This window comes from Manis javanica, chromosome 12, assembly GCF_040802235.1.
Source record: "Manis javanica isolate MJ-LG chromosome 12, MJ_LKY, whole genome shotgun sequence".
NCBI lineage: Eukaryota > Metazoa > Chordata > Mammalia > Pholidota > Manidae > Manis > Manis javanica.
In genome coordinates, this window is record NC_133167.1 from 76,187,248 (window position 1) to 76,328,605 (window position 141,358).

The 141,358-nt window shown below is 42.6% G+C and overlaps 3 protein-coding genes across 9 annotated transcripts; 2 read left to right on the forward strand and 1 right to left on the reverse strand.

Annotated features, from left to right (window-relative positions):
* Positions 1–2,423: 2,423 nt before the first annotated feature.
* Positions 2,424–78,540, reverse strand: LOC118967931 (uncharacterized). 7 transcript variants are annotated; one of them, XM_073218871.1, is made up of 6 exons: positions 78,139–78,540; positions 13,984–14,140; positions 8,175–8,968; positions 7,936–8,045; positions 6,181–6,996; positions 2,424–2,898 (listed from the first exon to the last, which is right to left on the reverse strand). In XM_073218871.1, the coding sequence occupies exons 1-3, from the start codon at positions 78,361–78,363 to the stop codon at positions 8,808–8,810; spliced, it is 543 nt and encodes a 180-aa protein (XP_073074972.1). In that variant the 5' UTR covers positions 78,364–78,540; the 3' UTR covers positions 2,424–2,898; positions 6,181–6,996; positions 7,936–8,045; positions 8,175–8,807. The 7 variants fall into 7 exon arrangements, with proteins under 7 accessions (XP_073074972.1, XP_073074977.1, XP_073074975.1 ...); XM_073218876.1 differs by lacking the exon at positions 8,175–8,968 and having other exon boundaries at positions 78,139–78,535; XM_073218874.1 differs by lacking the exons at positions 6,181–6,996; positions 7,936–8,045; positions 8,175–8,968 and having other exon boundaries at positions 2,424–2,483; positions 2,771–2,898; positions 13,975–14,140; positions 78,139–78,537.
* On the forward strand, positions 55,308–63,461 carry LOC140845121 (ral-GDS-related protein-like). The gene is made up of 10 exons (XM_073218870.1): positions 55,308–55,439; positions 56,180–56,370; positions 57,354–57,520; positions 57,785–58,008; positions 58,757–58,972; positions 59,310–59,413; positions 59,847–59,913; positions 62,069–62,190; positions 62,299–62,402; positions 62,767–63,461. Exons 1-9 carry the CDS (start codon positions 55,335–55,337, stop codon positions 62,381–62,383), a joined length of 1,281 nt encoding a protein of 426 aa, XP_073074971.1. The 5' UTR covers positions 55,308–55,334; the 3' UTR covers positions 62,384–62,402; positions 62,767–63,461.
* A 39,245-nt stretch (positions 78,541–117,785) lies between the features above and the next one.
* LOC140845293 (disintegrin and metalloproteinase domain-containing protein 2-like) lies at positions 117,786–129,664 on the forward strand. Its single transcript, XM_073219278.1, is given in 6 exon segments — positions 117,786–117,848; positions 118,265–118,431; positions 119,448–119,529; positions 126,550–126,619; positions 126,622–126,684; positions 129,432–129,664. Coding segments are annotated over 6 exon segments (678 nt in total).
* Positions 129,665–141,358: the final 11,694 nt, after the last annotated feature.

Below are 141,358 nucleotides of genomic sequence, written 5' to 3' on the forward strand. Positions count from 1 at the left end.
AGCATATGTTTTCTGATCTGGTGAAAAAGTGTAATTTTATCAATAGACTTTAAATTTTCATCACATTCAATACCACCTGCATTTCAAACGTTTTTGTACAACCGAAAGGACAAAATGTTGTACCAGAAAGTACAAACAAATTGGACATTGAAATGTAATTAACACTAAATCATCACTCATTACCTGTGATAATATGCCATGATATTTGCATCTGCTGTAATGAATCAAAAGGCCTTGGGGCTTGATTTTTATTAAATTTACATTGAGTTTGTTATATCCGTGTTAGGAAATGGTTGGTACTCAGCACCACATTTTCAGAGCCCTGCCAAGTTAGGTATGAGGGATCTTACTCCACACGAAAGCCACAAGAACTTCCTCCCATTAATTCTCTAAATGGTTGGAGGAAAAGGAGGTTAAAACTCCCAATTAAAGAGACCTCCTTCCTTGTATGTATTGTGCTGTAGCAGCAAAAGAAACACTTAGCCCCTTGGTGATTAGCAAGAGACTGGTACAAACACCTCAGCCATCTCCCCCAGCCAGCACTTTGGTCTTTTTATGGAGTTCTCAAATTTCTGAGTTTCTCCTGCTAAGACATTACTTATGCTTCAAGGGTATTTCACGCAGTCACATCATTATTGTAATATGGCCAATTGCCTTAGCCAAACTATAGTAAACATTCAGACACAGATAAATTAAATCCCTAACGGTGAGCAGGAACCTTTATGGTCATGGATATAATGAGGGCAAGATGCTGGGGGCATCCACGCTGTGTGTAAGAAATAAGGGGTACAGTGTATGCAGAGAATTGGAAAAAAGGCAACACAGAGTAGATCTGTTTGTTATTATGACCATGTACCAGTAATTCTAAACAATGTCAGTAATAAAACATTCCTCCATCACAAAAACCTTTGTTGGTCTAATTCTAACAAATGCTGATGTTGGTATTAATTTTAATAATGTATTTATAAGCTACAAATAGTACATTTTATTGCTTGTCACTTAATATATATTCTATTGAAGAGGGAAGTTAATACAGAGAACTCCATATACACCAGAATATGCAGCTCATATGTTTGTTTTAAAGAGTAAAAACTCAAGTCTGATTTTTCATTGTTACAATTTACTGTGCTATGATTGTTTAATCTACTGTTGAAATGGATGGATATATAGTACCACAGGGGCTGTGGACACAAATTGCTCCCAAAGAGAGCTCAAGTGCTTCTACACCCTTAGGAAGTCCATGAAGTTTTAGCTAAAAGAATAATAATTTATGATGAATTTTCCACTGAAAATATTTGGTTTTGTTTGTTTTTTATTGCAGGGACATTTGAAAGTAGCCAGATTAATACTGAAAAATATTCATGGGAAGTGTTGCAATTTCTATAATTTATTGTAAAATGGAATTTCTATGAATCTCTACCAAAATCATCATGTTTAAAATTTTTCCTAAAATTTATATACCTGGTGCATAAAGTGAAAAGTTATTTTAAATTTAAAATTAACAAACTGATTTAAACTTAATAATAATATCCTAATAAGAACACATTGACAAACCTGATTATACTCTCTTTGAACATGAACATGAGAGGAAAGTCAATTTTGATAAAATCATTCACAAATTGCAGAAGTGAAGACTAAGGAACAGAAATTAAAATGCTGTAACTGTTACTTGAACAAATCAATATGTAGGTAATGTTTCTCCCTCTGTAAAAAAATCAGTTAATGTAATTAAAAAGTATTTTATTATACTGTCTTTGTTTTCCTGTACTAACATTTTTTTATTGACATGATTACATATAAAAGTTCAATAATAGAACGTTTCACCACGTGTATTTCTATTATTTTTTCATTTAACTTGATGATTATTCCTTAGTATAACTTGCATAGATAGATAGGATATTAAAAATGATTCACGTCCTGGCATCAAATTCATTAGAGGCAACACTGTTCCGGTGAAGTTGGGGACAAACAATGGGGATTCTGACTGGGTAGTTACATGGCCCTGGTAGTGAGAAATAAGTCAGGAAATGACTTTCAAAGCAAATTCCATAAAGAAGTCGACCCAAAATATGAATTGAATGCATCACAGAATAGAATCCATGGGAACAGCAATGGAAAAGTTCTGTGATGTGGATGCTCAAAGTCACAGATAGAAAATACCGACGGCTCAGATAAAGGAGGCTGAATAAGTGTCTACAGGAATTTGGCAATACACTTGTTTGAAATCAGAATGGCTAACTACATACTGATGGGAAATAACAACACAGAAAGCATTAGCAGAGCCAGAAATTACCATTCTAATTCCACAGATTCCAGGGAGATTCATTTGCCAGCTCAAACAGGCATTAGTTGTTGATGGCAGAGAGAAGTTATATGCACTGTTGGCCAGTTACATAAAATTCATAAATGAGGGCACTTACAGCTTATTTCAAGTCGGATGAAGTCTTTAATGCCGAGGTTTTCTAGGAAAACTCCAGATAAAGCTGTGGTTTTAAAAAAGAAGGAAATATCAACACTCATTTCCGCATGGAAGGTAGGGAAGTGGAGGTAAGAGGCTTCTGTAGAAAATGATACTGCTTTCCAGAAGTGTCTTGCGAATGAAAACGTCATTCAGCACGGTTCACTGTGGCACAATGGGGCGCAGCAAGACACTGGGCATGCAGGTAGATTTCAAGACTAGAGGACTCTGCAGGGAAAAAGGGATGGGGTGATAAAAACCGCTTGTGCTTATGCAGTGCAGACAGAAAGCTTCTTTCACTTTAGTACTCACGGTCACCATAGCAACGCAAGGGACCGATTCTCCAAGCAGCTTCTGAGTTTGATCTGTTGGTACCCATGATAACTATCTGAGTGACGGGCAAGTGGTCTCTGAAGGAAAGCAAGCCAGTATCATTTGTCCTGCAAAACAAAGTTCAGAAAAAAGAGAACAGGTGAATAATGTAAGGATTCCTTACCAAGACTCATCTTTTCAAAAGCAATTGAGGTGTATTGCATCAGAGAGGCAGTGACAGAGGGCCTCTCATCTCAGGAGTGTGTGTGGAAGGCTGGGATGCCTATTAGAAGACCCACAGCCGGCTTCCAAAGTCACGGAGATTCTGCAGCATTCCCAAGTCTGTCCGAAGATGTGGACATTCAGAGCTTGGGCTTCCTGGGGAAGCTAGGAGCGACCCCCCACCCGGCCTGGGCAGGGCTGGCGGCCAGTATCCAACGCCTGCCTTTCCACAGAGACCAGCGATCTCTATAACTGCCTTGAAAGTGGCTTCATGAAATCCCACTCGAAATCCCTCCAAGGGCTTGTTTCGGGCCCCTGCCAACAGGCTTTCATCAGCCTAGGGTGTTTCTTATCACCTTTTAACTCTAGGAAAGAGCAAATCTTTAGAGTTAAGGGTTGGTAGTCTCTCCTTTTGTTCTGTTCTAGAGATCTTGGCAGTTAAGAACTCAAGCTCTGTTTGTGTTAGTCATGCAAATAAGGAACTGGTGAGTCATCCTTTGGCAAGAAAGTTAAAAATGAACAAGGTCAAGCTATTGCTCTTTCCCTCTAACTTGTGTTTTGGGGGTCATGGTACACTGTTTAATTGAGGAACAGAAGATAGGTAAGAAACTGGGGTTGAAGGAATAACTATTTTGAGACAGAAATACACTGACGATAAGTATATATTTTTTCCCACACAACACCCCTATGCAGTGGGTGCCTTTACTTCCATTCAAAAATGAGGAACCCAAGGCTCAGAGATTCCAGGTAACACCTAGTCACATACTCGGTATCTCTTCTATGCCTGAATTAACACGAGTTCCGGGAACACATGTTCATCTGAGCTTAGCTGAACTAGATGAGGTGGTCTGAGAACCACATGCATGTCCTCCAGCCCCCAGAGCCTCAGTGAGGCACAGGACAGGGTACCCTGACTGTACAGGGGACCTGGGAGACCACCTCCATGCCCCCTGCACAGGGCACAGTGCACGAGGTAATGATTTTATGACAAGAGCAAAAAAGAGCAGATTGTTATTGACTCTCTACAGTCACCAAGATGTCAATAAAATGCTCAAAAACACTCAAAATCGACACTATATTTCATTATCATTTACAGATTGTTTACAAACCTGCATTTAGAGGTAAGGAAAATACTATCCCAAATTATTAATGGCAAGAACCACGTAGTGTGATGAAGTGTTTTAAGGACAATTATAGAAGCACAGAAATTTTTCTGGATTGTTGGTCCCCAGCTCCTGGCTTGGGCAAATTACTTTATTTCTGAGATTCCCCAGTGTTCCCTGTTTGAGAGTGGGGATATTGTCTATAGGACAGAGTTAGAGAGAGGATTAAATTAGAGGACACAGCCACCTAGCCTGGCGTCTGAACTGCGGTAACTGTTTGGAGATGGTAGCGGGAACGTTCCTCTTAGTTCTCATCTGTGCCCCGGACCCACTGTGCAGGGTCAGGCAAGTTGTCCCATTTTTCCAGGTGCCCAGCTATGGCTCTGTATTACAGATCACATACTACAAGGAGCATGGTGGGAATTTAAATGTTAAGATTTGGCATCCAGCTCATGAGATTTGGGGAAAAAAACTTAGCAATCATCTTGGTTATAAATAGATCAAATATTCACCTGCACATATACCCCTATAGGTCTATTAACCAAAAATGTAAATAAATGTACTATCATCTATAATTTGAGTGCTTGAATTAAGAGGTCCTTTAAAGTATCTGAAATAAGACTTTTGTTTCTATTTTAAAGTACAACTATGAGTGTCACATAGACACAGAACAAAATTTGAGTCTTCACTTTCCAATATCTTCTCAGAGATTTCAAAGCAAATTCTGAGTTGCCAAAGTAGAATAAAGACCAAACCAATATTCTGTCTTCAAGAAATTCTGTATTGCTATAGGATTTTATTTCTCTCCATTTTTCACTTCCAAGGTGAAACTAGTGGATTCTGAGGTGTGTCCATCAGTGCTGAGTCCTGCTCCCCTTACACACTCTGGCATCTTGTCTATCAGTTTGATGCCCTTGTGTCAAAGTTGGAATATACAAACAGCACTCTAGGAACTAAAATCTTTTCCAAATAATGAGAAAAAAGCCTTCATATTTAGTTTGATAATGCAAGGGACATTGCCAAAAGTATTTTTTATCTGAAACAAAAAAAAAAAGAGAAAAAAATCTGCTCTTCAAAGTTATTTAATACAATAGAAACAGATACAGACTGAAATGCATACAGGAACCAGGCAACTAATAAAAATGAGAAAAGCCAGGTCTGTTAGGTGATAAATGGAACCTGACACACAGCCTTTAGTGCCGGGGGAAAGAGGGCGACTGAAAGAGGAGACAGGGGAGAGGGGTAGCGAGGAGGTATTCTGCCTGAAGGAGGAAGTGATACCCTTTAGCAATAGATAATTGTGCTGTTTATGAATGTGAGACCAGTAGGCCAGATGGAATATTAATGCAAAATTCTCCACTTTTAAATTTTGGCAATGGATTTGAATTTCTTTTAAAAAGTGCAATGGGAACAGCACCCCACAAGCCAGCATAATGCAGGTGAAGGCCGTGCAGCCCACACAGGTGGCCGAGGCATCAGGGGGACTTTGCATATGCATGTTCGTTCTTAAGGTCACATTAAGAATAAGACTGTATTTAACTCAGTCTGTGAGTGACAGGCACGACTCCGACTCTTCAGGGCACTGATGGCTCAGTCGTTTGGAGGCAGGGTGGTGGCAGTGGGGTTTAGCTATAAGAAAATGTGCCATGTAACAGAGGCACCTCCTGACAGGCTGGGAGTCTTCAGCTGTAGGTTTGACTCCCCACATGTTAACTTGTTCCACTTCCCTTTGTTTGAATGCGCCTCCTCGAGTGCAAACACTTCACAGACTTCGCACCTTGAGAACATGCCAGGGTCTTGCTGAAGGCAGAGGGCACAGGACTGGGCACCCACAAACTCTTCCCTTACACGTTTACCAACAGTCACTCAGTTTACTTCTATTGTGGGCAGGCCCACCCATTACATCTAGATTTTACTGGGAAGCTGTCAGAGGGGGGCCCCATTTGGGGGAGAGGTGCTGTCATGGTTCTTTTCTTATTTCATCTAGAGTTTGATGGCTGAATGATAGATTGCTCTGGTGTGCTAATTACCTTATTTATTTGGTTATATATACATATATGTACGTGTGTACTTTTCTTAAATTACCTTTTGTAAGGCGATGTTGCCTCTTGCAGTTTATTTAGGATGCTATAAAAATAGAGAAAATGATAATAAAAATGATGACTAGCAAATTCTGGGATCTAAATGCATGACACATCTGCGAGCTGCACAAGTTACTGCTAACTCAGCCCGTACTCCCCAGAGATGGATATCCTTTTTGTAGTAAAATAGAAACTTGAACCCAGAGAGGCTGAATGCTTCATAAGTGACAAGTCCAGGATTTGATCATCCCATTACATAACTAAATATTACTTGGGGGTAAACTGCATTTCACATCCAGAAAATGTGGGTGCTGCCTCAGAAGTAGCCAGAGTTGTGTTTGGTTACACATGCATACGCTATTTTCACTAAAATCCTACAAGATCTACTTGTCAGAGAGACAGAACCATTTCTTCTCCTCCTCTTCCTCCATCTCTTTTGTCTTAATGACCAAGTCTGTACACTTTGAAACACAGCACAGAGACACAGGGGCTTGTGTGTACACTTAGCCAGAGTGCTGACGGCCCTCGGGAGCATGAGGCGCGGTGGGAATGGCCGAGGAGGAGCACCATTCCCAGGGGCTTGTCGGCGCTGTCCTCATCGGGCCGAGGGCCCCGGCAAGTTCGGAGCAAAAGGAGAAGAGGCGTCACTGATGTGTCCCTGGTGGCCGAGTTCTGACTCTAGTGTGCCCTGCATGTCCTTTCAGCAAGGCCCCCCCTCAGGAGGGGACCGTTTCACACCACAGAGTCAGGAAAGCCAGTCCAGAACTGGTTCCGCTGGGAGCTATGTCATGTCCAAGTCCCTTCAGCAATGTGGCCCCTACTATCAAAACAGAAAGATGGATGATTTTACAGTTCTATACTAGGAAGGTATACAATATAAATAACAATTTTCAAAGTTGAATAAAATATAAAGCAAGACTCAAGTGTTCATTGCAATATTTTCTCTAATCGTGAAAATTCATCCACAAGTAGAATGCCATACAGGACTGGCAGAATAAGTTATAACCACACTAGGGAATGCTCTGCAGACACTACAGTGGGCAGGATGGACTCATTTTCATGCTTATTTGATGATGCCAAGTAAAAGCTCTCCAAAACACCATTTACGTGGAAAAGGCAAGTTGCAGAATAATATGTTTAATATGATCTTGCATTTGGTAAAAAGTGTAAAAGGCTCCATATCAGCAAATATGGAATATGCATAGGAAGATATTTGTATGTGGAAACAGCCTACATGCCAACTACTCTTTCTAGGTTAAGGTGTCACAAAGTAGTGGTGAAGGAGGAATTTCTACTTTTTTGTTTAAATACTTCTGAAATATTGGAAATTTTTATTTCCAATATTGGAAATTTATATTCCAATAAGAATATAATAGAATATACTAATTTTGTAATAAAAAAACCCTAAAATTAAAAAAAATCAGGAAAAGTATTACCCTTATACATCATTCAATATAGACACCAAAATTTAGTTGGCCAGGCTGAAAACTGTAAGCAAACTTCCAGAGTGGACAAAGAGGTCAGAGGTTCATCTACTTTGGATCTGAGCAAACATTACTGCTAGGTGAGTAATGCTGGGCACTTAGAGATAAATGGGGCAGATTAAAACAGAAGCCAAAGGCATGGCATTTTTAAGTGGAATTATATTATCTCAGGGTTCATTAAAAGTCCAAATCAAAACATTGTATAAAATATAGTATCTAAATGCAAACTCTTGATCTTGATATTGACTTTGAGTTGATCTATTTCTGATACTTACAGTTCTGCAAATACCCATGTGATGTGATTCCACAGACAATTTAGAGGTAGTGTATTTGTACAGCTTGACAGCTAACTGATGGGAGGCTCAGTCTAATCTTCAATTGTTTCCTATAAGCACAAGAGGAGTATTTCATAGTCATATTTTGTTTTCTGGAACAAACTGCTTATTGCAGGCATTGTCCCAATCTATGCTAGAATGGTGGCATCACAGAATAACAAACAAAAAACACTCCTTACTGGCACCCCTGGCAAACTGTCAGCTGTTTCACTGCATCTGAAATTCTGTATGATAAAGATGTGAGGTGGTGGACTTGAATTCTCAACCTCTGGCCACAAGTTCTTTTGCCCATTTTTGTATTGTTCCTTCTTTTCTTGAGCGGTGATGCTTTCTGTTCTCTCCAGCCAGATGTACCTCAAAACATTCTACCTGAAAACAATGTGGAACCCAGCTATGGGGTCGTTAGTGTACAAGTCAGGAGCAAGTTGCCCCAGGCTATACACTTTAAGTGAAGAGTCTGTGAAGAAAAGAGCAGACTACAGCTGGCAAGTGTTGGGCATATATGGCCATGGCCGGGCAGAGAGCATGGGCAGGCAGGAATGTCCCCTCTGCTTATGCTGCCATTCAGTCACTCAGCAGATAATGCCCGAGGACCCACCATGTGCCAAGCATCCTTCTCTCTGACACGAGGTGCTCATTCTGCTTGTACTGCTGGTGCCTGTGGGGATTCGGGGGCTGGAGGAGTCAAAGCCCAGTAAATCCTTCATAACTTCTGACTTGGAGCAAAGGCACTTCCAGAACTCAGTAAGCATGAAATAGCTCATCAACAGATTCATGAATAATAGAGTTAAACCAGTGCAGGCTGCTCTGTATTATTTGCGATAAGAGATAGAGCCCTGGTGCCCTGAAGTGGTCCTTGCCTTTCTCTTGGGATCCCAGACCCCAGCCCCATCCTGAGACACTACCAAGAAGAGGCATCCTCTCTGCACCACGTCTGGGAATCTCAGAAGGAGAGGCTTTGAGGGAAGGAGACCTGCAAGATCAAAGAACAGCCTATGTTTAGAAAGAGCAAAGCCCTAAACCCTTGGGTGTATCCACCATCCTCCTCCTAAAGGCAACTGCCTCAAATCTCACAGAAAGAGGTGGAGGGCCTTGTGTAGGCCAAGGGCCTGGAACTAGACATGTATTTACCAAAGAGAAAAGGTAACCCTTGGAGTGGAGTCAGCATTTCTCACTCCTCACAGATGGCTGGGAGCAATCAATCTACAACAGAAGTCCAGCTTAAATTTAGGGTAAACATTTTGTATGAGATCATAAAAGATGGGTAACAGCTAACAACCAAGTGCACACAGCTAATCCTAGAATGATCAAGACCTGACCCACCAAAAGATGGAGAGGTAAAAATATGTGCAACAGAAGTAGTTCGCCCATTGTTCATTCATGGATTCAGTGCTATTAAATAGTTTCTCTGTGGCACAGAAGTCCAATCAAGAGCTAAAGAGTGGTTTGAAGCTCCAGGATTCCATATAATAATAAAAAGAAATCCTCTAAAAATATACTACTCCTTAAGAAAAAGAATGATAGGTTTCCTTTTTGGTTGATCAAATGACCAGAATTGAAACCTATTCCAGTTTCTCATCCTATTTTGTGCCGTATCTCTTTACACAAGAGAGTCTTAATGGTGGGTGGCAAAGAACAGAGTTACTAAAAATCAAGTACAAATGTCTACATTCCTTATGAATAAATAAAAGTTCTACTGTTAAGTAAGAGAACTTTACTTTATTTTCTACCCAGTTACATGGATAAGAAAACTCCTTCAGATGGGTCACCACCAAGATGCACCTTTTGGACCACCCCCCTGCCTCCTCCAAACTGCCGCCTCCACCGTCCCTGCATCCCACTTGCATCCCTATGTCTGGATGGCTGGCACTGGCCACACAGCCCCGCACTGCCCTGTGCTGTCTCCAGGCTGGAGCTGCCACCAGCTTTCTATCTGACTCTCAGGAGTCTGTGGGTCTGGGGCAGGATGGTGGAAACAGCCAGCTGAGGGGCTCCCTTAGGTTGAATCATTCCTTCAAGACAAGTTCCTTTGCCAACAATCGCTAACTGCAGAACTGTTATTCATTACAAGTTTCTCATTTCTTTTTCTTTTTCTTCCTGTTTATTTCTTTGGCTGGGATGGAAACCCCAGGAGAAGTCAGTCTGCAGCACACCTGGGCCGCATGTCGGGCTGAGGCTTCCCTGCACCCTCGGAAGGGTCTTTGGTGCGCACAATCTACTTCTTTAATCCCTCCACCTACCTCCACCCGCTGAGCCGCGGGACTCTGACCACACCTGCGGCTCCTTTTCCTCAGTCTCTTGGTCTCTCTGATGTATGGTAGCAAAGCCCTCAGGTACAGGTTTGTCAGAACAGAATAAACTATAACCAGTGACCAGGAGGCTGGAAGCCGGCCGAGCCTCTCTAGCAGCCTGACGCGGCGACAGGAGGTGCGTGCGGCCGGGGTGTGAGTTGGGAGCCCCCGAGAGCAGGGATCTGGCCGCCTCCCAGGATGCCCTGATCGCATCCCCGCCCGAGCAGCCCCTCCGATGCCCCCAGCGAGAGCCACCTTGCCCTCTGCTAGGATCTGCATCTGCCACTGAAGTCGTGTGACTTCAAGCCACTTACTATCTAAGAGCCTCAGTTTCCTCTTCTTGGGAAAGGAAATAAGACCAACCTCGAGGGTTGTTGGTTTGAAGACATGAGATACAGTATAAGAAAGACTAAGAACACTTCAGTAAATGGCAGGGAATGTTTAAGTGACAATATGATCTAGGAGGTATAATATATATATAATATACATATATTATTAAATGTATTTAATTATATATTAAACTGCTGTCTGCTACATGCTATGCTGGCCCAAACCCGTTTTATGATTGACTTTACCAAGAGCAGAAACGAGGGAATTTTACAAGGTAAATGCATATTTGCAGTTTCTTAGGAGTCCAGAACACCAGTGTTAATTGCCTGAAACGCTGGGAATATGTGGGAAGCCAGCTTGACCGCACGTGAGCCGAGAACACGGGTGGAAGAATACTGAGAAGCGTCAGCAACTATATTCTACCTGCGGCAGCTTTTGAACTTCTCCCTTCAGCTGAAAATCACAGAGTTGAACAGATACACCGAATGCATTTCCACAAGGCTCTGCCAGTCTCACGTCTGAGACTATGTTCTGTGTCCCCAATACTCGCCACAGACAGAGCTGACCGGTCCTCTCATGTCCGAGGAGCATCGTCATCTGGATCTGACCGGGCCCTCGTCCCACCTCATCCCCGTAGGTTCCCCACACAAACACTGCAAGAACCACACCGACATACTTGTGTTTAGGGGAAGGAGTGGTTTCTGTGATATGCCACCTGTCCCCGTCCCAGCACGTGGTGGCCCCCTACCTGCACTGCTCAGCCGCTAGCTACATCTTCTGGTCCTTCCAAGTCGACCTACCACTTTCCGTGAAATCTAACTACACCAGCTCATATCCACCCCAGGTCTGGGCACATCTGTGCTTATTTCAATTGCCAGATTAATCATGCTGATAAGCTTCCTGTCCACTCTGTGTGTTCCTCAAGGGCAGGATTTGTGCCCTAGGCTCTGTGCAGCAGACACCCTGACTGGCACAGAGCGGGCCCTCACAGGCACAGGATCAATGAGTGAAGGCTGGAGGACTAGCACCTACAGTGGCCTCTGTGACACTTTTCCCAGAGTCATTCATGACCGTCTATGTCACATCCTGAGACAATGCTGAAATCCATAAGAATTAAACCAGAATCTCAGCCCCTGTTCCCTCATGAGCATGGCAGAAGGAACAGCCCGATCGCACCTGCATTTTGCCCTGGGTGAGGTCGGTATCCTTACAAAGGGAGGCTCAGATTGTTTATTTTGAACCTTGGTAGGTTGGTTGAACAAAACTTTGTATCTAAAACTAAAGGCAGGTGCCGCACAGGTGCCCTAACGGAGGCGGCCTGCCCAGGGAGCAGCAGCTCACGGACTTTTCCTGGCTCCAGAGGAACAGGGCTGTGAGGCGCGGAGTCCCTGTGCTGACGGAGGGGTGACGACACTGGCCGAGGGAAAGGGCAGTTTGGGGAGCTCCTGAGCGCAGCCCAGCTGATGAAGCCACGTCAGCATATGGGGGTTCAAAGGTCAGTGAGCCAGTGGGCATGTCAGAGGAAGGAGACGCCGGAATCGGAGAGGAGGAGAAGACGGGGTGGGGGGAGGTCCTGGAGGGGAGCGTGTAGAAGTTCGGACACGATGGTCTGATTCTCTACCTCTAACGGGTGCAGTGCCCCCCACCACACCCCCTCGTGTGCGGCTGAAGTCCCGGCCCTGGCCCCTTGTTCCCTGGGAAGGGGAGACACTGAGGCCGTGGTTAGTATGGGAGGGAGAATGAAAACAGTGAGCAAGCATCAATAATTCATTCAGTCAGAAAGGGAACGAGCATGGCAGGTAATCGGGAGAAACCTCCCCTGTCCACTCAGGCTGTATATTCTCCTTGCCACCTCAGTTCCTCTGCTCACACACAACTACATTAAGGTGTTTCTATACAAGCCTATAAATCCATGAAGGTTAATGCTATGGATAGTGAAGAGCAATTAAAGAATTTAAAATAAGGGAAAAGAGTGACTCTCAGCCACTGGTTACAGAGGATTCTGAATGTTTTCCAGGGCACAAAACCATTTACGTTGCACACACATCTCCCAGATTGTGAAGCTGCTGTGCATGATCACCCATTCTCCTCAAAGTTCTAAATTTATCCACTCAGCTAAGTAAGACTGAGTCCCTATTTTACAAGGAGTAGGTCTTGAGGGATACAGTGTTTTGAGGAAGATACAGGCTCCATCTGAAGCAGGTGTCCTGTGTCCAGGTGTCCGTGATGCTCAGACCGAGGTCCCTGCCAGCCTAAGGAGTGGGAAGGTCCCTCTGCCACCAGTCCCCTTTGCCCACTCTGATCACCGTGAGGTTTGGGGGTGAGGCATCCTGCTTCGTGGTAACTGGCCCTGTGCATTCTGATAGAACCTGATGGAGCCAGATGGTTCCCCGCTGACCTGAGCTTTTAACTCAACCTTAAATTTCATTTGGGAGAGGAGTATATGCTGTTATCAATCCGAACAGTGAAGGAAAATTACTTAAAATAAATTTCAACTGGATTGAGTGCAGTAGGAGATAGGAATTGTTAATCACAACGGAGCAGAATTTGATGACGCAGGAATGATTACAAAGCCAACCCAAGAATGCCTTCAGTTTAGTTAAAAGAGAAGTGGAGGCGGAGATGTTCTGTGCATATTTTCATAATCAATACAGTGAGATGGAAGTAAGTCAGCTGAGGACAAAGGAAAAGTAGATGTTAGGGGCACAGGACCTACAAACACAACTGTATCTTACACAAGTAATTTGGTGTGGTGGAGTAAGATGGACTCCGGTCCAGCTATACTGAAGCTCAAATGCTGGACTGGCTGCTTAATAGATGTGTGGCACCTTGGGAAAATTATTTAACATCTCTGTGATACACGTTCCTCAAACTTAAGATGCAAAAAATGAGAAAACTATAAGGAATTACCGCTTGTCATGAGGATTAAATGCATCCTTGGTAAATACAAATTCCCTTTTCTGTACTTTTGTTGGAAGTAACAGGGGAGGTGGTGACAAAACATTCCTGGGAAATGGGGAATGAAAACAGTCTGTGTAAATGCATGTTCCTACCTCCCCTCTCTCCTGAAACCTGTATCCCACACATTTCAGAAATACTCTCTAAATCACAAAGCTCCATATAATAATTCAGTCTTTTTTAACAGAATGCTGAGAATATAGGGACTTGATGATGTGGCATGTGTTGCCACAAACCTCAGTAATGGCCCTAAAGCCCTGACACTGGCAATTTTCAGTTACAAACAATCACAGTCATTAGGGAGCCCTAGTTCACGGTGAATTTCCCCCTGCCTTTTCCCTGGAGGGAAAAGTATGCACCCATTAATGTGTGTCCTGCATGCCTGCAGGAAGATCCTGACCCCCATTACCATCCATCCTTATCAGAGCCACAGCTGCACAAGTGTCCCACGTCCAGGCAACTCTGGTCCAGGCCGCATCCACACTGCTGAGCTCCAGCGGGGGCACCTGTCCAGGAAGGGTGCCTCTCACCAGACCACCCGACCCACCAGCTGAACGGCACTCCATCTGCAAGACAGGGTGTTGCACAGGTCAGAGTAGGGCACACTGGGAACAGCACACAGGGTGTGCACAAGCCAAGAAGCAAAGACTGTGAATAATGCTCAGATAGATATGGATATAGATTAGACATAGATGGATATAGATCATAGATGTGCATATACATATAGACATAGATAGATACGTAGATGTGCACATACATATAGCTATAGATATACATATGGATATAGATTAGCTTCAGATATACATGTAGATATAGATTATATAGACTACAGATGTGCATATACATAGATATACATATAGGTGTACATATAGATTAGCTATAGATATACATGTAGACATAGATTAAAGATAAAGATATATCCTGCCACCCTCCCTCCCTCCCTCCCTTCCCTATTTCCTTTCTTCTTGACTGTCCTTACTTTCTTTCTGTCTCTCTGTGCATATATATCTATATATGCAGGTATACATATTTGTATATGTACATATTTACATATCTAAACACATATATATGAGTGTATATATATATATATATATACACACATGAACATATAAACAACACTTGAATGAAAATTATTTATATAGTAGGATATTGATCAGTCACCATATTCAGAGGCAGGCTCACAGACTTCAATGCTTACCAAACTACACAAATACAGTTGGGTAAATTGGGACAGATTTTGGACCAAAACAAGTTAATATGTGCATACAAAAGTTAGTTTCCCTTTAAAACTACCAATGAAAATGCAACAGTATGAGGGCCAGCGTTAGCCCGACCATAGCCCCAGCTCCTGGTAGACTAGGAGGATGGCCGGACCCTAAGGCACGGGGAAGGACTTGGTTCAGAGAGGAGGGCAGCCTGACCTGCCTCCCATTTGTTTCTGCCATGACAAAGACTAGCCCCAGGGCTACCATATCTTCTGAATTGACTAATTAAGACACACATCTAAAATTCAAATATTTGGAGGCAAAATTAAGGGCCAAAGAAATCCTCTTGAACACAGTATCTGACCACACAGATCTGGTGTCCAGCCTCTGACTTCTGGTCACATAATCCCGACTCTTCAAGGCTTGGCCTTGTCAATTTCTTTCTCTGCAAAGTTTAGTCAATTTTGTTGTAGATTTCTTATATTGTTGGGAATATTTCAGTAGATGAAGATTATTAGTCAGGGGGTGATAATATCCCCAATACAACAGGAGTAGGCAGACATGGAGATGCTCTCTCTCATCAGGCTGAATGGACTTAGTCCCAGTTTCCCTTTGGAAATTGCTGTCCTGTCCTTGTTTAGCACACAACAGGCATTTAATATGTGTTTATTTGAAAAATGAAATAAGTATTTATTAGAGGCCATTTTTTATAAGGAGAATAAGAGCTGTCTCACTATGCCATCAGGTTGGAATTTTGCCTAGACAAGATTTAATTTTGCATGCAACTCCTGATTTACAAACATATCCTTTACAAATTATTCATGTGAACACAAATAGCAACAACTTCCTCTGAATTGCTCTCACTGCTGCTGTCCTTATCAGAGTCACTGAGGCAGGAAGGGTGAGAAATGACAGTACGGAGCTTTCAGGTCTGCAGGTCATGAGTAAAACATGGGGCAGATACTACAAAAAGCAAGAATCTTAGGGGAGCTGGGCCAGGGGCACACCCACCCCATCAAACTACTCTTCACTCTGCCAAACATGTTTCAAGCCTCTTTATTAGCTTCTAAGCTAGAATTCCAGTCAGATTTGTCTGATAACCAGTGTCTTCTTTTTTAAAGAATAATTCTATATGGTATAAATCCGTTTTCCCTAGTTTCTAACAGCTATGAGTCACTGCACACTCGTTCAAATGAATTGCTTTCTTTCTAAATCCTGGCCCAGAAAAGCTCCCCTCAAGGGGCCTTGAGGGTGGGTGGGTTTCTGCAGAGCAAGAGGCACTCTCGAGCCTGGGGTGGGCTTAGCTGAACTTTCCCAGGGTGTGTGTCCAGGCAACACAAGGGCAAAATAGTGTGGATTCTAATATGCTTGCTAATGTTGGTTTTGGGTCCAAAAAATGGAAAGAAATCTCTCCACCTCTCCCCATGCCCCCAGCACTGCCCAGCTCCCCCACCCAACCTAGAATCCAGACCGAATAGTAAAGCCAGAGGCCATCATGGATTCCTTCTGTGTACGAGCTGAACTGGGCTGTGATCTTACTAATAGTGTCGGTTTTAATGGTACGAGTTCTGAACGACCCATTTGTGTACACTTCTGGGCCAAACGCTGCCTTTAGGAGCACCACCAATTCTTACTCGCAGTCCTAAGCTCCTAGGAGTCCCGCCGGCAGCCCAAGCCTTTGCCTTGTTTTGGACCCAGCAGTGTCCGGAACCACTGAGCCTTGGGTCTGTCCCTGCATGTCAGCCAGTTAGCACAAAGGATGCAAGTGGTTTTAACGGTTTGAGTCTCAGTGAGCAAGGAGGAAGGGAGGAAGGAGCGAGGTCACAGACGCCCACGGGCAGAGGCGCAAGCAGGAGCATCGCTGCTGGGCGGGCCTCTCAGGGTCCTGCCTGTGCTTCCTCCCCTGGGGAGTCCTGGCTGAGAACTGAGGAAACCAAGGACCAAAACGGTGACGGGTTTGCCTGAATTCAGGATGGATGATGTCATCAGGAAGAGAATCCACCACCTGGCTGAGCACTCGGGCCTCTGGAGAAATGGGATTTATTGTCTCTGGAGAGAAAGTCTTTTTCAAAAGTGCCTGGTTTGTGTTAGGAACCTAATACACATTTCATGCATAAATTAGCAAATGACTAAATACCAAGGAAAAAAATCAGTACAGCATTCCCACAGATGACATTAAAAAAAAAAACTTCTTATAGAATACATACAATTATGAGGCCTTCAGTCTTTATATAGGCATATTCCTCTTTGGCATTTTATGCCATCACTGAAGATACCAAGTATGTTTTGTATTTTAGTGATGGGCCCAGAGATGACACGGCAAACCTCTGGATAAGTGTGCTTACCCTAAATGTGGCTTGGAACATGTAATGACACATGTAGGTGTCCACACACCAGTTCATTTCTTATATAATAAAATGACACAAAACATCTCTAGTGGACAAGATGCTTGTCTGGTTAGAATATAAAAATGCAAAACAAATATGAATGCTGCTGTTAGGAACTTTACAATGTAATAGAAGAGAAAAAAAAGTGAATCATTATCTTTAAAACAAGTTAGAATAACTGATGGCCTTTTTTAAGTATTCCCCCAACCTTCTTGAGGATATTCTAAACTGTAGCGTCTCTCCTACTATACTGGTATATGTATTGATTTTTCTAACCATCAGTCGGACAAACAAAATTGCCTTCAAAAATAAATGTTTTAGTATTTACCATTGTTTCTAAGACGGCTAATTTTTTTTATTATTATTATTATTTTTTTAGATAATTATTTTTTATTGAAGGGTAGTTGACACACAGTATTACATTAGTTTCAGGTGTACAACACAGTGATTCAACATTTATATACATAATAATTCTAGGTACCAGCTATCACCATACCAAGTTGTTACAATATTTTGACTATATTCCTTATGCTATACATTACATCCCAGTTACTTATTTATTTTACAATTGGAAGTGTGTACTTTTTTTTTTTTTGTGAGGGCATCTCTCCTATTTATTGATCAAATGGTTGTTAACAACAATAAAATTCTGTATAGGGGTCTCAATGCTCAATGTATAATCATTAATCCACCCCAAGCCTAATTTTCATCAGTCTCCAATCTTCTGGAGCATAATGAACAAGTTCTTACATGGAGAACAAATTCTTACATAGTGAATAAGTTACATGGTGAACAGTACAAGGGCAGTCATTGCAGAAACTTTCGGTTTTGATCATGCATTATGAACTATAAACAATCAGTTCAAATATGAATATTCGTTTGATTTTTATACTTGATATATATGTGGATCCCACATTTCTCTCTTTATTATTATTATTTTTAATAAAATGCTGAAGTGGTAGGTAGATGCAAGATAAAGGTAGAAAACATAGTTTAGTGTTGTAAGAGAGCAGATGTAGATCATCAGGTGTGTGCCTGTAGATTATGTGTTAATCCAAGCTAGACAAGGGCAATAAAACATCCACGGATGCAGCAGATTTCTCTCAGAACAGGGGGGGAGAGGTTCTAAGCCTCACCTCTGTTGATCCCCAATTTCTCACCTGATGGCCCCCCTGCGACTGTGCCTGTCTTAGGTTGTTCCTCCCTTGAGGAATCTTACCCATCTAAGACGGCTAATTTGCCTGAACTCTATAACTCTGCTCAGCAGCTACCTAAGGGAGGTCTAATCATATAACAAGAAACCAACTGCAATTCCCCTCTCGAGATCTTAGATCAGTATTTCTGGAAATGTCATTTCTGACACTAACAGGAATGATCTGGTGCGCTTGTAAGAACACGGGTTCACAGAGCCTATCCCCAGACAGGTAGTGGAGCTGAAGATTCTCACCTTACCATCCTTACCAAATGATGCTGGAATGTCACACACTAAAATTTTGGACTCATTGGTTAGAAGGTGTGAACCTTACTCAAAATGTTGAAACAACACCTTCTGTTTTTGAAGAATTCTGACTTAATGACACTACATATTGCTAAATACAAATGATCTATACAGTTTTAGTTTTAATCCCATTATCAAAACACATGCAATAGGTTATATCAGTTCCAGCTAAACAAAGATACAATGAAAGGAGGAGAAGAGTAAAATACCTAGGAAAAATTAAGTTTAAGTTGTAACTGAGGAAAAGGTCACTGAGTTTATACCAATTTCGTCCCTTCTGCCTGTTCCAATGTAAATCCAGCGGGCGTGCCTCTGAGGGTGCCGGCCTTCATGTGGTGCCCTAGAAGGCTCCCCAGACAGGTCTCCCGCACAGCTGTCCATCCTCATCCCACTGCCGTTCATTTCTCCAGTAAACTCTGCCACGCCTCGGAAAGATTAGGAAGGTCCAGCTCAAGTTCTCTGAACATTTTTCTACTCTGATTCAAAAAAAAGTCGCACTTCCCAGTTCCTGTGTCAAATGGCCCCCACGTCCCCTTTTCACTTGCTGATCAGAAGACAGTGAAGCTGCTCCTCCAATCCGTTCCAGTTCTCCACTTGTCTGCTCACTGCCCACCGCTCGCCCACCCCCTGAGCCCTCAGGGCCAGGACTGGTCCCACGCACAGCCCTTCAGGGGGCCTAGCACTTGTGTGTTTTCCATTGTCCTTCCTCGATGCTTTCTCATCTATACTTTTACATAAATGCCCAGAAAGTCAAGACTCCTCAGCTCAACATCCTTTGCTGAATTGCTTGGTGGGCATGCCTGATCCAGCAGTATTTCCCAATACTTCACAAAGCCTGAAGGAATTATTGTTATTCTATATGTATGTGTATACAAACATATATACACAAAGTATTCATACATGCATATTCCCCAGTAGCTGCTGAACATTTATTAAAAAGGCATTCAATCATTCAATAAATTGTGTGTTAAATAAAGTGAGAAAGGAGTAAATGTTGCATTGCTGATCAAAATGCCATTGTGATCAGTCGTGATAATAAATCCCCCCCCCCCAGTCATGGTTCCCATTTATCAGGACAACACCCTCACAAGGGTTTATTTACAGCACAAGTCTTTCAACCACATTGTAAATTCCCCCTGACGATCACATATTTTGTGGGAATCTTGGTGTTGAAAACATGTAACAGAAGGGGAGAATGTTTGCCTGAGGTGCTCAGTATTTCCTCATTCGACCAGCTAATGACAGATTACTGCAAACAGATAAGTGCAAACTGCAGAAGGTCAGAAATAAGAAGGCCCTTTGGTGCCTGAGTGTCCCGTCTTCTTGCCCTTCTCTCTGTTCTCTTTCTGTCCATCTCCCTCCCTCCCTCTTTCCCTCTCTCCCTTCCTTTCCCTAACGTCCATGCCTCTCTTCCCAACATTGTTTTTACTTCTCCTGTCCCTTCTTCTCTCCTCCACCCCTTTGTTTAGATCTGTCCCCAACACTAACTCTTAATTTCTTTTTTTTAAGAGTATAAACACAATTTCAGATACAAGAAGAAATGACCATAATTCTGTCAACCATGTTCACTGATGGTTAATAGACATTACCTGGTTACAGTTGGAAAAAAAGAAAAGAAAAGAAAGGAAAGGAAAAAAAGAGCCCATGAATCAAGTTTTCCTTCATATTTTTACAGGTGAGCGAATGCGGGAAAGAGCATGAAGCACGCAGAGTGAGTCTACTTTGCACAGTTCTAATGAAGAAACAGAACCCCTGTTCATCTATTTCTGCCCTTGGAACGTAACTTACGTCTGTAAGTCTCACATTCGTTAGAGGCCAAACCAGGCACAGGCAGAAAGGTGATGGAGCCCACAGATCACACCCGTTAGGAAGTGCTGGGACCATGCAAGGCAGCAGAAGACGAAATGGACACCGAGCAGCTCTTCTGATGAATAAAATATGAAGAACTTTGCAATTACGAAGACCAGAGACAAGTGGCCAGAGGATCATCAGCATAATGACAGCTATAAAAATAGGATTTCATGCCTGCATCTCCTATTTCACATCCTCAAATCTGAATAACATTTATTAACCACTCTCCTGTTTTTTGGTTATTTGCAGGTTATATAACAAAAAATAAAACAAGGCTATGAGTTTCCTGCCTTCAAGGATTTGCTGTTCCATGATAGCCCACAAAGGTCATTTAATTATTCTGAAAGATACTCTACAATCTGAAAAATATATGAAAGCGGTAATTTTGGTTTATGAGAGAAATATGGTATTTAAAAGAAGACTGTATATTTTTAAAAACTAGATAAAATGACCAGTTTGAAAACCTGATTAGCTATGTGTGTCAATCCAAGGTAATTTTCATAAATAATAAAACAAAAACATTGGCTAGTGTTTACTAGGGGCTCACGATGTACTGGTTGCTATGTTTCCACACCCTGAAAGGAGGAGAGCAAGAAACAGGTCACACGAGGTTGGCAGAAACATCCCTAAATTCAGGGGTGGTTACCCATCATTATGAGCCAAGCTTAGATCAGATTACTCAGTAAAGGATTATTTAAAGATATGCCACTTATTTAAATATAGGATTACCTGGTCATCCTTCAAGTAACAATTGAATATATGTATTTGTAGATGTATATGTCTGCGTACACACGGATGTCCGGTGCACATACTAGATATTCAATAACTCTTTAAATAAGAATTGAATAAATACATATATTTGTTTGTAAATATATATGTACATGCTCACACACTGTCTAGTGCACAACTCAGAGTACTATTCCACTTGTAAGGTATAGCAGTGCCCTTAATGATAATTCCAATACAATTCCTCAAAAGATAGAGTATTTTACCTAAGATCGGAGACAGGATCATTACCAGGAAATCTGTAGCTCTGTTGTTCACAGCCAGGTATGTTTTATCAGATAACGGGATGCAGCGCTCTGCCCTCTGAGAAGTCACTTTGTTGCTGTGACAAGGAAAAGCTGAGTGATTGGAAGATAACCTGATACCTCCCATCTAGGACTCAGCTTCAGGCTGGCCGACCTACTCGTCCTCTCCCACCAGGACACACCATGAACAGAGGCTGGCTTGTAGGGTCTCAGTCAACAGGAACAAGTCAATTAAAGGGTCTTTCAGATGATAGGGACAGCTAATGCATGGCTCACTGCTCTTAGAAGCCTAGAATCAAATTAGAGAAATGAGTACATAATCAAAGCAAAAAATAAAAATTAAAAACTTGTGAGAGTTCAAATACCTAGGGTGCCTAACTGGTTTCCTTGGTTTCACTGGAGATGGTAATTGTAGGTCTGGCTTTGGTTATGTAGCTGTATTCCTATTATGTTAATGTGTGTGGACAATTTAATTAGTAGTTTAAAACCTATACATGCTTATGTTACTCTACAAGAAGATATGTCAAAGAAATAATCAATCTTCCCATGTTTTCTTCCATCTGCTACTTCTATAGCTTTTCTTCTTCCTTCCTAATTACAACCCTTAAGTAGAATTCGTGTCTCATATCAAAATTACTGAGTATCATAATTCTTCCAAGTGGTAAAGATACTTTAAGACAAATTCTGGGCATAGAAGCCACAGAGCATAAATCTGCAAAGAAGTAAAAAGCTAACCTTTTCAAACAATATTGCTTCTCTGTCACTTACCAACTTTACATTTCCCTGTATGGCCCCGGAAGATGACTGGTTAGCCAGAGACGGGTAAGATTCCTCAAGGGAGGAACAACCTAAGACAGGCACAGTCACAGGGGGGCCATCAGGTGAGAAATTGGGGATCAACAGAGGTGAGGCTTAGAACCTCGCCCCCCACCCCCCTGTTTTGAGAGAAATCTTCTGCATCCATAGATGTTTTGTTGCCCTTGTCTAGCTTGGATTAACACTAAGTCTATTGGCACACACCTGATCATCTACATTTGCTCTCTTACAGCACTAAACTATGTTTTCTACCTTTATCTTGCATCTACCTACCACTTCAGCATTTTATTAAAAATAATAATAATAATAATAATAAGGGAGAAATGTGGGATTCACATATAAATCAAGTATAAAAATCAAACGAATATTCATATTTGATCTGATTGTTTATAGTTCATAATGCGTGATCAAAACCGAAAGTTTCTGTTATGACTGCCCTTGTACTGTTCACCATGTAAGAACTTATTCACTATGTAAGAACTTGTTCACCATGTAAGAACTTGTTCGTTATGCTTCAGAAGATTGGAGACTGTTGAGAATTAGTAGGCTTGGGGTTAATTAATGATTGTGCATTGAGTCCCCTATACAGAATTTTATTGTTGTTAACAACCATTTGATCAATAAATATGAGAGATGCCCTCTCAAAAAAAAAAACTTGTGAGAGTTAACTGGTTTCTAGGATACTGCAAGTCAAGCAAGATCTAAGATATAGGACTCATTTCTGTGATGTGGAAAATCTCTCAAAATAGAGGGTATTATTGCACCCTAAGGGTCTCTGGTTGTTCTGGATTTGTGAATAACGACTATTGTGTTTTCATCAAATGTTAGCTGCCATAGATCAGAAGATATGCCACTATTTTATGTACCACCAAGAAAGAAAACTGCCCTCAGCTCCACTAAAACACACCACTGATTGTAACACTCATTCCAATTTCAGAGATATTAAAAATGAAAAAAGAAAGTTGGTTCCAAGTATGTGTCACATCAAGCTGCCCGTGACTCATTCCATCTACATTAATGCTCATTTTCATCTCAGGATTTGTATTTTGAATGTTGCACAAGGATAAAGAGTAATGTCTATAATAGGTAACAATCAGAATTATAATAGTTTTCTTATGAACAATAACCACTGTTCAGTTTAAATTAGACATTTAACACAAGTATTTTATTAAAATATTTGAAGATCAGGGTTCTCAAATAAGAAATGGGGATACATGTGGTGACTTCAAAAGAGGGCCTGAAAATTCTCTGACACTCCACTTCTTTTAACTCGAGGTGGGCTTGTTCCTGCAGTAAGAGGACACCCGTCACTGGGTGACTCGCAGGCGATGTCTCGGCAGCGCTGTGCCCCCAGCCCCCGGAGTGGGCTCCCCCTGCTGACTACTACCTGGAGGGCTGCAGTGCTCCCCTGCCGTATGCCAACGACGTGAGGGGCCTGTCCCAGAGCCCAAGAACACCCTTCTATTTGGGATTTGACACAGGGTAACGGAAAACAGCTTATTTTACAAATTGGATTATAAATATCATTTAGCTTAGTTTAACATGCAAATCACAAAAAACATTCAACTCTTCTTGTCTAGCTTACCAGGGTTCCAGAAAAGACCAGTTTCCCAGAAGATTCAGAAGGACTTAGAATCATCTTAGAGTTTCTAGCCCAAGATATCCATGCCTCACATTTTGCTAGAACTCTGCTCCTTCCGTGGAGCTTCCTTTGATCAAGTCAGCATAGAGATCGGCCAGGTATATAGCACTTTAGTGGGAAAAAATGTGTATGTAATAAATTTCTGTATTCTAAACATACTTCAAGTTCCTGGAGAGAAAGAGAAAGGTTATTTGCATCTATTCATTTCTTTGATTTCAGATGGTTTTCAAAAAGAACATGGTCAAATATTCATGATAAAGTATAGATTAGGATTGTCCTAATAACAGAAAACAAAATTATGGAAATAATTACTTTTCAAATTAGATTTTGGCAGTAAAAGAGTAAAATAAAATGCCATAATTTTTATATTTTTTTCTCTCACAAGAAAGAAGGATTCTCAACAGTCCTCAAGGGAGATAAAAATGTTTTTGAACACTGAACCTGGAACGTGAGTTCTCTTATGAGATCCTCTGAAAGACACACAAGGAATCTACTGGAAAATGTCCTCAATAGCATCCCCACTGTACAGGAGAGACTTTGAACTCCACATGGAGGAATTTCTTGGAAGACTTTATATGGAGGTATTTCTGGGAGACCCTTTGGGAAAAGCTGAGGGGCTCATGTTGCTAAGACAATGGACCACAGAGGAGAAGTAGCCTTCACAGGTAGTTCTAGAGAATGACACCACAGGGCAGCTGGCTGCATGGCCTTCCCGTGAGCCCCCTCCCCCAGCACCACTTTGCTGAGCTGGGCTGTGAGTAAGGGCTTGGCGGGAGGACAGGGTGAGGATATGTCCTTTGACAAGGGCCTGTGATATGCAATGTGCCTGTGAATCAGGTCCCAAAGTTTAGAAAACAGAGGACACAACAGAGCCACAATCCACCTATGTGTTCCAGCTGGGCTGGCGTGGCGGGAGGGCTGGACTCTCCATTCAGTCACCACCCTTCACATCCCCACACATCACTGTCCAAATCACTGTCCAAATGAGGTGAGCAAGACAGGAACTCAGAAAACGTTTAACTGACTGACGATACGTGTAATTATTTCTGACTCTCTGTACGTGTTACGGGCTGCACTGAGTCCCCTTCCCCAAATTCATATGTTGAAGTGACAACTCTGAGCACCTCAGGGCATATTCATATACGGAGATAAGGTCTTTAAAGAAGCGATTAAGTTAAAATGAGGCTGTTTGGGGGTGCCTAGGCCAATGGGACTGGTGCCTTCATAAGGCTCCTCCCACTGAAGACACACCAGGGATGTGCATGCAGAGTGCAAAGGCCGCGTGAGGGCCCTGAGGGGCGCATCTTCAAGCCAAGAGGGGAGGCCTCTGTGGGAACCCCACCCTGCCCCCACCTTCATCTTGGCCTTGTGGTCTTGAGAACTGTGAGAGGGTAATTTCTGATTTTAGGCCACCCCATCTGTGATACTTTGCTGTAGCAGCCACAGAACACAAAATCAGGGCCATTGAGAAATCCCCCCAGGTTTTGAGTTTTTGGATTTTAAAGCCCCTAATACACTGAAGGAAAATACCAATGGCCCCTAATTACTAATGGAAACAGCAGTATCACGGACAGCAAAGGGGAGACGAATGTGGTCAGCCAGTTTGTTTTAAAGAGCTAGTAACTGTGATGTCCTCTGTGCTTTTGCTTTTGTTCGGTCTGCCTGTGTGCTCCCAGCACCCTTTGCTGGAATCTTACAGGCAAGCTAAGTGGAAATGCGCCTGGCAATCCTGAGTACTGAGGTGTGGACCCCAGTGGGGCAGGGAGCTGGTGGGGGCAGAGGCGGGTGTGGGGCGCATGCTCTTCCCTCTGCCTGACCGGATCTGGATGGGCCATCTGCACACCCTGGTCGGGAGGTTAGTGCCGGGAAAGGATGGGGACAGGAGCAGGCAAATGTCCCACAGGATGTGCCACGTCACTATTTAGGTTGGTAGTAAAGAAAACATTTTGCCAACTTAGAGTATATCAAAAAAGAAAAATACGTAAGGGTTCAGTAATTCCACTCTCAATATGATCTGGTAAAATGTAGATTACTCATTAGCCTTCAAAGAAATTAAGTATCTTATTTTCATAGCCAAAGGGGTGTAGGCACAAAAATTGATATAATTCATCGTTTTGGGGCGGGGGGGGAAATCCCCACAAATGTATCTTCTATAGCAAATTGACTTAAAGTTGACATTTTAATTTCTGAATTTTGTTGTATTCTGTATTTTTAAGGACGTAGCAAGCCTTGTCCAGGGGAAATGAAATTATTGGCTCTACCGATTCTCTCTCCATGTCCTATGATCTGGTATCTACTAAAAACAGCTCTAAGAGTAGTAGAGTTACCTGAAAATTTAAAATACATTTTAAATATTCATTTTGTGTGTCATTTGAAAATTGCTGATTGAAAAAGAATAGTTGTTTCCCGAAACACCACCGGCTGCTGAGTCATTTCTGATTCATCAGTTGCAGCCTTTAAATTCAGGATAGCTGAATGGGAACTGGGAGCAACAAGCAGATGTGACTCCAGCTTCTGCCGGGGAAACGGGGACACATGTTTTCAGGAAATATTCAAAGGAGGAAACCACTAGGTTTGTCAACAGCTTTAGGGACAGTATTTAGCAGCCAAAATGCTTCAGATACACACTCTGAAAACAATATATTAGTCAACATAAGACATCCAAGCAGCTCAAAGCCCTCCTCACAGCTGAAGGAGAGAAGCTCAGTCCTAAGGATGGCATGGCGCTAAGGGGCATCAACACAACCAGACGTCCTGGGATCATGGAAGGGCAGACACAACACAGTCCGCAGGTAATTCAGAACTGGCCTTCAGTCTTGAAAGCCTCCCTCCCACATCCTCCCCATGGCTGCTTTGGCAATCCCTGACAGTCTCCCTGGACTGAGGATCCACTCTGTCTTCTTTCCCCAGCACTTCCTCCCACCCCCCAAATCATCTGTTTCAGGCAAAGAAAATGACCAGCAGCCCTGCACCAGAATCCTCACCACTGGACCTTCGCTTTGAAGACCAACCCCTAAATCTTAGCCATGTATTCACCTAAATACTCGATAGAAATGCCAAATGAAACAAACTTCATTGGCAATAGTTTTAAAAGTCTTACAAATCTGCTTGTAAGGATCTTTTCAACAATTTCTTGATAGAAATATCCATCATGGTATTATTATTCAGACTAAAAAAATGAGATGTAATTGAAGTTCCTTCACTAGAGGGATGATTAAACGAACTGGTATAATCACATGATAAAACACTATGCAGACACAGAAAATCACTATATGCAAGAATTTCCCCAAATTTCTATTGTAAAATTGCAATTTGGAAAGAAAATTAAAAGGACATGCAATTTGAAAATCCCTTTTGATGAGTCAGGAAGCAGAACAAAGGTATCCCCTCCACTTCCAGGCCCACGCTAGGCTTACTGCCCAGTCAGGCCACTCTTTGGGTGTGTGTTACATTTCTTTATAGATGATATGCACTCAGAGACAGAAATTTTGATTAATTTATTTGTTCAACATTCCTTTCTGTTAAGCATAGTGTTAAAAATCTTTGCATCCCCTATGGTGTGTGCACATCACAGGGGACAACGAGGACTTAAACACCACTTAGACATATATCATTTGCTAGCAACTGTAGGAGGTGTTTTGATACATCATTCTTTTTAACCCTTTTCATGTCCTATAAAGGGTGTTTCATTACTTTATAGCTGGCGAGACTGAGGTTCAGGGAGGTTAAGCAATTGACCCAAACTAAGAAGAGAAGAATCTGGCCAGGCCAGCCAGAGTCTACCGGTCCTCGTACCCAGGACAGGCCCTCTGGTCTCTTGCTGAGAGACAGTCAGCACCCTGTGCTCCATGAAGCCACCGGCTTGACCTTTAGTAAGTCCCTGTCCTTCCTTTAAGCCACTGACCTCATGTCACTCCCTTAATGTCCCCAGGGCCTAGCAAATGTGTATGTTTGGTCCCAAAGGAAACAGTAGCATATTAAATGCAATAGTAGGTTTTTTGTTTGTTTTCCAATAAATGGACAGCTTGGGCTGTTTCCTTTTTTTCCCTTCCATGATTTATACACTGACACACGGTGACACAGCCGGCTGGAAAATGCCACAGAAAAATAAACAGGGAGAAAAGGGGTCAGGGAAACTCACTGACAGTAACTTCTACTGAAAAACGGGGAGTTTGCTGGATTGATTTTTATTCTTTTTTTCTAGGTGGAATGGTGAGCTTATGAAGTGAAAGTAGAAAAAGTCATCTTTCCCCAATACCAAACCCAGATAGGATAGTTTCCTTAGTCACAGAGGGGAAGCTTAATAAACAGTATTTTATCTCTGTATCTTTACATTTGTCTAATTTTTTTTTTAACTCTTAGTGTATTTTATTTTATCTTTTTTAAAATGTTGAACTACAGTTAACGTAATATTTTATTAGTTTCATATGTACAACTAATGATTTGACATTTAATACACATGCAGAATGCTTACCACGGTGAGTGTAGTGACCAGCTCACTCTATTTTTTTTTTTTTTTTTTTGAGAGGGAATCTCTCATATTTATTGATCAAATGGTTGTTAACAACAATAAAATTCAGTATAGGGGGGTCAATGCTCAATGTACAATCATTAATCCATCTCAAGCCTAATTCTCGTCAGTCTCCAATCTTCTGAAGCATAACGAACAAGTTCTTACATGGTGAACGAATTCTTACAGAGTGAATAAATTCTTACATGGTGAACAGTACAAGGGCATTCATCACAGAAACTTTCGGTTTTGATCATGCAATATGACCTATAAACCATCAGGTCAAATATGAATATTCATTTGATTTTTGTACTTGATTTATATGTTGATCCCACATTTCTCCTATTATTATTATTATTTTTATTTTTAATAAAATGCTGAAGTGGTAGGTAGATGTTGGTAGCCGTACCTGCCGCACCCAAAAAAAAATGGCGCCCAGCTTGAGAAAAAGTTGTAGGTAAAACAAAGACTACTTCTGGACAATCCCGCCACTTCCTGGCCGCATACCACATGCTAATTAGACCTTCCCCTGCTAACCAATTGGTGTATCATAGCAGCTATGCTAATAAAGCATCACAAGCAGCGTGCAATCAGCTTAGAGCATGAGAACTATATAGCTAGCCCAGTCTTTCCCTTTGGGTCCTTCCCTTGATGATTGTATCACAAAAGAGCTGAAGATTAAAGCTTTCTGCAGAAGAATCCTGCTGTTGTTGCGTGCTGTTCTTGCCGGCGAGGACGGGGCGCGCGACAGGTGGTGCCGAAACCCGGGACTCAGAACATCACCGGCACAGGGAGGACCCTTCAGACATCTGGAGAGGATTCAGAACTGCAGGACGGAAGAAAGCCTGGAGAGGTAAGTTCCGAGAGACGCGCTTTTAAGGGTGGCGGCTGATGGTTCTCTGTAGATAAAGAGACACCATGGGGAATGCACCATCATTAGTTTCAGCCTTACAGGCAGTTCTCAAGGAAAGGAATTTGAAAGTTTCCACCAAAGTTTTAGGCTCCTTTGTAAAAGAAGTGGACCGAGTTGCCCCTTGGTTTATCTGTTCAGGGTCCCTCTCCATCCCGAGCTGGGACAAGTTAGGGAAAGATCTCGATCGAGAAGAAGAAGAGGGACAATTGAGAGGAGGCACTAGACCGCTATGGAAACTGATTAGAGCTTGCCTACAAGATGAGAAATGTGAAAAGATGATAAAAGCAGGTCAGAGGGCTTTGTCCGACATCCAAGAAAGTATGTCAGAAATGGAACGGGAGACAGAGCTGGCTCGCGGCCGAAAGAGGACCGCTAAAACAAAAGTTAAAAATCCCCAGAGTGAGGGAGGGAGCCCGTCTAGGGCAAAAGCGAAAGAGCCCCGAGAAGCAGGTGACGACCGCCTCGGAGAAAATAGCAAATACCCCTGGAAAGAGTTGAGGGAACTCCGACTTTCCAATAGGGAATCAGAAGATGAATTAATGTCCCCGGAAGAGGAGGAAGAGACCAGAGTCTCTAGAACTGCTAAGTGCAAAAGTACAGATGTCAGCAAAACGGAGACGCAAACTAAAGGGAAAATGAAAGTGAGACGCTCCTCATCGCCCTTAGCCCCGCCGCCCTATGCGAACGGCGCACATTCCTTCTGTGCTCCAGAGGATTTAAGGGCAATTAGACGGATGTTCCCCGTAATCGAAGACAATGGAGCACGTGCCCATCAACCCCTTACCCATAAAGAGGTTAAAGACCTCGCAGAGGCTGTTCGGACCTATGGAGTCAGTGCTAATTACACCCTATCACAGATTGAAAGGCTGGCGGAATCAGCTATGACACCCTCAGACTGGCAATATGTAGCAAAAGCTTGTCTTTCTAGCATGGGACAGTATATAGAGTGGAAGGCACTGTGGCATGATATAAGCATGACCCAGGCGCGTGATAACGCTGCTGCGGGGGAACCCGCGTGTCATTGGTCCTATGATATGTTGACAGGCCAGGGACAGTGGGTAGCCAACCAGATCGCTTTTCCTGTACCATTGTACACACAGATAAATGCGTGTGCTACTAAGGCATGGAAGGCCCTCACTAATAAAGGACAAGTGTCAGGTAATTTAACAAAAATAATTCAGGGACCAAGCGAGCCATTTTCAGACTTCGTCGCTCGCATGATGGAAGCTGCAGGCCGAGTGTTTGGAGATCAAGAACAGGCCATGCCCCTTGTCCAACAACTAGTGTTTGAACAGTGCACCAGAGAATGCAGACAGGCAATTACCCCCTGGAAGCAGAAAGGATTGTCTGCTTGGTTGAAAGCTTGCAGGGAGGTAGGAGGGCCCCTCACCAATGCAGGCCTAGCTGCCGCTATATTACAGAGTCATAGACAAGCAAAAACCCTTAATAAGAATGTTAAGTGTTTTCAATGTGGACAACTAGGTCACATGAAGAGAGACTGTAGAGGCCCAAATTTCGAACAGACGGCCCAGAAAACCCCTGGAGTGTGCCCGAGATGTAAGAAAGGCAGACATTGGGCTAAGGAATGCCGATCTGTTAAAGACATAGAAGGGAAACCCTTAGAGTCGCCAAAAAACTCCCAGAGGGGCCCCCGCCGCCAGGGCCCGCAAATATATGGGGCAGCCAGCACACCAGTGTCCTTCAGGAGCAGCACAGCCCCCCAAGGAGAGCCACTCCAGGTTCCGCGGGATTGGACATCCGTGCCACCACCAGAATAGTGTTAACTCCACAGATGGGAGTTCAACCCATCCCCTCAGACTTTAAAGGCCCCTTACCACCAGATACAGTAGGGTTGCTCTTGGGGCGCTCTTCTGCTACCTTGAAAGGCCTTGTAGTCCACCCCGGGGTTATTGATCAAGACTATGAAGGACAGGTAAAAATCATGTGTTCAGCCCCCAGGGGAATCTACCCTATATCCCCAGGAGACCGCGTAGCCCAACTCTTAGTGTTGCCTAGTCTCCATGCCAATTATCCAGCTACCACCACGGAGAGAGGAGAAAAGGGCTTTGGTTCCTCTAATTATAACTCAGCCTTTATAGTATTAGATTTGGCAGACAGACCAAAATTGACCCTCAAAATAGAAGAAAAGAGCTTTGAAGGGATCCTAGACACTGGAGCAGATAAAAGTATTATCTCTGCAAACTGGTGGCCCTCCAAATGGCCTGTAACCCAGTCCTCACACTCTTTACAAGGTTTAGGATATGAGTCTAGTCCTACCATTAGTGCCAAACCATTGAGATGGCAGGCGCCTGAAGGGCAAAAAGGTACAGTTACCCCTTATGTGCTCCCACTACCAGTCAATTTGTGGGGGAGAGATGTCATGCAAGGCCTAGGCCTTAAACTTATTAATGAATACTCCACCCCTGCCCAAGGCATGATGATGGATATGGGATATATTCCTGGTAAAGGACTAGGGAAACACCAACAGGGACGCATAGAGCCTATCCTTCCCAAAGTAAAAAATGACCGTCATGGCCTGGGTTTTTCCTAGGGGCCATTGAAGACGCCATGCCCATACCTTGGCTTACAGAGGAGGCCGTATGGGTTCCTCAGTGGCCCCTATCCTCTGAGAAATTAGAAGCAGCTCACCATTTAGTACAAGAACAGCTCCAATTAGGACATTTGGAACCCTCTGTGTCGCCATGGAATACGCCCATATTTATAATCAGAAAAAGGTCAGGATCATGGAGATTGCTTCATGACTTGAGAGCAGTAAATGCTCAAATGAGGCTGTTTGGACCTGTCCAGCGAGGACTGCCACTTCTCTCTGCTCTACCCAAAGAATGGAAAGTAATCATAATAGACATCAAAGATTGTTTCTTTTCCATACGCCTAAACACCAAAGATAAAGAAAGGTTTGCATTCACCCTGCCAGCTATTAACCATGAGCAACCAGACGCCAGATTTCAGTGGAAAGTCCTCCCTCAAGGGATGGCAAATAGCCCCACCATATGTCAACTGTATGTTCAGCAAGCGCTAGCACCAATTCGCGAAAACTACCCCAAATTGAAAATTATTCACTATATGGATGACATCCTTCTCTGCTCCCCACAATCAGCAGAAGTAGAAGAGGCCTATGTGAAGCTCACTAAATCCCTAGAGACTTGGGGACTGAATATAGCCAGTGAGAAAGTTCAAAAATCTAGTGTTAGCAAATTCTTAGGAGCCACCATTTATACAGATGTAATTTGCCCCCAAAAGCTTAAGATAAGACATGATCAGCTGCGAACTTTGAATGATTTCCAGAAACTCCTAGGAGACATTAATTGGTTGCGGCCATTTTTAAGGGTACCTACCACTGACTTGAAACCACTGTTTAAAATCCTAGAAGGAGACTCACAACTAACATCTCCACGCTCCCTTACACCTGAGGCAGTGCAAGCTATCCATAAGGTAGAACAGGCCTTAATGACAGCACAATTGAATAGGATACAATTAAATGAACCCTTTGAATTATGCATCCTTCCTACTCCGGGACTGCCAACTGCAGTTTTGTGGCAACGAGGGCCACTGCTCTGGATCCATCCCCAAGCCTCTCAGGCTAGAACGATAGAATACTACCCAGCTGCCATAGCCAATCTCGCTCTAAGGGGAGTAAAAAACTCATTTACATATTTTGGGAAAGCTCCGGCAACAATCATAACCCCTTACAATATGGAGCAGATACAAATATTATGTGCTATGAATGATGATTGGGCCATACTTGCTTATAGCTTCTCAGGAACCTTTGATAATCATTTCCCAAAACATCTCCTCATCAATTTTGCTAGAAATCATCCCCTGGTGTTCCCTCGAGTCACTAGCTTAACCCCGCTACCACATGGAAAGACAGTCTACACAGATGGGTCCAAGACAGGTACAGGCGCCTATGTCCATGATGGCGAAGTTGTAACGAAAAATTATACACCCAATACTCCACAGATAGTAGAATGTCATATAGTTTTGGAAGTACTACAAACCTTTCATGAACCTTTAAATATTGTGTCAGACTCTAGTTATGTTGTTAATGCAGTTAATTCCCTAGAAGTAGCAGGACTGATCAAAGCATCTAGTTCAGTAGCTACCCTGTTCAAACAAATACAATCACAATTACTCCTTAGACGTTCTCCTTTATATATGACTCACATTAGAGCACATTCAGGCCTTCCCGGGCCTATGACCCAAGGCAATCACTTAGCAGACATTGCAACTAGAAGTATAGCTTTCCCTCTGCTAGATCCTGTCGCCACAGCTTCAAAATTCCACTCACAATTTCATGTCACTGCCGATACGCTGCGCAAGCGGTTTAGCATAACCAGAGCCGAAGCTAGGAACATTGTTCTTAGCTGCCAACACTGCTGCAGTTTTCTTCCCACACCTCATGTTGGGATCAATCCTAGAGGTATTAAGCCTTTACAGGTTTGGCAAATGGACGTAACACATATTTCTTCCTTTGGGAAGCTGAAATATGTACATGTATCTGTAGATACTTGTTCGGGAGTCATATTTGCCTCCCCATTGTCTGGAGAGAAAGCTTCCCATGTCATTCACCACTGTCTTGAGGCTTGGAGCGCATGGGGGTTACCCCAAATCCTCAAAACAGACAATGGTCCCGCCTATACTTCTGCCAAATTTGCTCAATTTTGTCATCACGTGGGAATTAAACATATCACCGGTCTTCCTTACAATCCACAAAGTCAAGGAATTGTGGAGCGCGCGAACCGCACTCTCAAATCCTATCTAATTAAACAAAAAGGGGGAGTTGAGGACATACCCCCCACACCCAAAACAGCTATAGCCCTAGCACTCTTCACTCTCAATTTTTTGAACCTGGATACTCAAGGCCGTACAGCGGCAGACCGCCATAATCAGTGGCCAAAAGACCCACAAGAACTGGTAAAATGGAAGGATGTATTATCTAACCAATGGAAAGGCCCGGATCCAATTATAATAAGATCCAGGGGAGCTGTGTGTGTTTTCCCCCAGGGTGAAGAAAACCCCTTCTGGATCCCGGAACGCCTGACCAGGAAAGTCCTGAACAAAGGAGATGGCGTCTCTGTGCCTGTGGATCCTGATCTTGTCGATGGGAATCCTGACTCAGGGAGTACTGAGATGGGGAATATTGTCAGTCTTCCCTAAGCCCATGCCTGTTCGCTATAATGCAGCAGTTTTTCCACGCTTTTTTACTACTAACTCTAGCATGAACCTGCCTTATTTGCCATTAGATTCCCTAGCAGCTTCTTTAGGAGAAAACCGAACCTTTGAAACCGATGGATCTTTGTGCTTCACCACTCGTAACCACGCAAATTGCCTGTCCCTTAAACAGCATATGTACGGGTGGTTTAGCCGCGATAGGAAATCGGGTGAATTTAGTCAGTCCTTTCGTGAGAATAAGACCTACACTAATGCAGTAGTAAGCCTAAAGGTCCTTTGGATTAATGGTACATTTATGAAACCTCCTATTAAGCAGATTAACTATAGCAACATATTCTTCCCTTACCGTCCCCGTCAACCCAAATATGCTCCCCATTGTGTGGGAGATTATGAGGGAGAACAATGGCCCTGGACTGATTGCCAGTCACATGCTACAACCTGGGCAGATAAGGGACACAAATTTTCCTTGTCCCCAGATATGGAGGAAATTTCCGGCAGTGTTTATAGAAGGGTGGCAGAAGGAGGAGAGTTCCAACAAGATGTAGGCAGGAACCCCTTCGATAAATGGCTGCTGTGTGGAGTTAATGGTTCATGTTCAGACCTTTCTCCCTTTATTGTCCTACAAGGGGGAGGGATCGGGATGTCTGATAGTTCCTGTACCTACGAAACTACAAGCCCAGCCTTAAATGGCAAGACTGTATACCAGGTGAATAAGACTACTTATAATATTTCATGTCAAAGAGTTGCACCAGCCCCTGGCCAATATCCACCTACTCCGGTATGCGTGTATCCCCCATTTCTATTTATCTTATCCAATAACAGTTTTGACTCTTGCTCCAATGACACTTGTTTCTTGTCTCAGTGCTGGAATATAACTGTCCATTCCAATGCTTTAGTGGCCCGCATTCCTCGCTGGGTCCCTGTCCCAGTAGATTCACCTGATTCCATGACCTTGTTTCGTGAGAAACGTGACTTTGGTGTCACTGCTGCCATAGTGGCTTTAATATCTCTGGCTGCAGTGGCTGCCACTGCAGCTGCCATAGCCTTAGACACCTCTGTTAAAGCAGCTGCAGAATTGAATAATCTTGCGGATTCAGTAGCCACTGCTCTGGACCGCCAATCCTCACTTGATGGAAAGATGAAAGGAGGAATTATGGTCCTCAATCAGCGAGTAGATCTAGTGGAAGAGCAACTAGATGTGCTCTGGCAGTTAGCCCAATTGGGATGTGAGCGAAAGTTTCGTGCTCTCTGCATTACTAGCATACAATATGAAAACTTTACGCGAGCAGCTAATCTGTCACGAAGCCTGTCCCAATATCTTTCAGGGAACTGGTCCCAAGACTTTGATGGAACGTTAGAAGAGCTACGGCAAGAAATAACCCATATCAACTCCACCCGGCTAGATATCTCCGTAGCAAAAGGACTCTCTTCCTGGTTCCACAGAGCTCTCTCCCACGTTAAAGAGTGGGCGGGCATGGCTGGGATGGGTGTATTCATGCTTGGAGGTCTCATGCTCCTACTCTGGTTGTTATGCAGGCTTCGTGCCCAACACAGGCAAGATAAAGTGATCCTTGCTCAAGCCTTGATGGCGGTAGATATTGGCGCCTCTCCCCAAGTATGGCTCAATATGCTCAACAAAGAAGCTCAGCTTTAGCTTGAGGTAGCCCTTGCACCCTGAGCCTTTGTGGCATTGCACCAGGCTAAGGTACCTGTTCGCTTACCCGAAGCTTCTCATACGAAACTCGGTACAAGAGGGTCACTGCACAGGCCCAAGCCCGTTGTACCGGGCGGTCCCACCGTCAGCTAGAGGGTGCGAGGCACTGCACTGCAAGAGGTCATGGGCCCCTCTGTGAGACATGCCTGATTGCATGGGGGTGGATGTCCACAAACCCCTCTCCGAAAATAGGACATCAAATGTTTCTGGAGATCAGGCCTCTATCTCCACCTCAGCTGACAAGTTCCGCCCCGAGTTTCAACAAAACAAAAAAGGGGGAGCTGTTGGTAGCCGTACCTGCCGCACCCAAAAAAAAATGGCGCCCAGCTTGAGAAAAAGTTGTAGGTAAAACAAAGACTACTTCTGGACAATCCCGCCACTTCCTGGCCGCATACCACATGCTAATTAGACCTTCCCCTGCTAACCAATTGGTGTATCATAGCAGCTATGCTAATAAAGCATCACAAGCAGCGTGCAATCAGCTTAGAGCATGAGAACTATATAGCTAGCCCAGTCTTTCCCTTTGGGTCCTTCCCTTGATGATTGTATCACAAAAGAGCTGAAGATTAAAGCTTTCTGCAGAAGAATCCTGCTGTTGTTGCGTGCTGTTCTTGCCGGCGAGGACGGGGCGCGCGACAGGTAGATGCAAGATAAAGGTAGAAAACATAGTTTAGTGCTGTAAGAAGGCAAATGTAGATGATCAGATGATCAGGTGTCTGCCTATGGACTAAGTATTAATCCAGGCTAGACAAGGGCAGCAAGACATCCACGGATGCAGAAGATTTCTCTCAAAGCAGGGGGGGTGAGGTTCTGAGCCTCACCTCTGTTGATCCCCAAATTCTCACCTGATGGCCCCCCTGCGACTGTGCCTGTCTTAGGTTGTTCCCCCCTTGAGGAATCTTACCCGTCTCTGGCTAACCAGTCATCTTCCGGGGCCATACAGGGAAATGTAAAGTTGGTAAGTGAGAGAGAAGCCATATTGTTTGCAAAGGTTAGCTTTTTACTTCTTTGCAGATTTATGCCCTGTGGCTTCTATGCCCAGCACTTGTCTCGAGGTATCTTTACCACCTGGAGGAATTATGATACTCGGTAAATTCGATATGAGGCACGAATTCTATTTAAGGTTTGTAATTAGGAAGGAAGAAGAAAAGCTATAGATGTAGCATATGAAGGAAACTTGGGAGGATTGATTATTTCTTTGACATATCTTCTTGTATAGTACCTTAAGTATGTATAGGTTTTAAACTACTAACTAATTTGCACACACATATTAACATAATAGGAATACGGTGACATAAACAAAGCAAATCTATAATTACCAGCCATCTCCAGTGAAGCCAAGAAAACCATTTAGGCACCCTAGGCATTTGTGAAAATTTATCTATGATATGATGGATATTTTCCAACTGTACTTGAACCATCAGACAAATTAAAGCAGCCCATTTCTGGGATCTGTTCACATCCCATATGTTCTTTTAACCATAGATAGTCTATAGTCATGAGATTTTGGGGTGCTACAACTTGCACCCCTCCCAACTCCTGGTTGAGTTCCAACAGTACAGATCCAGTCAAATTCGTTGTCTCACTGTATGCACATGCCAGCCTAGACATCTCCCTCCTCCTTCTTATGGCAAGTCCAGGAGACGGTGGGCTGGATGCAGCCACAACTGCAGCATCGTCCGGATCCCTGTGGAGGCTTTTTGATGATCATCCCCCGGCACGAGTCCTCCAGAGAGTGCTGATGCCGGAAGCTCCTCCTCATATCGTATCTTAGTTCATTTTCTGGGTATCCAAGCTAGGCCTTGATCTTCTGCGTAGAAACAAACAGACCCTTTGCCCACACTTTGACATGCCTTCTATACCACTGTGCAGAACTCATTGGAGGTCAGCACACAGTAACTGCTTTTTTTTTTTTTTAATTAAGAGAAAGGAATATTATCAGAAAAGAGTACCTCCATAGCTGATCATCTGACACCCTTTAAGTGATCAACATCATTTGTCTAATTTTTAAAGTTTTTATATTCCACATCTCATCTGGTCAGAATGAGGCAGAGTTGGAAGTGTGCACATTGAGGTGAAACTAAACAGCTGTCTGCTTTACATCTGCTCATCTTCTAACTTGTTTGGTACAAAATATGAAAAAACGGTGTGGAGAGACTGTAATAACACCACGTGATTAGTGGCATCATCACGCCATGTGGATAAGCTGAGACACAAACTTCAGCACTGTTTCCAGGACTCGGCAAGTGATTTGGGACCTCGGGCACCCATGCTACAGGGAGGAGCTAACTTCTACCACAGGACGATCCATCCTTATTTACCGTCAAACCTTGTGTTAACATGTTTGCATTTGTATCCATTGGCCAAGCAAACGTGAGTGTCAAGAGGAACAAGGTGGCCACCTGTGTTGAAGGTAAGGGTGACCTGTGGAAACCCTGTCCTCATTCTCCCTTAAGTTTCACAATCCACTTAAACCAGCACGGCCTACGTTGTCGTACCAGATTCCCCAATATTCTGCAGAGGTTGCGTCTACGTGCGAACTACAGCAACATTATGTATAGGTGTCGTCCAGTGATGTGAACTGCAGATTCCAGGGCCTTATGTCACAATGACTGAATCAGAATCTGGGATACAGCCTAGAAATCAGTATTTTAGCAAGCTCCCCAAATGATTCCACACCACAGTTTGTGGGACACTGTCAAGTAAATGCTTTTGTTCACAATCACCTCTGTTATTGTCTTTGGAGGCAATATTTCTGGAGACAACTGAGACGTGTCATTCTATGTCCAGTGAGTGCCTCCAGTCCCACTATGTACACACTAACATTGACATTCCACACTACTCAGATTCCCCTAAGTGTCTGAATGATTCAAATTCCATAATTCCTTTCGGAAATGAAACCCTCTCCTAGGGTAGAAATGATGCCAATCGGGCAGTGTGCAGCCTCTGAGCTCCACGACGGCAAGCTCGGTTCACAGCCTCCCCCCCACCCCCCTGCCCCTGTGAACCGCAGTCCTACAGCAAATCAAACTGGATTCCAACCATTTTAATTTTCCACCATACTCTGGAGATGGCATCGCTCGCTATCCTGGTTAATGGAGATGGTGCTCTTTGATTAAAATAATTATATAGCGGCAGCTTGGCCAAATGAAAATAAAGTGTGGGGGACGGTCGTCGAGAGATTTAGAACTGTAGAAGAGATGAACACCAGGGCATTTAGGCAGGGGTTGGTTATGAGTAACAGGGAGAGATTAGACAAAGGAGCGCCTACTGCATACCACAGAAGCTTTGCCAGAGTGGCTCTATTTTACAGGGGATGATTTCCCAGGAGAGGAACATTTATCCACATGTTGCTGGAAATTGCAGAGACCAACAGCCTAATTTCACTTCCTCTCATCCTAACTAGTTACCACCCCAGAAAAATCTATCAGCTCATCAGTACCTATTTACTCTTCATCTTGTAGTTGCTTATTCTAAAAAAATGTGTATATGTTTGTATTTTCTCTTCCCCTTGGCATCCCCGAGATCTAACGTGGGTCTTTACACAGCAGGTACTCAACTGCTGTTTAAGTATGGAAGGAATAGAGCGAATATGAGTTATCACTTCTCTTAAGTGGTTTATAGTCTAATGTAATTAAGAACTAACACACATTGATAAGAAAATAGCCTAGTTTTCAGGTATTCCATAAGTAAATTTCCCAAATGATAGAGGTAGATATTTTATCATGCAATTTCAAGAAATAATCATCATAGTAATATTTTTATAGCAACTTTTAAACTGTGTGAAGCTTTCTTAAGTAGAATGTGGCCCAAAAGATTCAGGGTCATTACTATGAGCAAGAAGTGTATGTACTGGGGTTTGTTTAAATATTTAGAGCTACTTTCATTTTCCACATTATTTTGATCATTTTCCTTGTGGTGGTCATGAAAGGGGCTCAGCAGTAATGGGAAGGTGATTTAAAAATGAAGAACTGCCCATTGGGAAGAGAAAAAAGAAGAGAATAAATGGAAGAGTACAGTTTTTTTTTCCCAGCGCAATCTTTAAAAAGCTAAGAAGTCACAGGAGTTAAATCAAAGCATACCTGAGCCTGAGACTGATCACAGGACTTTTGATCTCATAGGATTGGTTTTAGATGAGTCATAAACTTGTATTCCTGATAGGTTCTTATATATTTAAATGAGAGATCACCTTTGATAGAATTAAGCTCATAAAATCTGTATTTTGAGAAGAGGACTTGGAAGTCATTTTTTGAATCTGCTTATTTATGTGCATGTCCATCTTCCCCTATCAGACAAGGTGACAGAGACTGGCTAACTGTCCCCCCATATATATTCTTCCTTTCCAATAAAAATGGCATTTTTAGGAAAGAACAGTCACCCAGATATTGTCTGTCTAATGTTTCTTTACAGCTCTACAAAGCCCTGTGACTAAGCTCTAGCTGTCAGAATGTGCGTAGAAATGGGGTGCATCCTTTAAAGGGCGGGGCCACCCCTTGCTTCCTCCACCCTGAAGCCTCTGTGCAGACTCGGTGGTGAGGGACCCAGGTTCATGCAGAGAAGTTCAGCTTCTCGGGGACGGCACAGCAATGAGAAAGGAGTCTGAACTGAAACACCCCGGGATCACTGGAGAGACATAAATGCATCTCATGCTCAAGACGTTGCTGTTTTGACTTTTTATTTCAGCAGTCAAATGTGTTTTCCAAGAAGATCTAAATATTGAGGGCCATTTCTAATGTCTCCCTCGTGTCTCTGTGGCCCAGTGCCTGAAAGCACAGCAGGTACTCAAACTGAGGCCCAGGGCTCGGAGCTCAGACAGCTCCCTCCTCTGTGAAGTGTCCAATAAGCTCAGCTGTCCTGTGTATTTGGCCAAATATGGAACCCACCATGCATTTCTGGAGCAATAAGCTGAATATTTTTGCCTCTTATTAGTTTCCTACTACCTTGTTTTATTTTGCATCTAGGAGTCTTATCTTTCTTCATCGCTGCGAAATTGTATTTTATAATTTTTCTTCAAAGTTCACAAACAGAATGAGCTGGATTATGCCTACAAGGTCAATGGAACACTTTCTACAAATCAAGAACATGCCTTTGCAAATCGTCACAAATCAGAGGTTTCTCCAGATTGTTTCTAGATTCTGGATTAATAGTTGTATTTAAAGAATTAAAAACTATCTATATATGGTTCTAGTAAAATATATCTAAATATTTAACATTTGGGTGGCCCCATATAAATATAACCATGTATTAAATTATTATACAATACATAGTATACTGCATAAATATAATGCACAAATGGCACATATTATTATATATGTGTATTTCTTAAACTCACAAGCAGTAGTGTATTCAAAATTCCCTGAATGGATAACTTCTGGGCTTACTTTGGAGAAACAGAAGCTCTTTATAAATACCCAGTAATAGTCCTGAATACCGGCTTGAAGATATTATCCTTGTCTTGGAAATAACACCATGTCTGAAACTTGGCCTCACGTAGAGCTCACAACACTCAGAGATGAAGTTCTGGCTTTCTCTCTGGCAGTTTGAGCTTTCTTTAGACTGTATTTTCCTAAAGATTGCTGTGTTCCACTTGAAACCAATCCTTGTTGCCCATGGCGGGGTTAGCCTGAAATAAAGAGTTGAAGGAGATGCCCAGTGCCAAGGACGAACATGTCACGTGGCCCTCGCCCTCTGGCCCCAGAGGGGTCAACAACAGGCCCTGCGGTCACACCTAGGAATGCCGGCCCCACCCTGTGTTAGTGGTGACCACGAATGGCTCACACCCTGCTGCCCACCTGCTTTTTTCTCTGGCCCTGAGACAGAGTGAATCGCAGGACAGTGGGCGTGATTAGTAGTTGCTTTGTTTTGTAACTCCCATGTCTCGAGTGTCTACCCATGATCTGTGCCTGATTGAGGCTCATCCAATAAAATGGTGAATGCATCTGTCCAGTTCATCCCTTCTTCCACTTCACATGGAGTCCTGATATTTTACCAACTGTGCGCCACAGCTCATCGAAGCAATGGATGTGGATTATTACAGGATAAATTAAGCGATTGTATTTCGCTGCGATGGGGTTCTGTTTTTGAACAAATGGCTTACTCTACCATTCCCCAACTATATAAATACCTAATTCAAATTTCTGCCTTGTTTTATTAATTCTGAGTTCCTAGAGGGTAGCTCTGCATGTTTATTTCGTGGAAATGCATTAGATGTTTACTCCATACCAAGATGCTCTGTGGATACGAGATGAATAAGGCAGGGTGAATACCCTTCAGGAGCTCCACTGCCCTGGGAGAGATGGACGATTCAGGACACAATTGAACTACGTCATTACACATGGGAGGCTGTGGAAGCCACAGTGGGCTTGGCAAGTTCAGGCTGGACATGATGCAAGGGAAGAAAACCTGGAGGACCTGACATATTAATCTTGGAAAAATCCAAGGACTTCCCAGCCAACAAGAGGGAGAGAAATAATATATGCCAAATCGAGGGGAGGCGAGAGATCATGGTGTGGCCTGGAAACTGCAGTAACTCCTCAACATTTCAGCACAGACACAAGGAGGGGTGCTTTTCTGAACTAAGGCGGAGGGATGGGGAGTCAGACAGTGACTGTCCACGTGCCCTGACTTCTCCTAAGGCAATATGAGGTGTCGGAAGATCAGTTTACTGCAGAAGCAGCAGACCGGATCTGTGTTTTAGAAGGGGCCCTCTGGTAGCAGAACGGAAGCTGGTTTGAGAGGAGGCGAGACCAGGAACAAGACTGGAAACAGAGACATCATAGGATGCCCTTGAGGCTGACTGCAGAGTCCCTCCCACAGGCATTTCTCCTGTGCTCACAAAACCTGTTTCTCAGAGAATGTAAGTGGGTAAGGAGCAAGGCTCCGGATCAGGGAGCTTGGGTACAAACCCCGGTAGCTATGGAAACTTGCTCAAACCCTGCAGCTTGTTTTCACTTCTGAAGAATGATGATAACACCATCTATCAAATATGGTTGTGGTGAGGATTCAATGGGAAATAGAATCAGAAGCTCAGAACAGCCTCTGAGTGCCCCGCTTCAGCTGCCGTCATCCTTCCATGGCTGTTCTTTGGCTTGTGAACTGACCCTATGTGGCCTCAAATAAGGTGGGTCCCAGAAGGAAAGGAAATTGTAAGTGGCCTGAACTGATTAGTGCGACTCGATCTTTTTCAGTAATGGTTTGAACAGGGACATATACAATTCTGGCCACTAAGGGGCTGAAAATGATTTCTGAGGACGGTTGCCTTCTGCAAATGGAAGAGCTGTTGGGACATTTCCTGTTGAGGTGTTGGACCTTCCACACGTACCTGGGGACTGTGAGGGTGAGGCTTGTGCAAGACATCAGAAAACTGGAAGAAACTTGTCTGTGATGAGATGCTGAATTCAATCAATCCTAGAACTGCCCAAATGTAAAACTTTTTGTAAATGAGATAATACATCTCTTTATTGTATAAACCATTTTGCACTGAGTTTTCTGTTACTTGTGGCCACAGCATCTTGACTGCTACAATTAATACAAGGTAAGAAGAGCCTGAATAAAGCACATAAAATAGGAGAAAGGAGGTGGTTTTGAGAATACTATGGCTATAGACTAGAAGGGACGCCATTTGGATGTTTGGGGGCAAAGATAAAGGGAAGCAGGATCCATCGCCCCCTCGGTGATAAATCCGATGGAGAAATGGAAATTGCAATATGAAGGGATGACAAGTCCACAGGACTTGGGAAGGGACAGAAGGGTGACATCTAGGTGACAAGTGTGTGATAGCAGGAGGAAGAGAAGCAGCAGGGTGCATGCACTTTGCTGATACCAAAAGGAAGATTTTCAAGAAAATCAGAACAGGCTCTTGGCACAGAAAACTGAGGCTGGAGAAGGACTAAGGCGGGCCTGTGAGCTCACGATGCCACGGTCCCAGATCTCCCTGCACAGAAGAGTCTCAGGACAGCCATAAAGGGAGAAGCTGTTCTGCAGCGGATTGAGGAGGCAGTGGGGCTCGAAAGCTGGAGACGGGGACGTCTGTGCAGAGGTTCAAAGAGAGATGGGACCATACCATCTCCATATTCAGCAGGGCACTTGGCATTTCATCTACACACAGCAGACATCTGCTGCCGGGTGGATGGGTGGATGGATGGATGCTGGACCTTAAATTCTCTTGTTGAATTGAGCATACTTCAGCATTCCAGGCTGAAACACCCACATTCTTGTAGGGCAAATCCACAGATTTGGTACCCTGGGTCATGTACAGGCACCTAATAAACTCAAATTCCCCCCCAGAGCTTGTTCTATTGAACATAAGGAAGAGGTTGCACCATGGAGGCTACCTCAGCAGAGGTCCTACCATTGTTGACCCACACACTGTTTACCTTTCCAAATAAATTTGCCAACATTTGTAAAGAGGAGATTTAATATAACAAGTCAGGGTTGCTGGGCCTGCCTGGACAATCAGATGCTGGCAGACCGGGCCCCATGCCCACCCACCAGGCTGTCCACTGAGGGGGGTGCTGGGCTGCTGATTCTGCTTCCACCGCCTCCGGCACATGCGTCATCTTGCACACCAAGCATCAAGCAGCACCTACCACCCATTCACTCACTGTGGATGCAAAGAAAGGACCTGCATCCACTCGTCTTTTTTTTTTTTTTGTAATTTTATAGAAGAATTCAAAGGAAAGTAACTATATATTTTACTTTAACATCTAACAAATTTCAAAACCAAAGCAAACTAGGTTGGTTGTGTGGCATAAAAGACAATATATTCTTTTGTTAAGAAAACTTACTTGAAACTTGGAAATAAGAGAAAGGATGGCTGATAACCTTTCAAGGTCCCATTGAAACACTGAGTGACAGGCCTACCCAACACTTAGTTCTCTGAATGATTACTTAATTACCTAGGGGATTATTGATTTCTTTAAGGGATTTATCTTTGTTTGCCTTTCTCTCTAGTACTGATTAGTGCCACAATACATGTTAACTTGCATATTTTTGTGCAGTAGAGATAAAAATAATTTCCTACTCCAAAGGTTTGGTTTTACTGCCCTATGAGACATTAGCCAGTTTTGTCTCTAGCAAATTTATTGTCACATATTTTCCTGACTATGTAAATTTGTGTTCCTCAAGTGGTCTTTGAATTGACTTTATCACCCCACTGGTCTCTCACATTAACAATTTATATGAATCTTCAACATGTTCCCTTTCTATAAGTGTATGCAAGTCATGTTTTTAACTTTATAGAAATTGGAATTTGAGATCTTTGAAAAAGAACTTTTCCTAAATATTTATTGCTCAAACAAAATGAGTCATGTGCAATAGACATTATATCTTGTAGAAATAATGTTTCCAAGTGTGTTAGCTGTTTGGCCTCTGTAGACACTTTTATCTGTAATCACTGTTAAAATGAACACACACACACACACACACATACACCCTTGTGGAGTTGGAAGTCTTTCCTTAAACTGTTCTCTCTGTTTACATCTCAGTGTGAATGATTAAAGTATGGATTTCCCTGGAAAACTTGCTACTCTTCCTGGGTGGAAAAATATCAAATGAAAAGGATGCTAGATGCTGCCCCCACCCCCACCCCCACAGCGCTGCCAAGAAGACACCCTTCTCCACACTCGCTGAACCGGGCATAGGACACAGTGAGCAGGTCATTGCTGCACTTCAGTGTCAGGAGGATGCCCGGAGCTGGGCTCTGCCCAGGAGGCAGAACAGAAAGAACACATTTCCGAAGCTTCTCCACAGTCAGGTACGACCACGTTAAAGAGATGCTGCACAGGGGTGATTGCTGACTCACCCCACTTGTCAACTACCGGGCAGTCCTAGTTTAGAGAATCCAGCAATTAACTCCGATTGCTAAGGAACCCTAAGCGACGGTTTGGGGACGCGCTGCCCCCGGGAACAGAACAGGCCAGGAACCAGGAAACTGGCTGCCGCATCCTCCCGCCGGGGACCCCAGGAAGCTTTCTGCAGCCGCGGTTCCAGTAAAGACACGAAGAGCCTGGCAGGTCACGCCCCTCTCCCGGGGCCTGCGTTCTCTCCTCTGCTCTTCTTGGTGCCCCCATCGGCCAGGTCCCCATGTCTCCTGGCCGGGGATGGGCAGGCAGGAAGCTGAGAGGGAGGGAGCCCGGGATGTTTCTGTCTGGCGTCCTCCCTCCCTGCTCAGAGCCGAGCCCGGCTGGGCCCGGCAGCTCTGTGTCCTCCTCAGCTGCAGGGACAGGGAGGGCGGCCTGCCTCTGCCGGTGCCTGAGCGCCTTCACTTTGTACCCTGGGATCTCTTACCAGCTGTCGCCTCCATACACAGTTCCTTTAGGGACGACTGAGTGGAAGTCTAGATTATGCAGGAATAAATGGGAAAGAAAAAGTCCGCCTGGTTTTCCAGCTCAGTAACCATGAACTAAAAAAAAAACATTATAAGCGTAGCTGTAAATACTTGGATGATTTAAAAATAATAACAACTGAAATACCGTGACCCTGGACACCAGTGCCCACCCCTCCACGGCTTCCCCATCCCTGCAGCCGCCCACAGCTCCGGGCCGCTGTCTAAGTGTGAGTATTCTGTCTGCATCACCAGTCTCTGTAAACAGCGGGAGATCACAGTGCCGGGGTACATGGAGGGAGTTAGAGACATTGTCCTCACACTGCGTTGACATTCTCTGCACCTTGGACTTATTTAGGTGAGGTGATGTGATGTGTGACGCAGCTCAACAAAGAGCCATTCGTTCTCCGGGTACTTTTATCCCCACTCGATTGAGAAAATGCCATTCGTCCATATCAAAAATAAAACTTAGTTTCAAATTTTGATGGAGATTCTTGGGTGGTTCGAAGCCCTTCCCCCAGCCTCTGCCCTCAGCCCACCACCAGGTCACCTGTGGGCCAGCCCTGGGCAGATGCTGCTGTGCTCCCTCCTCAGGGTCACTGGACAGCTGTAGGTCCCTTCTTCCCTCCAGGATACTTTAAGAGCCAGAGAAGTCATGAAAAATAAGCAGTGGACTAACAAACTATGTTTTGGGAGAAAATACTTATCATATTTACATACCGGCGTGAATTCTCCTAAAATAAAACTATCCAGAAGTTAGTCATCAACCCTGGGCTTTAGCTGTGGCTGAGAGGAACTAAAGGGCCGAAACCACACAGTACTTTACACTCCACTTCTTCCTTCTATCTAACTAACAGGCATCTACTCAAATCACATGAAAACCCCAGTCACAAGATTTCTCTCATCTGGAAAGGGGGCAGCTCCCAGAGAAAATCTCACATGATGGGGCACAGAAGCCTAGAATCAGAGCCAGCACTTCATGATTCTCAAGTTTCCAGGCCAAACCTACAGGCTGTGTAGGGTCCCCTGGGCCCGGCACCTGTGCAGGCAGGAGAGAGCAGACCTGGGCAGGGTGAGGTCTTAGATTTTCCCCATGCCTGGGAAACCAGTGGCCTGGAGGGATGGCCATATGGAGAGTGCACAGCATTCCCAGGCTGAGAAGGATCCTGAGAGGGGACAGAGTAGCAAAGCATGTTTTACTCAGAGCTGTGTTACTAATTAGGAAGCCGAACATTGTGAAAGTTGGCCTTGATATTTACACTACCCATTTTACTACAGCCTCCAGCATTCTCCAAGAACTGTTATCCAGTTGTATTGCTCTATTCTTCTGACAAGTCACCCATAACGCCAGCACCAGGCACTCAGCAGTCCCTCACAGAAGGCCTCCCTCCCGCCTGCCCAAGGCTGCCCCAAGGGCCACACTAGATTCAAATGGAGCAAACATAACCTGCCCTAGTACGTTCCGGAAATGGGAATTGCCACACACAAATGTGCACACAACACTCTGTAGAGTACATGGTGTGTACGTGTGTGTAATGTATAACCACATGTATTACGTATTACGTATTACATAACATGACATTGTATACAATCAAGCAGGAAGCACTGAAGAAAAAGAAACAGAAGTTGAAAACACTAAATAGGACAGATTATGCAGAGAGGAAGCAGCACGTACTACTACATAGAAGGATCTCCCAGATGAAATGTGCTTCAGCCCGTGCAGGCCACCGCACGAAGCACCATGGCAGGGGGGGAGGCAGGGCTTAAACAACAAATATACCAGTCTTTCATTTGGTACCATTACTAGTCTCATAAACATCACCGCAAGTCTTCTGGAACTATTAGGCTACATTGCTTCTCCAAGTAATTCATGGTTTGGCAGAGAAAAGACTACATCCATTGGGGGGTTCATGTCACTGCAAGTAATAGAGTGTTCAGCTTAACATTGGCTTCACTGTAAAAAGTGTTCAGGACTTGGTTAGTACTTCTGCAATGTCATCAAGAGCCCAGGCACCTTCAAACACTCTCAGTATCTTTTTTATCCTGAGGCTTGTGCGCCACTCGTCCCAAGATGGCTGCAGTTCGTCAAAATATCACAGCCTTACACAGCATTTAAAAGCAGAAAGCAGCAAGGTAGGAAGTAGGCAGAAAAGGACTTTCCTTTTAACAGGAAGAGGAACATCTCCACAAAAGTACACCAGTAGTTTCATAAGCCAGGACTGAGACATGACCCCTTTTTTCCCTGGCCCCCTAAACATGAGCATTTCTTTTGATTTCTTCAGGCAAGCTTAAGAGGTCTTCTGTGCATCCACTGTGCCTCTTGCATACCTTGATTTCAGAACTTAATGCTTTCATACCTTTAAGTGCCTTTCTTCTTCAGTAAGCCCCACCTTTCATCTTTTTGCCCCCATTTATGAGTGAATGGAATGAAAGGAGGAAGGAAAACGCTCTATCCCAAGTCCTAGTCTTTCTCTTCTCATTTTCTTTTCTGCTGGCGATGTCAACTGATTCCAGAAGTTTCTGCCCGTCCTCCAGGCCAAAGCCTTGCATTTTCAGCCCCTGCTAGAACTGGGACTCTCAAATTCAACACATGTAAAAAAGAACTTATCATCTTCCATCAGAATTAAATCTTCTGAAATGGAGATCGTGTTTTTGGAAATATGCCCGTTGCTGTCTCTATTACAATCCCCTGTGTGTGGTTTCTGACCACTCATTTGCCCCTGGGAGGGTCAGGATTGCTGTAAGAGGAATGCAAAGAGGAGGAAGATAATATTCAGCTTTTGATATCCAGTGTAGGCTTTCAAAAACAATCGTGTATTATGGAAAATTCTGTACATAAGTGAAAGTAGACAGAAGAGTACGATTCTTCATGTACTCATCTCCCAGTTTCAACAGTTATCAACCTATGATCAATCGTTTTCATCTGTACCCCACCTACTACCACCCCCTAAAGTCATTAAATATCCAAACCAGTAGTCAGATTTTCCTGATTGTTTTTGACCATCTTACAGTTCTTTTGAATCATGATCCAGTTAAGAGCCATACACTGCAATTGGCTCTTAGATCTCTTTTAAAAAACCGCTGGGTTTTCGCTCATCAGCTTTATTCCCCTTGTGATTTATTTGTTTACAGAAACCTGAAGTTTCTGTTTTTGCTGATCATACCCCGAAGGGGTGATTTAACATGCTCCTCTGTTCTCTGTATTTCCTGTAAGTTGCTGGTTAAAATCTAATGCTTGTTGGACTTTTTGGCAAAGAGGCACACTTTTTTGGTGATGTTAGAAGCTGTTGGTGATCACTGCCTGGAGCCATTAATTAGGTGCTGCAAAATTATGACATCCTATCATTCTTCATTTATTAGCTCGACTACTTCTACAAAGAGAAATTTCCCCTCATTGACTATTTGCTTATGATGAGGTACAATTTGATTAGGAAAGGCCAGACAAATGAATTCTAGTTTCTTTTAGTAGGAACTGGTATTTAAATGCCACACTCTGGATGCCAGGAGTGCCCACTCTTACTGGGATGATCACTGTTGGTCTTTCCAGAGGATAAAATTGAGAAATAGATTTTAAAAAGATAAAATACATAATTCAGATGTATACATCCAAATTAAATTCAGAATGGCTAGTTTTTTACCTAGAATTGTTTTACAATCACATATCTGTATCTCCTTTTTCCCATGCTCAAGTCCAGTTTCTTAGGGACACCACTGTAATTACTGGTTTGCTTCACCTTACAATACATGCATAACTATCTCAAAATAATAATACCAACACTATCATCAACAATAGGATGACTGAAAACAGATTTTTTTTCTTCTTTTTGGAACTTCCCTTTGTCCTTAGGATCTATTACTATGGACACATGATCAAATTATTGTGAATTAAAGTCCCTTAAAGTAGCTCACTTCAGTGCATTGTACCACCAACTTAATATAAAATTAGACCCATTTGTCCATTGATTCAATTTTTACGGATTTCTTTCTTCCTTTTTAAATTTAATTTGTTTATAAGTATATAAACTATTTACCTGATTTCAAAATCAAATCTATCAAAGTAGTCAGGGAAGATTAGCTTCTATGTCTATTCTCTCAACCTCGTTCTTCTGTTCCCTATCAGTAACCTTTCCTTCCTTCCTATGGTTTGTCATTCCATTTAAAAACATATAAATTTATGTGTATTTATAGAAAAATATACATATACATAGAAAAATATATATGTATTAAAATTCAAGCTACACTAAGATTTGTACATTGTATGTCCCTCAATAAAATTATTAAAAATTAAGAGATGAAAAATGTGTGTGTATATATTCACATAAATCACCTTTATCACACAGATGGTATGTTAACATTTCTCCACTTGCATTTTCCACTTATCAGTATAATCCAGAAATAACTATGTAGTAGTAGTAGGATATAGAAATATTTCTTCTTCCTTTTAAAAAGTTGAATACCTCTCCATTTTGTAAATGTAATTAATTCAACCAGACCTATACTGATGGGCAGTTCAATCTTGTTAGGCTCTTAGTGCTGCAGTAATAGCATTGTGTGTATGTGCATCTTTTCCTATTTTTGCCATGTTATCTCTGGGTAGATACCTAAAAGTGGGAAATCTGAGTCAGTGAATAAATGCATATGCAATTTGCATGTGCCAGATCACCAAACTCCCTGCCACAGGAATTCTACCATTTTGCATTCCCACCAACAATGAATTTCCCCACAGAATATGTTGTTGAACGTTTTGGCATTTGTCAATGTGCTACGAGAGAAAGGCCACCTCAGTGAGTTGTAGTTTGCACTTTTCTTGCGAAAGACAAGGTTGGGGCTCTTCAAATGTTTCAAGGACCATTTGGGTTTCATTTTCTGTGCCTTGCCTGCTCATTTCTCTAGTCCATGTTTCTGTAGATTTGTGGCTTTTTCCTTCTTTGGTTAGGAAGCTATTTATGTATAGGGAGAATAACCCTTTGTCTATAATTTTTCCCCCAGTTTGTTATACTTTGCTTATGGTGTTTTTGCCATGCACACTTTTTAATGTAATCAGGTTTATTCATCTTTCCTCTCACTACTTCTGCATTTTAAGCCTTAGGAAAATTTCCTTGTTGCATAAGTTGCAGAGGAATTCACCCCTGTTTTCTAGGAATATTCTACTAGGCTCTCCATGGAGTGTTTCTTTCACTACCCCCGCCTTTATCAAATCAACTCATAATCTGGGTCCTCGAGACCTTCACAGGGCCCTGTAAACCTCTTCTTAACAGCTGCAGACCATATTACCTTCTGAGATCTTCTGATTTCAGCCTCCACCAGATCTGAGCAGCAGGAGTGACCTCACTTACAGGTTTTCCTACCTGGAGGAGCAAGAACAGTCACTAGGGACCCAGAGAAGGATGGAGCATCTGTAGGGAGCACCAGAGCCCTCATCCCCGTGGTGAACAACTCCTCACAGGGGCCCTGTCGGTCCACATAACAGCTGACACTTTCCATGCCCAGCTCCCCAGCACCTGCTGGAGTGCTGCATGTTTTCCAACTAGCAGGGAAATACAGCAACTCACCCTGATTAGGCCAAACTGCCCTTAGGGCTGCAGTCAGGCAATTCAAAAGTACATCATTCCCTGGTGCTCACGGGCATTTTATATCCTCTGCCAGAGAGATGGGTGAGTCGTCAGGGAAGCCACTTTACTCATTTCTGACCCAGACGGAACAATGCCCTCTACTCCTAAACCCCAAAGATGGAAAGGCCATGTACACAGAGGCTCCAGCTCGGCCTGGGTATAGGTGCGGAGCGTGGAGTGCTCGACAGTGGGGTGGGGTCTGCTCCACTCAGTGAGGAACCCCGGTTGTTGCATCTTTATTTGCCTAACAAAGTGGGCAGGCCTTCAATATGGGAGGGTTGGAGCCTCAGGCGGCAGCCTCAGCAACAACCCTGTCCTTGGTCCCACCCCGTCATTGTCCCCGGCTCCTCCTACCCTGCTGTCTCCTCTGCTGTCTCCAGGGCTGAAGGCACCACCCCTTCCTTCACCACCCCACGGGCTCTCTATCTCCTGTTTCTGTGCTGTCCCCTCCTGTGCCACCACTGTGTCTCTCAGCAGTGTGACCTGTTTTCTTTCCCTTCTCACACCACCCCACAACTCATCTTCCTGGACACTTGCCACTGGAGGGTATTTCTCTCATTAGTAACCCTTTCTAATGCTGCAAGAAACAACCACCCCACTTTTCCTGCCACCTCATGGCCACTCAGTTCCGAGTCCCTGATTTTACATGGGGCTGACTCCACTGCCTCCAGCACCCCCATTTTTCCCAGATTCTGCGGAGAGGCCCACTCCTCCAGGAGGCACTTTGCCACAGACACCATCCCCACTGTGGCATCTCCAGGTGAAGCCTCACCATCCACAGGGGAATCCCTGGGGAATCCCTGCCACCCCTAGAGGGGTCCCCAGAAGCATACCCACCACCTCTAGGGGACTAAGTATCTCCACACCATCTGTAGGAGCAGTCCACACCAACAGGGAACCATGAGGACCGATTTCAGGTTCACCAGATCCTGCCAACTATGACGGATATAGCATTGGAGGGAGAGATGTTCCCAGGCCAGGGCAAGTCACCCTATGAGAGTGCAAAACCGAAATCAGTCAAGGGGAAGGGCAGGTAGGAGAAAGACTTTTATCTCTTACAGTCGCTAGCCAGGCTCAGCACCATCAGACTCCTCCAGCCACGGCTGATGCTGTCCTTCCCCTACCCACCTCTTCTAGCAGGAACTTTGCCAGATGCCAGACCAGTTACACACCAGGAATGGAGGGGAGGAGAGAATGGCCATTTCCTCTCCACCCCTTGTCCTGGAGGTTGCAAGGCCCTGCATTGGTTACAACCATTGATCTGTAAATGGACTTAAAAGGACTGCTGGATTCCTTAAGGGAAGAGACAACCACACCGAGAAGCGGATATCCAACCAAGAGATTTATTTAGCGGCAGTGAGGTGGCTGCCCACGAGAGAGAGAGAGGGCAGCAGCGTGGGCTGGGGAGCTTTGGCTTATACCCTGTTAAGGCACTGGCACCAGCTAATTGGCTACAGAGTCATTAGGGTTAGCTGGTGGGACTTGATTGGTCTGCATCACAGGTGTTCTGTTGTCATGAGTGGGAAGCTGAACTTATTTATGGGAAACTGAAACTCAACGGTCGCCATTTTAAATCAGAGTGTGGGGATTGGGTACCAATTTTACTAACAGGACTAAGGCTAGGTGGGAGGTTCTGGAAATTCTGCATTGACCCCTTAGCTCTGTGCCCTCTGGAGTTTACACACAGGGTAGAGGAATGTAACAATAGATTTATACTAACTAGATGAAGCACTTGTGATGTGCCAGGCCTTCCAAGCCTTCTTCCCAGGGTAACTCCTTCAATGCTCTCTGTGACCTCATGTAAACAAGATCCTATGATGATGGCCAAGGGACGGGTGGAGAAACTGAGGTCCATGCTAACAAGGTCTGTGACTCACCCACAGTCAAATGCCTATTAAGTGGTTAAAGCTGGATGCTGAACATGAGCTAGTAGCTCCGTCCCTATTCTGCAATCTTAACCATAACATTTGTTCCCTAAATAAGCCAAACCATGAACAAAACGGATGAACGTATCCATTTTCTCAGTGTATCCAAACCTCACTCCCTTATGTCTGAAACAATACATGCGTAGAAGCCGTAACACATACGGGCTCCCAAGTTCACTGCCCTGGGCTGCATCAGGACCCTTTTGGATGGAGAGCATGAAAAGTGGGGAAGTGACTGACTGGTTGTCGTGAAATGTGGCTGAGACAGCACATCCCCTTGGCTGTGCTATTCATGCCACACAGTGGTCACAGGGTATGTGCTTTCTAGGAGGAGGGATTACTGGGTTCACCACACAGGCTGCCCACCACATATGCCAACAGGAGGCACTGGGGTATGGTCCTCAGATAACAGAGACCTCTGGAAGCTGGATGCCTTGGAAATAGATGAGAACACCTTCATCTCCTCTCATTGCCACCCCTTCAAGGTACACACCTGAAAACGGCCTAGAGGGGAGGTGACTTGCCCAAGTTCACATGGCCTGAATCGGGCCTGACTGGCGTGATGTTCCACACTCCATGCCAAGCTTGGTTGGCATTCGTCCATCTCTGAGTCTGTGCGTCAGACACGTGTGACACCAGCCCCCAGGAGTTGGAGGTGTCATCCGTATATCCCTGAGGATGTCCCTAGGGAAGAATGTCTGGCATGACCCTGCCTGTGCAGGTTGGGATGTTGGGCAGCTCCTGGGAGGCACTGTGGCTTCAGCAGGACAGGGAACTGGTGAGAAAAAGAGGTCTCAGCTAAGCTCGTCTCTCAGCTAAGCTCGTCTCCTAAGAGCTGGGACCCTGGGACCCAAAGAGCGAGGGGAGGGCTCTGGTGGAGATTTGTGTAGTCATGCATGGCAAGGGGGCCAGGTGGATGGGCAGTCAGCAGCCCAGAGGGGCATGTGGATGAGTCTGAATGCAGGGAGGGGCCCACAAAATGAAACCTTCAGGAAGTGATATCACTGATGACACGCCCAGTAGAACCTGAATTGTGACCTGGTGCCCAGTTCCTGGTCACAGACCCCAGTCCTGCTCACTTGACCAGAGACGCTCGACAGAGCAACATACGGTCTTGTTGTGCAGAGCCTTCTGAAGACATGGAAGTCAGGGAAGCAAAGAGGGACAGTCTTCCTGCTCGCTGTGGGCGTTGGCTCAGAGACCACCTCCAACGCCTCTGTCTGTGTTGTCCAAGGAACCCCGAGGTAACACAGGGCAGCCCAGAGTGGGCCACACCAGGTCCAGGCCCCAAGTGTGACCCATCCCGGGATGACCTTCCCCTCCGCCCCTTCTGTGTGTGTGTGGTGGGTGTGCGGTATCGGCAGGACTGAAGGCTGGGGAGGAGGGGGGCCATTCCTGGGTGCCAGCATGTTGTGAGGTGGTGGCCCCCTGGTGGGGCAGTCAGTGTCACACCTCTGCTCTCATCATTCAGGACATGGAGGTGAGTGTTGGGACCAGGTACTTCCACCCACATGTTAGTCCTGAGCCTAGGGGGTGTCCTCTCCTTCCCTTAGGGACGAGTCCTATGCAGATGGCCCTGTGTGCCTGATGTAAGGAGCAGGGTTTGAGGCCCACATTTCCCCGAGGGGAGGTCCAGGCAGCCCCAGGTGGCACCTCCCAAGCTACTAGGCACTAGCTTTTCGGAGATCCACCATGGGGAGCATGGAGCTGGTGGATGGATTCACCTACTCCATCTCCCTACACCTGGGGCAGGCTGTCTACACCAAGGACACCGTTCCAAATCTGGCGGCCTGCCAGGGCCCTCCCAGGGCTTCCCCACGAGAGTGGTTGACAGTCGGGACTGTCATCTCATTCCCTGGGGGCACCCCTTCCCTCTCCTTCATTGCACCCCAGAGGGCTGGGGACTCTTGGGTGAGTTGCAAACCTCCCTCGTCCTGGTGGTTCCTGGGTTTCCCGCTGACGATATGCCCCCTGCCCCCTTCAGCATGAAGAGGAGTCAACTCTCCGTGGGAATAAGGTCCACAGGCGGAGGGCTCCCTGGACAGGTGTGAGGAAGAAATGGAGAATGAGGACGGCACGAGTGGAGCCAGCCAGAAACATCAGCTGGCGCACTCCTGAGTCCTCACTCCCTCCTGAAGACACTGACCAGTCCAGCACAGGCCAGCAGGCCACCAGGTGATCCTCCATCCCCTTCTCGGCCAAGTCGGGCCTCTGCCCACAGCCCTCTGTGTGTCTTGAGTGTCCCCACATGTGTCTGAGCTGCAGCGTGCTCCTCTGACAGGCAGGGTGGCTGGTGATCAACCTGTTAGGGTACCCATGGGGAACACGGGAGGAGCCCTAAAGGGGCTCCCCTGGCGCCTGGCGGTATAGAAAGGACTACCTGCCAAGCAGGGCCACTTTGGGGCTATTACTTCTCTATACCCGATGAAAAGCCTTTGGCTTCACCCGTCAGGGGAATCAATTTGGAAAAGCACATGGAAAACAGCCTTTGGAATGGAGACTTGCAATTCCCTGTGGCTGGGACCAGTCCCTTTCCTCACCGTGGCCACATGAGGGACCTCTGAGGGCAGCAGAGGGGTACCTGGGAAGGTTCTGGTAGGACTTCCTTCAGCAACAATAGGTAGGAAGCACTCACTTTGTGCAGGCCCTTTGGGGACTATTAGCATAACTGAGTGAAGGAAGCAGACACAATACTGGGACCCTGTCCCGGGTGGAGTTGGACAGTCACTTCAGGCATCAACCACAGGTCACGGCCGGGGAGCATCACGGGAGATGCTCTCACGGCCTCCTCGTGCAACACAGGGGATGACAAGGGGCCAGATGAGGAACTGGAAATGTGAGCACTCACTGGGCCCAGAGGGGACACTGCCCATCTGCACAGAATGGGGGGCAGGAGTTAGGGGCTTGGGGCAGGGGGAGCACAGCAGAAACCAGCAGGTCACTGATCTTTGGATTCCCAAAGGCAGGCTGATGACTGGGGACTTCCTATTTGGGAGGATGGGAAAGGATGGGGTCCCAGGCTAGACACACAGGGTCAGGAAGGGGGAGGGGCAGATGCCTGGACAGGCAGGGAACTACACAGCGGCCAGGCCCACACAAGGGTGGGCCAGGAGGGCAGTGTGGCTGGGAAGACCAGGCTTCTCACTCTTCCACCCCAGGCCTTCCCCCAGCCATGGGATGGGCCGGGCTAGGCGCCAAGCCTGGGAGCCCGGTGATGTGACCAGCGTTGTACAAGGCACCCAGCTTTCATCTATCCCGGAGGGCCAAGCCCTCCACTGCTTGGTCCAGGAGGAGCACCTGGGGCCCACTGTGGCAGAGCTGGAAGGTGAGGGGCTGCAGCCAGGGGACCGTCTAGGGTGGGCTTCCTGGACTGGGGTTGCCTTCAAGGCAGTGAGGGCTTTTCTGTCATTGTTAAAGTGTGGGGAATCAGCCCTGGGGTGACCCTTTCTCTGTGTCCTGCCTGCTCCAGAACCACGGCAGATGCAGCAGGCTCCAGAGACACGGGGAGGGCCGGCTTCGTGGCTAGAGCCAGTTCAGGAGCTCCCTGAGACCCCTGTTCTGGAGCTAAGGCTGGTGTCACCTGTTCCAGACCCTGCAGAGCCGGATGATGTCCCAGCAGTGACCTCAGCTCCGGTGACGGGCCCTGAGCTGGAGCCTGCCAGAATGGCATCGGGCCTGGCAGTGCCAGAGCCAGCTCCAGAGCCCACCAGGCCCTGTGCTGTGAGCACCCACGTCGTGTCAGGGGAAAAGGAGCCCACCATCCTGGCATTCCCCCACCGCCTGGTGGCCGAGCAGCTGACCCTGATGTATGCGGTGAGCACAGCGGGCTCAAAGTGGGGGTGGGCCTTTCCTGTGCCATGGGCTGCCCCAGACCTGCTGTCCCCTGATGTGCACTCCTGTGATCTGGGCCCACATCCCAGCTTCCCACCATGTGCCCTTAGAAACTCTCCTCACCCCCAAGGCTTCACTGACCACAGGGACAGTAGGGCTGGCATATAGGGGTCCTTGCAGACCAATGAGGAATAGCGGAGGGAAGGTGGGCAGGGCCTGGCAGGGGGAGGAGGGGCAGGGTAGTGCAGGGGTGCTCAGGGAAGTGCTGCCAGGGCCTTAGGTCCTCAGGCCACTGGCCTGGCAGGCTGCACAGCCTCCACACTTCAGAGGCCCCTGCCATGTACCTGACTACATGGGAGACACAGACACCAACAAAGGCCTGGTTGGAGTTCTTTGGGAGGAAACTGCACCTGAGTGGGTAGTGGGATCCACGGGGTGACAGAATGGGAGGCAGATGCCCCAGGATGGGCAGGCGTGAGCTGCCTTGTGCTGCCTTGTGCTGCAGGGAGGAGGTGAGTGAGGATGCCTGTGCGCAAAGCCCCTCTGTTCCCCACCACTGTGGCGTCCAGTGCATCCGCTCCTGGGTGCCTCAGTGGATGGGGTCCAAAGCCTGGACTGCCACAAGGCTCACACCACTTCCTCATTGGCCTGGGCTTCAGATCTGACCAGTAACTGCCTGGGGCCAGGGGCAACGTGGACACAGCTGAATGACCCTCCTTGCCATCCCCAGGAGCTGCTCACCAAGGGGGCAGTGACCAACTGCATGACCTACTTTGGGTGCCAGTCATACAACGGAAACATTCTGCACCTGGCCCCCACCGTCTATAAGATCTTCAGAAAATTTGATGACGTGGCTAACTTCGTCATCTCCTCCTGCCTCGGGGCCCCGAGCATGACGGCCCAGGACAGGGCCCAAGTGGTGGAGTTCTGGATCCGGGTGGCCAAGGTGTGCCATGGGACAGCCCCCAGGGTCCATCCTGCCTCTTGGGACCTGCTCCCCTCCTTGGCCAACTCTCAGGATGGATTCCTGAGGTCTGACCCCGCACGGACCCTGGGCCCCTCCTGCCAGGGGCGTGCTGACCTGGACTTGCAGGCCCCGGGAGTGGGACAGCCATCCCTGGCCCCTTCCTTGGGTTGAGATACAGTCCTCCACCCAGGAGGGCTGCTCAACAGGTCCTGGGTGCGCTGGGCTCCCTGGGTGTTTGTCTCCTTAAGGACAGGGGTTCATAGGGGGACACAAGCACAGAAGCAGGCTGCGTTCTCAGCTCAGTCTTCCCACCCAGGAGTGTCTGGACCTCAAGACTTTTGCATCCCTCCATGCCATTCTCTTGGCCTTGCAGAGCCCTGCTGTGGGTCGTCTCAAATGCACCTGGGGTCATGTTTCCTGGTAGGTACTCCTGTCCCTGGGACCAGGCCACCTGAGTGGACCAGAGACACCACCCCTAGGTCTGGCAGTGTCCCCTCAGTCGGCTGGGGCTCCTGGGAGGCTGCAGACCCTGGGGACAGGGGCTTACAGGATGGCGGGCTCTCAGAGCCCCTGTGGGTTAGGCCAGCGGTTCCCCCTCAGGAATCGGGTTTCTTTGTCAGGTGTGGGTTGAAGCCAATGGGAGATGTTCAGCATGTGTTCTGTAGCAGGAGGTCTCTGCCCCAAGGACAGCCACCTGTCCCCAAAGCAGATCCGCCCCCAGGAGAACTGCAGGCCTCAGATTCCCCAGGTCTAACAGCCATGGAGGAAAGGCTCATGCAGGCTAGTGGAAAAGGGGTCCAACCTGTTGGCCCACCTGTTGGCCACATGTCTCCCTCCTCTCTCCTCCCCTTAGGAAGATCTCCAGGATGCATAAGAGGCTTATGCAGGAGAAGTGGCTTAACCGGAAGTGGCTCTTTACGGTAAATGGAGGCTAGAGGTCTGAACAGAGGGGATCCTTGGGGCAAGTCCTCTCCTGTGCTGTGGCCAAGCCTTGGGGATGACTCGAGGTGTGCATGGTGAGAGGGGGCAGCTGATGGGAGAAGTAGGCTCCACCTGGCCCCCAAGGTGTCCTGGGTGTCTCCCTCCATGCCTCCACTTGACTGGGAGCCTGACATTCAGTAAGGACCCAAAGGACAGGCTCCTGGTCAGGGCTGGGGCTGGCGCTGGGTTGGCAACAGGGGTGGGGCCTATGGCTGAGCAAGGTCGGCCCCTCCCCAGGGCCCCCTGAGCCCATCACTGCCCCTCTGAGGACTCAGGCTCATCTGGTCATGGAGGGTTGTCACCCTGGGGTGTGGGCCTCCCAGGTGAGCAAGGTCCAGGGAGCACAAGATGGCCTTCAGCTTTATGCCCATCCCACCTGGTCGTGTGAGGGGAGCCGTGGTGATAGCCAGGTGACAGTGAGTGCTCAGGGCATGCTGGGAGGCAGACGGAACTCCCCTGACACTCTGCGGGTGAGGAAGCCTCTCAGGCCAGCCGTCCGCAGCCCAAGGACACCCATGAGTTTGAGTGTGTGCTGGAGCTGCGATCGCCCTGGGCTGAGAGCCTGCTGGAGGTGGGGACAGCATAGTACCAGGAGACTTGGGCGAGGCATCCACCAACCAAGCTCTGGTTTGTGGGAGGCCATGTAGGAGGGGAGCATGAGCACCTGAGTGTCCTGGACCTTGCAGGAGGTGACCTCCATGTTGAGGCAATGGCTGAGGGACCCCTGGGAACTCTGGCATAGGGAGGAGCAGGTGAAAATGACCTGCCCAGGGTTGCGGGTGGTGGGGCGACCCTGCACTTGCTCCTGCTGCCACCAGCCGTGAACTGCCAGCACTGGGGTGACCAGGAGGGCGAGAGCAGTTGGCTACAGGGAGGAGTTGGAGCACAGGTGCAGGGACCACAGGTCTCGGGATTGGCCAAAAGCCAGGCCTTGGCGGGACAGGAGGGGAGAGCAAGGCGAAGGTAGGGGTGGGAGGCAGCACAGGGTGGTCCAAGTGGAGCTAGGGGCTGCGAGTGAGGGGTTCAGGGAAGGCTCTTTGGGAGCCCGCCTCTGAAACAGGCGGGGACTCATCACCTCCCCACCCCAGTGGCACAGGGCATGGTCCCCTTCTTCAGATTTCTCACGGCCGGCCTGCTGGTTTTAGACAAACCCCTGGAACATAATGATGTGGGTTAGCCCAGAGGGGCACAGGGGTCAGGATGGTGAGCTTTGAGGAGGAGAGAGACCCTAGTGAGCCGTACCTCTCAGCACCAGGCATTCCCGCCTCCTGGGGGTTCTCCCTTACAGCCCAGGAGCTGGGCTGTTTGGAGAGGACTGCCAGAGGGACCCCCCCTAAGTCCTGGTCTTGGCCCCAGGGCAGATGGGGCTGAGGGCTACAGGGGGCAGCCTCTGAGCAGGACTGGCCTCTCCCTCAGGCCCTGCCCAGGGGGAGGGATGTTGCTCCTTCAAGGCAGGAAGCACATGGGGGGTGCTGGCCATGCCTTCCTGCCTGAGGCCTACGCCTCCCTGTGTCATCAGAGAGAGTTGAGTGGGATGCTTGGCCTCAGCTCCCCAGTCCAGTCCCCCCTCCTCGGTACCCCAGATCCTGGCCTAGGTCTGGGTGCTGTTTCTGGCAGGCCTGCCGCTTGGAGGGCCCCAGTGCTCCTCCAACTTGAGAAAGGGTGGGGAGGTTTGGGCCTTGTTCTGGGTGCAGGGGGCTGTTTCTGATTCACTTTGGCTGCCTTGCTGCCTTCCAGGCTGATGGGATGAGAGAGGCAGAGTTGCGCTACTGTACCACCCCGCCACAGAAAGGGAGGTGTGGTGCAGGGCCCTTGGGTAGGACCCTGTCCGGCCCAACTCCTGGGTATAACATGTCTTGAGAAAGTTAACACACCCAGGGCTGAGGACACTCAAGGCTTTGTCAGGTGGGGGGTGACGGTGGCATCAAGACAGCCTTCCTGGAGGAGCAGCTAGAGACCCAACAGTGGGAACAGGCAGGGCTGGATGGCATTGGAGGGAAGGTGGGTTTCCACATGAGCAAAGTTCCGGGACCATCCCACTGCCCCACTCCTCACGCCCCTCCTTGTCCACATCCTGTCCTTCCTCTGCCCCAGGAATGTTCCATCGTACGTGAGATCATGACATACAAGCACATGGCCAAGATGCATCACCTGGAACCCGAGGAGCACTTCAGGTCCTTCTTTCAGGCCGTGGAGACCCTGGATGAGCAGGAGAGGTGAGGCTGGGCAGGAATCACGTGTGGGTTCCACCTGCTGGCAGGCTCTGGGAGAAGGGCCCCTGACATGTGGCTCCAGGGACTCACAGGTGCCCCTCTGTCCTGCAGCTACACCCTGTCCTGCCAGCTGGAGGCCCCAGGACAGAGGGCCAGCACAAAGGGACTCTTGTTCTTCAGGTCCCATAACATTTAAACTTGGCGGCCAGAGCCAGGTAAGTTTCTGGCCTGGGGCCATTCGCAAGGGGTGGGCTGCTCCCCAGCCTCAGGGAAGCTTTGGGCCATGTTGGGTGTGGGGAAGTACTAAAGACAGGTTGGGCTGGGACTCTGCTCCACTGCGGAACAGTCCTGTCAGGCTCAAGGGTGATTCCCCTCCCTCTCTGGGACCCAATTTCCTCCTCTGTGAGTGGGTGATGCTCATGAGCCTCCCCGTGACAGGGACCCCACGGGTGACGGTGATTGACAGGACCCTCTGCACAGGGCCAGGAGCAAAGAGGGTAGTGAGGACAGGGTGGAAGCAGGATAATGGGGGGAACCTGGGATAACCTGCCTCTTCTGTTCACCTGCGTGGCCCTGTAGCTGCTGTCATCGGGCCCACGACCCAGCTGGTATCCTGGCTGTGTGCGGAGTAGAGCTTCCCCTTTGGACAGGAGGCACCCGGCACCCCAGGACCCTAGTCTGCTTCCTGCTCCTCTTCCTCCCGCTGCTCATCCTGAGCCTCTGCTGGGGCAGGTGCTCTGGCACCTCCTCCATTGGCTGACTTTGGCATCTCCCCATGCTGCCGCTGCATCCTCAAGGGCCTGTACGTAGCCACTGCCAACCTGGCCGCCTTCGTGCTGTGTCCTACCCTCTGCTCGTGGCCCGCTGGACAAAGGCGAGCAACCCCACCGTGTGGAGGGTTTTCCCCTTCGAGTAGGTGGCCTCCCACCATGACGCCAACTGCTGCCTGGGTGCCATCAGCCACCGAGTCGTAGCCACAACGGTCCAGGAAGAGCTGGGGCCCATCCTCACCATGGCCAGCCTTTCCCAGGATGGACACAGAGATGGCGCAGTGCTTTATGGGACCACCGCCCCCTGGGCGCCCAGCAGAGGCATCCGAGGCTGCAGGGCTGGTCGGCCGACACAGGGTCCCGGGACATGCTCCCAGCAGAGCCCCTGTACAACTCCCTCCCCTCATCCCTGAGAAATAGCCTCCCTAGGCACAGTGTGGTCTAGGTGTTGTGTCAGAGGTTTGGGTTGGGTTCATCCTGTGCAGAATGTAATAAATGAACGGATTGCCACCACACTGCTCTTTCTTCTCAAAGCTCTGCCCCTCCTGCAGACATCGTGTGCCCCAGCCCACCCCACCCCCAGCCCTCAAACTCTATGACGCAGGGGGGCCCTGACCTACGCCAGGTTGTCCTCCATCCTCGGTCCTCGCTCAGGAAGAGCGGGGCGCTCTAAGCCCCAGGCTGGCACACCTTGGCAACACTGGGGAGGGCAGTCCAACAGAAACTGGACCTTCCTTCCTTCCTTCCCGACCTCTATAGGTTATGATCAGACGCCCCGGGGTGTCTCTTCACGTCTTCAACACCACTGCAGATGTCATAACCCAAGTAGATCCCAGGGCTGCAAGGCACCAGTCTAGCACCATCCCACTTAATGACACACAGCTGCCCCACACATTCCAAGAAATTCCTTTTCAAAAAATGTTGAACTTGGTCTCAAAGCACCTCCAAGATGTGCACTCCTTCCTTTGAGGGCCTTTCTGTGAGCCCAACTTTTCCATGCTTCACACCTCAGAGCACCCACCAAAGCTCCCAGGTCTCCAGTCCTCCCCCATGGTGCCCCCCTCAGCCGTCCATCCCCAGGCCAGGCTGGTGTGAGGCCCCTGGTATCCCGCTCCTGGCTCCTGGCTGAGCAGCCTGATGTCTGTGACAAAAGGCTGGGGAGGCTGAGTGGAGGCACTTGGCTCTGATTCTCCCCATAATGCTCTCCCAGGGCTCTCAGGATGTGTTCACTCTCCCAGGAGGGGAGGTCTGGCCTGCAGGGGAGCTGCAGGATCAGCACAAATACCCCCTTGGGGGGCTCCACGCTGGAGACAGTCTCCAGGCCATATGCTGCAGGTGGAGCCCCAGACTGGGGACTGGAGAAGTGGAAGTGGGCCCTACTGACAGCCTCAGGTGACCGGATGACAGGAGGTAAAATCAGGACACCCAGGCCACCCTCCTCCCCCTGGCCCTGCCCACAGCACCCTCAGAGCCATCTGCCTGCACGGTGGTCCCAGGGATGACCTCAGGCTCCCCGGCCACATAGGGAAGGAGGTTTGGGCAGAAGAAGGGCACATGGGCCTCTGGCAGGGCGGTGGCCCAGGTCAGACCTGTCTTCCTGCACGGCCCACCAGCCTCAACCCTAGAGAGATGAACTTCTGGGCCCAGAAACAAAGCAGTAGCCCTGGGACTGCTGGGTGGTCACTGAGGTCAGCAGTCCGTCCTGCCCCGGTGTGTGCAGGTGCCCAGAGCATGCCACGCCCTGGACTGCTGCTGCTGGAACACCAGGCTCACACGGCTGCGTGGCCACCCTGACTATGGGCTGCAATGCACCTGCCCCACCCGATGTGTGCTGTGGAGATGGCACGGCCCTCTGGCACCAGGTGTGCGGCTCTGTGCCCAGGCACGGGGCTCTGGGGACTCCCCATCTTCGGGCTCCTCAGAGAAGCTAATGCTGGATTTCTTGTTCACGGAGTCGAATAACGAACTTCGGAAACACTAAAGGTAGGAGAGCAAGTGCGAGGCTTTTATTTAGAGATGAAGCAGGCAGGCAGAGCTCCTGGCTTGCACCTGCCCGGAGGGCTCAAGACAGCCCTGGGTTTCTGCGTCTTCTAGGGGATTTACAGGTGGTTGAGAAACAAAGGGTAGGGATGCAGACTGGCTAAATGGCCCCCAAATGCTTATTTTTAAAGAGACAGTTAATTTCTTATCAGTCTTCCAGATTATTTTGCAGAGTTAACACAAGAAATTTACTGCTCTGATTCTTTCCCAGAACAGCAGCTTCTTGGTTTGCGAGCATATCAATCAAGACTGCCTGGTCCTGCTCCCAAGGTAGGCTGAGTCATTGTCTGCTATGTTAAGAAACCCATTTTTTGACTTCTTGGGTTTTAAAATGCAATCTTATCTTGATGTTGGAATCTTTCCTGTTTTTACTATGTTGTTTGTGACTGGGCTCACTTGCCATTATTACTTGCCTAGGATGCAAATCGTCTGATTAGGGCTAGAGGAAGAAAAGCAGCATCTGGGTAAAGTTAAAGATAATAAGCTGGGCCTTTTAGCAGGCTAAAGTAAATTTTACAATAGTGTCATTTAACTGACACAATAAAGACATGGGCTATGCTGAGGTATTTTCTTATCTGGGGGATATTCAAACATTTCAGGCCAAGTTACTCCTGGGCTTTTAGTTTTCATCAATCTCACAGAAGAATGCTTGTATTACTTTAGAGAATTAATGTGACTGACTTTGCTTAATTGTTTCATATGGAGTTTCAGTAGGGGTTTTATTCCGGAGGCCCCCCTACTCGGTCTGCACCCACAGTCCCTTCCTCACTACCACTGAGGCTCTGTGGCTTCCCTCCCCAGCTGCTGCCATTCTCTCCTTGTTCTTCCTCCAGGCTTCCCTTCTTCACTCTCCAAGCTCTGTGTTCCCATGCTTGGGGCACCCCTCTCTCCCTGCCCTCCCAGCAGTCTCCTTCCCCCATCCCTCCCCTGGCCTGGGACTCCTGCTGAGAGGGCGTTGTGTCTCTTCTTCGGTTCTTGTCCCTGCCGCAACCAAGAATTGAAGGGCAGGAACACAGTAGTGTGGGCTACCTCAGAGAGAGAGGCACACTGAAAGGTTGGCGGTTCCCCCTTTTAAGGATTTCTCAGGAATGTGACAAAGGGCTAGGGGTGTGGACTTGTTAAGTGGTCTCAAGATGTTTTTCTTTGATGAGACATGAAGTTTCTTATCAGTCCTCTGGGTAATTCTGCAAAATTAGCTTAACACAAGAAATGCACTGCTCGGATGCATGTGGGATGCATGTGGGAGCATATCAATTAAGACTGCCTTCCTTACCTCTAAGTTATTGTATGTTCGCTAAAGAGTATGTTAAGTGTGGATAAAATGGAAGTTCCTGTGTCCAGGATTCTCACCTGGGCCTAGTCGGCTAGCTCACTACACGTGTTTGGGCAATATGTTGCTATTGACTCTATAGAAAGAGCTTCCACCCAGTGCTCTGGGTGACACGGTGACACGGCTGCGAGGCTGCAGGAGAGCAGAGCAGAGGCTGGAGTGGTGGCAGCGCTGAGGTCAGAGCCCCAGAGGATGGTTGTGTGGGATGGCTGTGTAGGCAGAGTCCCAGAGGACTTGCTGTATGCAGACTCGCTCTGATTGGATGGGATGTTAGTGATTGACCTGCCACTGTGGAAATAAAGTTGGGTATATAACCCTTTCACCCCAAGAACATTTTACTGTCATTTCTTTCCTCACACTGAATCCGTAGTGAACTTGCCCAGGGTTGAAACCCACTGGCAGGACATTAAAAATCTTACTTCTTAACTTCCTGGGTTTTAAAATGCAATCTTAGCTTTAAGATAGAATCTTTCTTGTCTTTACTATGCTGTTCATGGCTGGGCTAGCTTGCTACATTAACTGTCCAGACCGCAAATTACTTGATTACGGGATGAAGGAGGAAAAACAGCATATAGGTAAAGTTAAAAAAATAAGCTGGGCCTTTTAGCATGCTAAAGTAAATCTTACACATGATTACAAACAATTAGCACAATAAAAACACAGACTATTTTCCTTCACCTGGGGAATATTAACTGATCTCACTGTGCATAATGCTTAACACAGAGTTCTGCTAGGGGCTTTCCTTGCACGTAGTCACACTGCTCTGACTGTAATTACTCTGCCTTGCTTTTTCCAGAGGCCCTCACCTTCACCCTATTGTGTCTAAGCCCAGGGTCCCTGTCTCAAGCTGAGCCTGGGCAGCGACGCAGCCATGGGAGGAGGAGACTTTGCTCGGAGATGGTGAAGATTCAGGCCTCTGCAGAGTCGGGGGGCGGTGAGGATCTGCGCCTCACCTCTGTTGGCCCCCAAGTTCTCTCCTGATGGCCCCTCTGCGACTGTGCCTATCTTAGGTTGTTCCTCCCTTGAGGGATCTTACCCGTCTCTGGCTAGCCAGCCATCCTCCGTGGCCAATCAGGGCGATGTGAGGCACGTGGGTGAGAGAGAGGCGGCGTCAGTTTTCTGTCTCCATGGCTGCTTATGCCTCCGCGGGCTCCGTGCCCAGTACCTGCTTTAGGGATCCCTTGCCAGCCGGCACGGTCCCAGCTCAGGTAATATATTTTGAGGAACTCAGGCCATTTTTTATAACGTAAGATACTTCTTCCAAAACAGCACAGTAGTGACGTTTCAGAAAAAATCTGGTTTGAGAAGGCAGGAGAAAGATCACAGAACCAGCAAACAGGAAGAAAGGTGAAAAGATTGGAAAAACCTCAGGGCAAAACGCTGGGCATAGCTGGGAGCTCTCCCCCTTCTCTCTTTAACTGAAGTTGTAGGTGATGTTGGGTGCCGAGGGAGGCAGACTTCTGAGGGGTGGGGGAGGGTTCACCCTCATTTTGGGAGCTGACCGCTGTGTGATAACGTTTGACCAGCTGTGTGGGGAGCCAGCGAGGGCCTGTAACAGACACGACCTCGCCCCCAGATAAGCACTGCTGCTGGCATCTAGTTCTTTACCAGTTTAGGAATAAGAAACTATAAATGACAAAAGACTTGCAATTTACAATGGTTAAAGAGCTGAGGAGAACTTACAGTAAGACATTGGATATAAGGATATTTGGAAATATCTGTCATGTAAAATACTGAATAAAGTTTAGCATTATTCCTTTGACAGTGCTTTCCAGGTAATTATAGATGAGATAAATGTAAGCCAAATTAGCCAAATTTTCCCTAATGAGGAGAAAAAATTCCTCTGTCATGTTCCAGGAGGCCTCTGGAAAATAACAAGAGTTACTTAGAGGTAAGAGCACCGTTCTGAATTTGGTGTTGGTGAGACAAGGGGCCGTGGGTTTAGGCAGAGTAGGGTGAGGGCCTCCGGAGAAAAAGCAGAGCAACATCATTACAGTCAGAACAATGTAACAATGTGCAAAGAAGTCCCTAGTGAAACTGTGTGATAAGCATTACACAGTCAGTCACACTAACTCTCTAGGGTGAAGATACCAGAGTGGAATATAGACAATCTTCAGTGAAATCAGTTCAAGCTCAGGAGCAACTCGGCCTGGAATGTCTGAGTGTTCTGCAGATGAAGAAGAGTATCTCAGCATAACCTGTGACTTCTCTGTATCAGTTAGATCATGACACTATAAAATTTACCTTAGCTTGCAAAAAGGCCCAGCTTATTTGTAACTGTACCTATATGCTGTGTTTCCTTCTCTGATCCTAACCAAGTAATCCGCAACCTGAGCAAAAATTCATTTAGTAAACAAGCCAGGGTATAAACATCTCAAAAAGTTAAGAAGTAAGATTCTTAACACACTTTAGCAAACAGGGAACGACCCAGCCCACCTTGCAGGCAGGGCACGTGGTCTTAATTGACATGCTCCCAGAGGGACACTGCTATCCTGAGAAAGAATCACAGCAGCAAATTTCTTCTGTTACTCATCAAAAATGAGCATTCTGGGACCACTCAACAAGTCTGCACCCCTAGCCCTTTACCCCCATTCCTGAAAATCCTCAACTGCGCATACATCCCCTAGACAACGAGCCAACCACAAACTCTCAGGTCCCCTCCTGGCATGAGCTAGGAGCTCTGTCCAATCACTTTAACTCTAAATTAAAGCCTCTAACCTTGCTCTCCTACCTTGAGTGTTTGCGAAGTTCATTCTTCGGCTCAGTGAACAAGAACCTGGGCACCAAAGGCACCACGAAAAGGCATGGACTTGTCCTCCCTACCCCGGCAGACTGGTCAAAAATTAGATACAGAGCAAAGAAAACTGAGTATGATTACAGTGCTTTCTTAGTATGCGGAACTAACGACCGCAGGAGGTTCACACTCCCGTGAAAAGCCCGCCAACTGAATCACACCCAGTAAAATAATGAATACCCTCTGTGTGTTCCAGTTGTACTCTTCCTGTCTTCCTCCACCTCTAGTGGAAAGAGCCAAAGCATGTATTCCCTTATCAGAGGAAACAAAGCAGGAAATTCCACCTAAACTGGAGAATTTAAATCCCCAGGCAGAGCCAAGCACGATGTCAAAGGTCACACCCCACATTTGGCCAAACAAAAATACTGTTACTCTATTTGTAGCCCGAATGAGTAACTGTAAAATCCAACAGCTACAAGCTGATGGAAGGTGGAAGGGGCATAAAATCCCAGTGTTTAAGCCGACACAGGCACACGGTCCTAGTGCCATTCCAGTTCGTCTGCACATAAACATGCTCTAATACGTCACTACGCTCCTGTCAGCGGCCCGGCGATGTAACTGGCGCAGCTCAGCTGGCTGCTAACTCGCTTCAGGCCAGAGTAACAGAATAGCAGCCCGTAGGAACAGGGACACCTCACCGGGAGAGGGGACCTTTTGTGCAAAAGGCAGGTCACAGACGTCAAAGTTTGCTTCATAAAATTCAATGTCATTTTTTAAAGTGAGTCCCTGAAAGTCCCAGCAAGCCACCCAGAAACAAGCTTAGTAAGGGCACATGACCCAGGGGGGTGGGCGGTGGGGGGTGGTGTCCCCATTTCCAATCCCAGCGTGCATTTACACAGTTAAGGGGCACAAAGAACTCAGGGAAGGAACCTGCGGGTGCATTTCCTTAGATTCTGAAATGCTGTCACACTTCATTTTCTCTCTCAGATTTCATTACTCCTCCTCCCAGACCTCTCCGAATACTTATTTGAAACACAAATGGGGGCGGGCAGTGTGAACGAGGTCTAACTTGGGGCTCTGAATGGCCAATTGCACAAGAAGCAACCTCAGCTATGGCTAGCCTAAGGACCAAAGCCATCAAGGGCTTGTCTTTGTTTAAAGTATCTCCATAATTTCATCACAGAAGAAGTAAGTAGGATTTTTGGAATGAATACAGTCAGCATCTGACAGAACCCAAGAACATGTCCTCTATTCAGGGGAATCACATGGCACAATAACCATACACCTCAGATTTTTTCCTTAGAACTACAACTTAGAAAGCATGCAAGCTAATGGCAATGAATTCTGAAGCAGACTGACTTCAAACAGGCACCCTCCCGTGGTTTAAGTGGAAAAAAGCATTCAGCGTTAAGGCGGCATCATCCGTACCAATGCAACATTTTCTCCATTTTACTTTCTATCTCCCCTATCCTCCACCGTTAGCTCAAAATAAACCAGTCACGCTAAGGAATGCATGGCACAAACTTTAATATTTATACTAATTAAGTAGCTTGAAGCTCAACTAAGATGAACAGATGAAGACTATTTACTTCAGAGCTAGATGCCACTGTGAAAAATTCAGACGAGAAAGATCATGAGAGGGGGCAGTCTCTAAAACGGAGGTGACAGGTGGTGCGGGGACCAGCGCTCTAACAGGAGACACCCCCCCAACAAACACTACAGTGTGGGCACGGGAATTCTCACGGCTTGTGATAACCATGCTTTAAAGCTTTTGTTTTTAATAATCCAAATTCTGCTTTATTTTTATTTTGTTAAACTATGTTCTCAGTATAACTAACTATCAAAGGTATCAAAATGACATGCACAGAAATAGAAAGCACCTTAAAGGAACATTCCAGGAACACTGGAATGTCATCCACAAGACCGCAACAAAGCAGTGTGGTCCCAGCTGGGCAGGGTCCACTCAGAGCCAAGGGAGGCTGTAACTCACACCAAAACATGCCTAATTACTGGACTTTTTAACCCTAATACATGTCCTTAGCATTAAGTTTTTTCATTGCCACAAATACCTCAGACAAGAACAAAAACAGCAATAAAAACCTTTGGTGAAGTCTTCTACAACGTAAAGCCATGAAATACCGTATTTAAAATCAGCGCTATGCCATAACCTGAAAGCCTGCGTGTTAACAAACATACATATAATAAATATAAATTCAGGCCCCGCATACGCATAATTGATTGTTTCCTGAATTCTAAAGGATTCAAGAAACCATTTCAGGGGGGAGCCTAGTAGACATAATGTTCTTCATGTAACTGTAGATTAATGATAACAAAATAAAAATAAATGGAAGGGAGGAAGGGAGGAAGAGCATCAGAGTTAATACCATTACCTTTGTGGTGAGACAGAGCTAAATTTAACATAGAGCTCCACTTACTGTTATAAGGCCACAGATTAACTGGTGAATAGCCTTAGTTTCTTCACTTCTAAAATAGGGAAGGATAACAGAGCCAACCTCATAGCATACAATTTAACATAATTAGCACAATTCCCATTGCACAACAAATACGCAATAAGTATCAGCATGTATCTATTATAAGTGCTTCCTATCAAGCATGAACTCAGGAAGGTAAGTTTTCCATGGAGATTATAGGACCAACCTTAGATAGGCTGGTGAAGACCAGACTCTATTCAATACCCTGGAGATGTTACTTTTGCAAAGGCAACGTGCTATAAAGGATTTTTTTCCTTCTCTTTATTTTTCCAGTCAGCTCACACAATACACTTCTTGTTACTGAGAGCCACCAGTAGGGAAGCTCACTGTAATTAAAAGATCGATCTTCTGGAAACAATGCTTAATAACAGGCACAAAAAAGTGTGAGTAATTCTGCATTTTCAAACACTGTCCTCAAGTTAATTTAACCTGAGCTCTTTGTGAACCACCTAGGAAGTCTAGAATCAGTACGTACAGGCTGAAATCAATGGACCACAGAGAAGAGGAGACAAACTCCAATTGGCCACCTCATTAAGATCAGGGGAGCCTTGTGCAAAAAAAAAAAAACAGGTGCATATAAAAAACAGGTGCATTTTATATGCTCCAGATGAAAACAGTTCAGATTTGCAATGGCAATATTTTGTATTTTGTGTGTTCTCTAAAGGACAAATCTAACTTTATGCATATATATATATATATATATTTGTGTGTGCTGCAGGTATACTGGGAAAAACACTTGCTATATTGAAAAGACAAAAAATAAAAGTGGTTCTGAGCAAAAAAAAAAAAAAAAAATACTCAGCAAAATATTGGCACACCAAATTCAAAAATACATCAAAAAGATCATCCATCATGAACAAGTAGGACTTATTCCAGGGAAGAAAGGATGGTACAGTATTAGAAAATCCATCAACATCATCCACCACATCAACAAAAGTGAGGACAAAAACCACATGATCACATCTACAGATGCTGAAAAAAACATTTGACAAAATTCAACATCCACTCATGGTAAAAACGCTCAACAAAATGAGTATACTGGGCAAGTACCCCAACATAATAAAGGCCATATATGACAAGCCCACAGCCAACATCATACTTAACAACAAGAAGCTGAAAGCTTTTCCTCTGAGATCAGGAACAAGACAGGGATGGCCACTCTCCCCACTGTTATTCAACATAGTACTGGAGGTCCTAGCCATGGAAATCAGACAAAACAAAGAAATACGAGGCATCCAGATTGGTAAAGAACAAGTCAAACCGTCACTATTTGTAGATGACACGATAGTGTACATAGAAAAACCCTAAAGACCCCACTCCAAAACTACTAGAACTGATATCTGAATTCAGCAGAGTTGCAGGACACACAATTAATACACAGAAACCTGTAGCTTTCCTAGACACTAACGATGAAGTAGCAGAAAGAGAAATCAGGAAAACAATTCCATTCACAACTGCATCAACAAGAATAAAAATACTTAGGAATAAACCTAACCAAGGAACTGAAAGACCTACCATACCCTGAAAACTACAAGATACTCTTTACAGAAATTAAAGAGGACACTAGCAAATGGAAACTCATCCATGCTCCTGGCTAGGAGGAATTAGTATTATCAACATGCCCATCCTGCCTAAAGCAATCTACAGAATCAACGCAATCCCCATCAAAACACCAACAGCATTCTTCAACAAACCGGACATATTTTTATGAGATAAAAAGTACAGCATTTCATCAGGAGTAAGAGCGAAGCATAGATCTCCTACCTTGCGGTGCTGAGCATCGGGGTCCGTGGCACTGACGAAGTTAGAGGCACACATCGAGCGAGTAAAGGAAGTAAACAGCACCCTTGCCTCACCCAGAGGCTGGGGCGGCCCAGAGAAGCAGGCTGGAAGTCAGGCAGACAGAAAGAGAGACACTCCTCATGGATACCCAGTCGGGCTGTCGGGGTCTGATTCCAGACAAGCGGGCCTTTGAGAAGCCGCTGAAGCACAGCCTCAGCCTAGACTCTCGCAGGTGCCCACGGCCTTCCTCAGTCCCTCGCATCCAAGGAGATGCCTCTGAAGGGGAATCCTGGCCTCCACTCAGGTGACTTTCCCGGCTCCCAAGGGAGACGGGGGATCCACTGAGGGAGACGCAGGGGAACCTGTCACTCGAGACTTTGAGATCGGCAGCCGGGCTAGTCCCATTTAAGTGGCTGACGAGCGCCCGATGTTGTGTGCCATAGATGGCTTCCTTCTATAAGAACAGTGAAAGAAAAGGCAGGCTCGGATGCCTATACTCACCTCGGAAGTTATCCCGGACGAGCCCCCAAAAATGATGCAGCTTCTCACACCACAAGGGTATGAAACTAGAAGTAATTTATGCAAATAAAACGAAAAGCCCACCACCGCATGGAGGCTTAACAACATGCTCCTAAATAACCAACGGATCAATGACCGAATAAAAACAGAGATCCAGCAATATATGGAGACAAATGACAGCAATAACTGAACAACGCAAAATCCGTGGGACAGAGAAAAGGCGGTGCTAAGAGGGAAGTACACTGCAATACAGGCCTACCTCAGGAAAGAAGAACAATCCCACATGAACAGTCTAAACTCACAACTACCACAACTACAAAAAGAAGAACAAATGAGGCCCAAAGTCAGCAGTAGGAGGAACATAATAAAGATTGGAGCAGAAATAAATAAAACCGAGAAGAATGAAACAATACAAAGAATCGATGAAAGCAGGAGCTGATTCTTCAAGAAAATATACAAAATGGATAAACCCCTAGCTGGACTGATCAAGAAAAAAAGAGAGCCTGCACACAGAAACCGAATCAGAAATGAAAAAGGAAAAATCACTACAGAAACCACAGAAATACAAAGAATTATGAGAGAATACCATGAAAAATTATATGCTAACACACTGGATAACCTACAAGAAATGGACAACTTTCTAGTAAAATGCAACTGGGCTAGTTCCATTTAAGTGCCTCACGGGCATCCGATGTTGTGTGCCACCGACGGCTTCTATAAAGACAGTGAAAGAAAAGGCAGGCTTTGATGCTGATAACTCACCTCCGACATTATCCCGTACAAGCCACCCAAAATGATGCTGGGGTTTTTCTTGTCTGCGGACGGGAAGAATGAACTTAAGAGAACACCCAAGCCAACATAGGAGAGGCTTTTAGTGAGAGATACAGTGACAGAACAGATCTCCTGGCTCGCGGCGCCAGGAGGGGTCAAGAGAGCCCATAGTTGTGCGTTGCCTAGGGATTTTATAGGCAGTTGAGGATTTGGGGGGACCCTATAAAGGCTTAACGGTGTGGACTTGTTAAGGGGTCCCTGAATATTTAAAATCAACTTAACACACGAAATTTAGTGCTCTGGTTTCTCCCTGGGATACCGGCGTCTTGGTCGGGGAGCATATCATTCAAGGCCGCCCGCCCAGTTCGCAAGGTGGGCTGAGTTATTGTCTATCTGCTAAAGAATAAGTTAAGAATCTTACTACTTCTTCACCCTGATGCGGAGAGGTAAATCCCAGATATCATAGTAGCTCCTCTCCTGACAGTAAATTAACTGCAACCAACAGAGCCATCCAGATTTAACAAGTCATAACTCCAAGTTCTAGGCAGAGCATCAAAACTGAGACTGGATTAAAGACGGCAGTGTGAGAAGTGAGACAGAGACCCCCTCCAAAACCACATATAATACGAAAATATAATTAACACAACTAGTCCTGAAAGAGCACCAGGAAACAAGGCTGCAGCAGACTGCATATACCTGGAGAAAGCAGCGGATCTCATGGAACAGGGCACCAGCACCACTCCCCCTGAGACCCGGGACATCCCTCCACTCGGTGAGCAGCTCCAGAGAGGAGAGGTTCTGGGCACTAGAGGGCGCCACATACAAACATATAACGTCAAAGGAACCTGGTTCAAAGCAAAATCTCAGCACCAGAGAAAGGACTGAGACTGAATTAATAAATCTTCCTGAAAGAGATTTCAAAATAAAAGCTATAAACATGCTCATGGAGGTACAGAAAAATATTCAAGAACTCAGGAAAGATTTTAGGAAGGAGATCTAATCACTGAAGAGCACAATGTAGGGTATTAAAAGCAGATTAGATTCGGTGGAGGAGACGACAAATGAAAACAGAAACTAGGGAAGAGGAATACAAACAAGATGAGGCACAGAGAGATAAAAGGATCTCTAGGAATGAAAGAATACTGAGAGCACTGTGTGACCAATCCAAACGGAACAATATTTGTATTACAGGAGTGCCAGAAGAAGGAGAGAGAGAGAGAAAGGGATAGAAAGTGTCTTTGAGGAAGTCATTGCTGAACACTGCCCCAATATGGGGAAGGAGATAGTTTCTCAGGCCATGGAGGTGCACAGATCTGTGAACACAAGGGACCCAAGGAGGACAACACCAAGACATATAATAATTAAAATGGCAAAGATCAAGGATAAGGACAGACTTTTAAAAGCAGCTGGAGAGAGAAATGAGACCACATACAAAGGAAAACCCATCAGGCTATCATCAGACTTCTCAGCAGAAACCTTACAGGCCAGAAGAGAATGGCATGATATATTTAATGCAAAGAAAGAGAAGGGCCTTGACCCAAGAATACTGTATCCAGCATGACTATCATTTAAATTTGAAGGAGGGATTAAACAATTCCCAGACAGGCAAAAGTTGAGGAAATTTGCCTCCCACAAACCACCTCTACAGGATATTTTAAAGGGATTGCTCTAGATGGAAGCACTCCTAAGGCTAAATAGGTGTCACCAGAGAAAATAAAATCACAACAAAGAAAGCAAACCAACCAAATACTAACTAAAGGCAAAAAAATAAAATCAACAATCCACAAAAGCAATCAAAGGAAACACAAAGGAGTACAGAATAGAACACCTACCATATAAAGAATGGAGGAAGAATAAGAAGGGAGAGAAATAAAGAATCATCAGACTGTGTTTATAATAGCCTAATACGAGAGTTAAGTCAGACAGTCAGATAGTAAAGAAGCTACCCTTGAACCTTCGGTAACCACGAATCGAAAGCCTGCAACGGCAGTAAGCACGTATCTTTTGATAATCACCCTAATTGTAAATGGACTGAATGCACCAACCAGAAGACACAGAGTAACAGAATGAATAAAACAGCAAGACCCATCTACATGCTGCTTACAAGAGACTCACCTCAAACCCAAAGACATGCACAGACTAAAAGGAAAGGGATGGAAAAAGATACTTCATGCAAACAACAGGGAGAAAAAAGCAGGTGTTGCAGTACTACTATCTGACAAAATAGACTTCAAAAAAAGAAGGTCACAAGAGATAAAGAAGGACATTACATAAGATAAAGGGGTCAATCCAACGAGAGGATATAACCATTATAAATATCTATGCACCCAACACAGGAGCACCTACATATGTGAGACAAATACTAACAGAATTCAAAGGGGAAATAGAATGTAATGCATTCATTTTAGGAGACTTCAACACTCCACTCACTCCAAAGAACAGATCAACCAGACAGAAAATAAGTAAGGAGACAGAGGCATTGAACAACACATTAGAACAGCTGGACCTTAGACATCTACAGAACTCTCCACTCAAAAGCAGCAGGATACACATTCTTCTCAAGTGCACACGGAACAATTTCAAGAATAGATCATATACTAGGCCACAAAAAGAGCCTCAGAAAATTTGAAAAGACTGAAATTGTACCAACCAGCTTCTCAGACCACAAGGGTATGAAACTAGAAATAAATTACACAAAGACGACGAAATGGCCTACAATCACATGGAGGCTTAACAACATGCTCCTAAATAACCAATGGATCAATGACCAAATAAAAACAGACATCAAGCAATATATGGAAACAAATAACAACAATAATTCAACAAGGCAAAATCTGTGGGACTCAGCGAAGGCGGTGGTAAGAAGGAAGCATATTGCACCACAGGCCTACCTCAGGGAAGAACAACCATCCCATATGAACACTCTAAACTCACAATTAACCAAACTAGAAAAAGAAGAACAAATGAGGCCCAAAGTCAGGAGAAGGAGGGACATAATAATGATTAGAGCAGAAATAAATAAAACAGAGAAGAGTAAAACAATAGAGAGAATGAAAGCAGGAGCTGGTTCTTCGAGAAAATAAATAAAATAGTAAACCCCTAGCCAGACTTACCAAGAAAAAAAGAGAGTCTACACACATGAACACTACTAATTCTGAAAGCGCGGCCTCCGGCGGCCTCTCCCACTCCGCCCCGCCGCGGGTCCCGCCTCACCCTCTGCTCGCCCGGCCCTCGCCCTCGAGGCCGCCGCCGAAAACCTCCACACGCGGCAAGACGCCCGCCGGCCTCCCCGCCTGCGCGGCCCCCGGCCCCTCCGCCTGGGGCCCCCGGCCCGGGCGGCGGCGGCAGGTCGGCGGAGCGGCCCCGAGCCGGGCCCAGCGAGGACCCAGCACCCGCGTCAGTCGCTCCACGGCCTCGCGGGCCCCGCGCCGCCCGCCGAGCCGTCGCACGAGCGCCCCCTCACCGGCTCCACCGCGCCCACAGGCGGAGGCAGGGGTCCCCGCGGCCACGTACCTTCTGGCCCACAGAGCCGTCGCTGTCGCCTTCACCCCTGAAGCCGGGGCGCCCGGGACGCTCCGCCGCCAAGTCCGCGGTGGCGGGAGCCTCTTCCCGGCCGGGCTCTCGGAGGCCTTGGCGAAGCGGCGAGTGCGGCGCCGGGAGGCCAGCGGGCGAGGTCGGTGCCGTCGGCGCCTCCGCTCCGGGAGGAAGGCGAAGCCGAGCACAGCGCGGGTCCACCATCTGGGCTACCCCGGGCTCGCTGCGCGTAGGAGACGGAGGGAAGGAGGGACGGAGGGACGGAGGGCCGGAGGCGCCCGGAGAAAGACGGCGGACAGGACCACGGACGGAGCCGCGGGAGCAGCTCCTCCTGGCGGCGCTCGCGAACCTACTGATTCTTCAATACGGCAACTGCGGCGCCTGCAGCTACTACGCAGCCGCCGGAGGTACGTTTTCTGCGCCCGCGCGCCCAATGGGTACCTGCTCCGCGGAGCCGCTCCCTCATTGGCCTCGAATGCCGTCAGTCGTGGGAGGCCCTGAGCCTGACGTGCCACGCTCATTCGCCGCGGCGGCCTTATGATGGGGGCGGGCCTGCGCGGGACGCTGCACGCTCATTGGCCGTGAGGGCTGTCCGACCGGGACTTTGATTTTGTTCAATGTACTTTCTAATTTTTCTTGAGATGACCCACGTGTTATTTTTATTTACTTATTTATTGATTGTGGTGTCATTAATACACAGTCACATGACGCCCGAGGCGGCGAGTCGGAGTGTGAAGATCAAAACCACGGCCCCGAGCGGCCTCCGCCGCGGCCCCACCCAGCCACGCTCCGATTGGCTGACTGCCTGGCGGCACCGTGGGATCATTGGGCACGGCCGCCGTCAGTCAGAGACCGGCCGGCGCCGCTGCGTAAGCAGCCATTGGGCTCTCGGGGAGAACACGTAAGTCCGGCGGCTGCGCAGTAGCTGCAGGCGCCGCCGCTCTATTCAAGATTTAGTAGCGTCGCTAGCGCCCGCGGGAGAGCGACCTCCCGCGGTACCTTCCTCAGGGATGAAGGCGACAGCAATGGCCTTGCGGGCTGGAAGGTAGGTGTCCGCGGGGCGCGGGGACCCCTGCCCCCGCCTGAGGTCGCGGTGGAGCCGGTGAGGGGGCGGCCGTGCAGGTGGCTCGGCGGGCAGCGCGTGGCCCGTGGGGCCGGGAAGCGGCCGACTCGGGGTAGGGGCTCGCCGGAGCCGCAGCTCCTCATTCCGGGACCCGGTGGTGAGCGCGGCTGGTCTCCGCCCCGCGGCGCGCGTCCTCCCGGCTTGGGTCCGCGCCGCCGACCTGCTACCGCCGCTCGCGGCGGGGCCTCCGGCGGAGGGGACGGAACGGGCGGCTCAGACGTGGAGGCCGGCGGGCGTTTTGCGTTGTGTGGATTTATCCGACGGGCGTTTTGCGTTGTGTGGATTTATCCGGCGGGGGCCTCGAGGGCGAGGGCCGGGCGGGCTGAAGTTCAAGGGTGACCCGCGGCGGGGCGGCGGGGAAGAGGCCGCCCCGAGGAAGCGCCTTTAAAATCAAAAAATGTTTCATGAGGTATCGTGTTTTTTACTTGGGAATTAAGTTTCTTTACTTTGGTCTGGGAACTGACAGTGCATTTTCTTGTATTTAAAAGTTTATATCTTTGTGTCATTTCGGTTTGTATTCTGCAGCTGAGTAATCTATAACTAGCCACAGAGATTCTGAGACAGGGACCATGAGTGTAGTCAGAGTAGCATGACGGCCTCTGGAAAAAGACCCCTACCAAAACTCCCTATTAAACAATTAAGCAAAATCAGAGTCACGTTAATTCTCCAAAGTAAAATATCAAACTAGGAGTATAAGATTTCTTCAGTGAAGATTAGTTAAAACTAAGAAGCCAGAAGTAACCTGGCCTGGAATGTTTGAACATCCTCCAGATAAGAAAATACCTCAGCATGGCCCATGTCTTCATTGTGTCAATTAAATGAGGCTATTGTAAAATTTTACTTTAGCCTGCTCAAAGGCCTAGTTTATCTTTAACTTTGCCCAGATGCTGCTTTTCCTCCTCCAGCCCCTAATCAAGTAATACGTGACCTGGGCGATCAAAATGGCAAATAAACTCAGTCACAAGCAACATAGTGAAAGGCAGGAAGGATCCTATCTTAAAGATAAGATTGCATTTTTTTTTAGCAGATAACTATAATTTAATTTCAATTACAATTAATTTTGCAAACAATTACAAATACAAATTAATTTCAGCACCTAGCAAGTGCCTTGAACAAAGTAATTTCTCAAATATTTGTTGAATAAATGACTGCTTCTATTCTTAAAATTGAAAGTTACTTAGCTAGACATCTTACCAAAAGAAGATATTATGCATGTTCAGAGGTTTTCATGTGAACATTTCTGTTACTTTCTTCCTCTCCCCAAAATTCTACACTGGTAATCTTTTAAAGCAGCCATTTAGTGGTTTTTATGATAGGGCTTAAATGATGGCTTTGCTTACAGAAGCCTTCACACGTCTTCAGAAAAGTGTTCTTGGTGTTGTCATTCATTCATTCATTTATTTACTTATTTATTTATAAGGTTGCATTTTAACACCCAGGAAGTTAAGATGTAAGATTCTTTATTATTTTTAAGGTATTATTGATATGTACCCCTAATAAGGTTTCACATGAAAAAGACTGTGGTTAATACGTTCACCCATGTTATCGAGCCCCCCCATACCCCTTTGCAGTCACTGTCCATCAGTCCATCAGTGAAGTAAGATGCCACAGATTCACTATTTGCCAAGAAGTAAGATTATTTATTTACTTATTTTATTAAGGTAATATTGATATACACTCCTATGAAGGTTTCACAGAAAAAACAATGTGGTTACTACATCCACCCCTGTTATCGTGTCCCCCCTGTACCCCATTGCAATCACTGCCCATCAGTGTAGTAAGATGCCAGAGTCACTATTTGCCTTCTCTGTGCTACACTGTCTGTCCCCCGGCGCCCTCCCACACCATGTGTGCCAATCATAATTCCCCTGAATCTCCTTCTCCCTCTGTCCCCACTGGCCCTCCCTCACCCCTCCCCTTTGGTAACCACCAGTCCCTTCTTGAAGTCTGTGAGTCTGTTTCTGTTTTGTTCCTTCAGTTTTCCTTCATTGTTATACTCCGCAAATGAGTGAAATCATTTGGTACTTGTCTTTCTTCACCTGGCTTATTTCACTGAGCATAACATCCTCCAGTTCCATCCATGTTGTTGCAAATGGTAGGATTTGTTTTCTTCATATGGCTGAATAACATTTCATTGTGTATATGTACCACATATTTTATTTATTTGTTTGTTTTATTTCTTTTCTTTTAATTTAATTTAATTTTATTTTATTTTTGGTATCATTAATCTACAATTACATGAGCAACATTATGGTTACTAGACTCCCCCCATCATCAAGTCCCCACCACATACCCCATTACTGTGACTGTCCATCAGCATAAGATGCTATAGAATCACTACTTCCCTGTGTTGTACTGCCTTCCCGGTGCTCTGCCCCCCCACATTATGTGTGCTAATTATAATGTCCCTTCCCACCCCCCCCATCCCTCCCCTCCCAGCCATCCTCTCTAGTCCCTTTCCTTTGGTAATTGTTAGTCCATTTTGGGTTCTGTGTGTCTGCTTGCTGCTTTGTTCCTTCTGTTTTTCTCTTTGTTCTTATACTCCACACATGAGTGAAATAATTTGATACTTGTCTTTTCCGCCTGGCTCATTTCACTGAGCATAATACCCTCTAGCTCCATCCATGTTGTTGCAAATGGTAGGGTTTGTTTTCTTCTTATGGCTGAATAATAATCCATTATGTATATGTACCACATCTTCTTTATCCATTCATCTATTGATGGACACTTAGGTTGCTTCCTTTTCTTGACTATTGTAAATAATGCTGCGATAAACACGGATGCATATGTCTTTTTCAAACTGGGCTGCTGCATTCTTAGGGTAAATTCCTAGGAGTGGAATTCCTGGGTCAAATGGTATTTCTATTTTGAGTTTTTTGAGGGACCTCCATAGTGCTTTCCTCAATGGTTGAACTAATTCACATTCCCATCAGCAGTGTAGGAGGGTTCCCCTTTCTCCACATCCTCATCAGCATTTGTTGTTGTCTTTTGGATGGTTGCCATCATAACTGGTGTGTGGTGATATCTCATTGTGATCTTAATTTTAATTTCTCTGATGATTAAGCAATGTGGAGCATCTTTTCACCATTAAGGTTCTCCTGATTGACACAATACTTCCACTGCCATTCCCCAATTCTTCAGATGCAAATAATTTTTCATCACTTGTGTCTGTAAACATATTCTTGAAAATATTCATTGTGTGTGTACTTAGGTATTATATTGGGGGGTCCTACCCTAGGAATTGAGGCCCTTCTCATTTTGGGGACCCCTGTGTTTTTAGCACAGTGCCTAACACATACTAAATACTTACTGAATAAATGAAGATTCCTTCTATTAATAAAAGGGTCATAGTCTCTTGCTTTATAGACTCTACAGGCTTTCTATTACCAATTCATAATTAGAAAGGTAAATAACTGAGAATAAGTGATAGCATCTGTTCTCACAATCTGACATTGCTACAGTATAAATATATGTGATCAATACACTTCCCTCACTGAATACAGTATACAATACCCTTTGTATATTGATATTGTATGCTACAGAGTTACTGAAATCACTTATTTCTAGTTGCTTTTTGGTAGATTCATTAGGATACTACATACTCAGTCATGTTATTGGCAAATAAAGAGTTTATTTCTCTCTTTCCAATCAGTGTGCTTTCTATTTTAGTTTTTTTTTTTTAATCTTTTCTCACTTTCTAAGACCTCCAGGATAATGTTGAATAGAGGTGGTAAGATAGGATATCTTTGCCACATTCTTGATCTAGAGAGAAATTATTTAGTTTTCCATTGTTAATGATGATGTTATCTATTGGTTTTACCGTAGATGAGCTTTGTCAGATTGAGGACATTCCCTGTGTTCCCTGTTACTGAGAATTATAATTGTTGGGTGTTGAATTTTGTCAAGTGATTTTACATGTACTTATCATGTAGTTCTTTTTTTTGCATTACTGTGATGTATGTCAGTGCATACATTGCTGGATTTGATTTGCTAAAAGTGTCAGGAATTTTCACATATATGTTCATGAGGTATATTGGTTTATAGTTTCTCTTACCACAATATCTGTGTCAGGTTTTGGAATCAGGATAACACTAGCCTCATAAACTCACTTGGAGTGCTCACCATCTTCTATGGTATAGAATAGTTTTTATTTAATTGGTAATATTTCTTCCTTAAATGTTGAATAAAATTCACTAATGAAACTATCTTGGTCTGCAGTAGTCTTTGGAATTTTTAGTCTATGATTTCAATTTTAGAAGTTACATGTAGAACTTGTTCATCTATTTCTTCTTAGTGAGTATTGGTAGTTGGGTCTTTTACACCTTACCAATGATGTTTACTTCTTTCATAAACTTATTCATAAGTTTCATATATTTTTAATATTTTTAGGATGTGTAGTGATGATCTCTCTTACGTTCCTGATTTTGATTATTTGTGTTATCCCTATTTTCTGGATTAGTCTGGCTGGTATTTTCAATTTTGCTAATCTTTTCCAAGAAACCGCATATGGTTTAATTGATATTCATTATTGTTTGTGTTTCTTATTTCATTGATTCTGCTATTAGCTTTATTTCCTTTCTCTATTATTGTCTCATTTACTACAACTTTTTTTTAGTGTTTGCTTTAGTGTTTACAATTTGCATCTTGAACTTATCACAGTTAACTTTCAAATAAAATTATGCCATTTTGTGTACAATCACAAACCTTAAAACTAAGCTTCCATATGCTCTGTTTTTATATGTTAATATATTATAAATCCCATGATATACTATTATTTTTAAGGTGTCAATTACCTTTCGAAGAGATTAAAAATTTTGAGAAATATTATTTTTAAATATTTACCCCCATTTCTGGAACTCTATTCCTTTGAGTAGATGTGAATTTGTGTCTGGTATTATTTTCCCTTTGCCTGAAGAAATACGTTTCATTTCTTGTAGTATAGATTTGCTAGATATTTTCTCAACTTTTTTTTTTTTTGTCTGTAAAGTCTTGATTTCACCTTTGTTTTTGTAAGGTATTTTCTGGGTAGACTGTTTTATCATTTCAGCCTTTAAAGATGTTGCTGCATTTTCCTCTAGTTTGCATTTTTTCAAGAGAAGTTTAATAAAATTTTTCTTCTTTCTCCTTTATATTAACGTTCTTTTTTTTCCCCAAAAGCCTTTAGAATTTTCTGTTTATCACAGGTTGTCAGGAGTTTGGCTATCATGTGTATTGGTGTGGTCTTACTTTTGTTTATCCTTCTTGGATATTACTCAGACTTTTGGTTCAGTAGGTTCTAAATGTTCATTCATCTAATTTGAAAAAAAAGAAAAGCCTTTTTTCTTTTTTTTTTTTTTGCGTGAAACTAGATACATGTATGAGATGATGCTATCATCCCACATGTCATTGATGTTCTATTCATTTTGTTTATTGAGTCATTTTTCTCCTGTTGGATTTCTATAATTTCTATTGCTATGTCTTCAAATTCACTAATCTTCTCTAGCATACAACTTGCTCTTAATTCCATCCAGGGTGTGTTTTTCATTTTAGATATTTCATTTATAATCTCTAGAGGTTTCATTTGGGGTTAATTTTGTATATTCCTTTTCTTTCTGCCTAATATTCATGTTTTCTCATACCTTATTGGTCTTCTAGAGCCTATTTATTTAGCTGTTAGGAGCCTTTATCTGCTAATTCCATTATCTGTCATTTGGTGGTCTGTTTCAGTTGACTTTCTCCTGGTTTTGGGTCCTATTTTCATGTTTCTTGGCATATGTGTTCATTTTTTATTGGATGCCCAATTTGTGAATGTTGTGATTTGGGGAGCCAGATTTTCTTGAATTTCTTTAACTAGTGTAGGTTGTTCTGGCCCTCAGTGAAGTTATTCAGGAGGAGGCAGATCCTTTTAAAGATTGCTTTTAAGCTTTGCTGGAGTGACCCCGGAGAGTCCTTTAGTCTTGGGATAACTTATACCCACTACTAAGTTGATATCCTTCTCTGGATTTGACCTGATGTGTATTAACTAGTTCTTTTCCACTTCCAGCTAGTGGAAACAAAACCTATGCACAGCCCTCTTTGGGAATTATTTTTCAGTCTATTGTTTCCAGTGGTTCTTTTTCCATCCCTGGGTAGTTCTCTGTGATTAATTCTCTGTATATTAATCAGTCAAATACGTGATGGGACCTCTCTATAAACATCTGAATTTCTATCTCTCTGTATGTTATGTAGTCACTTCTCTTGGTGCTCCACCTCATTCATTCCGATTGTTAACTTCCCTTCACTCTAATACCTGTCTTCTCTACAGAGACTGATGGAAATTCCCAGACTTTGTTTAGGCTACTCTTCTCTGAGGCTTAGGAGCTGTCACCCAGTATAAGTTGGGTCAGTCATAGAACTTACTTTCTTTGTTTCACTTTTTTCAGAGATCAGGTTCTGTGCTACCTCTTTCCCAATGCCTAAACACTCAAATATGCTGTGTGTAATTTTTCCCAGTTTTCTAGTTATGTAAGACCAAAGGACAAATATAGTCTGTTAGCCCATTATAGCTTGAAGAGAAATTGTTGAATAGGTTATAGATAAAAGGTGAATTTATGATAGATCAATAACACAAAACAATGACCACATCAGCAATACTTGGTCTTTTACTGTAGAGCAGCATTGCTCAATGGGACTTTCTGAGTTGATGGAAACATTCTATGTTTACACTGTCATTTACAATAGTCATTAACAGATGTGCAGCTATTTGAAAACATATTGAGAACTTGAAAATGTGGCCAATGTGTCTGAGCAATTGAACTTGTCATTATATTTGTTTTTTGTAAATTTGAATAGTAACATGTGGGTAGTGTCCACCCTGTTGAATAACTCAGATCTAGAGCCTTTAGAAAATTGTTAGCAAGGCTGAAACAAAAAGAATCATTGAAGGAGAACAAGGCTAAGTTGAAGACACGGGATGGGTGTTGATCTTTTTAGGTGGTGCGAAGTTGGGTAAAGTGTGCTTAAAGCTTGTGCTAAAGCAGAGGATAGGACAATTAGAAAAGACATGACATAATACGTGAGTGTTAAATTAACTAATGTTTCAAAAATACTTTGGAAAATATAATGAGGGACGATATGTTGGTCTTGCTGCGAATATTATTTTCCTGGTGATCTGACGTTAAGATGAGCAACTGGATAACAGATACCACAAACAAATAGGGACATCTGTCTAAATGCCAGGCTTCCTGCCATATAGCTGGTTTAGGGATTTCTAATCCCAAAAAGACAGTTTACAATGTCTCTGCTGTGCCCCAAAGTATATGAGGAAGTAGCAGTTAAATTGATCAAGGATAGCATCTTTTCAGGATGTTAAGAGACCTGGCACTTTGCCAACATGAAGCATAGAAGAAAAGGGGTAGCTGCTATTGAACCTGCCTTTCATAGTTCCATACTATTCAGAGTGATCACCCTAAGGGCCTTAATCCCTGGAAGTCCTATTACTGAAGCTCAAATACTGAGAGTCCAGCATGTCAGGAACTGTTCTTTGTGTGCAATCCTTATGATAATTGATGGCCTCTGGATGTGAAAAATGTACAGGATCTTCCCAATAAGTTGTTCATGGCTGTAGTAATGTCAGGCTAAATCAGAGTCAAGGGGTCTGTCCTTCTTTCAGGATGTGGAATTACATTTAAGTGTCTATGGAAGTTTTATTTCCAGGTTATCATTCCAAGAAGGCCTCATCATGACTGACCTCTTTTTATGGGCCAGACCATTAAAGAAAATAGGAGATAAATTGCATAGCTTGCCATCCGTATTTACAATACAGCATATATAATTCACTAAAAGATATATAAACACACAAGCTTCTATTAGTCACTGTCAGGATGTCTGACAGTTTTGCTTGCTTGTACCCAGTCCACCAGAAGTTTTAATCAGAAGTAATGGTGTAGTTGCATTTTTCTTTAGAAAATGCTTGTCTTTAACATGCAATGAGCCAGACAGTAGGTATCAGTGGCTGGATTGTAAGAGAACATCAGAGACTCTAGAGTTGTCCCAAGTAGGCCACAGGAGTGATGGAGGTAGGATAGAAACACTGCGATAAATTCATTCACAGAAGGAACAGGTAAAATCACAAGGCGCTCTTAAATAAGAAAAGCCGGGAACAGGCTCAGTGGAAGGAGGCACACAGTACAGGACCGTGGTCAAGAGATGGAGAGTGGGGTCTTCCCCAAGTCCTGTAGGAGGCACCGTAGCCTAGTGCCAAGGACGTGAGCTCAGACAGAGGGTCAGCTCCTTGCTCTGATTCTTGGCTTGGATGCCTTTGTTCTGTGACCTTGAGCTGGCATCTGAAAAATAGAAACAATACTTCCTACTTCCAACAGCTTTGTAGAAATCAAATGAATTGAAGTTTGTGCAAGCACAGCCTGTAAATTTAGATTAGTGCTCAGATGTGACTGGGCGGGCAATCCTGCTGCCCAGGATTGACTTTTTCTGTGAAAATGGAGCCTCGGGAGGGGCAGGGAGGGTAACTCATTCTGGGGCAAGGAAGAAGCTTAGATGACCAATTTTAAGGACCTGATGGAAGTGTAGAAGTACAGATGCGATTTGGGGACCATCCATTGCCTACCAGAGCATATGCAGATCTATTTCTGAGTCTTAGGAGACCGGCTACAGTGAACAAAGAAAAGCCTTGTTTGCTACATGAATACTGAGAATAAGAGACTGGTTTTGTCATAACTACGTGTTGTCTGTGCCAATGTACAGCATTACCCTCTTTTTGGATTCCTACTGGACTGTGATGCGCTGCAGAAAAACATAGCAGCTTGATTCCTGAGGTACTCCAATGCATGTACAGAAAAGCAGGGAGAGTTGTGCTGTGGTGGTTTCACAGTCTGCCTCATATCAGTTGAATTAGTCTTGCAAAAAAGTAATTTTCAGTGCCTGCAGCAAGAGAAGAGGAAAATGGTGGGCATTGTGAAGATGTTCATAGCAGAAGTGAGACATCCCCACCAGGTTTCCAGATTTCATTTAGGGGGAGGGACTGTGAGGACGTCTGGTTTGATCATTATGTTAGGAAAGGGCATTTATTTTCCTCAGCTTTTAGATCTAGGCTGGTGAAGCTTGGAGAATATGAGGCCATAGAGGGACATGGCAGCCTGGTGTTGGCTGCAAAATAAGGGTTCAATACCTGTTACCTCCTTTTTTCTCTTCTTTCTGGAGGTAGACACTTATAAATGGGTAGTAAATACAGACGCAGAGACGTTTTCCTCTAATTCCTGTTTTTCTGCTTAAGCTACCCCCCAAAATCTCCCTGTAGAGAATGTTAAGTAGCTATTCAGAATGTCTAAGCAGTTGCCAAATTGACACAAACCAGAAAGCCACGGCAGCTGAGGAAGATGGTTAAACGGGGGGTCAGGAGTCCTGAATCTTTGCTCTGTGTCACCTACTTGTATGACCGTGAGCAAGTTATTTAATCTTTCAGGACTCAGTTTTCTTGTTGTAAAAGAGGGCTAAATGAACACCAAGGCCCTTTCTTTCTCTTTCATTCAAGTTCCTCTGATTTCTAAATCATCTGATTCTGTCAGGAGTTCTTCAGTGAGTGGCAGAGGGAGTTAGGATGAAGGTTGACGTGTTCACAACAGGCTTAAGTGAGGTGCCGGGGGGCTCAGTGGACACTAAGGAAACCAGCCGACTGAAATTGAGTGTTCTTTGGCAATGACTAAGACAAGATTAAAAGTATGGACCAGGGTCCAAAGGTGGTTCAGGCCAAGCTAAAAGCCTCTCTTCATCTTGATTTCTTTCACATTTATCTGACTTAATTGGGATTGGGCTCCTCCCAAGAAATCTGTACCAGTGTCAGGCAAGGCAAGCAATGATTTGTGTATTTTACTTCCATGTATAGTAGATAGTTAGCATTTCTGCAGAATAATAATGATAGTAATAATTACCATTTATTGAGTGCTTGGCTAAGCTAGTCACAAGTCCAAAATGCTTTACATTCATTTTCTCATCCTGTTCTCCTAACACCTTATGAGGTCAGATCATTGCCTAACGCACTTTACAAATGGTGAGACCTTAGCTCAGCGATATTTCCTGTCAAAGTCCTCACAACAGGGAAGTAATGGAGCCAGGATTTGAATCTGCATCTGTTTTGACCCCCACTGCTGGGCTTTACATTGACTCCTTTAAAGCTGGGACTGCAGAGCTGACATCCCAGCAAGCCACGCAGTACAGAACACATCAAAGTCTTTGGGCAGTTTAATGGCAAATGAATTAATAAAAAATAATTAAACATCTCAAACATATTAAACACAAAATAACTAGGACATGGTTGGGTCCCCACATGAATTCCTCCTGATGAAGCACTTTTCACTGTGACAGAAATAAAATAGTCTTTCTGTTGATTTGAAGCATATACAGCAAACTAATTCTACATTTATATGGCCGGTTTTTTTTAGAACTGTATTTTAATTTTTTAAAGTGCCATTTTAATACCCGTGCTGTAACTGATAATTATTTTGGGATGGGGGCAGGAGCAAGAGGGTTTCAGTGGCCGCACACACAGTTTTTAATGCAGCAGCTGCAAGGCTTAAATCAACCCTGTGCCGAGAGCCCTGTAGCCCCGTAGCCTCTCAGAGGAAGGATAGTCTGGAGCTAGTGCTTCCCACTTCAAGGCCTCTGGTTTGGATCTAGTCACAGGTGACTGTGGCTGAGGGTCACCTTCACTTGACAGCTCCTTGTTGGCTTCAGTAAGTGACATAGTGGACTTGCTCAGTTTCCTTCTGGGCAGCCACCCAGACTCATTCTGAAGGCTCTTCTGCAAATGTGGGGCCAACCCTGCATAGTACTCATCATCATGTCCCCTCAAGGTGTAGGTCACGGCTAATTCTATTATTTTATTTTTATTATTATTATTATTATTATTATTATTATTATTATTATTATTATTATTATTATTATTATTATTATTATTACCATATTCACCGAGAGGCATCTAGCAAAATGCAGCTCGGAAAAAAATAAGCACCATTAGCGTGAGTTGCTGTTGGCCAGGATGGCTGGAGGTGAGCACACGGTATGAAATTCATTGCCCTTGTTCCACCTGTCTCCTCCCCACACCTCAAAGTCCATTGCAGACCCCAGCCCACCACACACTCCTCAGGAACAGTGAGCCCAGGATGCTCCATGAGTTCTGATCCCCTCTGCTGTCTGTGGACAGTCTTACAGCTCATTACCATTCATGATTTCAAATTATCGTGTGCTCTCTTTTTGGAAGTTCAAGTAGGAAATAACAGGCAGGACTTTAAAATCTTCACAGGCTCCTTGACTCATGAACCTTGATTTAATATAACCTCTCAGATGTTCTCATTTGAACAACCTGGTTTCCTCCAAGGAGCCCTTCCCTGAGGCCCTCATTAACATATCAAGTCTAGAAGTTACCCCTAGCAGCCACACAGCACCGAACCGCGACTCCTAGCATATAGAAAGCACCATGGAAGAGGCAGGTATGCTTTCTCTCAGGCCTCCTCCTTAATGATTTTATGCTGCTTACACCTTCGAATGCTTATGTTCCTTTAAGAGAACATTAATCCATTAATTAGATGTTAGCTTAATATTTAAATCTGTGATCTCCTAGACGCTTTTCCATCAAAGCTCTACTTCAGTCATTTAATTCTGAATGGCTGTGTGTTTTTAATTGTTATAACTTTGGCTCTTCCTTTGTTTTAACCTTTCTGTCTCAGATAGGAACCCTGGGCCCATGGGAGTCCTGTGTTTTACTTGGGCCTGAAAACCTCTCCTGTTCACGTATCTCTCCCATGGGTGACCTTCATTTTGAGACAATGTGTGCTTGTAGGAGGGACCTGGTGCATAGCCTAGGGAGTCCCATGGGCAAGAAGTAAGGTGCTCCATGACTACAAGTAGTGACGGTTAATAGTGCTTAATAAATATATGTGGGTATCAACTGAATAAACTAATGACCGTGCCATGCTTCCATGAGCGATTCCCTCCATTCTTTCCCATTTGGCTCACTCGGCCCTGAGGGAATCCCTGGCCACTGAGAACTTGACCTCACATACTTACTGAAGGAGACAAAGCCTCCTGATTCAACCACCTGGTCCAACACATAACTGCCACCTGTACACCAATTACCTTAGTGATACAAGCAGAAGTTCTTAGTTGCTTGTGTAGTGCTTGTGATTTTCTACCTTCTCACCTGGCTGTAAGAAATACTGCTTAGTTTAATTTTTCTGAATCAAATTAGTTCTGAGTTTGTGTCCACACTAGTCATGGTTGGGAGAAATTCAACTCAGTAATAGTTTTGGAGGACAGGTGGCTTATCTGAGTGTCCAAACACTGAAGAAATGTTCTCTAATCTTCACTCTACTATGGTTGTTTCTGGTACGTACATTGTTCAAGTCCACATGACCCAGCCACAGTATGTAGACCCTGTTTGCTATACCAGCATGGATGCAGAGGTCTTTATGTGTTCACAGTCTTTAATACCTGGCATAAACGTACAGTCCAGGGTGCTATAAGGAAATTGGTCCAAGCTCTCATTCCTTTCCAGTAAATCCCTTCCTTCTCTAGGACCAGCTGTTTTGTCTTTAACTGGTAGAGTATATTTCCTCTCTATTCCTTTGTTTTGGGGAAGATCTTGATAGGTAGTGTGACCATATATCATTTAAATCAGGACCCTTCTAAAGAGAAAAGGGAACATTAGTAAGAACCATACCAGGAAAACAGTCATAAGCTAGGGTGTATGATTATCATATGTGTAGGCCTTCCGCAGTGAATCTTTAGGCGCTTGTTCTTGATTTCTTTTTCCTAAAGGGGACAATAGGCAAAGAAGTGGCTTGCTATTGGTTAGCCTTTCCTGTCAACTCATGCTATTGCATTTATGTTCCCCACATCAAACAACAATGCTCTCTCTGGGAAGGTTAATTTTCCCTGGCAGTGCATGTGTGTGAACAGAGAGAGAATGTCAACACCCTCTTGGTCACCAAGATCTACCAAAACTACCCTTACAGGGCCATTGAGATAAAGTGTCTCTGAACAGACTACCAAGGAGCAAATATTCATAGCCTATAGTGTCCATTTATCTTGCTAATGGCTGCAATTTCCTTTGGTTTATGCTCCTGAAAAGAGGAGTAGAGGTTGTTGCATTGTGTGGTGAAGCTGCTGCTCAAATCCAAGTGTAGATAAAAGCTCGGTTGAGATGGTCTCAGATTCAGGAGCCTTCCAAGGCAGGAAATGCACAAGGCCTCTATTCGAAAAGCCTTTAAGGGCGAGTCACAGGCACTCAAGCTTTCACTTTAACAGCAAAATGCCTCCATCTCAGGAGCTCAAATGTGTCTCCAGGTGAACCTCGGAGGGTGGCAGAGTGTAGCGATTACTATAGCCATTTGTTTCCTACAAACAGCAGCCCCCCAGGTGGAGAAATGTGAGTAAGCTTGCTTTTTTTCCTCTAGATTATTTTTTTCTGAGTCTGCACAATGCCACCGCAGAGAAGGCCAAGTGGCGTTTTCCTTTCCTGCTGTCATGCTGAGTACAGCCCAACATCTGTTGGTTGCTGTGGAAGCCTAGTCTCCCCCAATCGACAATTAGACATTTTGAGAATATAGAATGTCAATCCTCAATCAAAAGACACAGAGAAACCCAATTATCCTACAAAGAGAAGAGAAGAAAAAATCAGCACCCTGCCCTTCTTCCACAGGGTTATAGAGGAACAATTTCTTATTCATTGTGGTGACGTTTTTGAGGTGAAGAGTTGATTCTGTTGCTTTTGTGAATGTAGATTTTATTTTTATCTTTTAGGTCTCTGAAAATATGGCTATACTTCTTTTGTTTACAGGGTGAAAAAATAAGACATCTTCCCATATTGCCTGAGAGATTAAAAATATATTTTGTTTTTGCTTTTAATATCCAGGCTTCCAAAATCATATTTTCTCAGATTCTTATTCAGGGCTTTCCTTTTTCTCTTTTTCCCTTCTCATCTCTAACAGGAAGAAAGGTAAAGCATCCTAAGAGGAAAATTTTACTCCCTTGTAATTAAATAGATTCAAGAGGAATTTTCCATATTTGAAGGAAAGAATGTTAAATCTGAGCTGGGGGCTGGGGTGTGGGCTTTATTTCCCTAGTCTGTAGCAAGGAGAATGAAAAATATTGATTTGCTCCTGAGAGATGCTGGAGCAACTTAATTAAAGTTGTTTAAATACTTTGAAATCTTTTGATGGAAAAGACACATAAAAGTGTGATGTGCTTTAATTAACATAGACTTAAGAAATGAGAAGGAAGCCTTTCCACACCCCATCCCATTTCAGAACAATATACTGGCAAAGATACCTTTTCAATATCCATGTATATTTGGTTGTGATAAATATAGTCTCTGACCTTTAACAGATGTAAAAGTGAAAAGACAGAGAAATTGGACATGCTGTGAGGGCTATTGCCTCTTTTACAGAGCCTCTCAGCATATTGATTGGTTGCAAGTGACTTCTGAGAGCTGGTATGTGACTCTTTATATAGCCATTCCACTGGGAAAGGAGTGTGTGGGTTTCTAAGATCCTGCACAGGACAAGTCACAGTGAGGACTGGAAGAGTCAATAAACCAAACTTTCTGACAGGAGGCTGGCAGGAAGCTCTGCATGACTTTTGTCAGGGGGTAGCCACTTCCTCCCTCTTGATTCTCCATGCAGTATGAAGCAAATATGTCCTCCTAATAGGAGGCTCTGAAGACATATTCCCAGCTGATGCCTCCAGGATCACGTTGGTCTTCTGTCAACAGAGTCCATAGGAAATTCAACTGGCAAAGCCTTGAAATCTCCTCATGCTGTCAAGGACTTGATGGTTCCACTTTTCCTCCTACAGCCTCCCAGAGTTCTCTCTCTGGCAAGACTGCTTAATAAAATTGTTGTTGAAGCTCTGTCTTTTAACCTTTACCCATGGGAGTCTGGTACACATTTCCATACTAATTAATAGGTTCCTTTCTTGCAGACCTGGCTCTATGACTTATGGATTGGGTTATAATAGAAAATTATGCTTGGAGCTTTATCAGAGCTTCTTGTGAGACACCCTGTATCATCACATTTGTGCTATTGGGAAAATGGTGTGGAATTTGGCAGACAGGAGGAAGTTTTACTTGAGTACTCATGACATCGAGTTGACCTCAGAGGGGCTATGGTGAGTAGAGTCACACACTGGGCTGAAGACAGAATAAGGGAAGTGAATCCTGCCATTCTTTTGAGTCCTTTCTTTCCTTGGCCTCTCTCCTAATGAAGGGAAACTTCAACTGTAGGCTCAACCACCCTCCTTATTTTTGAGGCAACCTCATTAGGCTCAAATCTGCTTATCTGATGGGATTTGCTCAGTTCATGGCCTTTTTCACTGGCCCTGGCCACCTTTATGAACTCGTTGGCCACTGTAACTCTAATCCGCTGTCTTTATCTCTCAGCACAATTTTGGCTTCTGTCCTAATTTTGGAGTTTGAATTTAGCTGTTTAGTATTTAAATCTTGGCTTTCTCCACTGAAAGGGATTTGGCTCTTCCTCTAGCCTTGGTGCCCCCTGCTTATTTCTCATGAGTATTTCATACCAGTTTTTATTCATGGAACCACCGACTGATCAAAGACCCTGGACTAACCTCCCAAGTGGGCTATCTATGGAAAAGTCACTGTGGAAAGGAACTAATGTGAGCAGGTGAGATTTGGAATTAATGTTATTGTGATAATAGACCCTGGACACTTAATGCTCAATCAACATCTTTAATGAACATATCATCTCCTCACATCGTTACTTTTTTTGGTGATTAGTGCATCTGAAGTCTGCTCTTCTAACATATTTCCAGGATTCAGTACATCATGCCAGTACATTAGTTCTCTAGAATTCATCCTTCATAACTGCAACTTTGTATCCTTTGGCCAACATCTCCCCATTCCCATGCACCCCCCGATCAACACTGCTCTACTGTCTGCTGCTGTGAGTTGTTGTTTTTTTTAATCTATGCTCATCAAGCATATCAGCCTGTAATTTTCTTTTCTTGTTGTCAGGCTTTGGTGTCACAGTAATACTAGTCTTATAGCTTTGGGAGTGTTTTTGGAAGAGTTTGAGGGGTGGGATACATTTTTTTAAGCATTTGGTAGACTTCACCAGTGAAGCCATGAGGTCCTGGCATTTTTCTTTATTAGGAGGTTTTTGATTACTGATTGCTTACTGGTTATTGATATGTTCAGATTTTCCATTTTTCCTGTTTCCATCTTGATAAGTTGTGTATTTCCAGGAACTTCTCCATTTTTTCTAGGTTATTCAGTTTGTTGGCATGTAAATGTTCATCAGTCTCTTATGATCCTTTAGTTTCTTTGGTTTCAGCTGTAATGTCTCTTCTATCATGTATAATTTTATTTGTCTTTGTCCTTTTTAGGATAACTAAAGGTTTATTGATTTTGACTATCTTTTAAAAATGCCAACTCACTTTCACCGATCAATTGTTTTCTAGTCTCTCTTTCATTTATTTCTGTTCCAATGTTTATTATTTCCTTCCTTCTGCTAACTTTAGGTTTGGTTTGTTCTTCTTTTTCTAGTTCCTTGAGGTTAAAGTCAAGTTGTATACTGAAGGTCTTTCTTTTTTCTTTATGTAGGAATTTATCATTATAAACAACTCTTTTGGGACTGCTTTTCCTGTTGTATTTCCGTTTTCATTTGTTTCAAGATATTTAAAAATTTCCTCTGATTTAACTCATTGGTTGTTCTTTTGACTCACTCTTCAGGAGTGTGTTAATTTCAGAAAAAGATACTTGATATGATTTTAATATTCTTAAATTTGTTAAGACTTGTTTTGTGGTCTAACATATAATCTACCCTGGAGGATATCCCAGGTGCACTTGAAAAGAATATGTATTTGTTGCTTTAGGGTGGAATATTCTGATATATGTCTGTTAGGTCCATTAATCTGTATGTAGTTATTATTCCTTCTGTTTCTTTATTGATTCTCTTTCTGGGTGATTCTTCTATTGTTGAATGTCAGGTATTGACCTTTCCTACTATTATTTTACTGCTGTCTATTTCTCCCTTCAGTTCTCACAGTAAATTTGCTTTATATATTTACATGTTCTGATGTTGGGTGCATATATACTTAAACTTGTTATAGCCTCTTGATGAACTGACCCCTTTATCTTTATATAGTAACATTTTTTTGTCTCTGTGAGTTTTTGTCTCAAAGTCTATTTTGTCTGATGTTAAGTATAGCCACCTCTGTTCTCTTTGGTTATCATTTGCATGAGATACTTTTTCTATATCTTCACTTTCAGCCTTTAAGTGTACTTAAAGCTAAAATGAGTCTGTAGGGAGCATATTGTTGGATCATGTTTTTAAAAAATCCACTTAGCTACCCTATGTATTTTGTGGAGAATTTAAAACATTTGCCTTTAAAGTAATTACACATAAGAATTTACTCTTGCCATAAAAGAATTGCTTTCTGAGTACTTTATAGTTCCTTTGTTCCTTTCCTTCTCTCTTTCTTTATGATTTGATGTGTGTGTGTGCATGTGTGTTGATATGTTTTGACTCCTTTACCTTTTGTGTATCTACTATAGGTTTTTTATTTGTAGTTACCATGAAGCTCACTTAAAACATCTTATTATTATAAGAGTCTATTTTTTTTAATTTTGGTATCATTAATCTACAATTACAGGAAGATTATGTTTACTAGGTTCCCCCTTCACCAAGTCCCCCCCACATACACCTTCACAGTCACTGTCCATCTTCGTAGTAAGATGCTGTAAAATCACTACTTGTCTTCTCTGTGTAGCACAGCCCTCCCCATGTCCCCAATGCACTATACATGCTGATCGTAATGCCCTCTTCTTTTTCCTCGCCCTTATCCCTCCCTTCCCACCCATCGTTCCCAGTCCCTTTCCCTTTGGTAACTATTAGTCCATTCTTGGGTTCTGTGATTCTGCTGCTGTTTTGTTCCTTCAGTTTTCCTTTGTTCTTAATACTCCACATATGAGTGAAATCATTTGGTACTTGTCCTTCTCTGCCTGGCTTATTTCACTGAGCATAATGCCCTCTAGCTCCATCCATGTTGCTATGAATGGTAGGACCTGTTTTTTTCTTATGGCTGTGTAATATTCCATTGTGTATCTGTACCACATCTTCTTTATCCATTCATCTGCTGATGGACGTTTAGGTTGCTTCCATATCTTGGCTATTGTAAACAGTGCAGCGATAAACATAGGGGTGCATCTGTCTTTTTCAAACTGGAGTGCTGCATTCTTAGGGTAAATTCCTGGAAGTGGAATTCCTGGGTCAAATGGTAGGTCTGTTTTGAGCATTCTGAGGAATCTCCATACTGCTTTCCACAATGGTTGAACTACTTTACATTCCCACCAGCAGTGTAGGAGGGTTCCCCTTTCTCCACAACCTCGCCAACATTTGTTGTTTGTCTTTTCGATGATGGCGATCCTTACTGGTGTGAGGTGATATCTCATTGTGGTTTTAATTTGCATTTCTCTGATAACATCTTTTCATGTGTCTGTTGGCCATCTGAATTTCTTCTTTGGAGAACTGTCTCTTCTGTTCCTCTGCCCATTTGTTAATTGGATTATTTGTTTTTTGTTTGTTGAGCGTGAGCTCTTTATATATTTTGGATGTCAAGCCTTTATCGGATCTGTCATTTATGAAAATATTCTCCCATACTGTAGGGTACCTTTTTGTTCTATTGATGGTGTCCTTTGCTGTACAGAAGCTTTTCAGCTTGATATAGTCCCACTTGTTCATTTTTGCTTTTGTTTTCCTTGCCTGGGGAGATATATCCATGAAGAAGTCGCTAATGTTCACATCCAAGAGATTTTTGCCTATGTTTTTTTCTAAGAGTTTTATGGTTTCATGACTTACATTCAGGTCTTTGATCCATTTTGAATTTACTTTTGTGTATGGGGTTAGACAGTGATCCAGTTTCAGTCTCTTACATGTAACTGTCCAGTTCTGTCAGCGCCATCTGTTGAAGAGACTGTCATTTCCCCATTGTATGTCCATGGCTCCTTTATCGAATATTAATTGACCATATATGTTTGGGTTAATGTATGGAGTCTCTAATCTGTTCCACTGGTCTGTGGCTCTGTTCTTATGCCAGTACCAAATTGTCTTGATTACTATGGCTTTGTAGTAGAGCTTGAAGTTGGGGAGTGAGATCCCCCCCACTTTATTCTTCTTTTTCAGGATTGCTTTGGCTATTCGGGGTCTTTGGTGTTTCCATATGAATTTTTGAACTACTTGTTGCAGTTCATTGAAGAATGTTGCTGGTAATTTGATAGGGATTGCATCAAATCTGTATATTGCTTTCTGCAGGATGGCCATTTTGATGATATTAATTCTTCCTAGCCAAGAGCATGGGATGAGTTTCCATTTGTTAGTGTCCTCTTTAACTTCTCTTAAGAGTGTCTTATAGTTTTCGGGGTATAGGTCTTTCACTTCTTTGGTTAGGTTTATTCCTAGGTATTTTATTCTTGTTGATGCAATTGTGAATGGAATGGAATTGTTTTCCTGATTTCTCTTTCTATTGGCTCATTGTTAGTGTATAGGAAAGCCACAGATTTCTGTGTGTTAATTTTGTATCCTGCAACTTTGCTGTATTCTGATATCAGTTCTAGTAGTTTTGAAGTGGAGTCTGTAGGGTTTTTTATGTACAATATCATGTCATCTGCAAATAGTGACAGTTTAACTTCTTTACCAATCTGGATTCTTTGTATTTCTTTGTTTTGTCTGATTGCCGTGGCTAGGACCTCCAGTACTATGTTAAGTAACAGTGGGGAGAGTGGGCATCCCTGTCTTGTTCCCGATCTCAGATGAAAAGCTTTCAGCTTCTCGCTGTTAAGTATGATGTTGGCTGTGGGTTTATCGTATATGGCCTTTATTACGTTGAGGTACTTGCCCTCTATACCCAATTTGTTGAGAGTTTTTATCATGAATGGATGTTGAATTTTGTCGTATGCTTTCTCAGCATCTATGGAGATGATCATGTGCTCTTTGTCATTCTTTTTGTTGATGTGGTGGATGATGCTGATGGATTTTCAAATGTTGTACCATCCTTGTATCCCTGGGATGAATCCCACTTGGTCGTGGTGTATGATCCTTTTGATATATTTTTGAATTTGGTTTGCTAATACTTTTATTGAGTATTTTTGCATCTACGTTCATCAGGGATATTGGTCTGTAATTTTGGTGGGGTCTCTGCCTGGTTTTGGTATAAGGGTGATGTTGGCTTCATAGAATGAGTTTTGGAGTATTCCCTCCTCTTCTTTTTTTTTGGAAAACTTTAAGGAGAATGGGTATTATGTCTTCCCTGTATGTCTGATAAAATTCCGAGGTAAATCCATCTGGCCCAGGGGTGTTGTTCTTGGGTAGTTTTTTGATTACCGCTTCAATTTCGTTGCTTGTAATTGGTTGTTTAGATTTTGTGTTTCTTCCTTGGTCAGTCTTGGGAGATTGTATTTTTCTAGGAAGTTGTCCATTTCTTCTAGGTTTTCCAGCTTCTTAGCATATAGGTTTTCATAGTGGGTGCATGTTTTATAATTTTTTGTCAACATGGGACAGTGTAGATAACATGATATCCACTACGAGTGCTGCCCCTCCCCTCCTATGGCTTGTAATTGCCATTTGCTTGTTTGTTTAGTTACTGGGTGGATTATTTTAATGGAGTATACCCTCATACACACACCCACACACATGCACATACACACTCTTAAACTTCCGATATTACTTCTCAGAGGTAAAGCCAAGGGTAGGTCACAGTCACTCTGGTACGACTTATCTGGAGGGCTCTCTTTGCCTCTTCCACTGTTAAACTGTACTAATTTGTTAGCTGATTGTTCCATTGTGTCCAACAGTGCAGCAGAGTACAAATTGTTCTGCATTCTAATACAATCACATGTGGACTCCTTTGAAGGAATGGTTTCCTAAGCCAGGGTTTGATATGTGTTCTACCCCAGGAGGGTATTCCCAGCCAGCCACTTCCCCAGCTCTCTCCTACAAACCATCCTGGCTAAAGTGGAGCCTGTACCTTCACTGAATACATGAATCTCCTACCAATTGCTCCCAACACAACCTCTACCAATTTTTAATGTGTTCTTAGCTTTGAACTTCTCTACACTCTGCTGTAAATGAATTCAGTTACTCTGGGAGATTAGGTGCCATCTGTTTTTTGCCCTGCTTCTCTCAACAGGCAAAATCTCTTGATCAGGGTTCTGGGCATGTATAGTACTGTGGATTGAATATTTGTGTCCCTCCAAAATCCATATGTTAAAGCTCTAATCCCCAGGGTGATGGCATCTGGAGGTTAAGTCCTTTGGGAGGGTAGTAGGTCATGAGTGTGGAGCCCCCATGTTAGCATTAGTGCCCTTATAATAAGACATCTGAGAGAGATGATCTCTTCCTCTGCCATGTGAGGCATGGGGCAACTGTCTGCAAACCAGAAAGAAGTTTCTCACCAGACGTCAAATCAGTCAGCGCCTTGATGTACTTCCAAGCCCTTACAACTAACTGTGAGAAATAGATGCTGTTTAAGCCATCCAGGCTATAATTTGTTTTAGCAGCCCACATTAAGACAAGGCAGTGGGGGAATGGTGGGATACCTCTTCCTGAGGGATACCCTCACCTTAATAGCTGAGCTGTAGGAAGGGGGGCAGTGGCTTGACAACTCAGCTTGCCTCTCCTGACATGGAAACACTCTCTGACTTTAGGACAGCGGCAAGGGTGATCTGAGTCACAGGATGATCCACGGCACCATGTCCGAGTCAGAGCCCCTGTTCTGTGACTGGTGCCTGGGCAGAAGGGACCCCCTAAATTGTGATTGCTCTGGTCTGGAACTGAGGCCAGCATTCGGCATCTGGAGACAGGATAGATATGCTTGCACTGTGCTCTTTCCAGAGTAGCTCTTGGCTGCACCAGGCGGGAATGGGGTCCCTGGCTCACTGAGCTTGGAGGGGCGAAGGAGGGGGTGGTCTTGGCTCAAATGCCATACACTCTCATTTTTCTTACTGAACCTTTCATACGTTTTCTTGAATAGCTTTTTATTCATTTTTTTATATGTCCTTATGACCATTTCCAGAGGTTTAGGTGGTTCTTTATAACTTGTATCATTGTCAGTAGGGAGCAGGTCTGTAGAGCAGCTCATGCTGTCAGAAGCCAATTATCCCCATCTTCGTTTTTGAAGAGCAGTTTTACTTAATGTCCAACTCTGGATGCCAGGGCTGCCTTCTCTCTCAGCATTTCATTTCATTCCCTTGTGTCCTGGCATGCCTGCTTGCTCACTCTCAGTCTCTCTTTCTGTGTATAATAATGTGTATATATTAATAAATGATACAAATATATGAAGTATTGTTATTTGTATCATGATTCCTCTGAATGTTATGTATTATTTCTCTGGTGTATTTCAAGATATTCTCTTCATTTTTGGTTTTCAGCAGTTTATTATGATGTGATGAGTTCCTCAGCTCTTGAGGAACTCATGATAAACAACAAACAAGCAAACAAATGAGAATAAGCAGAGGCTATTTATTCGGAGCATGCCACAGCACGGGAGTCGGCCACCATCACTCACATTTTAGCAAATATTCAAAGGCAGGAAGAGCAGCGGGGAAGGTTTATGTAGTAGCAAAAGGGAAAGCTTTGGGAAATGCCCTGACTGGAAGGAAGTTGTTGGCATGGGCGCTAACTAGAAGTGATGCATTTGATGTGATTGTTCAGGAATGCCTATTTGACTTTCTCTGGTTGGTCTTAAATTGGAAGCAGGGACAAAAATTAAGCAAGCTGTCAGCTTTTAATCCAGTGCTGATTGGGCTCATTGCCATGGAGGTTACTGTTTAGCCTCCTGGATTGTTGCTGGAGGTGCCAATGCGACTTCGACAAAGTCTGGCTTGTGGCTTCCTGGCCTGTTCATTGTCAGTCACGGGGCTGGTTTCCTGGGCAGGTTGCTGCAGGTTGTAGGCCAGACTTCTGTTCTTATATATGGTCTGGCCACTGTCCATTGCGTTCAGTGTCTCAATCTGTACATTGTGGTTTCTCACGGATACGCAGTTGGGCTGTCGGGGTCTTATTCCAGATACGCGGGCCTTTGAGAAGCCGCTAAAGTGTAGCCTCAGCCTAGACTCTCGCAGTTGCCCACGGCTTTCCTCAGTCCCTCGCATCCGAGGAGATGCCTCTGAAGGGGAATCCTGGCCTCCACTCAGGTGTCTTTCCCGGCTCCCAAGGGAGACGGGGGATCCACTGAGGGAGACGCAGGGGAACCTGTTGCTTGAGACTTTGAGATCGGCAGCCAGGCTAGTCCCATGTAAGTGGCTGACAAGCACCCGATTTTGTGTGCCACAGATGGCTTCCTTCTATAAGGACAGTGAAAGAAAAGGCTTGAATGCTGATACTCACCTCCGAAGTTATCCCAGACAAGCACCCAAAGATGATGCTGGGGTTCTTGTTCATGAAGCTGAAGAATGAGCTTCACAAACACTTAAGGTAGGAGAGCAAGGTACAGGCTTTTATTTAGAGATAAAGTGAAAGGACAGAGCTTCCGGCTTACGCCAGGAGGGAACAAGAGAGCCCATGGTGGTGCGTTGTCTAGGGGGTTTTATAGGCAGTTGAGGATTTTTCGAGAACATGAAAAATCTTAGGGGTGTGGACTTGCATCACCTGCCCTGTCCTCAAGGTGGGCTGGGTCATAGTCTGATTGCTAGGGCTGACAGCAGAGTCATGGGTTATGCTCATACCCTTGCAGAACACTCAAACATTCCAGGCCAAGTTGCTCCTGGCCTTTTGACCTTTAACTGATCTCACTGAAGATGTCTATATTCTTAGGTATCTTTCCCTAGAGAATTAGTGTGACCTTGACTTTGCATAATGCTTAACAGAGTTTCAGTGGGGACTTCTTTGCCCATCGTTACATTGCTCTGACTGTAAATAGTCCGCCCTGGTTTTCCTGGAAGCCTTCACCCTACTCTGACTATGCCCACCGTGCCTGTTTCAGCATGACTTATTATGGAAAACTGTTATTGAAAAAGCATAGTATGGAAATTTTTGTAATGTCTCCTACACTTATCTTGCATTAAGATTTTTGATGTATTTGGAGACCATGAAATGCTAAATGCTAGGCAAATGTCAAAGCATTGGGCCACATTCTGTGCCACTCAGTAAGTTTGTGGATACTGAGTAACTTTTTCCTACTTTACCCCCTAAGACTAAGACTGAGAATTATCTACATACTACTTTAAAAACTATTTACGTGGCATCTTGTTGACTTTAAAAAAATCCATTATATTATTTATTCACTTCCTTTTTGGAATTTGTAGGGGCTTAATACAGTTTGAAAATACAAGTTATAGAATTGAGCCCTTGGAGCCTTCAACTGGTTTTGAACACATAATTTATCAAGTTAAACGTAAGAGTGCAGGACTCAATACACAATCATTAATCAACCCCAAGCCTAACTCTCAACAGTCTCCAGTCTTCTGAAGCATAACGAACAAGTTCTTACATGGTGAACAAGTTCTTACATAGTGTAGGTTGCATAATTTTGTTTGTTAGTATTTTGCTTATAACTTTTACATTATTATTAAAAGTCATGTACTTAAGTCTCCAAATGTTGTTGACACTTTTTTCTCCCTTCAATTCTGTATTTTGTATTTTGTGTAATTTTCAGGTCCTGCTCTTAGATGCATGTTTATAATTTTATATCTTTCTGATCGCAGCTCCCTTATCATTGTTGTTTGCATGGTATATCCTTTCAGTACTTTTACTTTCAAGCTGTACAAATCTTGGAAAATACAGTCTGTTTTCTGTAAACAGTATACATTTAACTATTTTTTTTTCCATAATCAAATCTGATAGTCTCTGATGTTTGCTTGGATTATCTAATCCACTCATTTTGTGTGTAAGTATGTGGGAAATTCTTCAAATCAACTGAATACTAAATCATTCTTTTAAGGACTGCATAGCATTTCATGGTAGGCATGGGCCATAATTTATTCATTCATTTCCTAATTGATAGACATTCACTTTGTTCCAGTTTTCTTTTGTTTTTTGTTTTGCTTTGCCAGTATGAAAAATGCTACATGAATTATCCTCATATTTCAGTCTTCATGTTTTGGGAATTTAATCTCTGTAAGAATAGTCACCAGGAGTAGGGCTGATGGGTCCAAGGATATATGTTGTTTTATTTTAACAGATGCTCTCCATTCATTTTTAAAAGGCTATAACTTTTCACATCTCCAAGTTAAAACTGAAAATACTATTTTCCTCTCATACCTGCTAACCACTGGTTTTATATTTCCCTTTAATTACTCCAGTCAGTGGGTATAAAATTGTATCTCACTGTGATTTTAATTTCTGTTTTCTTAACTGAGAATTAAACACCAATTAATGTTGACTGGCCACTGGTATTAGCTTTTCTCTAAATTTACAGCTTATCCCTTTTGCTTATTTTCTTAAGGTTTGTTTGCCTTCTTATTAACTTATAAGAAATCTGTGGATATTAAAAATATTCATGCTTTGTTTATTATCTGAAATAAAATATCAACATATTACCTTTGTAATTGACTTTGTGGAATTTTTTGGAACACACAAAACTTTAATTTTTGTATATTCAGATATGCCTTCACATTTTTACGTAGTTTTTAGGTTTGTAGTTTTAATTAAGAGGGGATATTCTTAACTCTTAATTGTATATGCAGTTTTCTTGTGCTGTCTGTATTTAACTCTTTAATTCATTTGAAATGTATTTTGATATCTGGCATAAGATAAACTATGGCTTAAATGGGTATCTACTTTTATTAAGCTAGTTGTGCCAGCACAATCTATTCAATATTATGATTTTACATATCAGTGGATATATTTATGAGTTCTCTATTTTGTGTCCTATTAATCCATTTTTCTAATCATAGACTAACACCATATCGATTTGATTACAGTGACTTGATGGTATAGTGATATCTGGCAAGGCAAATCTCTGCTTCCGGTTCTTTCTCATATTTCTCTTGCATACAGTTTCTCTCAGGCTCTTATTCTCACATATAAATCTTATTATCATTTTCCTTCCTTCCCACACAAATGGGGGACTCTAATTGGGATGGCATTAAAAATTATACTAACTAGGGTCATTAACAAGTTTGTGATAGGAAGTCTTATTATCCAAAAACACACTTTTTGGCTTAGACTGCTTTTACATCACTTAATAAGGTTAAGTGATATAGTTTTCTTCATATAGATTTACTGCCTTTCTCATTTTATTTACTCTTGTATTTTAGATTTTTCAGTATTGCAAATAAATTTTTTCATGTACAATAAGAAAAATGTCAATAATTTTGTAGATAGTTCCTATATTCAGCTACCTTACCATATTCTCTTAATAATTATGGTAGTTTAACTAGAGTCTCATGGGTTTTCCAGTATAAAATGTATCATAAGCTGAAAGATGTAACTTTATTTTTTCTTTAAAAATCTTTGTACAGCACTTATTTTATTTTGTGTTTTGGCAACCTGGCCATGTTATATAATGAAGGGAATATAGGCAAGGGAATATAGTTCCTGATTTTAATAGAAATGACTTCGAAAATTATTTACTACCATTATTCAATCACTGATATTGCCATTGTTGATGTGTTGAATCTTCATCATATTTATATAGTTTTTCTTGGTTCCCCTTTTTTGAGTTATTAGTAATTGCTGCAAGTTTAGCAAATGCTTTCCCAGCATTTATTGTTATGACCATTCAGGTTTTCTCCTTCAGTTTGTTGTGATGGATAATATTTCATTGATGTTGAACCTTAGTTTACTGTGGAAAAATGTATATATATTTTAATATATTGATATTTTGTTTGTAATTATTAATACTATTTCATTTCTGATAATAAAACATTTACATATATAATATATATAAGTGGACACTGGTTGTTTCCATATCCTGGCTATTATAAATAATGTTGCAATGAACAAAGGGGTATATGTATCTTTTTGAGTTAGTGTTTTTGTTTTCTTCAGAAAAATACCCAGAGTTGGAATTGCTGGGTCATATGGTAGTTCTGTTTTTAACTTTGTGAGGAGCCTGCATATTGTTTTTCCATAGTGGTTGCAGCAATTTGTATCCCACCAGCGAGGTTCATAAGGGCTCCCTTTTCTCCACATCCTGGCCAGAATTTGTTATCCCTTGTTTTTTTGGTTATAGCCGTTCTAACAGGAGTGAGGTGGTATCTCACTGTGGTGTTGATTTGCATTTGCCTGAGGATCAGTGATGTTGAGCACCTTTCCATGTCCCTCTTGGGCATCTATCTGTATGTCTTCTTTGGAAAAATGTCTTCAGATCCTCTGCCCATTTTTTTCATTGGATTGTTTGCTTTTTTTGCTGTTGAGTTGTATGATTTCTTTATGCATTTTGGATATTAACTTCTTACCAAATACATGGTTTGCCAATATTTTCTCTGATTCAGTGGGTTGCTTTTCATTTTGCTCATGGCGGACTTTGCTGTGCAGAAGCTTTTTAGTGTGAAAAACTTACTTCAATCTTGATACCATATGCTTCTTACCTTAGAGTGTATTACATATTGTAAAATGCCCCGATGGTCAAAATATTAACAATATCTACCTGTAATGCCACTTGATTTTTGCTTTTGTTGCCTTTGTTTGTGGTGTCAAACCCCCAAAATAATTGCCGCCTAGTGTGAAACAGCTTCCTGCCTATGTTTTCTTTCAGGAGTTTTATGGTTTCAGGTCCTACATCTAAGACTATAATCCGTTTTAAGTTAATTTTTGTGTATGGTGTAGGATAGAGGTCTTGTTTTATTTTGCTGTGCTGTCCAGTTTCCAATACCACTTATCGGAGAAATTGTCCTTCCCACTGCATATTCTTGGCCCTTTTGTTGTAAATTAATTGACCATAAAGCATGGGTTTATTTCTGAGCTTTCTATTCTGTTCCACTGATTTGTGTTTCTGTTTTTATGATAGTACCATACTGCTTTATTACTGTAGCTTTGTAATATTTGAAACTGAGGAGCATGATGTCTCCAGCTTTGTTTTTCACAAGTTTGCTTTGGCTCTTTGAGGTCTCTTGTGGTCCCACACAAATTTTATAACCGTTTGTTCTGTTTCTGTGAAAAATGCCATTGGAATTTTGATAGGGATTGCATCAAATCTGTATATTGCTTTGGTTAGTATGTACATATTAACAAAATTAATTTTTCCATTCCATGAACACAAAATGTCTTTCCATTAATTTTTTTTCTTCAATTTCTCTCATCAGTGTCTGATAGGTTTTCACTGTATAGATCTTTCATTTTACCTCCTTGGTTAAATTTATTCCTGTGTGTTCTTTTTAATGCTGTTGTAAATGGGATCATTTTCTTAATTTCTCTTTATTTTATTTTATTTTATTTTATTTTTTTTAGAGGGCATCTCTCATATTTATTGATCAAATGGTTGTTAACAACAATAAAGTTCAGTATAGGGGGGTCAATGCCCAATGTACAATCATTAATCCATCTCAAGCCTAATTCTCCTCAGTCTCCAATCTTCTGAAGCATAACGCACAAGTTCTTACATGGTGAACGAATTCTTACATAGTGAATGAATTCTTACATGGTGAACAGTACAAGGGCATTCATCACAGAAACTTTCGGTTTTGATCATGCATTATGAACTATAAACAATCAGGTCAAATATGAATATTCGTTTGATTTTTATACTTGATTTATATGTTGATCCCACATTTCTCCCTTTATTATTATTATTATTTTTATTTTTAATAAAATGCTGAAGTGGTAGGTAGATGCAAGATAAAGGTAGAAAACATAGTTTAGTGCTGTAAGAGGGCAAATGTAGATGATCAGGTGTGTGCCTATGGACTAAGTATTAATCCAAGTTAGACAAGGGCAGCAAAACATCCACGGATGCAGAAGATTTCTCTCAAAGCAGGGGGGATGAGGTTCTGAGCCTCACCTCTGTTGATCCCCAATTTCTCACCTGATGGCCCCCCTGCGACTGTGCCTGTCTTAGGTTGTTGCTCCCTTGAGGAATCTTACCCGTCTCTGGCTAACCAGTCATCTTCCGGGGCCATACAGGGAAATGTAAAGTTGGTAAGTGAGAGAGAAGCCATATTGTTTGCAAAGGTTAGCTTTTTACTTCTTTGCAGATTTATGCCCTGTGGCTTCTATGCCCAGCACTTGTCTCGAGGTATCTTTACCACCTGGAGGAATTATGATACTCGGTAAATTCGATATGAGGCACGAATTCTATTTAAGGGTTTTAATTAGGAAGGAAGAAGAAAAGCTATAGAGGTAGCATAAGGAAGAAAACATGGGAGGATTGATTATTTCTTTGGCATATCTTCTTGTAGAGTACCTTAAGCATGTATAGGTTTTTTGTTTTTTTTTAACATTTCAAAGAGTTTGGTTAGTTTTATTTTTTTTCAGCTTCCATACTTCCTGATACAGTTCTCTGAAAATAGTTTGGCTTCTAAATTCACTACAGATTCATAGAATATTAGAACTATTTAAGGCCATCAAGATCTTCTGATTTTTCCCCCTTTTTTATTTTTTTGAGAGGGCATCTCATTTATTGATCAAATGGTTGTTAACAACAATAAAGTTCAGTATAGGGGGGTCAATGCTCAATGTACAATCATTAATCCATCTCAAGCCTAATTCTCGTCAGTCTCCAGTCTTCTGAAGCATAACGCACAAGTTCTTACATGGTGAACGAATTCTTACACAGTGAATAAATTCTTACATGGTGAACAGTACAAGGGCATTCATCACAGAAACTTTCGGTTTTGATCATGCATTATGACCTATAAACAATCAGGTCAAATATGAATATTCGTTTGATTTTTGTACTTGATTTATATGTTGATCCCACATTTCTCCCTCTTTTATTATTATTATTTTTATTTTTAATAAAATGCTGAAGTGGTAGGTAGATGCAAGATAAAGGTAGAAAACATAGTTTAGTGCTGTAAGAGGGCAAATGTAGATGATCAGATGATCAGGTGTGTGCCTGTAGACTAAGTATTAATCCAGGCTAGACAAGGGCAGCAAGACATCCACGGATGCAGAAGATTTCTCTCAAAGCAGGGGGGATGAGGTTCTGAGCCTCACCTCTGTTGATCCCCAAATTCTCACCTGATGGCCCCCCTGCGACTGTGCCTGTCTTAGGTTGTTCCTCCCTTGAGGAATCTTACCTGTCTCTGGCTAACCAGTCATCTTCCGGGGCCATACAGGGAAATGTAAAGTTGATAAGTGAGAGAGAAGCCATATTGTTTGCAAAGGTTAGCTTTTTACTTCTTTGCAGATTTATGCCCTGTGGCTTCTATGCCCAGCACTTGTCTCGAGGTATCTTTACCACCTGGAGGAATTATGATACTCGGTAAATTCGATATGAGGCACGAATTCTATTTAAGGGTTGTAATTAGGAAGGAAGAAGAAAAGCTATAGATGTAGCATATGGAAGGAAACATGGTAGGATTGATTATTTCTTTGACATATCTTCTTGTATAGTACCTTAAGTATGTATAGGTTTTAAACTACTAACTAATTTGCACACACATATTAACATAATAGGAATACGGTGACATAAGCAAAGCAAATCTATAATTACCATCCATCTCCAGTGAAGCCAAGAAAACCATTTAGGCACCCTAGGCATTTGTGAAAATTTATCTATGATATGATGGATATTGTCCAACTGTACTTGAACAGTCTGAGAGAAATCAGACAAATTAAAGCAGCCCATTTCTGGGATCTGTTCACATCCCATATGTTCTTTTAACCATAGATAGTCTATAGTCATAAGATTTTGGAGTGCTACAACTTGCACCCCTCCCAACTCCTGGTTGAGTTCCAACAGTACAGATCCGGTCAAATTCGTTGTCTCACTGTATGCACATGCCAGCCTAGACATCACCCTCCTCATTCCAATGGCAAGTCCAGGAAACGGTGGGGTGGACGCAGCCACAACCGCAGCATCACCCAGATCCCTGTGGAGGCTTTTTGATGATCATCCCCCGGCACGAGTCCTCCAGAGAGTGCTGATGCCGGAAGCTCCTCCTCATATCGTATCAGTTCATTTTCTGGGTATCCAAGCTAGGCCTTGATCTTCTGCATAGAAACAAACAGACCCTTTGCCCACACTTTGACATGCCCTCTATACCACTGTGCAGAATTCATTGGAGGTCAGCACACAGGGACTGCTTTTTTTTTTTTTTTTAAGAGAAAGGAATATTATCAGAAAAGAGTACCTCCATAGCTGATCATCTGACACCCTTTAAGTGATCACCATTAAGGATATTTAAAGCATGCGTTGATCTTTAATTTACCAATAATTTTATCCTATCAAGGAGTAATCCCTCTTTTCTTTCTTTCTTTTTTCTTTTAATCTTTAATCTATGCTTACATGAAGAGTACTATGTTTATTATGCTCTCCCCTATATCAGGTCCCCCCTAACAACCACATTACGGTTACTGTCCATCAGCTTAGCAAAATGTTGTAGAATCCCTACTTGTACTCTCTGTGTTGTGCAGCCCACCCTCCCCTTTGTCCCTCCCACCCATGCATGCAAATCTTAATACTCCCCTTCTTACCCCCCCCTTATCCCTCCCTGCCAACCCATCCTCCCCAGTTCCTTTCCGTTTGGTACCTGTTAGTCCATTTTTGGGTTCTGTAATTCCACTGCTGTTTTGTTCCTTCAGTTTTTCCTTTGTTCTTATACTCCTCAGATGAGTGAAATCATTTGGTATTTCCCTTTCTCCACTTGGCTTATTTCACTGAGCATAATACTCTCCAGCTCCATCCATGTTGCTGCAAATGGTTGGATTTTTCCACTTCTTATGGCTGAGTAATATTCCATTGTGTATATGTACCACATCTTCTTTATCCATTCATCTACCGATGGACATTTAGGTTGCTTCCAATTCTTGGCTATTGTAAATAGTGCTGCGATAAACATAGGGGTGCATCTGTCTTTCTCAAACTTGATTGCTGCGTTCTTAGGGTAAATTCCTAGGAGTGGAATTCCTGGGTCAAATGGTAGGTCTGTTTTGAGCATTTTAATGGACCTCCAAACTGCTTTCCACAATGGTTGATCTAATTTACATTCCCACTAGCAGTGTAGGAGGGTTCCCCTTTCTCCACAGCCTCGCCAACATTTGTTGTTGTTTGTGTTTTGGATGGCAGCTATCCTTACTGGTATGAGGTGATACCTCAGTGTAGTTTTAATTTGCATTTCTCTGATAATTAGCTATGTGGAGCATCTTTTCATGTGTCTCTTGGCCATCTGTATTTCTTTTTTAGAGAACTGTCTGTTCAATTCCTCTGCCCATTTTTTAATTGGGTTATTTGTTTTTTGTTTGTTGAGGCGTGTGAGCTCTTTATATATTTTGGACGTCAAGCCTTTATCGGATCTGTCATTTTCAAATATATTCTCCCATACTGTAGGGTTCCTTTTTAGTCTATTGATGGTGTCTTTCACTGTACAGAATCTTTTCAGCTTAATTTAGTCCCACTTGCTCATTTTTGCTGTTGTTTTCCTTGCCCGGGGAGATATGTTCAAGAAGAGGTCACTCGTGTTTATGTCTAAGAGGTTTTTGCCTATGTTTTTTTCCAAGAGTTTAATGGTCTCATGATTTACATTCAGATCTTTGATCCATTTTGAGTTTACCTTTGTATATGGGGTGAGCCGATGGTCCAGTTTCATTCTCCTACATGTAGCTGTCCAGTTTTGCCAGCACCATCTGTTGAAGGGACTGTCCTTTTGCCATTGTATGTCCATGGCTCCTTTATCAAATATTAATTGACCATATTTGTTTGGGTTAATTTCTGGAGTCTCTAATCTGTTCCACTGGTCTGTGGCTCTGTTCTTGTGCCAGTACCAAATTGTCTTGATTACTATGGCTTTGTAGTAGAGCTTGAAGTTGGGGAGTGAGATCCCCCCTACTTTATTCTTCTTTTTCAGGATTGCTTTGGCTATTCGGGGTCTTTGGTGTTTCAATATGAATTTTTGAATTATTTGTTCCAGTTCATTGAAGAATGTTGCTGGTAATTTGATAGGGGATTGCATCAAATCTGTATATTGCTTTAGGCAGGATGGCCATTTTGACGATATTAATTCTTCCTAGCCAAGAGCATGGGATGAGTTTCCATTTATTAGTGTCCCCTTTAATTTCTCGTAAGAGTGACTTGTAGTTTTCAGAGTATAAGTCTTTCACTTCTTTGGTTAGGTTTATTCCTAGGTATTTTTGATGCAATGGTGAATGGAATTGTTTTCCTGATTTCTCTTTCTATTGGTTCATTGTTAGTGTATAGGAAAGCTACAGATTTCTGTGTGTTAATTTTGTATCCTGCAACTTTGCTGTATTCCGATATCAGTTCTAGTAGTTTGGAGTGGAGTCGTTAGGGTTTTTTATGTACAGTATCATATCATCTGCAAATAGTGACAGTTTGACTTCTTCTTTACCAATCTGGATTCCTTGTATTTCTTTGTTTTGTCTGATTGCCATGGCTAGGACCTCCAGTAGTATGTTAAATAACAGTGGGGAGACTGGGCATCCCTGTCTTGTTCCCGATCTCAGAGGAAATGCTTTCAGCTTTTCGCTGTTCAGTATAATGCTGGCTGTGGGTTTATCATATATGGCCTTTATTATGTTGAGGTACTTGCCCTCTATTCCCATTTTGCTGAGCGTTTTTATCTTGAATGGATGTTGAATTTTGTCAAATGCTTTTACAGCATCTATGGAGATGATCATGTGGTTTTTCTCTTTCCTTTTGTTGATGTGGTGGATGATGTTGATGGATTTTCGAATGTTGTACCATCCTTGCATCCCTGGGATGAATCCCACTTGGTCATGGTGTATGATCCTTTTGATATACTGTTGAGTTCTGTTTGCTAATATTTTATTGAGTATTTTTGCATCTACATTCATCAGGGATATTGGTCTGTAATTTTCTTTTTTGGTGGGGTCTTTGCCTGGTTTTGGTATTAGGGTGATGTTGGCTTCATAGAATGAGTTTGGGAGTATTCCCTCTTCTTCTATTTTTTGGAACACTTTAAGGAGAATGGGTATTATGTCTTCTCTGTGTGTCTGATAAAATTCCGAGGTAAATCCGTCCGGCCCTGGGGTTTTGTTCTTGCGTAGTTTTTTGATTACTGTTTCAATTTCTTTGCTCGTATTTGGTTTGTTTAACTTTTGTGTTTCTTCCTTGGTCAGTCTTGGGAGGTTGTATTTTTCTAGGAAGTTGTCCATTTCTTCTAGGTTTTCCAGCTTGTTGGCATATAGGTTTTCATAGTAGTCTTTAATAATTCTTTGTATTTCTGTGGAGTCTGTCATGATTTTTCCATTCTCATTTCTGATTATGTTGATTTGTGTTGATTCTCTTTTTCTCTTAATAAGTTTGGCTAGAGGCTTATCTATTTTGTTTACTTTCTCAAAGAACCAGCTTTTGGTTTCATTGATTTTTGCTATTGTTTTATTCTCAATTTTGTTTATTTCTTCTCTGATCTTTATTATGTCCCTCCTTCTGCTGACTTTAGGCCTCATTTGTTCTTCTTTTTCCAGTTTCGATAATTGTGATGTTAGACTATTCATTTTGGGATTGTTCTTCCTTCTTCAAGTGTGCCTGCATTGCTATATTCTTTCCTCTTAAGACTGCTTTCGCCGCGTCCCACAGAAGTTGGGGCTTTGTGTTGTTGTTGTCATTTGTTTCTATATATTCCTTGATCTCTATTTTGATTTGTTCACTGATCCATTGATTATTTAGGAGCATGTTGTTAAGCCTCCATGTGTTTGTGAGCCTTTTTGTTTTCTTTGTAGAATTTATTTCTACTTTTATACCTTTGTGGTCTGAAAAATTGGTTTGTAGAATTTCAATATTTTGAAATTTACTGAGGCTCTTTTTGTGAGCTAGTATGTGGTCTATTCTGGAGAATGTTCCATATGCACTTGAGAAGAATGTATATCCTTTTGCTTTTGGATGTAGAGTTCTATAGATGTGTATTAGGTCCATCTGTTCTAGTGTGTTGTTCAGTGCCTGTGTGTCCTTACTTATTTTCTGCCGGTGGATCTATCCTTTTGGGTGAGTGGTGTGTTGAAGTCTCCTAAAATGAATGCATTGCAGTCTATTTCCTTCTTTAGTTCTGTTAGTATTTGCTTTACATATGCTGGTGCTCCTGTATTGGGTGCATATATATTTAGAATGGTTATATCCTCTTGTTAGACTGAGCCCTTTATCATTATGTAGTATCCTTCTTTATCTCTTGTTACTTTCTTTGTTTTGAAGTCTATTTTGTCTGATATTAGTACTGCAACCCCTGCTTTCTTCTCGCTGTTGTTTGCCTGAAATATGTTTTTCCATCCCTTGACTTTTAGTCTATGCTTGTCTTTGGGTTTAAGATGAGTTTCTTGTAAGCAGCATACAGATGGGTCTTGCTTTTTTATCCATTCTATTACTCTGTGTCTTTTGATTGGTGCATTAAGTCCATTTACATTTAGGGTGACTATTGAGAGATATGTACTTATTGCCATTGCAGGCTTTAGATTCGTGGTTACCAAAGTTTCAAGGTTAGCTTCTTTAGTATCTTACTGCCTAACTTAGCTTGCTTATTGAGCTGTTATATACACTGTCTGGAGATTCTTTTCTTCTCTCCCTTCTTATTCCTCCTCCTCCATTCTTCGTATGTTGTGTGTTTTGTTCTGTGCTCTTTTTAGGAGTGCTCCCATCTAGAGCTGTCCCTGTAGGATGCCCTGTAGGGGGTGGTTTGTGGGAAGCAGAGTCCCTCAGCTTTTGCTTGTCTGGGAATTGTTTAATCCCGCCATCATATTTAAATGATAGTCGTGCTGGATACAGTATCCTTGGTTCAAGGCCCTTCTGTTTCATTGCATTAAGTATATCATGCCATTCTCTTCTGGCCTGTAGGGTTTCTGTCGAGAAGTCTGATGTTAGCCTGATGGGTTTACCTTTATAGGTGACCTTTTTCTCTCTAGCTGCCTTTAAAACTCTTTCCTTGTCCTTGATCCTTGCCATTTTAATTACTGTGTGTCTTGGTGTTGTCCTCCTTGGATCCTTTCTGTTGGGGGTTCTGTGTAATTCCATGGTCTGTTCGATTATTTCCTCCCCCAGTTTGGGGAAGTTTTCAGCAATTATTTCTTCAAAGAGACTTTGTATCCCTTTTCCTCTTTCTTCTTCTGGTACCCCTATAATACGAATATTATTCCTTTTGGCTTGGTCACATAGTTCTCTTAGTGTTGTTTCATTCCTGGAGATCCTTTTATCTCTCTCTATGTCATCTTCTATACGTTCCTGTTCTCTGGCTTCTATTCCTTCAATGGCCTCTTGCATCTTATCCATTCTGCTTATAAATCCTTCCAGGGATTGTTTCACTTCTGTGATCTCCTTCCTGACATCGGTGATCTTCCTCCTGACTTCATCCCATTGCTCTTGCATTTTTCTCTGCATCTCATCCCATTGCTCTTGCATTTTTCTCTGCATCTCTGTCAGCATGTTCGTGATTTTTATTTTGAATTCTTTTTCAGGAGGACTGGTTAGGTCTGTCTCCTTCTCAGGTGTTGTCTCTGTGATCTTTGTCTGCCTGTAGTTTTGCCTTTTCATGGTGATAGAGATAGTTTGCAGAGCTGGTACGAGTGACCGCTGGAAGAGCTTCCCTTCTTGTTGGTTTGTGGCCTTCCTCTCCTGGGAGAATAGCAACCTCTAGTGGCTTATGCTTGGCAGCTGTGCGCAGACAGGGCTTCTGCTACCTACCCGTTTGCTATGGAGTTTATCTCCGCTCTTGCAGTGGGCGTGGCCTGGCTGGGGCTGCTCCTCCAAGTAGTGGAGCTCCGTTGGAGAGGGAGCGGCCGGGAGGCTATTTATCTCCGTAAGGGGGCTCTGTGCTCCCTGTTGCCCAGGGGTTTAGAGTGCCCAGAGATCCCCAGATTCCCTGCCTCTGGTCTAAGTGTCCTGTCCTGCCCCTTTAAGACTTCCAAAAAGCACTCTCCAAACCAAAACAACAACAGCAACAATGAGAGAGGGAACAGAAAAAAAAAAGGAAAAAACACGGGATTTTTTTTTTTTTCCCTCAGGCGCCGGTCGCAGGCACCCACTCACTGTTCCTGCTGCCCTGCCTCCCTAGCACCGGAGTCCCTGTCCCTTCAAGGCTTCCAAAAAGCACCTGCCCACTGGTCCTGCAGGGAAAAACGCGCGATAATCTTTGTCCTCAGGCGCCGTTCCCAGGCACCCGCTCACCAGTCCCGCCGCCCTGCCTCCCTAGGAACGGTGTCTCTGTCCCTTTAAGGGTTCCAAAAAGCACTCGCCAAAAAAAAAACGGCTCCGTTTTCTTTCCACCTGCCGGGAGCCGGGGGGAGGGGCGCTCGCATCCCGCCGGGCCGGGGCTTGTATCTTACCGCCTTCACAAGGCACTGGGTTCTTGCAGGTGTGGATGTGGTCTGGGTGTAGTCCTGTGTCCTCTGGTCTCTATTTTAGGAAGAATTTTCTTTGTTATGTTTTCATAGGTCTATGTGTTTTTGGGAGGAGATTTCCACTGCTCCACTCACACGGCTATCCTGGCTCCGCCCCCTAATTTCTCTTTTTGGACTGTTATTACTATGCTGAAATACAACAAATTTTTGCATGTTGATTTTTTATCTTGCAACTTTACTGCATTTATTTACTAGGTTTTTTTAGTGGATACTTTAGGGTTTTCCTATACATAATATAAAATCTGTGAATAGTGACAGTCTTATTTCTTCTTTTCCAATATGGATGCTTTTTGTTTCTTTTTCTTACCAAATTGTCCTAGCTAGGACCTTTTCAATACTGTCTTAAATAAAAGTGACAAGAGTAGACATTCTTGCCTTGCTCCTGATCTTAGAGGAAAGTTCTCAGCTTTTTACTGTTGATTATCATGTTGGCTGGGAGCTTGTTATATGTAGCCTGTATTATGTTCAGGTAGTTCCCTCTACCTCCATTTTATTGGGAGTTTTTATCATGAAAGGATGTTGAATTTTGTCGAGTGCTTTTTCTGCATCTACTGAGGTGATCATGATTTTTCCCCTTCAGTTTGTTAACATAGTGCATCGCACTGAGTGATTTGAGGAATTTGAATGAGTCATGCATTCCTGGAATTAATGCCAGCTGATGATGGTGTGTGATCCTTTCGTGCGCTCTTAACTTCAGTTTGCCAGTATTTTGTTGAGCATTTTGCACCTATGTTCATGAGGGATATTGGCCTGTAACTTTTCTTTTCTTTGTGGTGTCTTTGGCTTTGGTATCAAGGCAATGCTTTCCCTCATAAAATGAGTTTGGAAGTGTTCCTTCCATTTCGATTTTTAGAAGAGTTTGTAGCGTGTTTTTGTATTTTCCAATTTTCACACTGACTTATTATTTCTATAATAACAAATGGTGTTTAAAAACTAATAAATTGGCAATTTTAACAAATTCTTAACCCCGTATATTAGATTTTAGAATGATAATCATTACATAGTATTCAATATACATTTAAATCTAAAAGGTGGTTATCTTTTTCAGTGTAATGGGTTCTGATGCAGGTGTTGTTACTCAAAAAGTCTTCCAGTTGATGGGATTGACTAATGCTGTGTTTGCTTTTTAGTATCTTTGTATTTGCTTGTGTTACTTAAACAATTTCCATACTTTCTTTTATGACACTGCCTGAATACACATGCTGTGTGAAGTAGGGCAAATTCTATAACCATTTTAAGTTTTGCTCTTCCAGCTCTTCAGTAGGAATAATACTAATTGTGTGTACATAATTAGGTTACTGTGAAGATTAAATTAATAAAACACTTGACGTGGGCTTGCTTAAGTACAACTATTTCAAAATGTTCATTATTACTTCTTTTATTAGTAATATTTATTACCTGCTAATGTACTTTATAAGACCCAATCCAGAATTACAGTTCACTTGTTTCCTATTATCATCAACATAGAGTTTGCCCAAACCTATTTAAACCATGATGTTTGAATATATTTTCTTTATGTTTTCTATTTTAGATTTTTTCTTCATTTAATATTACAATAATTCTATCTTCATTGGAGCTTTGGATGGATGAAAATAAAATTACGGTAACTGGAGATGCTAATGACTTATTACACAGATTTTTAAAATGGAAAAGATCATATCTTGTTTTGCGTCCACACGATGTGGCATTTTTACTTGTGTAAGCATATCTTGGCATTACTAAACCTTATACAGAAGCAACATACCTATATTTAACCAAATTTCAACCAATTTTTCTTACATATAAGATCATGTGAATACTGTTTTTCCACAACACAGATTTTGTAGCAGAATTATTGATATCAACCATCCCATTTATTGCTCTGTAGTTAACACTCATTCCTTCAGTCTTGTTACCATATGCTTTCTTAAAGTATATACATATCACTAAATAGCTTACTGCATAAAATGTTAACAATATCTGTCTGAAGCAATGTGCCTGAATTCTATGAGTACAGTAATTTGGCCTTTTCTCTTTATGCTTTACTTCCATAAAATAAAGCCAAAAATAACAAGGGTTTAGAAATAATTTTGTATATTTAATATCTCTGACGTACCATATTCACATGGTGTTGCATTTTACAAGATATAAACCACCTTGTCAATTTAGTAACCTCTTTGTTTTTCTCTTATCAGTATTGAGGACATATGTATATTATATATTATTATATTATGCAAATGATCATATATATCTAAAATTATAATCTTTTAAATATTTTTCTGTCTTACAGATATGCCCCACCTTTGCATGGCTCTGGCTAATTCTGTCTGATTAAGGGGAGACTTCAGTCCATAAAGTGACTGACTGCCTATTTATAAACCATATTTCCTTATCTTTCTAATTTGAAATAATTTTAGTTATTTATTTATTATTTTGTTATTTTAGGAATTATTTACTTGAATTATTTTTAAGAAACATTACAGAAAGAATCATTATTTTCTCAACATTCCATATGAGAATACACTTTCTATTGTTGTCTAAGTCTATTTGATTGTTTTCAAGGGAAGCAGACACATTTATTCACTTCCTGTGATTTGTTACCTTAATGTTAGGTGATAATACCTATGAATTTATGATATAAATATGCAAAACAGAAATTGCATTAGGCACATTGAATATTAGTCGTGCTTAATTTTACAAATTTATGTGATTATGATCCTTTCTTTAAACTTAAGTTACAGAGAAAAATCAAAGTATGTTGGTGCAACCTTTCAAGGGAAGATATGTGACCCTCAGTACGGAGGAGGTGTTGCTCTGGTTGGTATAGTTTAATTTGCACAACTAAGATGTATATAGAATGCTATTTAGATTAATATACAGTTAGATATTTCCCTATTTTATTATTTCTATGTATCCTAAAATTTGCATAATGATTCTAGGGATCTTTGCCTCTGCTGCTGTTAAAAATGTTTGAATTATAAGAAGCCCTTATTGAACTTACTACATACAAAACTTTTGCAATTTTTTTTAGTCTTATAAAATGCTTATGAATTTTTCATATACTCAACATTTAATCATTAATTGATTTTAATTTCAAGGATGGATTTTTTAACTGTCTTTTAATTATGTAGCTAACATAATTATGAACCAGGTTAAAATTAAACTTTGAAGCTTATTTATCACCTGCCTTAAAGTGCTTCGTGGGGCATAGGTGAAGAATAACAGAATCACATGCCCTAATTGACATTATTAATCTTAGTAGAAAATCCTGGTGTATTGAAAGTTGGTATGTTTTTTGCCCTATTTCATAAAGCCTATCTATGGTTATTCTGATACATAGAACTTGCCTTTTTAAACTTTTTGTGCATTTGTACAATGTCTGCTGGAGTTTGGGAGGCGATATATAATGCTCTTGTTTCAGTGAACAAGGGAAGCTAAGTTAAAAAAATAAATAAATGAATCAATCAAATGGAGACACGTTTCATCTTTGAAATTCACAACTCAGAGTTTGGAAAATGTGGCTTATTGTTATGGGCAAGTCATTACTAGTCTCAAAAGCTGGAATATGACTGGTTTATCCAATCACATGGAATAGTAGGAAATCTTAAGAGCAGAACTGATTCTCTCCAAAGGCCAGCTAACTACCAGGAGAAAGGAAATGCCATCCTTTACTGGAAAGTCTGCAGCTCATGGGCAGAGGGTAGTGGTCTCTGCAGTGAAAGGAGCATTCAGAGAAGAGCTTTTCTTAATATTCTTCTTCCTATTTATTCTCCACACTTCACTTGGATAGTCATTGCCTGATCTTTCACTAGGAAAATCAGCAGCAGTCATTGTTTACTCACAGCAGTGAGCTGTTGAAGAAAACGGTGGAAACTCTGCCCTCTGATACTTAAACACCCAGTACCATCTCTCCCTTGGCACTATGTCCTTCCAGGGCTGCTCCTTTCTAAAAGTGTATAGCTGAAACCATAACTGAGTAGTTTTTGTTTGAGTAGAAGCAAGTCAGAAATCAACAGTTTTGATGTCCGCATCTCCTTGCCCTGGGCCACATGCATCCACCTGTCTTGCCAAGTTCACTTACTCCCAAAGGCTGACACAAGTCAGTTCTTGTCCTCAAGGACTTGCAACAGTACATATTACCAGACGTATTGTCTGTTGACTATGTAGATCCTGACTATTCAACTTCCTCCGGCCTCAGAGGAAAATACACTACACAACATATACCATTTGAAGCAGTTTTATTAAGTACTTATAACCAGGAATTTCAAACAAAATAAAGTGTAAGCTATCATAGAAAAGGATTAATTGCATAAGGGATAAGATCAATGCATGTGAAGCATAAATGATGAAATTGGAAAATCCGAATAAGGACATTTTACAGGAGACATTGGAAAAGTTAGGGAAGATAAAAGAAAAGTTAAGAGAAATGGATGATTAAAGTACAAGTACCAATATCTAGACATTAAGAATAATGGAGATGAAAATATTAAAATCATAAGAAAACTTTTGAAGGGAACATGAAAATAAATTTCACAGAATTACATTCACAGAACAGTTTCCAGCCACTGCCAGATCAACAAAATGCCTCTGTCAGGAAGTCCCTCTGGGAATCTCCTCATGATACCTCACACTACACCATCTGGCAGGAGGGGACGAACGTGGGTTGTCATATGCAAAGGGCACATGGAAAATAAAAAAAGAAGAGCAAAAATATGCACAACAATGAGATGAAAATATCAAATATGAAGACAAGTTGTTATGTTTCCAGAAGGAAGAAAATCATAAAATAAGGAAGACATTCCATAGTCAGAAAAGCCACATTGGATGCTAAAGGAATGTATTGAGGGTAAAAGTACTTTGAAGGCACAGTTCATAACTAAAAAGAAATCTGAGGCACAGTAAAAATATTTTCAGGCATATAAGCCCTCAAAAGATTTGCCAAACAAAAGACTAACATTCAGGACATATTGGTAGAAATTGTCTATTTCCATGAAAAGCTACAAGATTATGAAACTGAAAGTGAATAAATATAGCTAAAATTTTTTGTTGTCTTAAGATGCAAATAGCTGGAGCTGGGCTATCCAATGAATATTGGTCTTAACAAAAGCAAAGCACTGTAACAATCGAATGGAAGAAATGTAAACATAGCCAGGGAAGAAGAAATGTAAAAACAAGTAAGACAAATGGAAAATATAAAATAAAATGGTTTTAATATATCTTCATATGACAGCAATTATGTGAGTGTAACTGGATTAAACTCACCAAATCAGACAGAGTCTCTGATTTAAAATTTTTAAAAAGTACTTTTATTCTAAAAATTTTTTAATTAGTTATTTACAAGAGATATATTAATGGCAAAGTCAAGGTGAGTATAAAAATGATGAAATATATTCCACTTAAATAAGAAACAAGTAAAATGTTAATTCATTATTGAGGCAAATAGGCATAAATCTTCCATGCAGAAATTTTAGCATATATTTTGTTTGATTTATTCTAGGCATTTAGCCTTGTTTGATGATATCAGTAAATATATTTTAAATATAACTTAAGCATGTTTCTTTTATGGTGAAAGACAAATGATATACAATGACTTGTATCCAATGGTATTTCTATATTTACTTGTAGCTTTTGATTTAAATTCTTCTGTGTGCAATGTTGTCATGTGTCAATAAGAACAATTTTGTTCTTTTTTTCCTTTCCACTATATATATCTTTAAATTTTTTTTCTGTAATTAACTAGGGTCTCAAGAATAATATTCAGTTGAAAGAGTTGAATTGAATAATGTGTAATTAATAGCAGACATTCTTGTATCATTCCTGATCTCAGAGGAAAAACTCAATATTGTGTTATTAGGTATTATGTTTGCTTTAGGTTATTATAAACACTTTAATATAATAATAAAGCTCAGTTTGTAAATCTAAGCTTTTTACAATGCATTTTATTTTTTAATCCCATCTTTGTACTTTTTAAAGGGAAATTAATCCTGCTTAAATGTATTTGAAGTTTTTTCCTAAATATCCCATTTTAGTAGCACATTACTACTATTGTTTTTGATTATCTCATATAATTTTTTTCTTACTTAGTTGAAAGAAACAATATGCTACAGAAGGGGTCATTTTATTACCTTTATATTAAATTAAATTGTCTTTTACGATATTATAGTGATCAATGTCAATGCCAATCAAAGTCTCAGCAGGTTTTTTTTTTGGGTAAAAATTGACAAGCTGATACTAAATTCCTATGTGTAAATATAAAAGGGAAAATATATAAAACAACTTTGGAAGTTGAAGAAAAGTTGAAGATATAACTTCTTAAAAACTATAGTAATTAAGATACTGCAGTGTAGATAAATTGATCAGTGTAACAAAATAGGAAGTCTAAAAATACAACCTGACATATTTTTAAGAGATTTATGACAAATTGCCAAGGCAGTTTTGTCATGCACTAAACAAAAATGAAAAATTAAAATAAAATAGTGACAGTAGACTTTAAGTCAAAAGCATTGTTGGAAATTAGAAGATCATGATATGGGAAATCAATAATATCTAAATGTATCACAAATAATTTCTGCTGAAGTTTGAGGAGTGGGGGAGGAAAGGCAGAATAGTTAAGGAAATTAGTGTCTAATAAACTGGCAGAAAATAAACTGAAAATCAATGAGCTGATTATCCAAACGTATATGAGAAAATAAAAACAGAATAACATGAAAACAAGTGGAAGGCAGGAAATTAAGATAAAAGCAGAAACCTATGAAAGATTAGAGGTAGAATAGAGATATTCAAAAAGGATATTAGACCTTAAAAACCTAAAAGGCAAGCATATTTCCAGCAGAACTGATTTTTATAAAACAGAGCAGGCTTATATTAATAAAATCATGAAAATAATGGGAAATGCTACAGATATAGATACTATTAAGGTAATAATAGAACACTGTATAACTTAGATAAATTTGAAAACATTGTTAAAGGGAGCCAGTAATTTACTAAAACTTGCACAAGAAGAAAGTAGAAATTCAGAATAACACCAAACTACTAAAGGAATTAATTTATCTGAAAGTATCACAAGGTAAAAGACAATGCTTTTAGGGGAGCATTCTACATGATTATGAGGGAACTGATTCTTTCAATCTCATACATTTGTAGAGAATAGAAAAAGAGAACACCTTTCACACAACTGGAAGTCAGCATTACCACAATAATAAAAATATCAAACGAGGTTGCTGCACAAAGGAAATTAGAGGCTAATTTATTCACTAACCTAGTGGAGGTAAGTCAAAATACTAATCAGCTGAATCCAGCCATCTATAAAGATAACAGACTATGACCAAAGTGATTTTATCCAACGAAAGTAGGATCATTTCACCTTAGAAATGTAAGATCATTTAACTTAAAATAATGTCATAATATTGTTTCAGTTAATAGCATTAGGATAATATGGTAAAAATGGACAGGATATATAGTAGATCAGAGAGAAAGTCTGAGGAGATGCTGAAAAGGAGGTATGAATGACGAGACAAAAGCAGTCACGGGAAGGTCTAGGAAATCAGTCCATGAGAAAGATCATTATTTCAAATGGAAATGAATGTCATGAACAAGGGTCATTGAAGTAGGTGAAAGTATGATTGTATAGGTCCTTGAAGATCATGATAAACAGTTTTGGATTTTATTCTCTTTGCAATGAGTAGGCACTACAAGTTTTTAAGCCAGAGAGAAGTATTTCTCCGGTAACCTTAAAGAGAAGTAATTGTCAGGGGGCAAGGGTACAAAGCAAGGAGACCAAATAGGAGACACTTGCAGATGAGTGAATATAAACTAGTATTTTATTCTCGGATATGTGAGTAGTTTTTATCTGGTATAAATTATGAAAATAAAACAGAAGGGCTTGCTAACTTATCAGATGCATTGCATGTATGATGGAAAAATCATTATTATGCCTCAGATTTGTCCTGAAAAACTAGGTAGAGGAAGGTGGGGTAGGCTTTGGAGGCAGATAGGAAATGGAAGGGTGGAAGAAGAGGTTTATTTTGTACCTGGACCTGTAAAGTTTGAGGAATGCTTGCGATGGCTAATTTATGTCAGTTTGGAGGGTTTTTTATGAGATTGATACTCAAATGGGTGAAATTTGTATAAAGCACATTGCTGTCCGTAATGTGGGTGGGTATCATACAGACAGTTGAAGGCCTGAATGGAACAAAAAGACCAACTCTGCCTAAGCAAGAGGGCATTCGTCAGCAGACTGTCCTTCAGGCTTCATCTGCACCATTGTATCACCTTGGTCTCCAGCCTGCTGGCCTTCAGACAGGAACTGCATCACTGCCTCTCCTGATCTGCAGGCTGCTGGCTCACTCTGCAGGTTTTGTACTATTTCTCTAATTGGTACAATGGCTAATACTTAAAAGATAGATGCACGATAGAGAATATGATGATGCTGATGAGAGGGAGAGAGATAGGTACATAGATACAGAGATAGATGGATAGGTTGTTTTATGGGATTGATTACCCAAATTCATACCTCTGCTGTCTCCCTGGCACATGTCAGTTTCTTGAGGCTGCCCTTTTTAGTTGCCTGGATAGACCCTTTCCCACTTCTATGGCCAAGCAGGGGGAGACAGAGTACAAGAAAACAAAACTATGCCAACTACACTTCAATAATAAATAAACAAATAAATAACAAAAAGAACCCACCTTGTTTGAACCCAAGCTGTTGAAGCCACAGCTCCACCGAAAGGAGAGGAGGAGGTGGTTGCCTGGAGGTGAGCTCTGACTGCAGATTCCCGCACAGAGCTACCTGGGGCTGCCGCTGCCCCTTCAGAGCCATCTGGGGGACAAGGCATGGGAGAACAGAGGAGCAGGAGAGAAAAATAAACGGGATTTCCCCACTCTCCCTGAGATGTAGGAGTTTTCTTTCCCACTCCTCAATCCAGAATTAGAAAATTTCTCCTGATTCTCTCTGTACACTACTACAGTGCTCACCTCCAAACTCTGGCTACGGGCCATCAGGCCAAAGGATATAAACTCACTTCCAGGTCGGCGGTGCTGTGAATTCTAGTGTTCTTCCCTTCTGACTGCTTGTACTTTCAGACTTGTCAAGAGAGTAGCCCCTCTATTCTGTGCAGGTTTTAGTGGGAGAGATAGAACCCTGTCTTGAAGTGTATTCATCAAAATGTTATTAGATGTATTTGAAGACGCAGTGTAATCTGTGGATTTTCCCTAAGCTTCATATGTTTTTGTATGGTCCAAATGTGGTATAATAAGTATCTTACATTTATAAAAAGAAGAATGATAAAGGCATTTTAGTTTTGAAAAGAGTTTAAGTAACTGAGGAAGAATGGATAGCCAGCATTCTTATCATCAGTCATCATTTACCATAATGTAAATTAAATCAGTGGGTTAATTTATGATTTTTAAAAAAATGTATGTAACATTCATAGTAAGTCTTCATCTTCAAATAAATTATAAATGAACACAATCTATTAATAATTTCCCACATTATGTGTGTATCTTTAAAGATTTTCTTTCTTGGGTACAAATATGACTATAACTATTGTTATATATAATTAATAAGTTATTGGGGTCTTTTTTTTCTTGGACTGATGCCACCAAGTGAACAGGACGTTTGCATTTTGGTAACATTTCAGATTTTACTCTTCATATTCTTCTCATATTGGTAATTGCTACCTATAACATATTAGGCCAACTTGGATGGCATTTCTGTGGTTAACATATTAAATGTCTTTATTATGTTTTATCAAAGGACAGTTTTTAATAATTCATTATTCTCTAGGTAAATGAATTATCTCCTAACATGTGAGTGTGTACATGTATTTTTTTTTCCAGGATCCCGGAAGCTTAAATCTGGAATCACTTGCAGTTATTATGGCTCAACTACTGAGCCTCAGTATGGGAATAGCTATGATGACATTAACAAATGCCAGTGCTCAGGAGCTATCTGCATAATGAACCCAGAAGCCATGTAAGATGCTTTATATATGTGGTTTATATGAAAATAAGTTGGTGTATTTAGTTTAAGAAAGTCTAGTTATTAAAATAATAATGGTTGAATATAAGCTGTGATCAGTGACCCCCCAAATCAATATATGTGTATGTGTTTATATGTATATATATATGTATTCAATGCCAGTGCTGTATATCTCTATCTCTGTATCTCCTGTAATCTAATGACACACTTGCTTTCTCATATGGTATTTAACTCTACATTTATTACTTGTGCTTATTTGAATGATCTTTATCATTTAATGGATGATTTGATAAGCAAGAATGATTTATTAGTACGGCCTCGTCTGTATGACTCTCCTTCATTCTGCCTTGGCTCAGCCTCAGCTCTTGGTATCTATTGATTTCAGATGTAATTTATTCAGCCTTCTGTCAATAGAGAAGGTCTTTTGCAGTGTTCTTATCGTGCCTCAAAGACCTAGTGAGTTTGTTTGCTGTTGCCATCAGTATTCTCAGGGTACACTGTGAGGTTTTACAGAATCAGGACTGAATAGTCGGGGGAGTTGGGGAAACTGTCGTGCAGTTGGTGGCTGGAGCCTTACTCCTGGTGGACAATTCCTGGAACCATTTCCTGCTTCTCAGATGTCCTAGAGAATCAAGCCCCACTGCTTACAGCAACAAATGATGACATCTCATTCTCTCCATTCCTTCCCTCCTGGTTTCACAATCATTTTCCTAGAAAAACTTGCACTCCAATGTTTATCTCAGGCTCTGATTCGGGAGGAACCCATATGAAAATAATGATCCCAGAGGTGGCTATAGAAAACAAAACTTAGGTGATCATGGAACTGGATCAATACATGGTCTGATGGCAGCAGACTATTGTTATTAATGATCTTGAGTGCTGCTTATTAAATTTTTACTTATCTTTGATTATAGTTTTTAGTGATGGTGAGGATATGTTGCTTGTGATACTGTGCGATGATTACAATGGTTATAATGAAGAAGAAATGATAGGAAGGATTAGAAGATCTTAAACAGGAATAGCTTCTTGGAACCTCTGCCTCCTCCTACATATTGTGCAGGTGTCTCTGCTCACTTTTGAAAGTAGGTTATTTTGTTGGGGTGTCTGAATTATTCTCATCATGGTTGGCATCCTACAAAAGACAGTATTTTCTCATTTTTTTTTCTTTGGAGAAATTATTAAGTGTAAATAGATTGGCCTTTAATTGTTTTTTCTAATTGTACCTGATGATATTACTCTGAAATTTCCGATTGTAGCATATTGAGATTTTATTGAACTTGTATCCTACAGCTTTGCTAAATTAACTTATTAGTTCTGAGCCTTTAGCTTTATTAAAATTTTACACATGTACAACCACATATTGTACAGTTTTACATTTTCCTTTTCAATCTTTATATTTTTTTCAATTTCTATTTTTTGCCTTATACAGTGGTTAAGACCTCGACTACAATGTAAACTATGTGTGGCTGTCTTTGCTGTGTTTCTGGCTTATGGGGCAGATTCCTTACTCTTTCACCATTAAATGTGTTAGCTGAAGGTTTTTCATGCAGGCTTTTTAATTAGGTTGAAAAAGTTCCTTTTTATTCCTTGTTTGCCCAAGATTTTGTCCTAAATAAATTTTATCACGTTTTGAGATGAATGTATTTTTTCTACATTATTCTGTTAGCCATTAAAGTATTTTTTATTGAATTATAAATATTTGAATAACAGTTTTTAAACAGTTTTTTTCCTGGGATGAACTACATTTGGACATATGCATTATTATTTTATGTATTTATCCTATTTGTTGCATGATTTTTCTCTAATATTTATGAGGGGCACTGGTTTTTATCGGGATTCTCTTGTAGTTCCTTTGAAGGGTTTAAATTTTGGGATAACAGTGGACTTTTTTGGAAAGTTGGTATTAATTCTTCCCAAATTATTTGATAGAATCTACCAGTGAACCCATCTGAATGGAAATAGACATATTTTTGGGAAGATGTTTAATAATTCATTTTTAAAATATAAGGGTATTTATTTAGATTTTGGTTATTTTCAAAGTATTTTCATTGAAATTAATTTGCTGTAAATTTTTGTAATCTTCGATTATTTCCTATGAAAGTCACTGGGCTTTCCAGTGACAATCTCTTTTATATCTGATACAGACAACTGGCATTTTCTCCTTTATTTCTTAATCCCTCTCACTTGGGCTTCATCAATTAATAGATTTTTTTCCAAAGACCACATTTTAATTATATTGGCTCTTTCCCATCACTTGTGTATGTTGGACTCTGGAGTTTAGGTGATAACTTTGAGTTGGAGATAAAGGTATCAGAGCTAGCTGGTAGAGGAGTTATCTATAATAATCCAGTATAGAACTGGGTGAGATATCTATGAATAAGTATTGATAAAGAAGGGAAAAGCCCACTCTTCTTTGTTAATGCAAAGGTATTACGATATTTAGAAGTCATGAGTGGAAAGAGAAGAAGCAGAGAAGGTGCTCTCTGTGAGATAAAAGCTGCAAGTGACAGCAGTGGCATGTATCAGCCAACACACTTCATTGATTAGTTAGTTATGCCTACCAAAAATATTTAAACTCTTGCACAGTTGACTTCCCAGGCACAGAAAATGAAAGTTTGACACTTTAAAAAATTGAGCCTTTTGTCTGTTGTGGAATTGCTATTGAAGAGCTTTATTCTGAGGCTAGGCAGTTTATGGAAGCATCATTTACCTAAAAATTTGATGTTTGATATATTTTTAGTCCATTCCACTGGTGTGAAGAGCTTTAGTAACTGCAGCATGGAGGATTTTGCACACTTGATTTCAAAGCCAAGTTCCCAGTGTCTTTGAAATCAGCCACGCTCAGATCCGTCATACAAAGCTGCCGACTGTGGCAATGGAGAAGTGGAACAAGGAGAGCAATGTGACTGTGGGAGTGAGGAGGTTGGTACTGGTTTGGAAGAATATACAGCAGAATTACATCAAAGTGATTAATTGATTTATATAGAGTTACCCTTGCCATTTTCCCTAGTTTGTCAAACTCACTTTGCTATGAATATCTGCAGAAAGCATGTAGGGATTACAATACTAATGGGTGCACTTGTACATTGGTAAATGGATTCAGTGGTTTGTCAATTATCCACATAGGTGATTTTTCAAGGTCATTAATCCAGTAGCTGAGCTGACCTCAGTTTATACTTCCCCTGGAGAGTGTGTCCCTCCTCAGTACAGGCATACCTCAGAGATACTGTGGTTCTGTTCCCGACCACAATAAAGCAAGTTGAAAAAATTATTTGGTTTCCCAGTGCACGAAAAAGTTGTGTCACACTAGATTGTAACAGTCACTTAGGGGTGCAACAGCATTATATTTAAAAAAAAAAAAAGCAATGTGCACACCCTAGTTAAAACATTTTGTTGCTAAAAAATGCTACCATCATCTTAGTTTTTCAGTGAGGTATAATCTTTTTGCTGCTGGAGGAGATTGCTTTGATGTGGACGGCTGCTGGCTGATCAGGGTGGTGGTTATTGAAGGTTGGGGTGACTGAAGTCATTTTTTAAAATAAGAATGATGATGAAATTTGCCACATCCATTGACTCTTCCAAGCAATTTCTCTGTAGCATGTGATGCTGTTTGATAGCATTTTATCTGCAGCAGCCCTTTTTAAAACAGTGGAGTCAATCTCCTCATACCTTGACCTGCCACCGCTTTATCATCTTTAATGTAATTTTATGTAATATTCTAAATCCTTTTGTTGTCATTTCAACAATCTTCACCAGGAGTAAAGTCCATCTCCAGAAACTACTTTCTTTGCTCTTCCATGAGAAGCAACTCCTCAGCCATTCGTTTTATCATGATTTTGTGGCAATTCAGTCAGATAGATCTTCAGCTTCCGCTCCTAATTCTAGTTCCCTTGCTATTTCCACCACACCTGCAGTGACTTCCTCCACTGAAGTCTTGTGCCCCTCAAAGACATCCAGGAGGGTTGTAATCAACTTCTTCCAGTTTTCTGTGAATGTTGATGTTTGATCTCTCCTCATGAAATGGTCTTAATGACATCTAGAATGCTGAATCCATTTCAGAGGATTTCAACTTACTTTGCTGAGATCCATCAGAGAAATCACTATCTGTAGCACTTACAGGTTTACAAAATATATCTCTTGAATAATAAGATTTGAAAGTTCAGATTACCTCTTTGACCCATGGGCTGCAGAATGGATGTTGTGTTAACAGGCATGAAAACAACCTGAATTCTGATGTCCATCTCCACCAGAGCTCTTGGGGTGACCAGGGTGCACTCTCCGTGAGCAGGAATAACTTGAATCTTTTTTCTGAGCAGTAGGTCTCAACAGTGGGCTTCAACAACTCAGTAAAACCATGTTGTAAACAGATGTGCTGTCATCTAGGCTTTCTTGTTCCATTGATAGAGCACAGGCAGGAGTGGATTTAACAATTTTACTGGGCCCTAGGATTTTTGGAATGGCAGTTAAGCATTGGCTTCAACTTAAGAGTCATGAGCTCTCATTAGCCCTGAACAAAAGGCTTGGCCTGTCCTTTGAAACTTTGAGGCCAGGCATTGACTTCTCTCTAGCTATGGAAGTCCTGGACGGCATCTTCTACATTTCATCTACATTGAAAATCTGTTTGCTTAGTGTAACCACCTTCATACATTCACTAAGCTAGATCTTTTGGGTAACTTGCTGCGCAGCTTCTCCATCAGCACCTGATGCTTCACTGGCACTTTTCTGTTAACGGAGACGGCTTCTTTCCTTAAACCTCATAAACCAACCTCCCATAGCTCCCAGATTTTCTTCTGCAACTTCCTCCCCTCTCTCAGCCTTCATAGAATTGAAGAGAGATGGGGCTTTGGTTTTCCTTACTAAGCTTAATCGTTTCTAGCTTTTGATTTAAAGTGAGAGACATGCAACCCTTCTTTCGAGTTGGACACCTTAGAGACTATTGTAGGTTATTAATTGGCCTGAATTCAATATTGTAGTGTCTCAGGGAATAGGGAGGCCTGAGGAGAGGGAGAGAGATGGGGAAACATGGTCAGAACATGCACACATTTGTCCATGAAGTTTGCTGTCATTCTGTGGACACACTTTATGGTGCATAAAAAAATGTACAATACTAATTTCAGAGATCACTGATCACAGACACCACAATCAAATATAATAATGGAAAAGCTGGAAGCATTGTGAGAATACCAAAATGTGACACAGACACATAATGTGAGCAGATACCATCAGGAAGATAGAGCCAATAGACTTATTTGGTACAGAGTTGCCACAAACCTTCAATTTGTAGAGAACAGTTTCTGTGAAGCACAATACAATGAGGTATGCCTGTATTTATTTTTCACCTAAGATCTTCCTGCCATTCAGAAAGATAGATATGAAGCTTTCACAACTGGATATGGAAACACAAGAAGCACACTTGTGGCATGGAATATATTAATATGTAAGTACAAACGATTTGGACCATACTTTAACCAATAAACATGTGTTTTCCAACCCACAGAAAATCTTAGATCAAACTGGATCTAAGGGATTGGAGTGAGGGTGGGAAGAAGTAGAAATAAAGGGAATGCATTGAGGGAGAGAGGGAGACGGTGAGACTCATAGAGAATGGTATGGACATGAGAGAAATAAGCACCTGAATGGAGCTGAGCGTTCCCTGCTGCAGTAGCTGAGGTCATTTGTGTACATGAAAAGTGTATTTTTAGATACCTAGCTACATGATGTGCTTTGATGGAATTATCCCCCAATACCCACTTTGTTTTGTTTGGGTCTGAATGGAAATCCCTTGAAAATTTCTAATGAAAATCGACAGTAGTGTATCTGATTAGCTCTATTAAATGTTATATAATTGAGTCACAAAGCCCTGTTGACAAAACTTTACCCTCTGGAATCCCATAAGGAGAGCAATAGCAATGACATTGACTAAACACAACAGATCTGGAAAATACTGCAAATTCAATATGCCTTAGTATCATGTGATAGCTTAGATTAAGACTACTGAAATCCAGGACAACATACCTCTTCACATTCAAATGAAATTTTGCTCAATCAGCCCTATTTCAAGTCCCTGGGAATTTAGAAGTGTGTGTGTGTGAGTGTGTGCGCGTGCGTGCGTGCGTGCAGTGTTCTTCCAGCTTTCTCCTTTCTTACCTTTTGCTTTAATTAAGCCTGATAAAAGAATTTTGAAAACAAAATCACTGGGCAGAGATGATTTATAGCATAACAGAAGGCATAATAAAATGTGGTGTGAGTGATATAAAGTTGATAATTTCAGTCATGTTCAGCAAATATTTTCTAGCTCTTCATCTTTAGAGAATTAAAGTAAACTTTGAATAGATCATAAAAGTTATAGACTTACTAAAATAGAGTCAATTTCCTAAAGGTTGATTAGAAACCAGTCACTGTAATGAAAACTGTTAAATCATAACTTCTATTTATTTCACATCTTGTGTTTCTCTGTCTACAAAAGGCAGAGAGATCTTCCCGGTATCTTGGCTTTGGGAAAGTTTAGGGCTTCAAAATATCTTACTACCAACATGGTCAAGTATATGCTAGGGATATAAAGAACACATGGTCTAGCACACAGTAGGTAACTGATAAATTAATAATTCAGTGGCTTAATTTTTTTATAAATTGGCCAGCATCAAGCTAAGCATCTCTCTATATACTATATAATATGCTGTCGTCATTAAAATATCTGTCCAATGTGAATACAAGTTGGAAGGTACGTCAGAGCATCCAATTTCCCTTTCAGGAGTGTGCTTCTTTTGCCAGCCTCGTGCTGTGATTCCAAGACGTGTACACTGACAGTTGGTATGAGTCTGCGCCTCAGGACCATGCTGTACAGGCGGTCAAGTAAGAGCCCATTAAAAAAGTGTCTGCATTGCCTATGTAAGTAGTTTTCATTCCTCATAACATTTATATGTTCACATTCTGCTTAATTCAATATCACCTGCCTCACTCCACCAGTAACACACAGAAAAGGAGAAAAATGTAGGTCTGCCTCTGGTGAATGTGATCTCCCTGAATACTGCAAATGGATCCTCTGCATCATGTCAAGAAAACCTTTTTGTTCAGGATGGCCATCCGTGTGGAGAGAATCAGTGGCTCTGTGTCAGTGGGGATCTGTGTCAGCGGCACAACACAGTGCCCGGATGCATTTGGGTGAAAGTATTTATTATAATTTGATTTTCCACATGTGTTTTTTTTTTTCCTGGACACTAAAGAAACAGATGTTGCTAGGTAAGAGTGATTTGTTAAATAATGTGATTTTGAGTATAAGTCTCTTAAAGGCTCATAGGAAGAGAAAATGTATACTAAGAGGAAAAAAATCATACAGGTTGTCTAAGGATTAAAATTTTGAATTATTTTCAAAAAATAAAGGGAAAGATACAAAATCCATGGAACCTTCACTCAAGAAGCCAGAAGGCAAACAGAAAACACAGCCTACACTTGTGTCTTTCATTCCATATCCATGGTTTTCTAATAGAAGATCTCACCTAAGCCAAGCCTGACCTACAACTTTTAGAGTCTGCCTATGTCCCTAGGATCACCAGTGGCTGAGAATTGTTCCCTAAGATACATGAAGTTTCTCTCCTGTGGAAATTTTAATGTTCAGTGCGTCTTAGGTGCCACTGTACTCAAATGCCTTTCTAATAAAATAGAAAAGTTTTAGCGATTGAAATTTAAGGGGGGCTGTCAAAACTGTGCAATCTTTTTTCCATGAGGCTTCCTTGAAGCTCTGAAACTGCCTCAGGAACTTGGTGAATTAGGTCAAGAAAACATTAAAAAGCCATTACATATTTCCCTGCAGTCACAGGATGATCAAAAACCTGTGGTGGAGGAATCTTACCTCCAGAAAATCTTAAGCCGTTTTCTAAAAGCTTTCGCTGCATTTTGAAGCTCCTCTGTTAACAGGCTAGGACAGTGTTCTGTGGTTCTCCAAACAGAACCAGCTCAACATACCTCTTCACATTCAATAGGGTGGTATATTAAAAAGATAGATAATAGAAAGTGGCAAAATAAGATGTGGCAAAATCAGGACATTTATGCATTGCTGGTGGGAATATAAAATGCTGTAGCTGCTTTAGAAAACAGTTTGGCAGTCCCTCTAAATGTTAACATAGCAATTGCACCCTTAGTATATACCGAAGAGAATTGAAAAATCTGTCCCCCAAAATGATCATAGCACCATTACTCATAGTAGAAACAACGCAAATGCTCATCAGCTGATGAATGAGCTAACAAAATATGGAATATTATTAGGCAGTACAAATGAATGAAATGGTGATATTTGCTAAATGTGGTTGAATTTTTAAAATATTGTGTTGACATAAGGAAGCTGGCCACAAAGGCCCACATATTCTATGATTCCATTTATATTAGGTGTACAGAATAGGCAAATAGAGACAAAAAGTAGATGAGTGGGTGCCTGGGGCTGGGGAAGGGGGAGAGAGGAGGAATGTGTATGTTGTTCGACATATATTCAGTTTAATACTACAGCATATTGATAGCCACCTTTTCTGTCACAATTTAATATTCCTGAATGTGGAGCAATACAGTATCTGTTTTCTTTTATGGATTGTATAGTTCTTGTTCTTAAATGTGGGTCTATAATCCATTCTGAGTTAATTTTTGTGTATGGTGTGAGATATGGTTCCAACATAATTCTTTAGCATGTGGACATCCGGTTGTCTCAGCATCACTGATGAAAAGATGATCATTCCCCCATTTAATTGACTTGGCACCTCTGCTGGAAAAACTTTTGACTGTAAACATAAGGGTTTATTTCTGGACTACCAATTCTATTCCATTGATCTATATGTTAATATACTTACGTCAGTAGCACTACTGCCTCAATCACTGTAGATTTGTAGTTTGTTTTGAAATCGGGAAATGTGAGTAATCCAGGCTTTTAAAGATTATTCTGGGTCTCTTGCATTTCTTGAATTTTAGAATCAACTTGTCAATTTCCACGGAAAAAGCGGCTAGAATTTTGATGATAATTGTAATGTTACATCAAGTATATTAAGGCTTCAAATCCATGAACATGGGGTGTCTTTCCAACTGTATCTTATTTAATTATTTCATGTTAAATGTTTTATAGTTTTGTAATTATCACTGTATAGGACTTGCACTACTTTTGTTAAATTTATTTCCTGATATTTTATTCTTTTTGATGTTATTAGAGATAGAATCTTTAAACTTCATTTTTGGGTCATTCATTACCAGATACCAATTGATTTTTAATATTAAACCTTTATCCTTCAACCTTGTTGAAATCTTTTATTAGTTCTAATGGTTATTTTTAGAGGATCACTATGATTTCTATATGTCAGAAAAATTTCAAATGAAAATGGATATAATTTTATTTTTTAATTTACAACATGTGCATGCCTTCTATTTTTTCTTCTTAGCTATTTTTCCGGCTAGGACTTACACTACAATGTTGAATAGGAAGAGCCCAGGGCAGATATTCTAAATTGTTAGTTATCTTGGGGTCGCATTTTTAGCCATTAACTATGATGTTACCTATGGTTTTTCATAATCCTCTTTATTAGGTTGAGGAAGTTCTAGTTCTGTTACTCAATTAGTTCAGTTTTTTTTTTCTTTTATCAATAAAGAGGTTTTTCAGTCCTCATATGTGTCTATTGAAATGATCATTTATTTTGTCTTTTATTTGTTAATATAGTACATTACACTAATTGCTTTTGAAACTTGCATTCTTGGAAAAAGCCCCACTCTGTCAGCATGCATTACCTTTTTTTATGTTGGTGGATATGATTTGCTGGTATATGCTTGAGGATATTTTTCTTGTAACCAAATACATACAACAAAATTTCCTGTTTTTACCATTTTAAGTGTACAATTTAGTGCCATTAGGTGGATTTGCATTTTTGCACACATTACCATCATCCATTTCTAGAACTTTTTCAATTTCCAAACTGAAACTCCACACCCATTAAATAATAACTCAGTCCACCATCTTTCTGTCTCTACTGTCTGGTAAACACTAGTCTTTCTGTCTCTATGAAAAGTGACTACTCTAACTGGATACCTGATACAAGCAGAATCATACAGTATTAGTCCTTATGTGAATGCCTTATTTCACTTAGCATAACGTCTTCAAGGTTCATCTATATGTCAGAATTTCCCTCCTTTTTAGGGGTTGAATAATATCCTACTGCATGCGTGCGTGTGCGTGTGGCTGCACACACACACATGCACACACCAGATTTTGCTTATCCATTCATCTGTCAACGGACTCTTGGGTCACTTCCATGTTCTGGCTATTGTGAATAATATTGCTATGAACATGAGCATGCAGATAATCATTCAAGTCTCTACTTTCAGTTCTTTTGTGTACACACCCAGAAGTGGAATTGCTGTATCATATGCTAATTCTATTTTGAGTTTTTGAGGAATTGCCTTACTGTTTCCCATAGCAGCTGCACCATCTTACATGCCCACCAGCAATGCACCAGAGTTCCAGTATCTCTACATCCTTGTAAATACTTGTTATTCTTTTTGTGTGTGTGATCATAGCCATCCTAATATGTATGAGATGGTGTCACATTATGGTTGTGATTTGTATTTCCTTAATGATTAGTAATGTTGAGCATTTTTTCATGCGCTTTCTGGCTATTTGTATATCTGTTTTGGAGAAATTGCTGTTCAAGTCCTTTGCCCTTTGTTTTTGTTTTTTTTTTTAGATTTAAAACAGTATTTATTCTTAAAGAGATTTTATATTAAAATTTTAAAAATTTACAAAGCATCATGATTTTAAATGTAAGAGTTTAAAATTTTCTGTCTCATTTTCTGTTAACCCAGTACCCCTTTCCCATGTCAACTGGTATCACCAGTTTCTCATTTTGCTGATTTTTAAGATAAAGTATCAGCAAGAGAGCCAGTGAGTTTTCTTGGTCACTGTACAAGTCATTAGAAATTAGTGTATCCTTTTTTTTTTTTTTGAAAGGGCATCTCTCATATTTATTGATCAAATGGTTGTTAACAACAATAAAATTCTGTATAGGGGAGTCAATGCTCAATGCACAATCATTAATCCACCCCAAGCCTAATTCTCGTCAGTCTCCAATCTTCTGAAGCATAACGAACAAGTTCTTACATGGTGAACAAATTCTTACATAGTGAAGAAGTTCTTACATGGTGAACAGTACAAGGGCAGTCATATCACAGAAACTTTCGGTTTTGATCATGCATTATGAACTATAAACAATCAGGTCAAATATGAATATTTGTTTGATTTTTTTTTTTGAAAGGGCATCTCGTATTTATTGAACAAATAGTTAACAACAATAAAATTCTGTATAGGGGGGGTCAGTGCTCAATGCACAATCATTAATCCATCTCAAGCCTAATTCTCATCAGTCTCCAATCTTCTGAAGCGTAACGAACAAGTTCTTACATGGTGAACGAATTCTTACATAGTGAATAAGTTCTTACATGGTGAACAGTACAAGGGCATTCATCACAGAAATTTTTGGTTTGGATCACGCATTATGAACTATAAACAATCAGGTCAAATATGAATATTTGCTTGATTTTTATACTTGATTTGTATGTGGATCCCACATTTCTCCCTTTATTATTATTATTATTTTTATTTTTAATAAAATGCTGAAGTGGTAGGTAGATGCAAGATAAAGGTAGAAAACGTAGTTTAGTGTTGTAAGAGCAAGTGTAGATAGATGATCAGGTGTGTGCCTGTAGACTATGTGTTAATCCAGGCTAGACAAGGGCAATAAAACATCCACGGATGCAGCAGATTTCTCTCAGAACAGGGGGGGGAGAGGTTCTAAGCCTCACCTCTGTTGATCCCCAATTTCACACCTGATGGCCCCCCTGCTACTGTGCCTGTCTTAGGTTGTTCCTCCTTTGAGGAATCTTACCCGTCTCTGGCTAACCAGTCATCTTCCGGGGCCATACAGGGAAATGTAAAGTTGATAAGTGAGAGAGAAGCCATACTGTTTGAAAAGGTTAGCTTTTTACTTCTTTGCAGATTTATGCCCTGTGGCTTCTATGCCCAGCATTTGTCTTGAGGTATCTTTACCACTTGGAAGAATTATGATACATGGTAAATTCGATATGAGGCACAAATTCTATTTAAGGGTTGTAATTAGGAAGGAAGAAGAAAAGCTATAGAAGTAGCAGGCGGAAGAAAACATGGGAAGATTGATTATTTCTTTGACATATCTTCTTGTAGAGTAACTTAAGCATGTATAGGTTTTAAACTACTAATTAAATTGTGCATACACATTAACATAATGGGAATACAGTTACATAACCAAAGCAGGTCTATAATTACCAGCCATCTCCAGTGAAGCCAAGAAAACCAGTTGGGCACCCTAGGCATTTGTGAAAATTTGTCTATGATATGATGGATATTGTCCAACTGTACTTGAACAGTCTGAGAGAAATCAGACAAATTAAAACAACCCATTCCTGGGAACTGTTCACATCCCATATGTTTTTTTAACAGTAGATAGTCTGTAGTTGTAAGATTTTGGAGCGCTACAACTTACACTTCTCCTAATTCTTGGTTGAGTTCCAACAGTATAGATCCAGTCAAATTTGTTGTTTTACTGAAAGCACAGGCCAGCTTAGATATCTCCTTCTTCATTCCAATGGCAAGTCCAGGAACTGGTGGGATGGATGCAGCTACAACTGCAGCATCACCTGGATCTTTGTTGAGGATTTTTGATGATCATCTTTTGGTATGACTCTTCCAGAGAGTGCTGATGTTGGAAGTTCTTCTTCATATCGTATCTTAGTTCATTTTCTGGGTAGCCAAATTAGGCTTTGATCCTCTGTATAAACACAAACAGACCCTTTGCCCACACTATGATATGCCCTTTATACCATTGTGTAGAACTCATTGGAGGTCACCACACAGGAACTCCTTTTTTTTTTTTTTAAGAGAAAGGAATATTATCAGAAAAATGTACCTCCATAGCCGATCATCTGACACCCTTTAAATGATCAAAATTAAGGATATTTAAAGCATGGATTAATCATTGATTTACAGTTAGTTTTATCCTATCAGGGAGTAATCCCCCTTTTCTTTCTTTTTTTTTTGTTATCATTAATCTACACTTACGTGAAGAATATTATGTTTACTAGGCTCGCCCCTATACCAGGTCCCCCCTATAAACCACTTTACAGTCACTGTCCATCAGCATAGCAAACTGTTATAGAATCACTACTTGTCTTCTCTTTGTTGTACATCCCTCCCCTTTCTCCCTCCCCCACACGCATGCTAATCTTAATACTCCCTTTCTCCTTTTCCCCCCTTATTCTTCCCTACCCACCTGTTCTCCCCAGTACCTTTCCCTTTGGTACCTGTCAGTCCATTTTTGGGTACTGTAATTCCACTGCTGTTTTGTTCCTTCAGTTTTTCTTCATTCTTATACTCCACAGATGAGTGAAATCATTTGGTATTTCCCTTTCTCCACTTGGCTTATTTCACTGAGCATAATACCCTCCACCTCCATCCATGTTGCTGCAAATGGTAGGATTTGCCCTGTTCTTATGGCTGAGTAGTATTCCATTGTGTATATGTACCACATCTTCTTTATCCATTCATCTACCGATGGACATTTAGGTTGCTTCCAATTCTTGGCTATTGTAAATAGTGCTGTGATAAACATAGGGGTGCATCTGTCTTTCTCAAACTTGATTGCTGCGTTCTTAGGGTAAATACCTAGGAGTGGAATTCCTGGGTCAAATGGTAAGTCTGTTTTGAGCATTTTGATGAACCTTCATACTGCTTTCTACAATGGTTGAACTAATTTACATTCCCACCAGCAGTGTAGGAGGGTTCCCCTTTCTCCACAGCCTCACCAACATTTGTTGTTGTTTGTCTTTTGGATGGCAGCTATCCTTACTGGTGTGAGGTGATACCTCATTGTAGTTTTAATTTGCATTTCTCTGATAATCAGCTATGTGGAGCATCTTTTCATGTGTCTGTTGGCCATCTGTATTTCATATTTAGAGAACTGTCTGTTCAGTTCCTCTGCCCATTTTTTAATTGGGTTATTTGTTTTTTGTTTGTTGAGGCGTGTGAGCTCTTTATATATTCTGGATGTCAAGCCTTTATCGGATGTGTCATTTTCAAATATATTCTCGCATACTGTAGGGTTCCTTTTTGTTCTATTGATGGTGTCTTTCGCTGTACAGAAGCTTTTCAGCTTAATGTAGTCCCACTTGCTCATTTTTGCTGTTGTTTTCCTTGCCCGGGGAGATATGTTCAAGAAGAGGTCACTCATGTTTATGTCTAAGAGGTTTTTGCCTATGTTTTTTTCCAAGAGTTTAATGGTTTCATGACTTACATTCAGGTCTTTGATCCATTTTGAGTTTACCTTTGTATATGGGGTGAGCCGATGGTCCAGTTTCATTCTCCTACATGTAGCTGTTGAGTTTTGCCAGCACCATCTGTTGAAGAGACTGTCCTTTTGCCATTGTATGTCCATGGCTCCCTTATCAAATATTAATTGACCATATTTGTTTGGGTTAATTTCTGGAGTCTCTAATCTGTTCCACTGGTCTGTGGCTCTGTTCTTGTGCCAGTACCAAATTGTCTTGATTACTATGGCTTTGTAGTAGAGCTTGAAGTTGGGGAGTGAGATCCCCCCTACCTTATTCTTCTTTTTC

Excerpts from the sequence above, each read along its gene's own strand:
- LOC140845121 (XM_073218870.1), top strand. The coding sequence starts at position 55,335 with ATGGAAGTCAGGGAAGCAAAGAGGGACAGTCTTCCTGCTCGCTGTGGG. Across the intron at positions 55,440-56,179 it reads GTTGTCCAAGGAACCCCGAG|CATGAAGAGGAGTCAACTCT; the intron begins GTAACACAGGGC and ends TGCCCCCTTCAG. Across the intron at positions 62,191-62,298 it reads ACCCTGGATGAGCAGGAGAG|CTACACCCTGTCCTGCCAGC; the intron begins GTGAGGCTGGGC and ends TCTGTCCTGCAG.
- LOC118967931 (XM_073218871.1), bottom strand. The coding sequence starts at position 78,363 with ATGGTGGACCCGCGCTGTGCTCGGCTTCGCCTTCCTCCCGGAGCGGAG. Across the intron at positions 14,141-78,138 it reads ACGGCTCTGTGGGCCAGAAG|ATGGAGTGCCGTTCAGCTGG; the intron begins GTACGTGGCCGC and ends CCTGTCTTGCAG. Across the intron at positions 8,969-13,983 it reads GGCTCTGATAAGGATGGATG|GTCTCCTTCCCTCAAAGCCT; the intron begins GTAATGGGGGTC and ends TTGATCTTGCAG.